General features: G+C 45.0%; 2 protein-coding genes across 4 annotated transcripts; one reads left to right on the top strand and one right to left on the bottom strand.

Annotated features, from left to right (window-relative positions):
• The first annotated feature begins 45,409 nt into the window (after window positions 1-45,409).
• On the top strand, window positions 45,410-126,566 carry nav2a (neuron navigator 2a). Of its 2 annotated transcripts, XM_086107681.1 has the most exons (39): window positions 45,410-46,154; window positions 64,136-64,253; window positions 66,507-66,559; window positions 70,653-70,725; window positions 71,884-72,148; window positions 74,464-74,597; window positions 79,528-80,761; window positions 83,008-83,117; window positions 83,187-83,295; window positions 85,229-85,633; window positions 89,814-89,936; window positions 100,909-101,038; window positions 101,862-102,180; window positions 102,857-103,535; window positions 104,335-104,554; window positions 105,728-106,017; window positions 107,694-107,759; window positions 108,190-108,234; window positions 108,718-108,878; window positions 109,066-109,248; window positions 111,889-111,941; window positions 113,936-113,959; window positions 114,310-114,384; window positions 115,800-115,883; window positions 115,953-116,076; window positions 116,179-116,366; window positions 118,599-118,771; window positions 118,939-119,092; window positions 119,179-119,359; window positions 120,282-120,382; window positions 120,462-120,557; window positions 120,660-120,837; window positions 121,597-121,832; window positions 121,921-122,072; window positions 122,939-123,010; window positions 123,107-123,303; window positions 123,387-123,505; window positions 124,073-124,273; window positions 124,577-126,566. In XM_086107681.1, exons 1-39 carry the CDS (start codon window positions 45,951-45,953, stop codon window positions 124,700-124,702), a joined length of 7,455 nt encoding a protein of 2,484 aa, XP_085963807.1. In that variant the 5' UTR covers window positions 45,410-45,950; the 3' UTR covers window positions 124,703-126,566. The 2 variants fall into 2 exon arrangements, with proteins under 2 accessions (XP_085963807.1, XP_085963808.1); XM_086107682.1 differs by lacking the exons at window positions 107,694-107,759; window positions 108,190-108,234.
• A 48-nt stretch (window positions 126,567-126,614) lies between these two features.
• Window positions 126,615-130,803, bottom strand: dbx1a (developing brain homeobox 1a). Of its 2 annotated transcripts, XM_086107685.1 has the most exons (4): window positions 130,399-130,803; window positions 130,216-130,320; window positions 128,189-128,388; window positions 126,615-127,295 (listed from the first exon to the last, which is right to left on the bottom strand). In XM_086107685.1, exons 1-4 carry the CDS (start codon window positions 130,739-130,741, stop codon window positions 127,017-127,019), a joined length of 927 nt encoding a protein of 308 aa, XP_085963811.1. In that variant the 5' UTR covers window positions 130,742-130,803; the 3' UTR covers window positions 126,615-127,016. The 2 variants fall into 2 exon arrangements, with proteins under 2 accessions (XP_085963811.1, XP_085963809.1); XM_086107683.1 differs by having other exon boundaries at window positions 130,216-130,803.
• Window positions 130,804-136,388: the final 5,585 nt, after the last annotated feature.

Below are 136,388 nucleotides of genomic sequence, written 5' to 3'. Positions count from 1 at the left end.
TTCTTGTTCTCAAGTGGGAACGTTTTGCTTTTAATTGCAAGGGGGAGAAGGTCAACTTGAAATGGTTGACTTGACAGCCCTTGGGAACCTTCGGTGCCATTTGGCTGAGATTCCCCGTGCCCTTTTCAGGTCTTGCCCACTTCCAAAATATCAGTCAAAGACCAAAACATTTCAAATACTTGAAATAATCGAAAGGCTGTTTTGCGTTTGACATCCCAATATTTCCACCACATCCTTGAGGGCATGGCATTTTGGGAATTTTGAAAGATATGTTCTTCAACACCTTATTCGGTGGCAGTTTCAAATGTTTGGCGTTAACGTCCCGCTTCTGTGAATGTGTCAGTGTGGGGTGTGACCGGAGAAATGGTGCTGTGTGCAACGCACCCAGCAGGGTGTGCGATGAGCCGGCCTGTCTTGACTCAGACAACATTGTGATCTCCGGATGGGGGCCAGCGGATGTGATCTGTGTCAATGTAGATTAAGTGAGCCGCTCGCCGATTGAGAATTTGCTTGAGCTCGACTTTCCTGAAATTTGGCAGTCGACTTGACTTGATTCGTTGATTTACATGTATAAATTTTTTTTCACAGTGACTTTGGACTTTCTTGAGACTTGAAGGTCACGACTTGAGACTGACTTGTGCCTTGCACGCATGCGATTTACTCCAACCTCCGCGAAAAAGTAATCCGGCATCCGTAGACTCAAATTTCCACCAGTGTGTCTCTCAGTGTGATTAACGAGAAGTCATCTATCAGGCAGTGATTTTCTCTTTCAAAAACCTTGGCCCACTCTGCCTCTATCCGACACACCCCTGTGGCACTTCTCTGCATCTGAAGCCTCTTTCTAGTCAGTGTGATGGAAAGGAGTCACAGAAGGGTTTTATGATAAAACGCTTGTTGGGGAGGAGGGGGGGAAGAAGGTGGGAAGTAGCTAATTATAACTTTGTGCACCAGAGGAATACTGTTGATTTTTTCTTCCTTTTAAGGACAGAGTGTCAAACTTGATTTTTTTGCGTTGGCTTTGCATGCTTGTAAACAGTGAAAAAATGCGCCGTGTTTCTGTCATTCTAGTTTTTCCAGATGTGTTTCTGATTTGAATAAATAAGAATATTTTACAATACAAACACCACTCTGTTGGTGACTTGTTTGATTATAGACATGTCATGCTATTTAGGGTAAAAGCAAATTGTCAATATGTGGCAATATGACTGTATTTATTTGCATTCTTACCTATTCTTGTTGATGCCAAGCCATATTTGATATTTGGAACACAATAGATCAAGCCATATTGAGGATCATTCTGGACTCGCGCCAACGATACTCGGCCAGCCCTCGTCACTAAATATGTTGTGCATGTGTGTGTGGGTGGGTGGGGAAGGGTGGGGTGTTATGTATGGATGTATTTTTACAGTCTTCAGCCAGGCGGAATATTGCATTGTGTGTGCAGCGGGGAATCAATAGAGTAATCTTCACCACAGCCTTGACAACCCTGCATGTCAAAACCATCTCACTAAACGTGTGCCCTGTGCTGCTAATTAGTCCAAGGTTGTTTTGGAGATGGTGCAATGAGAAACTGTTGCAAGGGTTTGACAGAAAGTAGCAACGGGGTCCAAAAGGTTACACTGGCTCTCATTTTAGTTCTTCAACTTGGCCCTAACATGAACTTTTTCTGGATTTTCACCACGGAGACATGTTCTTATTGTCCAGACTGTGAGGATTCCCATCAAGGAGAAGACAATTTACCAGGGTCGCCGTGTGCTTGTGTTCTACGTACTCTAATTCAAAGCAGCTTCACCTCCCCTTTCTCTTCCATGACGACCCCCCAGTCTCGTATCAGTTACGCACATAATCAATACGGGCCCTCTGCTGTTATTGATCCAGGTGTGCTATATCCGCAGCTGCCGTGCCTCGACTGCGGCCGCCCCGCTTGAAGTCAAAGACTTAGAAAATGGTACTTGATCACTAACACCTGGTTCCCCTCCGCCGTCTCTGAGACGTATGTGAGAACTGGAAGATCAAACATGATCATCAGTGCCGCGTGCTTTGGGAAGCGCAAATGAATCAGACACGAGGTGATCGACTGGCAGCTGACCTTCCCGACCAGAACTGGTGATTGCTTATAACGACAGATCACTTCTTTGTCGACAGAATAGAATTTGTTGTCCTTTTGGGGTGGATGTTTTCGGCAGGCTCAGTTGGACGACAATGCCATAGCTGAGCCTGGGACGTCAAGTATCATCGATGAGCCGTGCATATTGTCGGCTGTGTTATGATCGCTTGACAGTTGTTTTGTGTCTGGCATCTGCTTCTGTTCTATTTATTCAAACGTTGAGCCCACCGGCGTTAGTTCATGAGACTGAGGAGTTCACGTCGGGGTTTTCGTGCGAGTTTTGAGAGGCTTTCTGGATTTGAGCTTGCAGAGGGGTACAATGGATGCATTGCTGCTTTCTACCTACAGTCTAACCCTAAAGACCGCGTCAGCACCTAGTCTTTCCGGGCCGCCTTTTCATCCGTCAACGTTGATCTTCTTTCCTCATCAGTCATGAGGACAATTTTGAAGGCAAATTGCCTCGATGAAGCTGATTACTTGTCACAGGAGCAGCCAAACCCCCCAAATGTCCTTCCGATGTATTTGGGGGTACTACAAAATAAAAGCAGTGAATGGTGACTTGCTTTCTTCCGGACGAGAATCTGATCTGCGCTTTTATTTGCTTCCTCGGATGCTCAGTCCGAGGTCATCCCACATCGTGCCGAAGGACATCACCGTCATGCAACCTCAGCTGTGAATGGGAGCCTTATGAGTAGGAAAGCACTGCGCATTAAGAGTGTTTACTTTTCCAAACCACAAACCACACTCTTAGACACACACACATACGCACACACACACACACCGTGCACGCCAGTTTACAACCCGTTGCTTTCTTTTTTAACTGTGAGTACACGATAGCGCTGATGGCCTCGCCACCATCTCATTACAAAACGCGTCGATGAAGCGAAATGCTTTTAAAGCCTTTAACAATTCATTCCAATTGACGTTGGGAGCTGATAACGCTCCACCATATGTGCGCTCCTATAAACAGTGATCACAGTCTGTGGGGATCAATAAAAAGAGAAAATGGGAACTCCAATCAATACCAGTGAGTCGCGCTGATCAAATATTTATCCAGGAAGCAAGAGGAGTCTGCCTAATTTGTCCTTCTTCCTGGCTGATGGATAATTTTAGCATCTTCTGTCAGTGGGCGAGAGATCACCTTCCTCCCTTTCTGTCAGCCTCATTTGGCTCTTTGAGGAATTCAATCGGTAAGTATTGCTTCAGCGATGTTCATCTCAACTCAACTCAACTGTATTTCTGGAGCACTTTAAAACAACTACCGCTGTATACAAAGTGCTGTACATGGAACAAATATCATATATAGAACAATAAAACAATAAATTAATAACAAAGACAGGAGCTTTCTCCTGTCTTTGTTATTAATTTATTGTAAAAACAAAAACAGTCAAACTAAAAATCAAGTCTAAGTCATGCCGAGTCAAAAGGCAAAGAATATAAATGAGTTTTGAGGCGAGTTTTAAAGATGGGCGCGAGGGGGCTTGCCGAAGGTTCAGCGGAAGGTCTTTCCAAAGAGAAGCACCGGCAACAGAAAAGTCTCAATCCCCCACGAGCCTCCGCTTAGTTCTTGGTTCCTCTAATAATGTCTGGTCCGCAGACCTGAGGCAGGTGTGCAAGGACAGAGGAGCTCAGAGAGGTCAGGTGCAGCGAGGCCATTTCAAGATTTGAAAACAAATAGGATCTTAAAAAGAACTTTAAAATGTATAGGGAGCCAGTGAAGGGATGCCAGAGTCGGAGTTATGCGCTCCCTCTTATGAGTACCAGTCAAACTGCGAATAGCAGCATTTTGGACCAACTGGAGACGCTTCATGGAGGATTGGCTGACTCCAAATTAAAGTGCATTACAGTAATCCAGCCGGGATGTGACGAAGGCATGAATTACTGTGATGTGAGCCATTGTAGTACTGTAGTCGTTTGCTTGTGGTTTGTTGTCATTCAAAAAGGCAGACCTCATGAATGCTGCAAACAAGTTCTTCCAACATCCAAACAACTAATTTCTGTGGCCATTTCTGTAGTCCCAGCATGACAAAGGCTGCTCAGATCAATTCCATTGTGATAATTGTCGACAGGTGATAGTATGAATTTTCCCGAACTGCGTTTGGCCTAAAAGCAATCAAACCTTCCATATTTTTGCGGAGAGACTGGAGCCAAATCTTTTTCCGACTTAAAACAATCTATGAGGCAGCACTACTGCCAATTTATCGTGTATGACTTGGAGAAGATGCCACTGATATTGTCACGGCGTCGCGGATGCAGGTTTGTGAAATATGGTTGCAATTTGCAGGTGTGCCAGATGCAGATCTCATTAAGATCATTCGTTCAGGCGCCTGGCTCGAGTCCCCTGGAAATGGCGGCGCTGTGTGGAATGGATACATCCTCACTGATGCTTGAAATAATTAAATAAAATACGGGCAAATTGAAATGTTTGTTTGATCACTCGTCTGGTCTTATCGCATGGGAATGCGTCCCGGGTCACATGACTTCGATTGGTCCAAATGCCACATTTCTAATTAGCTCCTGCAAAAATTAGTTTTCACTCATGTGGCGGATCCATATCATAATAGGTTTTATGTTTCCATAACAAACCCTTAGAAAATGAATTCTATACTCTCTTGATGATTTTCTTTTTATGTGTCGGAAACATGATTTTTCACATTCGTCATTAAATGATGATAAATTGGTATGCAGTCCAACATGTTGGTCCGGCACAATGTCTGCACAAATATTGAACGAAATGAGCTTGCTTCTTCCCCGAGAGTAATTAATTTATATCTGGCATACATCAGAACACTGCATCAATGATTTACTCTTTTGTTTAGTCAGGCGGACGCAAATGCATAAGCAATCTCTCCTCCACAGTAAACTGTGGCAAAACATGTTCATTTTTTTGGCTTTGGTATTTTGTCTCTCAAGGCCATTTTTATTATTTTTATGTGTGCGAATGTTTCAATGTTTGGACAAGAAAATGGTGAGGTGATTGTATGTTGCCGTTGTTAAATCTAGCTTCTTTTATCTGAGGCAGCTGACTAATTTTCAAATAGTACTTCATGCCTTCATCACATCTCGGTTGGATTAGTGTAATGCACTTTACTTTGGAGTCAGCCAATCCTCCATGAAGCATCTCCAGTTGGTCCCAAATGCTGCTGCTCGCCTCTTGACTGTTAGTCGCACGATTTGTCCAGTTCAATCGTTTCACTTGAATCACACATGAGCTTCAGCTCCTTTGGCTCTGAGCAGGTAGCTCTTGAACATTTCTCCGTCGAAACTAAGCGAGCTTTTTTGAACGTTGAGCAGACACGACGGGTGGAGGGAGGGGCCGCTGCGGCGCGGTTGCAGGTGGGACAGGTCGGCTGAAGCAGCAAAAGCGAGGGCTTCGACTAAGAAGACCTCCTGCAGCTGCGGCGATAACGGCAACGATGATCGCGTCCGGCTCAGAGGCTCTGATGCGAGCCTCCCTTGATGCGTTGTGCAGACCAAAGATAAAACGCAACACACACACCTGCGCGCACACAGAATAGTGCAACAGCAGCATGTTGTTGTCGTTGTTGTCGTTGGGTTGTGTGCAAACGTGCCGGTGTGTATTTTGTAGGTTGAAAACAATTGAAACGGCATCATGCAGAACAGAAACATAAATGCGATGAAGCTCTGCTGTCAGTTTCCTTTGTCAAAATTTAGGGGTTGCTAAAGCGAAGCCATTCCTCAGACAATACGCGTGCTGTTTTCATGCCAATATATTCATACAATAAATTCAATTTCATGTGGAAATCTTTACAATGGCTTCGCCACTAACGTGATGGTGGTGATTTGTCTCTTGATGTGTCAGAATAATGTTGAGGTTTACCTGCATTAGTGGGCACAACAAAAAAATGCGTTAAACTGGACAATGTGTGCACTGAAGCAAACGGGATTGAATCGTTGTGCTTTATAATGAACCAGGTAAACATGTTTCCATCTTTCGCGACCGTTTTCTCGGACTCCCTCAAACCGAGTCACTCAAGTTTGAGGATTTATACTGACAAGATTTGAGCGCCATTTACAACGCAGGCTTCCGTCTATCTGTTTGGTTGTTTTGGGTTGTCCTGCAGAGTAGATACTGTACAAGCATGAACTGCTTAAAACCATCGCTGCAGTTTTGGAAATGGCTGGTAGCTGGAAAGACTATTTGGATTCTTCGTCCTGTATATTCAGTCAAGACACTTTTTTTTTCTTCCCCACACAGCTATTTGTAGTCGGATTACTGAACCCCCATTTCAGGGTCACAAGGAATGCCCCCGGACAGATCGCCAGTCAATCACAGGGCACATACCACGCAGTCTTTTACAAACCACATACAATGGTTGTATTTTTATTTTATATTTTTGCTCAAACCTAAATACAACCGCATGAAGGAAAGGAATGTGTGTTGTTGAGAATTTTGAGGAGGCACTCGCCGACTTTCTGTCCACACAGTCAAGGTCACATTGGGCTCACTCGCGCTTGCCAAAAATGGAAGGCCCTTGCCTCATCGAGAAAGCAAATGAGGCCGTTCAAACGTTTGCATATCTCCATTTGGCCTTTGGCGAGCACTTCTGCGCATTCGAGACTCACACTCCGATTTGCGAGAGAGCTTGGCATGTGTCGTTAGGTGCATGTGCAGATGTGTGTCCATATGTGCGCGCGTGTACATGGGTGTGTGAGATGGGGCTGGGGGTGCTGGTGGGGGTGTGGGGGGGGGGGGCAAGGAGAAATCCATTTCTCACAACATTCACTGGAAGCTTCCAGGGGTCAGCCTGCTGCCTGGGTCCTCTCTAATGAAGAACACGGTTGAGCCAGTCAGAACTCGGCCTCAATGCGGCAGCCAATCAAAGGAGTGCGCCGTTCAGTGGAGCGATGGGCAGAATTGATGAGAGGTTGTAAGCCCTCGGTGAAGGATCACCGCAAGCCGCCTGAGATAAGTCTTTACCGGGGCCGAGGAACGCTCGGCTCCATAGAAATGCAATAAAGCCCAAGCCGTATCTCGATGTTGGCCGATGGCTGATAACATTCCCACGGCGGCGCATTGAAATGCAGCGTGAAATGCTTCACCTCCGCAGCTGTGCATCGAAGCATCGGAAATGTGAGGATGTGTGAAGACAAGAGGGATGCAGTTTTCCTTTCAATTCCCTGCGTTCTCATCGGAGACAATGACTTGGGATACAGAGAGCATTTGCAGCCCACCGAGCCATTTTTATTTATTTTGTGGCCCCACAAAAGCTAGTTGTGTTGACTTCATGTTTTTCTTCGAATTTGATTTGTTGTTTGTTTGTTTTTTGTTGTTGTTGTTGTGTTTCAAATTCCTTCTTCTTCAAATCCCCTCACCGTTTTCCCCAAAATTAAAAAAATTCAACCAAAAATTCTCCATTCCTTCCCAATGGGACATTCAACATCACATATTCGCATTGTTCTCATTTGAAATTCAAAACACGTTCACTTTATTCACCCGAACAACAATGTTCACCTTGCCCAAAAATCCCATTCACCAAAATTTCAACATTTTCACCGTGAAATTTCAACAGCAAAACAATTCTCTATATATTCCCAATGACACATTCACCGAAACAGATTCATATCATTGTTCCGATTTGAAATTCAAAACATTCACCGCATTTAACAGACCTTGGTAACGGTTTTCAATATGCCAAAAATGCCCATGTCCCACAAAAAAAAAAAAAATCCTCATTCTTTCCCCATTTTACATTATTTAATATCATTCCCTATCATTTCACATGAATTTCTTTCATTCAGCATGTCAGCATGCACAAACAATTTCTCCAGAAATTGCAAATTTCTAGGTAACCTTTTTTTTTTTTACATTATTGATGGACTTTCACAAAGTGTTGTTGCGCCGTTGGTGAATTCAAAACCATGCCAAGAAGGTTGTAACTTTTGAAAAAGCAAAAAGAAAATATTACATTTCGGCCCCAACTAATAAGTCACGCAACTAAAGTTGATCCTATCTGATGTGTGATGTAAAATTAAATGAGCAGAACAGCTTGGCAGATTTAGCTATTGAAAGATTGCTTGTTTGATTTTTTTTTTTTCCCCCTTGCCGATCCCCCCCCCCCCCTGCAAATTTATGACCTTCCATTGCTCCTGACTTTGCGTCACGATTCGATAGCATCTTTTTATTCTGGCAACGCATCAAGTTAATCTTTTATTCATTATGTTCAACCACATGTCGAAATATTTGGCCCTTTTTACCACTAAAATACTGAGCAGAGAGTGCGTATAAAGATCAGCACGCCTGTCGTTATAATTTGGGAAAAATGTATTTCTCAAAAAAAAAAAACATGTTGTTTTAGTTCCACTCAGAGGCTGTTTTCATTCATCGTGGGAATCTTGCAGCTTGTGTTCGGATTTGCTCCCCGTCAATGCAGCATAGTGATGTAATGGTGGGGCAAGCCTTTGCAAGAAAACCCGAGTTCAACCCCCGAGTTCTTGAGTCACCAGCCCAACGTGTCACCCAAAGACGTCCGGCTTTGAACTTGAAACCACCAGAGCTGCAGTTGGAGTTGATGATAGACGGGGAATAACATGGCGGCAAATTGAGGACTTCTTTTTTGTGCAACGCTGATCCAAGTGAAGGGTCCTGCTAATTAAAAAAAAAAAGTTTTTTTTTCAAAACACTCTCAGTGAGTTTTTTTTTTTTTTGAGGGGGGGTTATTCAAGAGTAGCTGAGTGAGTCTTAGGCAAGGCAAGCACCAGATTTATTTTGGGGGGGGGGGGGGTTCCGATGAAACTGAAATCACCCGGTGTTGACCGTTGTTTCAAAACATCACGTGAAAGACGTAAACTCACTGTTGTTCATCAGAATCTGTCAATAGAGCCACCGTTTCTCTTGTTTATCTCACTCAGACCAAACCCACCAAATCGGAATAGTCATGAGGATTTTCACATTCCACATGTCCACTACAGCAGACTGCAAGACCTTTGCCAAAGATAAGTGAATACATTGATATGTAAATAAGGTAAGGCCAAATAGAGTGCGGGGAGGAAAAGGCACGGCTAGAGAAGGTTGCAAATTAATTTCTACTCTCCTGCACCTTTACTCATATCAGATAATACCTCAAGCCACCCCGGGATGCAAAATGCATATATGTATGTGTCTGTCTGTGTGCGATTGACTAGATTCGTTCATCTTTTTTTTTTTTTTTCCAAGATGGCGCCCGAGTAGGCAGCCTTCGGCAAGTGCTCTTCAAGAGCCTTGCTTTTTTGTTCTTTTTTGCAGTTTTTGTCTTTTGTTTTGTCACATGTTTGTTGTTTCATCGTGTGGACCTGATATGGACTGTTTTCAGCGCTTTTTGGCCACGACATTCGTCAAAGGAGAAGTATCTGTGCTTGGTGGTTGCGCCTTCTCGGCAGCACGCCTGTACCAGCACAGATTTTGATTGGGAGGAATGTCGGCGCCATTGACTGTCGGTGCTGGACAGACCTGGGGCGCTTGTGTTTTTTGCGCCTGTAATGGGCAGCATTTTTCACAACCCCGTTTTGTTCAGTGGCTATGTCGGCGCTGTTGGACAGTCGGCGTTGGTGCGGCTGGATGGATGGCTGCTGAAGTTGAGGATGTGGAGAGAGGAGCGTTGGCGCAGAGCGCCGATGCGTATTTGGAACCGTGAGTCGCCGCTTGGAATTGAAATGGATTTCCATGGGACAGGAGAAGTGAACCAATCTCTTTTTTCGTCAATGGACGCTACAGCTTCTTGTTGACTTTGAAACTTAGCTTGTAGCCGACGTGTGCACATTTTGAGCATGACGTCTCTGATCCACTGGTTAAAGGACACTTTGATTCTCTCCTCTTTCATCCCAAACTGCTTCAAACAACAAAGCGTGTGATGGAAAAGTGGTTAGAACTGCATGACTGTCCGTGTTTTATGTTATGTGTTGTGTTTATTATTTTACTTTATATTAACTGTTTTGTTAAGCGCTTTGTTACAGCTGCCGCTGTTGTGAAAGCGCTATATAAATCAGCATGTATTGTATTGTATTGTATCTTTTTGAGAGATCGTGCAATTTTTGCACTTGACCTGGCGACAAAATGTCACCGGGAGATTTAAAACGACAGGTTTCAGGAATGAAGGACGGCACGCAAACATGTTGAAGATCACCGCTGCAGAGGGGACCGAAAATAATCTTGTTTGCATCATGACTTTCTATCCTCAATTAACTTGGTGGTATCCCGCATGTTTGGTTGTATGTGAGTTAGTTTCCTGTGAAGTGGCTTTGCCCAGGTTTTTTTTTTTTTTTTGGAGTAAAGAGGCCACATTTGAGCAAACCGCAAGCATTGTTTGCTCGCCCAAGAGAAATCATGTACTGTATTCATCCTCCGCAATCACAGACGTGCTCGAGCGATGGCTGTGTGTGTCAGTGGAGAAGCTCTCGGCTTTATTCGGAGACACGATGCGAGTGCTTGTAAAAGGAAAGTCTCTCGCTTGTGAACGCAGTGCTGTTGGATGAGTAAAGTCGAGGTCTGGATTTCCCTCCTCGCTCTCAATTTTCGTCTTTTGGTATCTTCCCATCTCTTCGTCGTCTTCCTAACCCCCCCCTGAGGTTATATGTGGCGACCCAGACAGTGCAACCTTTCCGGAATATCATCATGGTGTGAATGCCATCGCTTCCAGACTCTCCAGAGTGCTGGAAAAAGGAAGGTAGATTGAGGAAGGCTGATCAAGCTGTCGATAGCGCTCGCTCGTGTTGCAGGCTTTGAACAAAATGCAGTGGATTCAACATGAAAGTACGGCTACGTTTTTATCAAAACAAATGATAAAGCTAAAAACGTTTCTCAATGGAATGCGAATTATCACTTTGAAGCCCATCTTTTTTTTTTTTTTTTTTTTTAATTTCTAGTGCCATGGAAAAGTTGGACAGCCCACTGCTGTGAATTCAACCAAAACAGACGACCCGTTTTATCAACAACAACAAAAATCTGTTGCATTACAACATGCAAGAGCCGAGAAAATGTTCCACTTTTTTATGTCTAGTATTTTAATTATGGTTCCAGTCGTTGCAAATTTGCAATGAACCTGCTTGGTATTGAAGGTGTGTGTTCAATATGATTCTTAAGAAATGGATTTATATTGGAAATTTGATTTCTCCCACCATCCGACTGTTTCAATTTCTGCACCTTGTCTTTTCATCCATTTCCATCACAGGATGATGATTTTGTCTCTTTGCTCATTCTTAAAAGACGCGCCCGAAAAGCACTACACAGCCCCAACAACTCTTTTTCAAGTTTAGCATCTATTGTATTTCTCTCCTGCAAACATTTTTACGCTCTGTAAAGCAATGAATTCTATCAGGCAGTGATCCCACTTTCGGTTGTGATAGTTAGGCGCCTTATAAAATATTTAAACGTGAAATGTGTGTGTTGGACCCTTTAATGTGATGATATGAGCTATCCAAGCCAAGCCAAGATTTTTAGCCCGACATCGCGTCTTTTTTATTTTATTATTATTATTTTTTATGGACTCATTTCACACATTTAGGCCTTTTTTTGGGGGGGGGGGGAGGCAAAGTGGCCACTGGCCTTTTTGGCAACCACATCAAGCTGGATCCGCTCCTCACTCTCATCCTGGCAGAAACGCTCTGTCAGCAGCAGTCAGTGATTATGTGCACGTGTGAGATATATCGTGAATGAACGAAGCGGCTTCGAGAGTCCAGCCAACAATGAGCCGAGCATCCTCGAAACCTCATCTTCTTCATGAATAATGAACCGAGCGTCATAAAAAGCTCATCCCTCACTCGTGTCCCGGCTTCCTGCTTGACGGGCTGCCCCATTAGATATTTATCACGGGATCCTTTTAGGTATCGTCTCTGCGCTGGGCAGGTGATGCCACCGCGCTGCTCGCATTGTTCAAGCGGAAGTCTGCAGAATGGAGTCGATCTTAAATCACATGCGGTGGTTCCTTCAGCTACTGTATGGTGTGACTTGACTGGCAACTTTTTCAAGATACGCACCCTCGTTTGGTTGAGTGACTTACGAGCGAAGCCTTAAGATATGAACATACATGGTGGCAGTGAGCTCAATTCCACATTCTTGACAACAAGCGGCCGTGTGGCCAACAGAACTAGCGAAGGATTCTTCAAAAAAGAAACTTCAAGCTGTTAATTGCCACTCACCGTCTTCCGTCAAACCAAACGTAAACAGAATTCCACTTGGTGTATTCAAGACAACTACACCGCTGAAACCTAATCTGCCAGCAAAATGCTAATGCTAACTTATCATGGGAAGTCACCATAGACATGCTAGCAATTAGCATCTCTGTGGCGTTGTCATAAAGCTTTACGCAACAGACACTTAAACACAAACGGTGCATCAACACATGTACACAGACAATATGCCAATACTCACAGGCACGTATTCTTTGTTTTAGCGAAAAGCAACTTAAAAATAACTGCAGTTTCAATTCTGTTACAGGAGTTGCACACACCAGAAGGAGCTGAAACGAGTTAGTGAGTTAGTTAGTTACATTTTAGCTGTTGGACTCCTTAAAAGACACCTTTTCCCATTTACAACAGCATTTTATGGCAGAAGCCCTTTTTGTAAATAAATAAATAAAATCTCAATAATTAGCTGCCTACTCAAACCGAGTACAACAATGCACGCGTTTGTTTCGTCTGCCACGTTTACATTTATCTGAGTCGCTGACGTTGTCACAAAGGCCAAGATTTTCTGCTTTCCGTTTTTCCGTTTCGACGTGTCTGGTCTCCTAACCGCACCTGACAGTCTTTCCCTCTTGTCACCTTAATTGTATGTTGTCATCACTTGCCTTGTAGATTCGTTTCATCTCCAGCTGCACGCGGGGTGCGCTCAATGTGACGTGAAAGCATCGGCTGTCAGTGATCCTATACAGTGCAACTGTGTTTGTTATGATATGCTGTTAAAAAAAATCTCCTCAGGGTTTCATTATGTGCGACCGATCTTCATGTCAGAGTGTGTTTCCTGAATTGTGCTTTTTTTTTTCCTGCCCTTGAGCTCTCTCTTGTGCGAATGTGTGGGTGGCTGCTGGTGGAGGTGGGGGGTGGGGGGTCGTCAGAGCAGGTGGTATACCTCAGGGTTGGGACTGCACTTTTGCAATCATTTGAAGGAATCTTAAGCTGCTGGCAACATCTTATTGCTCTGAACTCCTTTGGTTAAAATTTGCTGCGGTGCCAATGCACACTCATGAATTTGTTTCGTCTTCCGCAGCTTAGCTGCTTTGTAAACATTTGTAACGCTGTAATGCGCAGTACATGTGCTGCGATGTCCTGCATGATGAATGGAGTCCAGCAAACAGCGGTTGGCCGGGAGTGCGAAGTTGTAATTTCAGTTTCCAGCATTTTTTGAAGTGAGCCTATTCCCAGCAGAAATCAGGAGTCCTCTGGTTTTCTTCATCCTCCATCCATCATCGATCATGAGCAAAGGGCTTTCGGTGCTGAATCCCCCCCCCCCCCCCCGCCCCCTTTCTCCAGAGCCAGACTCGCCCATTTGGATGCGGTGAAACCCTCATTAAATGTGACAGGTTAGCATCTCGTATGTGGTGGGACCGGTCCAGACAGAAGGCTGGATGACAGTTTTGGCGGAAGCCATAAATAAGACTAGAAGGCACCGTATGTGCTAAGTAAACTGGTAGGGGGGTCACAATGGGTTAAGGTGGATCCAGATGAACCGAGAACAACATGGGGGAGGTGGGATTGGAGAAGGATGTTCATTTTCACTCGTTTTATATGTTAATACGGAACATCCTCGGCTACTTAAAAAAACAAAAAAAAAAAACGCTGTTCACATGTCACGCGTATCCATCCATCCATCCATCCATTTTCCGAACCGCTTGATCCTCACTAGGGTCGCGGGGGGTGCTGGAGCCTATCCCAGCCATCTCCGGGCAGTAGGCGGGGGACACCCTGAATCAGTTGCCAGCCAATCGCAGGGCACACAGAGACGAACAACCATCCACGCCCACACTCACACCTAGGGACAATTTAGAGCGTCCAATCAGCCTGACACGCATGTTTTTGGAATGTGGGAGGAAACCGGAGCACCCGGAGAAAACCCACGCAGGCCCGGGGAGAACATGCAAACTCCACACAGGGAGGCCGGAGCTGGAATCGAACCCGGTACCTCTGCACTGTGAAGCCGACGTGCTAACCACTCGACTACCGGGCCGCCTCACGCGTATCCATATCAAAAATAAGAAGTACCTTTGCCCACGGCATTGTGCTATTCATTTGTCCATCTATGAAAAGAATACTTTTTTTTTTCTTCCCCAATGTCTTCTTGGAACCAAGGACAAAAAAATCTGGATAATGGCAAGGTCGCTTTGGGCGTCACCACTCTAGCATATTCGTCAAATCTCAAACGTGTTTGTGATGTGTGTTGTGATGGGGAAACACCTCATACAAATCAATTCCTTGCTTTTTTTTTTTACAGTGGTGTTTATCACTGATTTCATTGCAAGAGCTTGTTTGTAAGATAACACTTTTGGATTTGTTGTTGTTATTTTGTCTTTCTCTGCTTTGCACCACAAAAGAATAACGGAAGAGTTTTCCTGTCCCTCACGTTTGAGCATGTGAGTACACACTGGCATCATGTCACTGGCAATTTTATTTTATTTTTTTAAGTCAACGTGCCTGTTAGCTGCTAAAATGGTAAACAGTGTCTCAGAGTGTTTCGGGGCCACCCACATAGTGTATAGTATATATCAAGTTATATATCGGATACGCGCGCAGACTGGTTTGAATGACCGCTGATGTGAAAATGATTGAAAGTGTCAGAGTGGCATTTCTAGCGATTCCAGAAGGAGAAGCAAGCCGGTGGGTGTCGGGGGGGGGGGGGGTGCAATCTTATTAGGCACAAGGTGAAAATGTTCTCTGTGGATTTAGAGGGCAGTGACATTACATTTCCAATTGAATGAATTTCTGGTGCAAGATTCAACATGCAAATTGGATTACGCAGGCACCACAAAGGCTCTCCCACATGATGGAAAGCCTGTGATATGAACCACCAGAAGTGGAGACATGTTCCTTTCATACCTGGGCTAAGGAGTCGGGACGTTAGTGGTGACCTCATGCAGCTGATTGTGCACATCACCAGCAGAGAGTTTACAGCCTCAGTGCTGTGCTTGTCTCACTGGGATAACTTTGCTTTGATTGCACGCATTCCTAACGAGTCCCGAGATTCCCCTCCAGAAATGTCGCCATTGGATTTTGCTTGATTTTCCATGATAAAACCTTGATTTTGTGCTTAGAATGCCGTTTTTGCTTGTCGAGGTGACAGGATGCACAAAATCTATTGATGAGTATTTTTTATCCACGTGTATATTACCGGTAGGGTACTCCCAGAACAAAAATCACAACTTTGCGTTTTTTTTAAATCACAATAATCTGGATTTATATGCCATTAATTATTATATACTAATTAATTAGTTCTACACAGCATGTGCTAGCCTTACATGCTCTAGTCTCCAGTAAAACAATTAAAAGACGTAAGATATGTTGACATCCAAATCTCTCTATTCCACCAGAACGGATATTAGAATATCACAGTTCACTAGTCACGATAAAAAACAAAACAAAAAAAACAACAACTCTGAGTGTGTATTTCATATGATAATGTGTATTGTGACATGATTTGTAGTTATTCACACTTTGGCCATCTGTGCGTGCACACATGTGTATACATATTTATTTACCTCGATGCACGCGCACACACACACACACACACACATACACACACACACACACACAAAGATTTGCAACACAGCTGAGTCCAGCAGCTGGTCCTCATATCCTAGAGTGTGTATGTGTGTGTGTGTGTGTGTGTGTATGTGTGTGTGCGGGTTCAGGTGGGGGCGAGGTTGGTTTGTTGGCACTTCATCTGACTGGAGACGATTTAGCAGTCTGGATTAAGGGATCAGTGTGAGTGTCTGACAAACATTGGATTAGGTTTGTAATCGTGGCCTCGACGGCCCTTTCCACTCTGGACTGTCTTCACACCTTTTCACACCCCCCTCTGGATTGGTGACGCGAGGTAGTTTTCCTTTCCCTTTCTCATTCTGACGTTTTGCAATTGACTGGCGAGCAGTGCAGGGGTGCACGCGGCCCCATTATCCAAAGTCACCTGGGAGAGGCTGCAGAGGGGAATGGACGATTGGCGAGTTATTGACATTATCAATTGAATTTGCTTCCACTTTTCTTTTAGTTTTCTTCTCTTGAATGTTGAATCGAATGACGTATTTTTTGTGCCACCCTTGTTGTTGTTGTTGTTGTTGTTGTTGTGTTGTACCGAGCCCCAAGATGCCAGGCAGTGTCGGAGTTATGTTTTCTGGCTGTATCTTGAGGGATTTGCGGAGACCTTTGACAGTCAGAGGTGACTGGCTCAAATGCCGCGTATTCGGTCATACGTGTTGATGTCATGGTTGCACCGAGCTATATTTATATCACACAGGCAATTAACACCCCGCAGTGATACGGATATTGCGGTTGACAGTGATGCAGCTGGGACAGTGCTTTCAGCAGCCAAAATAATAGATGGCCAAAAGGGCTAATTTGGTCATTTGGGAGATGCTGCATGGACCAATTCTGTCTCACCCATAATTTGGAATGTCTTGTCATGCTCTGTAAATTCCATCAATGTTCTTGTTTCCATCAATTTACTGCCTTTACAGCAGTTCCTCTACTTTTTGTTCTTCTCCATTCTTCCTTTCACAACTTTGCTGCTGTAAATTGGGAATGTCTCTATTGTGCGACGAATAAAGGTTTTCTTATTCTTATTCTTGTTGTTAATTTATCTGGTTTTGTGGTTTGGCTGATGTGGGTTTTTTTTCTCCCTAAAGATGAATGTTTTGCCATGGCACACAACCCCTTTCTAATCTATACCTCTAGGGAGGGGGAGAGAGAGAAAGAGAGAGAGAGATCTGACAAAAATGTGAATTTGGCCTTTTTTCCCTTGATGGGTTCTCGAATGAACAAGCAGCCTGCGTGAAACGACGGGCCCCTTTAATGGTGATGAGCTGAGGCCCGTGTGACAGGCAAACGGGAAGGCATTGGCCTGGAGCGCCAAGATGACAACTGGCCTCTCAGCCCAAAAGTGTTGCCATTACCCTGCCTGATGGAGAATGGCGTTCACGTGGAGGTGACAAGATGATGCTCAAAGCACAAAAGGCTTGATGTGATTTAATAATACTCATTTAATAACCCCCAGAAGCATCAGGAAGATCGACATATTCAATCGGGCAATCTGAAGTCAACACTAAGCGGTCATTTGAGTTTGGACGAGGAGCAAGCAATGGCCTGCACTGGCTGCCAGTTGATTGCATTTAGAAAAAGAAAAAGACAATCCACAGCCACATTCACACCTAAAAACAAATTAGAGTCTCCAATCAGCTTAGCATGCATGTTTTTGGAATGTGGGAGAACACCAGAGTATACCCGGAGAAAACAAGCATCATTTCAAAACTATTTGTATCATTTTTGAACAGCTTCTTAGAATTCTGAAGCGACTGTTGACAAAGGTGTGGTTCTTTCACTTGACAGACAAAAGAAACACTGCATTTTCTTCTCAGTCCCTCTTGGCTTTTCCAGGTAAATTACAGCTCGCATCTGTATTGCTTGTTTGCCTTTTTTTTTTTAATCAGGAGCTGTGAGACCGCTTTAGAAATTGCTAGCTCGTTCACTTTGCTCATTTAGGGATTGCTATCTCAAATGATAAAGGTTCAGTTCAGTCTAATTTTACGGCTACCAGCGGAAAGGGAACGTCATTTGAAGCTCTTGGTTTTGTTGTGCTGCCCTGCCTGCCAACTAATTGAAAGCTCTGTGATAGCCGTTTGTTTCTTCATCGCAGGCTAAAGAAGTCCCCTCCCCCCAGAGACATGAAGTCTTCCAAAGGCCTACCATAGCTACGGATCTTTTACGCTCGCTTCCAAAAAAAATAAATCAGAGCCACGGCCACGACTGCGCCAGGCAGCTTGTCTCAGATCGTTCCCCTCAGTAACAGAAGCAGCAGAGTAGTCTCGCCCACCCGACTAAATAATGGAACCGCTGACCACTCTTTTATGCAGCACTCCATCAGAAACCGCTTTAACGTGACTGTCCGTCTGGACCTGGCAGATAATGTTGGGCAGAGTCTGTCACTCGTACCATCTTTTGGTTTATGGACTTTAATCAGACTGCACTAATCGAATTAGCTTTTGACTCGGATGGACTGTGGCGGTGAATTGATGGCCGCATCAAATCGGGTTCAACAAGTAAAACAAAACTCTTTTCCTCTGTGCACCAACAGAGACTCTAGACTGTAAACGGCCATTTAGTTCTTAACGGTTGAGAGACGTGAATAGTTCTGTCCAACTGTACTAAGAGCCATTTGAGTCCCAGAAAACCACAAATGGAGTCAATTACTCGTAAATGAAGTCTCCGGTGATCTTGTTTGGGCCCCCCGCTGCCCAAATGCCATATTCCCGCACCAGGGTCCTCATTAAACGCTTCAATATTTCATTGAGTGTCAATGGTAGATGTTCAGGTGTCTGCCTGTGTCAACGTGAGAAAGATGAAAGAAACCAGAGGAGCTGGAGCACGTGGCAATGTCCTCTTCAGCCTCTAACGTCTTCATTATCGGACATCAATTTTAAATGACGCCGATGATGTCGTTAATTATCCGGTGCCGAGTGCTTTGCAGGTTCGGTTGCTACTTCTGAAGTGCCGATGGTTCAGTCACTGAAACACAGCTCAAGGGCATTTTCATTTGGTGTGAGGACATGAAACGAGTTGGAATATTTTGGGGTTTGAGTGCAAATCAGGCTGGAGGAGATGGATTGCTTGTCAACTTTGAAATCTTGGGCGAGTTTCACCTGTCATGTTCTCCCTTTTCTTCTTCATTTACCTCCACAAGGAGTGAAGCAGACATTTTGTCCGTCAACAGTGTGGATCTTTTCCTCCTCAACTTTCTTGTTTTCCTGCCGCCTCATTGGTGACGGCAAAGCTTGTTGTGCCGCTGATGCTTGACAGCCTGCCTTTTTATTTTTCTTATGAGGAAAAAAGAAATCCGTCTTCATCTGTGAAGGGTTTGAATTGATAACGGACGGAGGTGTAAACGCTTATTTATTTGTTTAGTTACCCATTTGGGACATGTAGCGGCCTCGCTCCACTGGACAGGATCCTCGCGCTTTTATAAAGATTTAATGATGTGTCTTTGCGAAGTACTGTCACCCTTGGGAAAAGTCGAAAGCCCAGCGGTCGGAGGGTCATTGCCTTGTGAGAAAGAGCACACAAGAAGCTCAAACAATGGCCATTATTTTGCTGCCTTTGGAAACAGTCCTCAGAGATTTCGAAAGGGCTTCATGCAACACCGATGTTACCGTAGTGGCCGTGTTGACATCATGAATGTTGTTGCTGGGAATGGTACATAGAAAGAATATGAAAAGTGAAGGTTGAATTAACTAAAGGTAGCATGGAGGGAGATTGATTTCTTCCCTTTTGTCTTTTTTACATGTGGCCGGATGTCATAAGTAAGAAAAATATGTGACTTGATTTTTTTTTTTTTTTTGCATGAATAGTCAGAGTAAGGCGGCCTGGTGGTCGAGTGGTTAGCGCGTTGACCTCACAGTGCAGAGTCGTGGGTTCGATCCCGGCTCCGGCCTTCCTATGTGGCGTTGGCATGTTCTCCTCGGGCCTGCGTGGGTTTTCTCCGGGTACTCCGGATTCCTCCCACATTCCAAAAACATGCACGGCAGGTTGACTGCGCATGCCAAATTGTCTCTGGGTGTGAGTGTGAGCACGGATGTTGTTCATCAATGTGTGCCCTGCGATTGGCTGGCAACCGGTTCAGGGTGTCCCCCGCCTACTGCCTGAAGACAGCTGGGATAGGCTCTAGCATGTCCTGCGACCCTTGTGAGGATAAAAGTGGATTGGAAAATGGATGGATGGATCGTCTGAGTCAGTGATGAGCTGAAAAGTAAGGACAACTCAGATCTTCATTTCTAAATAAATGGATAATGCGGGAGCCCTTCCTGCAATTTTTGCAATTTTCTTGCACCGACTTTTATCTCTTTTTAAATTATCCAAGAAATAATCTAAGAATAATCACCAAAGTCCCACAAGTCATGATTTCACTTTTGCCACGGAGTGTAACTTTATCAAAGTGCACCGGTGCTCACTGGTTCTGAGACTGCGTGGCAACTCTTCAGATGTTTGCTGAGAAAACTCATGGAATATCAGAGCAAATTTTATTTGAAAGCCGCCTGTGCCCTGAAGGGTAATGGGCGCTCCCTTGTGCCTGACACGCATCCCAACCACGCTGCGGAAACGGTGTCCCATGGCGGTGCTAATGTCTCCTCTTCCATTTGTTTTGGGGGATTTCTCTTTCATTTCAGTTTTGCTGGGGGTGCAGTGTCTGTGCGATGTTGAATATAAATCACCCCCCCCCCCCCCCACCCTGATAGCTCCAATGCCCCATTCTTTACGCTCCCCCAGCCTGCCAGGGACCTGTGGCAAAGCTCATAAACACATTCACACATGCAGAGCGACTTCAAAGGTGAAAGTGTGCCACAAGACGAGTGCAACCGAGGACCGACACGGGGGAGTTGTTCGAGGGAAATCAGGGGTCGTCAGAAATTCTCGTTTGAGTTGAAGCCCTTACAAATGGGTTGCAGTCGTCCCATTAATTCTGCCCGCTTTCCCTGTCCATTGTCTTCCAAGTTCCTCCTCTTCTCAATTCTATTTGATCATCGCTCACTTGCACTTTCAAGCTATATTTGAGCTTCTCTTTCAACTCCGCCGGTCTTTCACATCTAGTTTTTTTCTGTGCACTCTGGCTGAAGTGAAGCCGTCCCGCGTGCATCTCAATGTCAGCCCGACCGCTGCCCCTCGCTGACAGCGAGACGGCCTTTGTGCTGCATGGATGCAATTGACAGGCATGTCGATTTGCTGCCTCGAAACGCTTTCGATTGTTGGATGCTGGGCGCTTTGGCCTTCCTGTGCTCTGTCTCCGCAAGCGACGAGCAAGAGAATTAAGATCTCTCATGTGCAAATGCCTCGGGGAAAACGAGGAAGGAACTGATTTTGCTTCCTAGAATGATGACTCTTGACACTGTATGTGCGCAACCCCCCCCCCCCCCCGACCCCATCCACTCTACTTTTATCATTTTATGTTTTGTCTCTTGTTACCACGTTCCCAACTTCCATGATAGTTGAAATTTAGGAGTGACATTTTCAATTTAGAAACCGAGTAATTGTCACTCAGAAATCACTTTTTTTTTTATTCAACCTGACTGCCATTCACCCCCCCCACCAATTCACAGCAAAAAATATAAGCCCCCTGAAGTACTGAAGGAATTGAACAACTGAACAGTTAAATATGTTGCTAGAATGATTTGTACTCGAACTCTTGACAGCAGGGATGTCAAACTCATTTTTGCCGCAGACCACATTGTAGTTATGGTTTTCCTTGGAGGGCCGTTACGAATTTTGTGAAACCATATTAATGTTTAATCCCCTCCACATATTACATACACAGCGAACAACAAATAGATGGATAACTAGTTTTGACATCAGAAGTCAAGAATAAAGGATTGTTCAAACATTGTAATTATGACATTATTTATGACAATTTGAAATTCTGGTTCAGACTTTAGCAAGCATCATGGAAGTTTACATGCTTGAATTGCTATAATCAGTATGATTGGATTCATCATTTAATTTCAGTGTTTTTAGGTCCAGTCAAATATCCTCCCCACCAAAACCCTTCTCACATATCCTGCCTGATCCCAGCAACCCTTTCAGGTTCATGTGTTATTGCTTCTAGCGTTGACTTTATGATATATTTGTGGATGAACTCCATTCGTTCTGCCGTAAACGTTGGACAGCGTGTACCAAGAGCGACTATACAATTACCCGTCCACTCTGTCGGCACTTGCGCGTATTCAAGAATCCTCAGAGGCCCGCAGATGAAAACCCATTACTGGGTCCCTGTGGCTTCACTACTAGCATCTGTCATCATGCATTACTGCCATAGACGCTGTCTAGCTTTCTTCTTGGTGTTCATTAATGCCATGACAAGTGCACGGCCAGTAAAGACAAACTAGAAGGAAACAGCTCTTTGGCATCGGTACCCTCATAGATGTCTGCACGTGTGTGCGCTGACAGGCTGCGTCCCCGCTTTCAGGGTGGAGTGAGAATAATACTTTCAGGAGGCTTTTCCAATAAATCCTCAATATGTCCAGAGTGCCCCATCTCCATGGCAACAGAGGCTTGCATCGTGGTGAAGGGGAGTTTTGCTTGTCTGCGTTGATGGTCCCCTGTTCAATTTGCTTTTACCAAAAGTGACTCAAACCCCAAGAGCGATGCCAAATTTAAGCTTGACGAAGAATAAATGGAACTGAGATGTGGTTCGATACAATGTCTAATGTTTTTTCTCTGAAAAGCTCCTACAAAACTAGAATAACTCCTGGAAAACTGCCGTGAACAACAAATGCCACCAGCTTATTTTTTTTAATTGCCATTTACAATATAATGTTAAATATGTTCAACTTGTTTCTGCAGAGCTGAATATAAAATTTACACTCGCATAAAAGTAGTGGCTTGGTAGAGATTTTCGGACCTAGGCCTTGCGAAGGCATTGCAGGGACCGAATCCACCTCTTAATGACATGTTGCATCAAGTTTCAAAATAATTACATAAACTTTCTATAACTTGGCGTGTCGTTCAAGAAGACGCGAGTCGTTGACTCAGCTGAAACTTTAATCACGCAACAGGTGTCTCGCCGTTTCAACAGTCACCGGCCAGCCAGGTTAACGGCCCCATGAAGAGGTTCTGCGGAAGGAACAATGTCCCGAAATGATAATTAGGCACAGGGTGATGTTAAATATTAATCTGAGCAGTACTTAATTATTCATGTCATTTTATATTCACATTAAAACGGAGACATTTTTTGCATATTTGTGGATGAAAATCATTTTTGACTGAAGCAAGGAACAATCTTTCTCATCCGCTATACGTCCCTTCCAAACAAACTCAAAATGTCCGCACGACAATAGAGCAACTCACAATCAATATTTATCGGTATAAAAACTTGATTTAAAATGCATCATCATCACCAACGATGCTGATGGAGAGCATGTCCGACATCGATCTCCTCTGCGAATCGATCTGTGGTGCACAGCCGAACCAATCAAACAAGGGGAAAACAATTCTGACATCTCTCTGATTCACGGGGGCGCCGAGTGGTGAATCTAAAATGCGGTTCTACAAAGAAAGCGCCATTTCAACGGTGTGGGCGTGATTGACGCCAGCACTCTGGAGTCTGACGGTTTTAGGCAGATCATATTCGCATGGCAACACGTCGAAGCTGAAATCTGATTGGACAAAAAGAAAATACGAACCCACAAACGGCTGCGGAGACGAGGCAAGACACAAAAGACTGCTGGGAATAAATTTATGACCATATCATGTAAATTGTAAATGCAGGCATGTGGTTCCGGTCCAGCAAGCGAAGGCCTTGAAGGCCCCCGACTGCGCACCGCTGCGTAAAAGTCGCCCTGTACACACTTTGTAGATCGCAATGCCGACATTCATCTTGTCTTGCCTTTGGCCTGCCGCAAGGGCTCAGTGGAAAATTCCATGCAGTCATTCCAGTGCTGGTTCATCCTCTGATCTGCTGGAAAGGAGGCGCCAAAGTCGTTCGAAGCCAATAAGCCCCGACATGGAAATAAGCTCTGACGTGCCCGTGGTTTCATTTGAAGTAATTAGTTTCTATGGTCAAGAAGTAGAAGGTACGCGCACATGAGTCAAGGAAATCGCAGCGGGATACTAAAAGTCTGATTACTTTGCAGAACGCTTGCACTGTACGCTGACTTAATTGGATCGGGATCCTAATGGTCCTAATATTATTTTCCTAAAGGATCAATATTAAATATCATACATCCAGATAAAATGATTCATTTGTTCCTCTGCGGCTGTGTAAACAGCCGACTGCAGAAATGTTACAACCGTTTTTTTTTTTTAATGGTTTTGTCAGTTTCCCCAGAATCAACTCAAATGGCCCAAAGGGACCCGGAATCTAAGAATAGCCTCAGCGAGGTATTTTCAACGTGAGGCACCCTTTGTGTTCTTGATGTGTGTCAGGTTTCTAAAAGTGTATTTAGTTTCCCTCCCCCAAACTATGAGGCACACATATACACACACCCACACGTGCACTGGCGCGCGCCCGCTGAAGAAGAACCTGCCATCCATCCTGAAAAGAAAAAAGTCAGCTCAAGCTTCAATGGAATATTCACACCTATTTTAGCACCTTTAAGTCTGCGTGAATTCCTTTAAGAAATTGACGGCTTTTGACGATCACCTCGTAAAAAGGACATCGATTGATAATGTGTTTACTGCAAACCTTGCGGAGGAATTAAGGTGTGCGGCAAAGAAGCTTGTGCTAAAGGGGTTCATTGCTGGGAATGCAGGTCTACTTTCACGAGTTGAAATCAAGCTTTTATTGCGTGAAAATTATTTAATGTATAGCCACAATTTACAGTTGAGCCGGATGTACGAAATCAGGTACACCTGCATCAACAATTGATTTTGTCTTTGTTTAACTCAGTTTGGGGGTTGGGGAGGGGGCGGGGGCGCGAACTGAGCCATTAAAGTTAACAGAACGTCAGACTTGAGGAAATGACGGACGACAAAATGTCTTGCATAGTAGATGCGGCTTGACATTTGAATGGCCGTTAAGTCACGAATGAAGTAGCAGCAGCGTTTTGAACTTTGAGCGCTCATTTACTGCGCTCTGTTACAGTAGGGGTGGTGACAAATTAACACGAGGGAACGAGCAAACAAACAAATGCAACGAGGCTACCGTGACCAGAAAAACACACTCCACGTGACATGCAGCACTGTCGGCACAATCCGTCAGCTGGCGGGAGGGTGAGGAAGGTGACCGTTTCTGAGGCCACGCGGGAAGGTTTTTGACTGACAGGCACGTGTTCACATCCCCGTCAGCAAGCTGGAGGAGCATTCGGTGACATTGTGCTTCTCTACCGCATCCTTTTTCTTTCTTGTTGTGTCTCTCAGCTCCATTGTGAGAGGGTGACCAAGATTGGGGGAGGAAAAAAATAAAGAGAAAACAAGCATTGTGAGGTGAATCTCTTCTGAGGGAGAAACTATCCAAGGTGATCTCTTTCTCACCAGAGCTGTCAGGTAGCCAGGTGATTTATAGCTACTGAAGGGGATTTTGGGGTGTTGGGGGTCCATGCTCCTGGCATGGGTGACAACTGCCTTCTGACCCCCCCCACCAAAAAAAACCTTGGTGCTATTTTGGGGCCAGCGTTGTGCTGAGTTCTTACAAAGAACGTGTTTGGTTTTCCACCAGCTTAAGAGCCAACTAGGAACACCGTCATTACATCATCGTAAAGCATCCAAATGTCACTGCTTACGTCAAGAGCGCCTGCGCTACTACTACTACTACTACTAATAATAATAATAATAATACAGTAATGCACTGCTAGCTAGGCAAGTTAGCATAGCATCGCTCTTCTGCTGGGACATAATTATGCCGGAGCTCAACAGTTTGTGCGAAACTTGCGTGTGTCGAGGGAGTCAGTCCTCTACATCTGAGATCGTCATGATAACCCCGCCCCCTTGTCCCCTGACGTATTTGGTGCCAGAGTTCGGCCCAACAAATTGGGGCCAACTTAAGCACCAGTTTCAAGCACCAGAACGAGCGCTACAGACAATTTCGGTGGTCGCAAAAGAAAGAACTGGTGCTAACCTGGGAACTGGCCCCGAACTAGCACTAGCATAAGCGGTGGAAAAGAGCCATGAGAGCCTTTGACTGGCTCTCAGTTCCTCAGAGAGCACGACTGCTGTCTATATTTTTGATCAGGCTATGTCGTTTGAAGGTACTGCAGAGTCGTTCGAACATCTTTGGTCAGGTCGTAGCTAAATGCTCAAAACATAGCGAAGCGGAAGGACAGCATGTATTGAAAGACGTCTGCTGTCATCTTAATGCAGCCGAAGCTCAAATGTTGGGACTGTGAGGAAGAGGCGTCCTTCAATACATGTTGTCCTTCTACTTTCCACTATTATTTTCTGAATTCCACGCTGCACCACCAGTCCACCTGAACGGTCTCCCACCTCCTTGTCCTTGCCATTGTTGCCTCTTACGTATGTCATCTGGATAGGTCAGCCCTCCGGGGTCGCAGAGCCCCCTCCGCACGCCTCCATTTATTATCTCCTCATGTTGTTACAGTGCAGAAAGGCCACCGAATCAATTGTGGACATTACAGTCCAGCTGGCTGTTAGGCAAAGAGACGGCGGAGGGGGGCCGGTCGGGACTTTGAGAAGTTAGCAAGTGGCTGCCCTGTCAGCTGGGGAAATGGAATGTTATCTAGCTGAATCACTGAACCAATTAGCAAGAAAAAAAAAGAATTTAATCGGGTTAACGCTGAAGGAAATATTGACAAGTGAGACAGGCTCGCTGTAACTGGATGAGCGTGAAACCCTGCTCAGACATCTGACTTTCAACATGTCTACGGACAAACGGGTAATACTGAGGGGGTTTTTTTCTTTCACGGAAATAAACCTGAAAGATGAATGGGGGACTTAGAATTGGCTCTTGGAATTTTATGTCATCCCATTCAGCACGGCGGGGATTCTCCCAGAGAAGTACGTAAGTTCCTGGTAATAAACAAGAAGATGGCGCCGTGGAGGGAATAAAATGGCTGTAAGCATCCAGGGAAAAGGGGAACTGTTTAGAAACTTACTGAACACGCTGGGCTCAAATGAAAAACATAAAATGAGTGGAGGTTTGTTTTATGATTGAAAAGCGAACGTAACCTCAGGGGCTGTTCTTGCGACTGCAGCGGCGCAGAGATGATTGTATTCTGGAAGTCTTTTATTTTTCTTTTATTGACACTCTTATTTGTTTTCAAATCTCGAAATGATCTCACGCCACCTTACCTCTCTGAGATCATCCGCCCCTACACACTTGCGCCTCAGGTCTGCGGACCAGACATTATTAGAAGTACCAAGAGCAAGCCTCCTCGCTGCCCATCTTCAAAAACCCTCCTCAAAACTCACTTGTATTCTTTGGCATTCGACTCAGCATGACTTAGATTTGTTCTTGGTTTTACTGTTTGGTGCTTTCTACCGTCTTTATTACCAATTTGTTTTACTGTTTATTGTATATGTTAAATTGCTCCATGTACAGCACTTTGTATGCAGCGATGGCTGTTTGAAAGTGCTCTATAAATACAGTTGAGTTGAGACTCTAACAGAGTTTGCATCCCAAATCATAATCCATTGGTGTTTCTGTTTCATGTTTCGTGGTCAATTTTGGCTTTTTTTTTTTTCACACTACAGGTCAGTGACAGCTCAGTGGTCGCGGCAACGACTTCCTGGTTGTCACTGTTCCTTGGTTGCCTGCATGAATGTATTCCATTAGTTAGTCCCATTTCAAAATGTCATCAGGGAAAACTCAAGGTATACAGTATAAGAATGTTATCAGACTGATTATCTTTAATTGAAATATAGTCTTTGTTTGTTCATAATAATAATAATTATTATTTATTTTGTTTAACCCGGTTAGGTGATTGAGAACTTTTTCCCAATGACAATTATTTGTTGGGCCTTCAGTCCTCTATTGGATGTTTTAATCTGTTGAAAAATCCCACTGTAGGCACAACAAAAGCACGTTTTTGTATAGCGTATTGATTAGGAGACAGATGCACTTTCTAACTATGTGCCCGGCAATCAATTGATCCGTTCAATCATTTAAGCCTTTGACATGCCTCATTCTGGCCTGTGGTCCGCTTGGCCACATGCCATTAACGTTATACCGTAGTGCAGTTTGTCGAAAGTGTGTGAGCTAGCTGGTAGCCCACCGCGCTGCTAATGTAGCTTTCACCTTCTGAAATCAATTTAACAATAAAAACGGTCACCGGGAATAAGTAGGGGGGGTTCTTTGTTTGTTTGTTTGTTTATTTTGCACAAGTTGACGTCTCGTGTGGCATTGTGTCATAATTGTTGTTGTTAATACAAAAGGTTGTTCAACCAAGTAAGCATTGGAAAACAAAGCAAGGCGGGAGAGATAAAATACGAAGGTGACACGGTGTGGAGAAAGCAAAATGTCAAAGAGAAGCAAAGACAGGAGAAGGAGATGACCACAAGGCAGTAAAACCTGTAACCATTAAGCAACAATTTAGCTTAGCCACTTCCAAGCAGTTTGACTGCCGATTCTGGGATGTCGTAAAATACGTCAGCGCGTGTGTGTGTGTGTGTGCGCATTTGCACCCTGCTCCCCAAGGCCTTGAGGGGCCTGTAATAGTCTCATTAGAGCAGACCCTTTATTCCCCGAGGCGGTTTAGCTGCCGACAGTTAACCTGTCCCATATCTTGACGAGGGCCCACATTAACCCCCTGTAACTGTCCAAACGACTGCCGACAACGGACATCTTGTGGCGCAGTATAGCAGACATTTATAGAATAAGAATAAAAATGTTCGTGACACCAAATTTGCTGTGGATTATATAAATCCAGTGTAATTAGTTGAAAATGATTGCATTTTTGGGGGTGACCAAAAAGCTCAATTCTTCACATTTTTTGGTTTGGTTTGGCCGTGTTATGGGTGTTTGTAGGGCGGGGTCCCAACGTTGGCACTTGCATGGATGGACTTTCAGCCGTTTACTGAAAAGACAAACACACACATATGAAATGAAAGCAGTTGCAAGAAACATGGCGCAGAAATGCTAAACTAGCCACACGGTGAACAGCCCGACCGATTGCAGCGACTGATGCGTCTCACCAGGCCACACCTTTCTAAGGCGCACTACAACACACAATTGCCCTTTTCTGTGTAATGTGTGAGATTTAAATTTTAATGAGACTTAATGAACCAGTTTTTTCCTTTTTATGACATGTTTATTGAAGGATTCATGCGTTTGGATTTATATATTTTCAACACAGTGTTATTTTCATGGCACTGTGTACGTCTTCAGCCACCATCCTGTTTTTTTTTCAAATGAAAGGCCAATGATTGTGAATGAACACTTGGCCCTGTGCTCACACTTTACACATGCACGACGCGCACAAACGTGCGCTACATCAAGCTTTAAAGGTAATCCTCCCATTAGTAGTAGCTCCTGTAAAAGCAGGGATAACAAGGACGGGGTTTCACTTGAGTATAGAACACACTAAATTCCCTCTGCCATCCCCTCAGGTTTCCAAGACTACCTGGAATCTCCGCCGCATCCCATTAGCCTTTCTTCTTCTTCTTGCTCTCTCCCATCCTCCCTTACTTCTTGCTGTCTCCTGTTTATCCAAGCGTGCAGGAGTTCAAACATCACTAGGGCGCTCTAATTGGCTCTGTCCCACGGAAGAATACCTGCCTTTGCAGAATATGACACGAGAGGAACTAGTTCCTGACATCGTGTGCATGTGTGCGTTTGAACGAGGTGATGGGTCACGTGAACGGGTGGCTCTCTTCGTTTGCTGCATCCTTTTTGGATCAAACCATGCTTCTTTCTGCCGAGTGACTTCCTCGAGTGTGTGTGTGTGTGTGTGTGTGTGTGTGTGTGTGTGTGTGTGTGTGTGTGTGTGTGTGTGTGTGTGTGTGTGTGTGTGTGTGTGTGTGTGTGTTGGGTTTTTACCAGTATACCATGCCCTCTCTTGTCTGTCTGTTCTGGATTCGAAGCAAACGTCTTGGGAGTGGGTGTGGGTTCAGTGACTTCTCTGCTCGCTACATTATTTATTCCTTTTTACTACAAACATTTTTGTTGTATATTTTGGACTTCCTCAGCCCCCCTTCCTTTTCTTTTGGCTTAGTTTGTCAACGGAGCAACTTGCGTTTTGTACAGCATTTAAAATGCATCACAATATCGCCCATTATTCTCAATTTTTAGAGTGATAAAGAAGAACCTATTTTTAGTACCTTTGCTTCCATCTAGTGGCTATGCATGGTAAGTGCAGAGTTCAGATGCGTTGAAGCTGCCTCCCAAATTCGAAAGAAATGGGAGGAAATTGGTTCGTGGGTGTTATCATTTAACATTCCATGAATCTGGTTAATAAAGACATAGATTAAAAAAAATCGTTTTCAGGTTAAATCTTGATCCAACAAAATGTGACTTTATGGAGAAGCACAACCTCTCATCCTACAGGAAACACTTGAAATCATACAGAGAGAAAGCAGTATAACGAGGTCCAAGAGTTATTAGCTTGACCTTTACATTTTAACGCTGGCAATGTATCCTGTCCTAAGGTCATATGCAGCCATAACGTGTGAGTTATTGTAATTAAAAAAAAAAAACACACACACAAACTATCGTAAAATCTTCAACACTTAATATTGACCTTGCGTGCATAGATGCAAGATTAAATAAAGTTAATTTGCACCACTGCTCTGAGGAATATAATGAAAACAAAGCGGCTCCGCGGCAATAAATTTGTTTTGTCATTGAGAACAATAACTGTGAAATGCCACCATGGTGGAATGTCTCCAGGCAGGCTTTAATCATGTTACAGAGGCACATGCTCAAAGGGACCACATGAATATGTGTGCAGCGTCTGTGTGCTCATGCAAGTGTGTCTGTAGAAGATCCCATTTAATGTCTTAATTAACGGCAGATTTATGCAAACAGAGGAGAGGATGTAACTCATGCAATCCAAGGGACATGCGGGGGATTTCAGAGCATTTACTGGGAGGGGAAAAAAAAGAAGATTAAGTTATTGTGAATTTGCTGAGCTAACAGTTAATTTAATTAAATAAAAAAAAACACTCAGCGTGAAATGTCGAATGCAGTAAGAGGTTACCGTTTAAAAATTTGTATTCACAATATGTTTGAACGGTTTTCGGTTGCCCAGTCAGCAGTTTTACCTAATGACTGAGCTCATACTCTCCCCGGAGGAGACATTTGCACTATGGGCTTGCTTAAAACTGTGGAACCATCTCATAATCGCAGCACTATGGGTTGATAAATTTGGCTATTCGAAATAGTAGAAAATATTTAGCGTTGTCCCCTTTTGCAGTCTCCGGGAAGACATATAGCAGTGTCTCTGTGGGATTTTATTCAAAATAATCCCAAAAATCAGAAACAATGAACGCAATAAAATATTAAAACAATGCAGGGTCTAATGTTGAGTCAAACGCTGAGGAAAAAAAATTATGTTTTAAGACTAATTTAAAGATGGACATAGAGGGGGCTTGCCTAACATTTACGGAGAGGTCATTCCATAGAGATGGACCGGCAATGGGAAAAATTCGATCCCCTCCTAGCCTCCGCTTCATCCTTGGTACCTCTAGGGCCCCAAAATTGAACCCTGCGGAACGCCTTACGGCAGCAGGACAGAGTGGGATGAGACGCGCAACCACCTCTCATCTAAAAAGTCCGGCCTATCAAATAGGATCCAAACCATTTTAGAACGCCGGCGCTATTGTCCACCTGGTAAAGGTCATCCTTATCAAACGCTGCTGTTCGGTCCAACAAAACAAGACATGCCTCACACAGTGCTGTGGGACACCTCCTGATGAGGCCCAGTCTTTTGCAGGCCAAGAGACCCACAGACAGCCATCCTGTTTGTTTTTTGTCATGGTGATTCACTACTTCAAAACATTCAAGTGCTACAATGATAAAGGCTAGCCAAGGAAAGGGTAGGTTTGTTGCACTGTTGTGTACAGCCCAGCAGTGGACAAGGAAAGCTGCAATATGGATGTTAAGGTCGAGTTTTGTACCTTAATAGGAATTGTCCTCTCAGCTTACATTGGGTGATGTCCTGTGTTTCACGTGGTGCACGCCGAGTATGTTTATCTTGAGTGTAAACATGATACTCGGGGTTCTCCTCTTGTCACATCCTTGTCTTGATGCATCATGAGACACAAGTCTGTTTTTACCACATTGGTCTGTGCTATTTCATCCGAGTGTAGAAAAGAAGGCTCGACAACGCGAGGCTACAGGCCGATCAGATCCCCAGATAGATTGCCAAATGTTGCTTAGGTTGGTGGCGGATCAAAATTCAGCAACATGTCTTGTGCTGGAATCTTGAGGAACTGACTTGATGATAAATGGAATCATCAAATGAGGCCTAAATTCTGTTCATGGTTGATTTGTTTCAAACTCTGCCTGCACCTCTTCTTGCTGTTTTTTTTTTTCCGTTCTGCTGATCCAGCTGGTTTAGTCCCATCTTGGCTCTCTTTAGGTGCCGGGGACTTCGTTTTCCACAGTAGAGTTAGTACTCCCCCGGTGAGGCTGGTCGTGATGGCAACGCTGCTTACGGCGACATATAAACAGTGGAGAATATTGGTGGGATTAGACCTTCAGGAATATCAGGGACCTCACTGTTTAGGAAAGCTCCTACCATCAAGAGGGAACAAACACATCATTCAAAGTATAAACGGTGCCTCATTTGAAATGAGGGGAGGGGGAAAGCGCCCTTTAACGGGAGATATGCTTTTTTGTAATTTTGTTGAAAGGGAACTGGCTAATTAGTGGTGGAGGGTGTAAAGTGCCAGATGTTCGGCGTGCAAGGTTCTGATTGGAAAGTACTGCAGCTTGAGTGGAACGGCAGTTATGACATCGCTTGTTTCCCTTTATGTGGCTTCGCTCCCCGGTACCTCACTCGGATTCTCGTCGATGATTTAGGAACATGTGACATAAAATACTCTGTCTTGCGTCACAGGCTCATCGCGTATATAAAGTACCCAGTGCAGTCTCGATGTACTTTGGGTGTCTGCATGTGTTATTGAACACATCTGAAAGTATTGCCTTACTGTATTCCCTTCCTTGGAACTCCTGGAAGACTCATGAGTGCGTTTGGCATTCAGCGCAAGCAGCTCCCTAGTGCATGATAGTGAAAAGTAAATATTGATGAAGAGGTCATCGGCTTTCAAGCAAAACAAATACTTCATGTCTAAGTGCTTGGGGGAAAAAAAATCTACGAGAAGGAACAACTTGCACCCTCCCTCCAAGTGTCAACAAGTGATGCACTGAAAAGGGAACTCAATGCTTGACAGTTGAACATATCGAATTTATTGGACCCCTCAGGCTTTATAAGACAACCCTCAAGCACTGAGTGGTATGTAAAGTTTCACCTGTGTGGGGATTCAATACATGAAAAGGGGAGTCAATTATAAGCATGGTGTTTCTCCGAAATTAGTTTGTATGGAGCCTTTGCTGGTCCCTGACGATTGAGTTTGGAGTTGCTGTCGCTCTGTCAGCCACAACCTGACCAACATGTGCGTCACTCACATAAAACTTGAAAGCCACTTGTTCTCTTTTGTACACGACGTAAAGTGTCGGCTCTTTGAGGAAAATGTAGAATTCAGTTTTTCCCTCCAGCAGGCGCACCTGTTCCTTGTCCCCACTCAAGCCTTGCCATGCATTGAAGGACTGCCAAGCTGCCTAGTCATTGTCAGATTATTGACCTTGTTGCCGCTCGTGCTCAAGTGTTGTTTTCTAGACCTCTCGATCTCGTCATAGTCGTTTTTGCATTGATGCTATTTTGTCCTTGATCTTGCTCTTATTTTGTTTTATGGAACTGGACTCTTGTCATTTCATTTATATTCTCGGCTTCACTATTACCTTGCGCTTTTTGTTTCTGCTTTGTTTTTTTCCTGGCTCCTTTCGACCAGCGATTTCTGTTTATACTTTGTCGGTGTGCTTTCTTTTTTTTAAAAAATATAAATACATTTTTTTTTTTTCTTACACAGTTCATCTGAGTCTGCATTTTCGGGATCCATCTGATTCGTGTTCGGACCTTGTCAATTATCAGACAGCAAAATAATAAGATGTGAAGAATTTTTGCACCAGAATAAGTAAGTAGAAATGTATTTTATTTGTGTGTTCCCTGTACTTTAAATCAGGAAATATTTCAGGCTTGTGTGATCGTCGAGCTTTTGAGGTTTCCTCCTGATGATTGCCATCCTGCGGAGAACTATAAAGAAAAAAATAACCGTTTTATTGTAAAGCAATTTCCCCCTCTACAATGAGAAGTTTATTGCTGAAGACATTTTAATTTATTTTTTAAAATTATTGTTATTGTTATTTCACATCACACCTTATTAAGGCTTCTTCCCGTGTACGCTTGAAATATAGCTGAGTTAATATGGAAACGTCTGCAAGCAGATCCCTGTTTAATAGTGCATATTTTAGTGAGGCTACATTGTAAAAGCCACATTCATGCAGGCGATGCGGTGCAACGGCCACCGTTTGCATTACCTTATCGCATGTTCATTCGTGTGCTTGTAAAAGGACCTCGTGTGCCACAGCGAGGCTTGCTGCTGACTCAAAGACCAGTGTCGGCTCTGATTTGGCCCTCAAGAGGATACACGTGATGCAGATATTCTGGTCGTGAACACATTCTGTCTATTGCCACCACACTGAGCACCTAATGAGCACAAATAGCTATTTCTTGTCTTTTTTTTTTTTTTTTTTTGTGAGAGGGACGGGCAGGGGCTGTGAAGTGATATACCGGCATGTTGCCATAGAAACAACAGACCGAGAACAGGAGCATTAGATCTTCCTCCCTCAAGCTTGGGCGTGTGCGCGTGCGTGTGCATGTTTGCATTAAGATTCTTGAGTTCAGTACAACAGGCACTGTACTGCCCCTTGCAGTGGTTTTACTTTTTTATACGAGATACACCTGCTTGGAGCAAGCTTTTTAATAAACACCGTTCCTTCAATGACATTTTGACGTCGTTACCGGAAGCTTCCGTGTTTACTGGCCTTGGTATTTCATGAATGATTGACCTGTGTACAATTCTGGATGCCTCGCTTCACGCTGCCATCAATAGTTCGGTTCTTGGTTGCTCGGTGACGTTTGCGGCGATCAATTCTTCCGCCCCCCCCCAATGCAACAGAAAGCATCTGAATTCTCCTTACAATTCACACATCAACACTTTTGACCTCGACAAAATTGCCTCCTTAACAGTGATGGTAGTGTTGGAGAAGAAAAGGGCCGTCTGATTGGTTCCCGTGCTCAAACTCACCCGAGTCTTTTGAGGAAGGAGGTTCATTCAGACTGAGGCGAAAGAGACCCCGCTCCCCCGCACCTATCAGCACGGTGACAAATGGCCTCATCATACACTGGTCGAACGAAATGAGGTCAAAAGGAACAAAATTAATAAATAAACAATAAGAGAAAGGAACATGAAGACATCCATCCTGAATGCGATGACAAATGTACAGTAAATGTATCGTGACACATTTCTCCTTCACCCATCTCTGATTTGAGATTGATACAGGCAAGCCACGCCTTGATTTTTAGCCGGCGTCCATGTTGATTATAGTAATTACTGGGCTTTGTTTTATCTTCAGGGACATAACCACGCTGATTAAATTTGAGTCACGCCTCTCAGCTGCTTCTGTGTCATGTACCGGCACTCCCGAATGCAGCATGACAGCAGGGTGACATCTCCATCAGTTGAGCTCATTTTATTCAATCTTCGCCTGCTTCATTCTTTTTTATAAATCGGATATGGCTGCTAAATTGAATCGCGTTTCTCAGTGATCAGATTTTAAAGCGATGCAGATGAGAGCCATGATCCAGTTGACTGCATCTCCCATTTTGAATGTACTATGTTGATTCCTGCAGAGGCAATCTGATGGTGTCGAATGCATCTAGCTTGCATGCATGAAGTATGATGGACTGAGAAACCACGGAATGAATATCGGAGCTGCTGCGATCGTGTCCAGTAGTGGATATTCCCTGTGACAGCTTATCATCACATGGGGGAAATGGTTAAAAGAAATTGATTTCAAACAATAACAATATTGAGTGGCAGCCCGGTGGTGGTCGAGTGGTTAGTAAGTCGACCTCACAATGCAGAGGTGCAGGGTTCGGATGGTTGTGTGTGCCCTGCGAGCGGCTGGCAACCGGTTCAGGGTGACCCCCACCTACTGCCGAAAGACAGCTAGGCGAGGCTCCAGCACCCCCCCCCCCCCCCCCCCCCCCCGCGACCCTTGTGAGGATAAAGCGGATCAGAAAATGGATGGATGGATGGATATTATTATTCCAGCTCCGGCCTCCCTGTGTGGAGTTTGCATGTTCTCCCCGGGCCTGCGTGGGTTTTCTCCGGGTGCTCCGGTTTCCTCCCACATTCCAAAAACATGCATGTCAGGCTGATTGGACGCTCTAAATTGTCCCTAGGTGTGAATGTGGGCGTGGATGGTTGTTCGTCTCTGTGTGCCCTGCGATTGGCTGGCAACTGATTCAGGGTGTCCCCCGCCTACTGCCCGGAGATGGCTGGGATGGGCTCCAGCACCCCCCGCGACCCTAGTGAGGATCAAGCGGTTCGGAAAATGGATGGATGGATGGATGGATATTATTGAGTGTGCTGGTGAATTGGTAAAAAGAGGCTGTAGGAGCACTACTACCACCTTTTTTCATTGTGGTAAAAGTTACGTTTATTTGACGAGCAGCAATGCTCCACGGAGGTTGATCGGTTAGCGCTGGGCCAGCGGCTATGCAGCGTCACTTTACGATTGCAGAATGGTTGGCCACAGACTCTCGTTGCCTCCCACAGCCCGCGTCAACAATAACGCGCTCCTCTTTCATTGGGTCCTCCTGTAAACACAGTGGCCCGATGAGCAGCAGTTCAGCTCAGCCGGCTCAATTCACCAACCGATTAAAGTAGAAGTCAACCGCATTGAAGCTGACATTTATTCTTCATGTTGGTGCACAAGTCTAATCCCACTTGGGGTCATAGCCGGGGGGGGGGGGGGGTGGGGGGGGGGGTCTGAAGCTTGTCCTAGCATGCGATGGGCAGGAGGCAGCGAAGCGGAGCAGACCCCACCCCTCCCTCACCCCCGCCTCCCGTACTTCCCCATGTTAACAGTGTGAATACGACGCGGCTTTCTGGCTTTTGATGTTTCCAGCGAGTTGGACGTTAGAGAAGGAAACATTTGCAAGCTTGGTTCTGCCAAGGAGACAGCCTTCCCTCAAGATGAACAATAAACTTCAGTTCAGTTCTAATCACGTCCGAACTTTCCATACCTTGACAAAAAGTTAAATGTCTGAATCTTTTCTCTCACTTGAAACCCATTTCAAATCCTTCCCTCAATTTCAACGAATCCACTGATTTCTGCCAAACGCTGATTCATGAGGAGAGGAGGAGAAGGAGATGGTGTGCGTCCCCAGCTTCCCCTCTGGATGAACCAATCTATTAGGAACTCTGCCCAGTGTTGAGCTAGAGGAATGTTATTGTCCAAATACATTTATTCAAGCCGCAAGGACGAGAGAGGCTCTTCTAAGACTTCATTTAAAGTCCCCGCACACCTCCCGGCTGCTACTGCCACGGAAGGGCAAACCAATAGTTTCGAGTCTTAAACTAGAAAAGGAATAGGAAGAAAAAATGATTCACTGCAACGTTTTGTTTTTACATTCTGCTAAATGTAATTCTCACCCCCCCCCCACCCCACCCCTGAATTGAACTCCTTGTTTTATGACAGCGTTCCGTTCCTCAGGCCGATGAATTGGCCATTCATTCAGAATGTGCTGTAATCTATCACTATCCAACGCTGACGCATGAGCAAAGTCATAATTATGTAAATATTTGATGATGGAAAAAACACCCCGAGGACCACCTGTATTTTACATCTCTGCATGTTTAAACACCATAATCATACTTTTCTATACGCCCTAAAAGTCAGGTTCTTGTTCATAATCGCATCCAGCTGTAAAAGTAATAATAATAATAATAATAATACATTTTATTTATAAGCGCCTTTCAAGACACCCAAGGACACTTTACAATAACAAAAAACACAAAACAATACGTGACTGGTTATTGTATTGGTTATGAACAATTTCGTCATGTTGTCCAAGTCAGCGTTGTGCAGTAAAGCTACACCTTTATTGTTGGAGTTAGAGGAGAGACGGACTCAAACTGGCGCATTGTGGATGAAGAAAAAAAAAAAGAAGATCGGTCTTTAAAACAATGCAGGAGCAGCGACTGCGGGAATTTTGCGCCTAACCCCCTTGGGCTGTCTGTCACTCTCGGCCTCAGCCGCGGAACGTGCTTACCTGCAGTTCATCCCTGTTTAACTCAAGGGTAGTGCGTTCGTGCGTGTGCATGTGGGCCGCTTCTCTTAGTGGCTGCCGACAAACTGGACCGCGGGGGCCGTGGGATAAAAATCCTTCCGCGGAGGCCCATTTCAAGGGTTTCCGTGTTTTGGTGCATGGCTTTGGATGTGGATGTTTTGCAATGTGTGTGAAGGAGCTTGCAGCGACACTGATGTGATCTGACATGGTCGAGGATTGCAACAGGACGCTTCGGGCTTCGGTGGCTCCCAGCCGTAACCAGCAAGCATCAGCCCCTCCTCGGCATGTTCGTGCCTCTCTTTTCCCATCCTCTTCTCCTCCCTCTCAAAGCCTCCCTCCATTTGAATGTGTCACTGCTCGCTGTTTTTATGGACGGAGTTGCTTTCCAGCAATGGCAAAATTACTCACACGTTGGAGTACACATTCGGTATTAAAAGGAGTAGCAGTAACTTAATTACGAGAGCAAAAACTGTTTTTATTTTCATGCGCCCATTTTGAAAACTTGGTCCAACCTAAAAAAAAAAATGATTACACAAAACGGGTCACATGTTGTTATTCAAGTGCTAGCTAATGCGTACTTAACGTTGATGCTATCAAGCAATGTATTCCCAAACTTTTGCTATACGTTGTGAACAAACATGGTAAGAAATGGGAAACGGTGGTAATATTTTTTTGTTTTTTTGTGTGTATTTTTTTTTTTTTTAGATTCGAAAGAGAATTTTTCAACGGCAGAAGCTTGTGATTTCTTAGGCTGTCACAAGACAACCATTCATGAATGAATCAGCTGATGACTTCAAACAATTTTATTAAATAAGGCCATGGGTGGGGAATTGCTTTTTTTCTCCGAATTTGTTGCTGTGCTTTTGTTAATTCGGGTTGACAATATGTCACTGCTGTCCCCGTTTTTCTATCTTAGTAGCCTCCAAGAATTCAATCAATCAAGATCCTAACTATGGTCTATTTTTCCTCTCTCCATTTATGAAGTTTTGACATTGTGTCATCAGTGGAGAGTGAAATGATAAAAGAGTAAAAATATCAATTCATCACAAAACTAGATCAAAATAACCAGTAAAGACAGAGTTTGTTACTTCTGAAAACTTTTGTTTTCAAAGATCTTGAAGGGTATTTTTTGGCAACAAAGTGCTTTTGCTGAACATTCTATGCGTGTGTTTGTTTCTCCTCCTACACTTGTCTTCTTTCATCAGAAACTGGTGTGAATGTTTACCCCACAGTCCATATAATTGGTCCTTATAGTCTGACTGTTTCCAATATACTGCAAGCTGTCATAATAAACCCACAACCGCTTGATAGCAACAAAAGTCCTGGACTTATGAAAGCAATGACACCACAGAGCAAGTCGCGTAATTATTTAGGTGTGCTGTCTCTTTACATTAACAAAATTTTACATCTTATTATGTCTGCTCTTGAGTCCAGTTGGTGTCTATTCCGGCCCGCTCTGGACAGATATTTATTTCCCTTCCGGAAAGAAAGCTATTCCAAGATTCCTCCTGTGGTCAGGACACACATGTTGAACAACCCACAAAATCCAGTGCAGGGAAATCACGTTTGGTGACGATCACCACGCACTGTCAGGTGGGGCCACGGCTCAGGTTGTTATATAATAGCGGTACCTGCCCATCCCTCGTCTTGTATAAAGTCATAAATATGTACAATATGTCCATACGTGTGCATGGCGTCCAGGTTTTTGAAATACATTGAAATGCCATTCATCAGTTTTAGCCCCGCCCCCCCCCCCTCCCCGCCCCGCCAAAATAAAACAACAAATGTGTTTTTCAGTATGAAAAATTGGCACTCTATATTTTTTTACTGTTGTGGATTTTCAATCCCACATTTTTTTTCAGACCATTACCAGTACTCACCGATACTGAGTACCGATACTTCTAGTAGGCTTGATATACTGTATAAAATGTCATTTAACACAATGACCAAATATTGTGAACAAAAACCTTTCTTTCTGACACACATCACAATCACGTTTGGTGACGATCACCACACACTGTCAGGTGGGGCCACGGCTCAGGTTGTTATATAATAGCGGTACCTGCCCATCCCTCGTCTTGTATAAAGTCATAAATATGTACAATATGTCCATACGTGTGCATGGCGTCCAGGTTTTTGAAATACATTGAAATGCCATTAATCAGTTTTAGCCCCGCCCCCCCCTCCCCGCCCCGCCAAAATAAAACAACAAATGTGTTTTTCAGTATGAAAAATTGGCACTCTATATTTTTTTACTGTTGTGGATTTTCAATCCCACATTTTTTTTCAGACCATTACCAGTACTCACCGATACTGAGTACCGATACTTCTAGTAGGCTTGATATACTGTATAAAATGTCATTTAACACAATGACCAAATATTGTGAACAAAAACCTTTCTTTCTGACACACATGTGTGAAATTGCCCCAGTACAGTGTACACTGTTGGGAGAAGACTGACTTGATGTTTAAGTATTGATGGCTGGTATTGGCACCCTCCACCAATACACAATACCTTAAAATAATGTCGATATCAACCCGCTACCAGGCTGATACCGCCATCAGCGCAGGTACCGCTAGCAACACTGGTAACGGTTCTTGCCCATCTCTACTATTGACGTAAATGCATTTCACCTGGAGACAATCCTCTGGAATGATTCACTTTGTTTTATGTTTACTTCTTTACTACTTGAACTGCCCTCTATTTTGCCAAACCGCGACTCATTCCGTTCAACTAACAGAAGAGTCCTTGGAGCTTGTTCAACTGAGGAATAAAATAAAATTCACGTGCGTAGCCTTCTTCGTAAAACCGTTTTCCTTTGTAATTTTAATGAAACACGCCATCGCGGATGGTTTTGTTGGTTTAATGGGGGGAAAAGTCCTACAAAAACCTTGGATGTTTGTATGGAATCACATCTTCAAGATGTCGGAAAAGCTATTTTTGATGTCAAAAGAGCTTGGACAGCAATAGAACGTGGCCTTGGAAAAGGTGTATGAATCCAAAAGAGAAAAAAAAAAATAACGGTGACGCTTGTGACCTTGAGTAGCTCTGCTCAGCCCTGTTCTTTCACTCTGAGTTGACACACAGATAGACATTCATTCTTTGCTTCTTTTCTCTCTCCTTGCCCCGCGTTTGCGGCGGAGGGCTGCTGGCAGCCGGGTTGGTATCCGAATACGCTGCAGAAAACAGGATTAGCGTGGTGACGAGAGTGGGCAACACGGAACGGGGACTTTCCTGACCCGGCATGCTGGTTCAGAGGCAGACTGGACCCACTTGCTAAGCTCTTTAAAGGATTGCTTAGTGTGATAAAGAACACTCATTCTAATCTGATCTCCAGATTGCCGCCGTCAGAAACGGTAGATGTACATTTCAAGGCGCATCTGTTCCACCAAACTTGCCCCCCCCCCCGCCCCCCTCCCCCGGCGCCTCCCTGAGCAAGAGGGATAATTTGCCTTTTGGTTGAAGTCTGTAGCCAGGGACAATGTCATTAAAATATGAGCAGGAATCAGAGACAATCAAATTCTGCAGATGATTCAATTTTCACAATCACATTTTCTTATTAATGAGATCACTCGGAGATCTTTCAACTAATCTTTTAAAAATGCAAAAGGGTGAATCTAATGACAAAAATATGCTCTTGAAATGGTTTCCACGACTGAAGGTGCAGCGAGTGCCTGCAGCGGCGGCACGCAGTCTCTTTGTCACCAATTTATGATCAAACTTTTGGTTTTACGGGTTCCGGGGGGGGGGGGGGGGGGATCATTTAAGGATTGATTCCGAAGAAAATTCATTCTTGAAATCTTGAAACAGCATTGCGATTGCACCATTGCGACAGGTAACTCGGTTCCTGGTACCAGGTTGCATTCCCAGATATGGTGGGCATTCAGTGCCACAGGGATTGAGATGTGCCCTTGAATTTATGCCCACACTTAAATTTACAACAAGCTAACACGCATCCGCTTTTATTTCGTATCCAAAAAGCCCAGGCAGAGTGTCGCTTTTTGCATTGTAGTTTGACAAATTAGCATTTTGGCTGTTCTGTCTGCTCTGTACAGTATTTGTATGTGTGGGGTCTGTCACATTCAAGTCCAATTTCCCCCCCCGCCTCCGCCCCATTAAACTCATAAACGGTCTGGCTTCAATTTCCAATCGCCTCGACAGGTTCGTTTAATACACAAGCCCGCCGTGCCACCCCTCGATTAGAGACATCCTCTCAGCATATGCCAAATTAGAGGCTGTAATTGCCGTTCCGTTTCGCATCTCGTGGCTGATTTATTTCCATTGACCAAGCTTTTGAACGTTCAAACGACATGCTGAAAGACTTTTAAGAGTTTTTATTTTACGACTGAATAAAAATTCCATTCTGCAGGAAACGGACCCATTGGAACTAATTCCCCATCTTGAGCCAGTTGGCTAATTTTAAGGCTTTTACTTGTTGAATATGTTGCTCTTCATTCTTGAACAGTTTTCCGACCCTGGCATTGCGGCAGGTGTGTAACATCACATTTATTTTTATTTCCCCCTGCTGAAACTGTGTTTTAGTGGCTTTGACGTCATTGTCCAAGGGAGGAGAATTTATTGAATGGAAGCTGTGAGTAAGTGGTGCTAATCTGGGTGGGCAGCACTTGGCAGCAATTGCTGCTTTGGTTCCCTGCAGGCATGAACGGGCTGTAAACCTGAGCGGCGGCTCCCTCTGTGGTTTCCCTAAATTTTGGGCCAAATTCACCGGTGCACCGAATGCCTGTTGATCTTTATGAATCAAAAAAAGGGAATGTGAATGCTTACATCACCTTTAATATACTGGGTCGGTGTCTCATCTAATTCTTGTCAAGTTACAATGAATTTGTGCCCAAGGTAATTTAAACACATGCTGACACGGGGGGGGGGGGGGGGATTTAGTGTTGAATTTATTGAATTTGAATTTGTCGAGTGATTGCACGAAATAAGATCATCTGGCTCCAGATACGATTTATAACTACAGTTCTACACGATTTACAAAAACAACAACAAGAAAAGGGTTCCAATGTGTCACTGATTTATTCCATGTGAAAAATGGAAATTTTGGTACAATTTTTAGCCAACGTCATGGAAGTTGTCATCTTTGATTTGCTTTCGCGGGCCATTTAAAATGATGTGGTGGGCCACATTTGGTCCCTGGGCCTGGAGTTTGAAACCTGTGCTCTAAATTGCCCCCTTAGTGTAATTGTGGGCACAAATGGCTGTTCACCTAGGTATGCCCTGCCATTGGCTGGCGACCAATTCAGGGTGTGCCCCACCCGTGTTCGAAAGCCCTGAAACGAGCATACACCTAAAAGGAAAGAGGCCTGCAATGACTCAGAAGGAGGATCTTTTCAGAAGTTTGAACGCGGGATTATTTGATACGCCGCGTAATCTCTGTTGACAATATCTCCATAGTTACAGTCGTGCAGCGCACACACACCATCCACCCCACACAGAGGTTTATTATTCTAAGCAGGAATACAGAGTAAACATGAAGCAGGGTAGCAAAAAGTCACTGGGCGTCCTCGTTCCTCCTGTCAATAGCAGCGAAACCGTCTCTATTATTAGACGACGGTGAACTGTCATCAGCTACCTTCAAAGATTCCCGCATATCTTACATTCTGCTGCTTTGTTTTCCTGCTCACAGAGAACCGTGTTGTGATTTACTCGGGTCTGTGCCGTTACAGTGGATGATGGGAAAATAATGGAAGTTTCCCTTGCCGCGATGAGCTGCGCACGTTTTTCCCACTTCCCATTTTCCGAGTCTCATGTGAGGCTGGTGGGCGGCGAACGTACTTTCCTATGTGATTCTGTCAGACAGTTCATGTTTTGATCACAGGATATGGGTGTGTGTGTGTGTGTGTGTGTGTGTGTGTGTGTGTGTGTGTGTGTGTGTGTGTGTGTGTGTGTGTGTGTGTGTGTGTGTGTGTGTGTGTGCCAGAAGCATAGCCGTCACTCTCATGATGAGGTTACTCTTTTACTGTTGGTAAATAGTCATCGCTCATGATCATGACACGCAAGGTGTTTGCAGTCCTTTTTGGGGATATTCAGAACGTCCTCCAGTGTGATCCTTGCTTTTGCCCCCTCAGCAATTAGAAAACCTGATCTGGAAATCAGATCAACAGATTTTGGACGCTCACGTTCTCATCTCTCATCGCCTTTTTCACAAAATCCTGGTGATGATACATTTGGCATGTTAATCCTAATCCAGTTACAATAATCTGTAATTATGTAAATGCTAGCATCCCATTTGTGTGTGTGTGTGTGTGTGTGTGTGTGTGTGTGTGTGTGTGTGTGTGTGTGTGTGCGCGTGTGTGTGTGTGTGTGTGTGTGCAAGTATATACTGTATATATTACAGTTGCACAGCTATATATATATCCATCCATCCATCCATTTTCTGAACCGCTTTATCTATATATTTATATACACACACATTCATACACACACACACACCCACGCACACAGCTGTGCATCTGCCTGGTCTGACCACGGTCTACTCATTGGCCCCTGTGTGACAAAAGGAGAATCAAAGAGAGGGAACACAACGATAATTTCATTCATCGCGTGTTATACTCGCGATTCGGCTGCAGGGTAGCAAAACAAATCAGAGCAATCAAACATCGGTTTTGACTTCACTGATTAGTCCAATGTCTGCACTACTATGACTGAATTGACGCGCTTTGCGTGTGACGGTTGAGGAGGTATTTTTAGGCATCTCGCGTGCGTCTATTTTAGCCACTGAGGTCTGTGTTTAAGACGTTTTGTAAAACTTGTAATCTAAAGTGTCTATGGTTGTACGCGAGACCGCCTTGTCATTGTCCTCGGCTTTGACCACCCGTCAAACTGTTTTCTCGATTCTGGTTGTTTGAGTGGTGTGGTTGGAAGCAATCATTTTCTTTGAAATGATGATGTTGATATTATTTTTATTTTTATTCTTCTTTATTTTTTTCCAAAAATTTATGAGTGAAAAATGAATGGGGTCTGTGTGTGTGTGTGTGTGTGTGTGTATTTGCTCTCCTGACATATGTCAGTCCACATGTAAGCCACACCTGCTCCAAAGTGGCAAACAGCAGGGGGGGGGGGGGGGGGGGAGAGACAGAGAGACAGAGAGAGAGAGAGACGGGGGGAGAGAGAGAGAGAGAGAGAGAGAGAGAGAGAGAGAGAGACAGAGAGAGAGAGAGAGAGACGGGGAGAGAGAGAGAGAGAGAGAGACAGAGAGAGAGAGAGAGAGAGAGACAGAGACAGAGACAGAGAGAGAGAGAGTCACCTCCAGCGTGCTTCAGCTTGTGTTGTCATAGGCTGAGGAGTCACTCAAGCAAGCGTGCGCCGCCTCTGCTCCCTCCACTCGTCTCTGCGATATGCAGCCTGTCAGCTCATTTCCACCGGATTCCGACAGATGTTCTGCCCTGCCACTTGAAAGATCCACAGCTCTATGAATGATGCTCATTACTGGAGAGAAACGGAGGGCCCCGCGCATGGTCATCAACTGTGTCGACTTTGGATTCCTTCGAGTTTAAAGTTGGATTTTTTTTTGTTTTGTTTTTTCGATTCTGAACTTTGTGGGATTCTCTCCTATTTTGTTGACACCCCCTTAGTGTCCACTCAGGAAGGTTGGACATTTTATACTTGGTACTTACGTAAATAAGGAACTACAAAGCAGGTGGGCTCGGTGAGTTTGAAGCCAGTCGCTGCTTTTTGGAAACATTAGCTCACTCGCTGCCTTGCTGAGGTTCGACAGAAGGAGCCAACGTCCAGATGCCCGCTTCCTCTGTTGAGCGAACAGAAGTTGCTGAATCACACGGCAGTTGTCAAAGGCAACCCTGCAGCCATCATCGCTGCAGATAAGATGCCAGCCCTCCTTGCGGCCTCCAGCATGAAGTCAGGACTCCCCAAGCCGGTACACAGCGCGTTGCCTATCCCGCAATTCCCCAGCAGGTCTTCAGCTCTCACTTTGCCCGCGGCGCCGCAAAAGACACAAATTCCATCTCCGAGCCAGCTGTTGGGCTCGGGACGTCCACGAGGCCCCGTGGAGATCAGGCAAAATGCTCAGGTCAGGACAAAACCTCACACTTGTACTGGTTTTGATTTTCTCAAAGTGAGATGCGTCCCAGCAAATTACATCATCATAATGCACTGTGTATTCAAATGACAACAGTATGCGGCACATTCCCTTCACTGGCCCACTTTTGTGCATCTCTTAGATAAAACCCATGTAAAATGCAACAGCCTCAGGGTACTTTTTATGACGTTTGCAATGTTAAGATCAACAGGTTGCCGCAAGTTTTTTGTGCCTTCCGCCATTTAATTGTTTCTGCCTGTCACTATACGTCGCTGGGATAGATAGATGCACAATTATACGTCAATGCATCAGAAAGAGCCCGGTTAGGATCCTGATCATTTGAATCAGGTGTGTTGGAGGAGGGAAAGATCTAAAACGTGCAGGATAAGGGCCCTGGAGGACCGGAGTTTGACACCTGCGCGATCGGCAAAGTCATTTTCGAACGTTTTGGGGGGGCAAAAAACAAAAACAAAAAAACACCACAAATTGAACAAACAGGCAGCATCCATTTGTCTGAATTCAATTTTCGGATAACTATGACCTGGGTGACAAAAAAACCCTCCATCTACATCATGTAGAGGTTCATAAAAACAAACAAATAAATAAATAATTATTAGGAAGTACTTTTTATTTTGATCTTGTCACAAGAAAGTAAAAATGACTTTTATCCAGATATTCTATCATATTAGCATGCTAGTCTAGAGCTAAACAATATGAGATTTGTGAATGCGGTCGAATTGAGACAGACAACGGTTGGCCAAAATGGTTTCCGCCACTCAAAAAAATGTATGATGAGCCACTAAATGTTATGGCCAAGTACCTTGTAGCGGAACGCAAGACAAGGACAATCAGGTAAAATTTCACGTTTCTAAGTTTTGAGGAGGTTTTGCCATTTCAAAAGTTTGGCTCATGTTTTTTTTTTCCTTCTTTCTATTCATGCTAGTAGTAATGGTAGTGTCCTTTTCATTACAAAGCAGGCTGCCAATGCTGAAAAATGTTTCCCTGGACAACTTCAAATACTGATGACCAAAAAAAACCTTGTCACAATTCAAAGCAAACACCAGCATGGCTATCTCCGGAAGAGTTGCTCGCAATGTGTGTCTCTGCAGCCCAGGATGGCAGCATGTGTCAGCACGAGCGCTCTGCTGTGTTTGTTCAATGTTGGCTGCGCTTAGCAACCCACACACACAAACGGCCGCGAGGGCGGCTGAGCAGCCTTGTAAGGCATCGAGGAGGGGAAGGGATAGTGTGAGTGTGGATTGTGGAGCCAGTGAGTTCCTGCTTGGCCACGTGGCCGTAGAGTATGCAAGGCTGCGCTTTGTTTCGGAGACCAACATGTGATGACAACAAGGAGAATGTGGTGTCCGCTGATGCTGTCGCTCCTCTGACGGCTCATCACGTTTTCGCACTGACCTATTTTTCAATGACTCTCTTTCTCTCTCTCTCTCTCTCTCTCTCTCTCTCTCTCTCTCTCTCTCTCTTTCTCTCTCTCTCTCTCTCTCTGTGGCTCGAGCGCTCTTTACTGCCTCTCTCCATCCCCACGGTGCTGATAAAGCAGCCGTTTTCGCCCTCAGCCGGGTTAACCTTTGACATTGCTCGTAGGACCGTATATCTACTCGGCCTCTCACCGAGCTCCCGATTGCGCTGGTGAATGTTTGTTTATCCTTCCCTCGAGAGAATCGCAATATTGTGTTGTTGTTTTTAATTTTTTTTTTTTGTGGTATTTGTCACGGATTCTTGTGGGACAGAACTTATGCATTTTCTTGATGGTCATGGATAGATGGCATGATAGCAGCAATCGCTTACAGCATGGGTGTCAAAGTCAAGGCCCGGGGGCCAGATCTGGCCCACCACCTCATTTTATGTGGCCCGTGAACGCAATTCAATCATGTCAATTTCCAGGATGCTTGCTAAAATCAGAAACAAAATTTTCTAATTGCCATATTTAATATACGGTAATCATTTTAACGTTTGAGCAATCCATTATTCTTGACTTCTGACATCAAAATTAGCTATCCATCTATTTGGTGTTCGCTGTGTATGTAATATGTGGAGGTGCTTCAACATTGATATGGTTTTACAAAATTCACAGTCATAATGGCCCTCCAAGAGAAAGCGTAATTACAATGTGGCCCGCGACAAAAACGAGGTTGTCATCACTGGCTTGCAGAATGTAAGTTGAGCATTTTTAACTGCTTGGGGGTGCGTTGTGCATCATTCTGTTGGAGCAGGAAGCAGAAACCACTTTTAACACCCACCGGAGTGGTAAATACAGTCGACCGCAATCACTCCAATCACAAGTGGGCCATGCATTGAATCATTTCTCAATTTGATCAAACTTGCCTGCAAATATCAATGTTCTTATATAAAATAGATTGGGCTGGCCCACAAAGCAGCTGGTGCACTTGCTGCCTCGCGGTTCTGATGCTTGCAGTTTGAATCTCAGCTCCAGCTTCCTCCCGCATTCCAAAAAACGTGCAAGTTAGGTTACTTGAAGACTGGTACTGGTACGCAAGAGTGTGAATGCTCTACATGTGCCCCTGATTGGCTGGCAACTAGTCCAGGGTCAGCTGGGATAGGCCCCAGCTCACCTGCGACTCAATCCAAATCAATGAGCACGCGCATTCAAAAACAAACAAAGCAAATCAAACAAGTCGATCTCACTGGATGTCATTGGAAATATTTTTCCAGGTGGCTCTTAGAAAGTGTGGTCCAACCGGATGGTCGGTCAATATTGATGACAATCACCACATTTCATTGCTTGCAAAAGTGCAGACAGACTGCAGAGATCAACTCAACTTGACCGACCAACTTGGCATCCGTGTAAGTCAGCGGGATTTGCAAGGCACGCGTTTCAGCTGCAGGCATTACGAATTTTGCGAAGTGGTGGCTAATCATTTGTTCGTATCTACCGTGCCCCCAATCTAAACGTTATGTAACTGACGCCCATTATTCACCGAGCAGAGGTAATATTCTACGTACCATTTGGTCATTTGTACCAGTTTTTGAACAGAATGTCTTCGGATGGAGCTGATGAAACTGTTCAAGTGTAAAAAGAATTCAAAATTATTATTATTATTTTTTTTTGTTGAGATTTCAATGCTTCTCTTTATGCCTGCGTGGGTTTTCTCCGGGTACTCCGGTTTCCTCCCACATTCCAAAAACATACATGGTAGGCTGATTGGACACTCTAAATTGTACAGAGGTGTGAGTGTGAGCGCGGAATGTTGTTCGTCTCTGTTTGCCCTGCGATTGGCTGGCAACCGGTTCACGGTGTCCCCCGCCTACTGACCGAAGACAGCTGGGATGGGCTCCAGCACGCCCTGCGACCCATGTGAGGATAAAGCGGATCAGAAAATGGATGGATGGATGGATGCTCAGTGCTTGGTGCCCAGTGCTCCGATATGACACAATGTAGTGGACCAAAACATCCGTCAATCTCTTCCCATCAAAGGGCCGAGTGAACTCTATTCATCCAGAGCGCATTCCAGGACGGTTCGATTTAAAGCGTATATCATTCTCACCCAGCTTTGAACAAGTTTACTCTCATGTCACACAGTTGGACCATGCTTTCTGAGAACCACCCGTAAATATCGCCCACGTATAAGAGTATATATAGTATATATTACATACGGTATATATGAATGAGAAACACACAATAGAAAGCGCTTCATTGGAACCGGAACCAATGGAACGTGTCAAGAATCATCCGAGGGATTAGTGGAGTGCTTCCGCAGGCTTTTGCTCCCTCCTCCCAGCTGGATGGCCCACTTGGCTCCAAACCCGGCAACATGTTGTGCGCACCTGTAAAGGAGCACTTAATCCATGATTCCACCGGGGCATGTGAGGAGATCCCCTCAATGTTTACGAGCCAGAGAAGACGTCACTACCCTGAGTTATGGAGCCAATTTACATTGTCGCTTGTGTGAATTTGCACTTCCCTGTAGACTGAAATGCACTGCAACTTTGCTGCCCTCTGGTGTTACTTTTTGCTATGCACCTTACTACTAAATCTGCACATGACTGTTCAAGGTCACAGTTTTTTTTTAAATTCTTTGTCGATCCCTTCTATTGTCTCGTAGTCCTCTTAAAATCCGCATTTCATTTTTTTTAAATGTCTTAGAATAGATTGAGTGAGAAAAAAAATCAACGTCTTTTGAGATCAAATGTTATTTCAATTTAGAAATAAGATGCGACACAAACATTTGTATATTTTCACATAGGCTCTGTTAACTCTCGTTGAAAGCGCAGCATCATGAAAAAAAAACACTTGACACCCCCCCCCCCTCACACACACACACACACACACACTACCACGGGGAATGATTTGTCCATGTGACGGCTCGATAAGGGGCTCCTTTCTTGATTACTATCTTTTCAGAAAAAGCCATCGCCTGTGTAAATATCTGCTTTATTAGGGTCGCAACGAAGGGTCAATTCTGCCTGGAAGCTGAATTGATCCCACAATAACATTCATAACATGTAGCGGAAAGCTGAAAAGGGGTCATTGTTTGGTATTTACAAACGTGATCGCCGTATAAATGAAGCAGGACTGACAGGCCCACAGCCTCCATGCTACAGCAGACATATTAAAGTCACTTTTGTTTTATTTGACTGCTGGAAGACAGTGACACAGAGGTCCATTAATAAAACATCCTCCATTATTAGGGATGCGTAATTTCCTTACCTTGCCCTTCCACTCATTTAAATGATCTAAATCCGGCATGATATGACAAGGGACTAGATTTCCCTGGACGTACATATCCTATGACTTGTTAATTAAGTCATTATTTTTTAAACAAAGTTAATTATGGTAAAGATACTTGGAATATATATTTTTTAAATATCAATTTAATAAAGAAGACGAACAACATGACCAACCGTCAAGACTGCCCATTGCATTGTTGCATTTAACTGGGTGTTTTTGCATTTTGTGAGAGACTCGGGCTTGTGCTTCACTGAGGATCTTGATTATTCTTGGCGGCAGCGAGACGACCACCGCGGCCAAGCTGTGAATGCTTTCCATCATATTTAATTATGTTACTATGATATTTTTTAAAGCACTCATTTTCTTGTTAAAAGAATGTTTTTGCAGAGGCTGGAACAGATTAATGGCATTTACATTCATTTCAATGGGAACATATGATTTGTGTGACAGAACATGTTAAACTCGTATGTAAAGGAAAGCCACCGTATTCGTATTAGTGTACAATATTTTTTTCATGGCCTGTACTTTTTTTTAAAATACAAAAACGATGGAGTTTTTTACCCAAACAAAGCCGATAATCATATTTACACTTGATTTGAAAGGATGTAAATGATCCAATAACATTTGGCTCCAGTCATGACCTCATCTCGGCCTAATGCGTCTCCATCAGATTCCACTTCCTGCGTCGCTGTCCCCTTGCCTTCCTGAGTGAAGTCATTGCTGAGCATAACTGTATTAATTAAGCTTCAGCATCTGCTTCTCCTGAGTCAAGCATCCTCTCATTGATCTCGCCTCCAAGGTGCCTGCCTGCCTTCAATTTCTCTCCTTCTCTGCTTTCCGTGCACTAAGTTGGCGCAGACAGGAGGGTCATTGTGAGTGGCGCCCACAGGGGAAATGAACTGTCGAGGCGCTTAAACTAACGCAATCAGCTCCATCATTGTGGAAAAAAAAAAAAAAAAAAAAGGAGTAGGGGCTTGAAGGGATAGGTCGCCGTGGCTGAAGTCATCCTCCCCAGAGGCCCGTGGCCAAGGTCACCTCAGGCCGAGAGACTCCTTGTAAACCGATATGACCTCTGCAGTTAGAGCTAGCAGAGACCTGGTGATGTCAGTCTGCTGTTCCGAGATTTGATGCAGCAAAGCACTAAGTATCCGACACACTTGGGAATACCAACCAATAGCCTAAAATATATACCGGATGGTGAAAACCAACGCAAATCAGAATTTCAAAACATTAATATCAGTTTCTCTCTTCATTTGGAACAGGTTTGTTACTTTAAAGTCCCGAGTTAGTGCTCGTGAGTTAGGGCCCGTAGGATTTTTGTCAGGATAAAATGCCATCCAATTAATTAAAAAAGATACATAATGCATAAAATTACCCCCCCGTTCCCCAATGCATTTCAATGCTCGTCAATTATATGCCGATTTTTGCTATTCGTGAGCCAGCCTGGTCCTTATTACCCGTGAATAGCTGGGGATCAAGTGTAAATATATTTTTAAAAAATAACTTGCCTTGTGCAACACATAAGTGATGTTATAAGGACATTCATTCTTGTGAAATATGTATTTGTGTTTCGAGAATTTTGATTCGTGTCACACTTATATTCGATACATGTTGCACTGTGTTTTTATTTTGTTGCTTGTTTTTTTTTTATTTGGTTTTGATTTTTTTACTGTGACTTGCAAGTTGTGTGTAAAATAGTGGCATCCAGTGACAATGAGTTCCTTGCACAACTTGAATTGCTCACCTGTGCTTGTAAAAAATCTGATTTCTTTTGAATGGCAGGTTCGTAGAAGGACCCCAACAAATTTCATTACCAGGATACAAAGGTTATAATATATATGATTTAGGTAATACCAGTGTTACTTGTGCACAACTGTTGTAAATGGTTAGAGTACGATACATAAATGTTGACATAAACGGCATATCTGAAGGACCACAATGGGCCGATTTAATAATAAATTCAACTGCATTGTGCAATTGAAACCTTTGCTTTCATGACGACTTGATCTCACCGTGGCCGTTCATTGAGTGTATGCCGTCTCCTGGGCACTGAACCCGCAACATCCTCCAATCTGCAACTTTTACAATGTGTCTAATGTCCATATATTGCCCAGGGGTTTCCTGCCCTACATGGACCACAGATGTCCATCTAATACAATACGACGTGTTCATTGTTGCCGTTTCTGGGTTGGGGGGAGGAGGAGGAGGTCATTTTTCGCGTTGATAGATGTGAGCAATTACAGTCAATGGGCATGTTGATTGGTTCTTGCAGCAAGCGCCGTGAGAACGGACTGGGACCTTAGTTCGCGCGTGCGTGTTCATGTCTTTGCTCATGAAGCTTTCATAGCAAACGCCTTCTAAAAAAAATTCCAAAGGTTATTTTCAACATATTCAGTTTTTACCTCGACAACATAGTATCGCATGACAGTGAAAACTCGTTTATCGCGGGGGTTGCGTTTAAAAAAAAAAAACCCACGGTAGTCATCGGTGTAACTTGACGAGTCGACGAATGTTCAACAGCCTTTATTGTCCACACGTCCATCGCTGATGAACACCATTTTTGGGTGAAAAACGGTGACAAAAATATACAATGACACATTGTACAACATACCTTCGTGCATCTCAACAACGTTAACACACACACATTAGTCATGGCCACATCGCGTTTCCAAACAGCAATTTAGGAGTAATTAAAAGAAATCCAAGCTCTTGCTGTGTGCATCGCATGCTTTTCGTCTCTTTCCTCAATCTGACGGAACTCCGGATCAACATTCGCCACTTTCTGCTGCTCATTGCAATCCTCAACTCTTAACAGCAATGGGCAGAATAACCTAAATAAATGAGGAGTCTCTCGCAAATAACCTACATTGTCATTTTAACATTACCGTGAACTTAGAATCACGGCAGTTAACGTCAGCTTTATTTTTTTTTACAGTTATTACCCAATCCAATACTGTACTATAGAATGAAACCAAAGATTAAAACGTGATTTGTTCCAAACGTAAATTTGGCTAGCCGTACAGAGACTAATCGTGGAGACTGTTGACGTTGGTCCACAGTCCCTTAGCCAATCAGGACGCACAAAAAAAAAACAAAAAAAAATCTGTGAAAGGTGAACCGTGTTTGAGCGAGGGTTCACTGTGTATAAAAAAAAAACTTTGGCTTTCTCATCTTCAGCGATGTAGCCAACAAGTCTTATGTATATCATGGCTGTTGTAGACTGTATTTGACAGTTTTTTGAAACATATACTGTTGTAAATCAAGTATTTTATGTGACGGCTCGAGTTCTACCACCGTTAAGTGGACGCAAAGCCGATGCGGAGGAAGTCGATAAAAAGCACAGTTCGTGCTCACTTTGACTGTGAACATGTCCCCTTGCTTTTTATGTTTTGCTCCTTGGCCTCTGCGTGTCCATATGTCGAACAGCCAGGCAGCAGGGCCACCCCAAACCCTTTTGTCCCCCCCCCCCGTCCCCAAAAACAAAGACCCCCGCCACATGGGGTCCCCCCCACCCTCCTTTTGTTGCTGAAACACAGATTTATCTGGGACTGTGAAAGGCACCATTCCTGACCCATTCACTGCGGCTCTACTTAATGAGCTTGTTCAAGTCTGGGATGAAACAGTTAAACACTAACCTTAAATGCTGAAGTATTTTGTGGTTCTGGAGCCTTTTAAATCAACGCCGCTCAGGGCTGTGTAAATTTGACAAATGAAACAAAATGTCTGAAAACGTCATCTGCCCTATTGGGTTGTCTTGCAATTACTTGTTGTATTTGCATTTTCGACCGTTAATGTTTTGACCATCATGTTGACATCTCTTAGGCTACTCACGTGTTATTGCTCTTCAGAAAATGAAACCCTTTGGTGAGGTTGCTGTGCTCGTATGACATTTGGCACACACACGCTGGTGATGAAGACTTTGTTGGTCCTCTAACTTGCCATTTACAAGAAAACAAGGTCAAAAAGTGTTGTCAGTAACATGCAGATAGTTGAAGGGTAGTACAGCGTCCCCAATAAGATCTTCAGCTTTTTAAAGCGTTATTTTTAAACACCCTTGACCATTGCTTACAATGCTTGTCCTGCTCGATAGCTCGCGTCGCAGCATTTTTGAACGCTTTACTGTTTCCATAAGTCAATTGGACTGCGTGAAATACGTCGCCGATAATCAAAAGTCTAAAGATTCTCCAGTCTGCTATTTTAGTTTTTCCCGCGAGGTTCCAAATTTCAGGATCAACGTTTATTTGTGGCGTGACTGTTATTGTTGACTTCCTGATGTTTATAGCACTTTGGTTCAGCCTGCTGGAAGTGATCAAGCGTCCCCCTTAGTGTGGGAACTTCGAGTGAATCTTGGGCCTTTCCCCAAATTTTAAATTCAGCTTGTCATTTGTGGTTGGTGGCATGCTGGGTGTATGTGTGTGTGTGTGTGTGTGTGTGTGTGTATGTGCGCGCGCACACAGGGGGCTGGAACAGGCTCAAACGGAGGGCGTCCTTGTGCTGTTTGACACACACACACACACTCACACGTTGGGAAAATCTTTTGGTGACGAGCGCTCTGTTGGCATCCACGAAAATACGCATCGGCACAGCTGCAGTGTGCTGCGGGTGTCGGCCGATCAGAGAGCGGGACGCTGCCGCTCTGGTAGGAGAAAATAAATCTTGGCTCGTTTTCAAACTACAGCACCGGTTACGAAATAATAAATAGAAAGGAAACACTGTCGAGGTTTTTGAGGTTTTGGCCTCCGTGTGCCTCACGATTCAGTTTCTTCACTGTTATCAAGGGTTCACCAGTCCTTTTTTTCGGTGGGGGGGGCAGGGGGCGTTCTCTTCACTTTTTGGCCCCCGGAAGGGCATGTTCACCGGGGGAGGGGTGGCAGGAGGGTAAGAGGTCTGTCCCCTTTTCTCTCTTTCTCCTCCCATATGACCAAGGGTCCATTGAAGAGCAATGCGACATTGTGTTGGCCGTGGGTGTCCTCGGAGGTGGGGGGCACGGTGCCGCATGAAGGATCCACTCCTCCTTCCTCTTTGAGTAAATTTGCTTTGGCCGCCTGTCCGAGTGGCAGCAGGGGCCACATCGCTCCTTTTGATTTCTTTTTTTCTTTTCACTTTCTGTATTTATTTTTCCCTCCGCGAGGCTACATATTGGAGTGGGTGGAGAGAAGCTGTAGGTGCTTAGCCACTCCCCCCCCCCCCCCGCCACCCCTTCAGGCTTATAAAGACCTGCGGGGGGGCTCTGGCACACAGCAATGAAGTCCTTTCCACAAGGTGCATTCGCTCATGATTGTTTCTTGGTCAGACCTGCAACTTCTTTTTTTTTTCCCTGGATCTTGGATTCTTAGAATCTTTTCCTCATTTGCGGACTGTGGAGCTTTTGGGTTTTTTTTTTTTTTTTTTTTTGCTCATCTCTAAATATGAAGCAGTGGCACCCCGCTGTGATGGTTGATGCTTGGGCCCGCTCGGCCCGGCTGCTGTTCTCCTCCATGTGAGGCAGGTGTGTGCGTCTGTAAAAGAAAGTTTGTTGCTGTGTCGCTTGGAACCAAAGAACCTTACAATGAAACTGGTAGGCTGACTGCTTAACTCAGTACATGAATACGACAGTTAGTTCATTTTTATGGAATGTGATTTGAGTTCATCAGACATACTTGGACAGTCGTGACATTTTCTCGTTGGGGTCCGTCAATGTCTTGTGTGTTTCCATTATTACGACTTGTAACTTTGGAGCCTTGCATTTGTTTTCTTTTAACGTCTCGCTTCGCCAGTCTGAAACATTACAAGTTGTGGTTTTTGACTTGCAGGCATGCTATGGATTAGCGTCAGTCGTGCTGCCAAAAAGAGAAAAAGTCTCCGGGAGTGGTTTCACTTTCATGTTTGTGCATTTTCCATTGGAAGCATTTCTACCAAAAGGACTGCTTTGGTTTCCCTTTTGTGCAACGCTACATAGATGTTAAATATTGAACAGGATCTGGGACCTTGTGATAAAAACGGGGCAGGGCAGGTGTTTACGCGGTCATGTGGTGCGAGTGAATGAGAAAGCAAAGCTGTGGAAATCGCTGCGCGGTGCGATTGGTACGCTAGCAAGTTGTATGCCTCAAATTGTACACCGAGTATTTCCAATGGACTTTGCGTTTGTGTTCTCGCTCGCTCTCCCTCTGTGTGTTCCTCAGACGTTTGTCCTTATCTGGATCTGCCTGTGAGACCGCAGAGGAAGAGGAGATGGAAGCGGAGCAGGTTATTACCAGAGTCTAAAGATTAGTTGATAAGAGGGCCGCTTTAATTACGCACTGCTAGCCTCCATGCAGCGGGGCTGACGGAAGACTGGGTTGGCGGGCTGTGGGGTCAGTGTGTGTGTGTGCGTGTTGGTGTGTGTGTGTGAATGACAAAGAGATTACAAGCCTGCACACTTATTATGAAGTGCAGTCAATGTGCATAATCCTTTCTGCTCCAAAACTGACCGATTGGATGATTGACCGCTGTGGCGCTCATGCACCGCTCTGACCATTGCAGATAGATTGACAGATAAACGCTCCTCTGCGTGCGCTCGCTAACACGTTTTGAGGGCTGAAGTCGAGGGAGATGTACACTCGTGGGTTCTCCGCCGCGGGGACGTACAGGTGTCAAATGTAATCGATTTAATCGACAGCTATTTTTAAAATCGAGAAGTCGTCCCGACCCCCAAATTTGATTTCAGCCTCTCGCCGTTAACGATTCTCCGATTTCTGTCGCCCTTCATGAAAGCAGACTGACTATCGTTTGTATTGCATCAAAATTAGACATTTGCTAGCATCTGCTTTGACTTTGGAAAACGATGACCCAATCAAAAAGTGAATCGGTTTCAGAAAGGTTGGTGAGCATACCAGTCTGTCTCGTGTGATGCTTTTTTTTTTTTAATCACTAAACAATACCAAATAAACAACAATAATTGGTTCACGGTTAAAAATGTTTACTTTAGAATGCAAAATCCAATGTTATCTGATTGTTCGATGAATCAATCGAATAATCAGTTTAAAAAATCGAGAGTGACTGTCCTAAATTTTGTGTAACTTCAGGTATGACAATTAGAATGTGCTGTTCTGTTGCATCAAATCCAGCCGCTTGTTTTAGGCAACGCAGCTGTTCAGGTTTTATCAAAAGGAATGGAAAGGTTCATCTCTGGGAACAGACCGGTCGCAGCTGCCGGTGTCCCCATCACAAAAGGCATCACAAAGTTTTTCGATGCAAGTGACCGATGATGACGACTAAAAGCTTCACGCAACTTGGCTCCGCACTTTTCTCATGTTTCAGTCTCAGGGAGCCATTTACCCGAGAAAGACTGGTTCGAAAGTTTGTATGCACCTTGTGTGACAACTGACTTTTGGAGACCCAAAATACAAACTTTAAAAAGAAAAAGAAACAATTTGGACGTATCTCATCGAAAACCGAGGACATCGCATTCACTTCATGAGTTTCGCAAGACTCTCAATTGAGAAGCTGAAGCAATCGAGAAATGACGCGTCGGGTGCAAGTGTACCTATTTTGAGAGATACGTTTTCTTTCTTTTTTTCCCTCGTACCACAGCAGTTATTTTCAACCTAGTCTCTGAGCTTTCTGATAGATGCTTCCCATATTCCAAATTGCAACGGTTCGCGGTCCCACGCGCCCGCCGCGACCGACGTGTCTCACGAGGCCGCACAGCTTTCATGTGCCCAAGTCGGAGCGAGCGGTGACATGACGCTTCGAGCTCTCTGTGGTCTGGAGCCACTTCACAAGGATGCGTGTGTTTTCAACGGAAAACAGAAGCCCCACGCAGAGAAAGCCATGCTGATTCCTTGCTGGGGACAGAAGAAGAAGGAGCAGCGACTTGGGGGGGGGGGGGGGGGTGGGGCTTAGTGAGAAAGTAGACGATCCACTTTTTCGTGTCTTGAGAAAGAAGATGCTGCCTGCCTCATCATGCGACTACTTTGGAGGATGTTGACACAGATTGTGTTCAATGTTAGCAGTTCCATTCCATGCCGTATGTGAGGTTGTAAACTTTAACAGTGTTTGATGTTCGCATCTCCGTGTGAAGCGCTGGCAGCAATTCAGTGGGTAAGAGAGTGATGAGCTTGATCCCCAAGTGTTGCTCGGACAACTTTCACAAGGCGGTGCGGCTTACACAGATGTGTACCGTTTACTCGTAACACGTGACTTGTGGGTTTAGCGGTTGATGGCTGGAATTTCCCCCGCAATCCTTCATCATCACCGTGATCATTTATCAAGTCTGGGTGACTGACTTCATTTGAAGTGGGGATGAGTAACTCCATTCCTGGACGGCCACTGTCCTGCATGTTTGTCGGTGTTTCCGCTCCTCCAACACAACCGGATTCCAAATGACAAGCTCTGCAGAAGCCTTATAATGAGCCGGAGCATTCGAATCTGGTGTGTTGGAGGAGGGAAACATCGAAAACATGACACAACAGTGACGCTCGGGGATCGGAGTTGATCATCCCTTAGTTAGACCTTAGTCAGTCTGTGAATCTGTTTTGGTTTAAAAAAAAAAATCTATCTAATTGAATATCCTGAGCGCTGTCGAGGTGGCTAGCCTTTGTGTGACTTAGAGAGAGAGACAGAGAGAGTGACAGAGAGAGAGAATGACAAAAAGAGTGACAGAGAGAGAGAGACAGAAAAAGTGACAGAGAGAGAGAGAGTGACAGAGAGAGTGAGAAGCGGAGAGAGAGAGAAAGGGAGAGAGAGAGACAGAAAAAGTGACAGAGAGAGAGAGAGAGAGTGACAGAGAGAGTGAGAAGCGGAGAGAGAGAGAAAAAGTGACAGAGTGACAAAGAGAGAGAGAGTGACAGGGAGAGAGAGTGAGGGGGGGAGAGAGAGAGAGAGAGAGAGTGACAGAGAGAGTGACAAAGAGAGTGACCGAGAGAGAGAGAGTGAGAGGGGGAGAGAGAGAGAAAGAGAGAGAGAGAAAAGTGACTGAGAGAGAGAGAGAGAGAGATAGAGAGAGAGTGACAGAGAGAGAGACAGAGAGAGCGAGAGAGAGATAAAGCTGGTGTTGGCGCTTGCGAGCGTTAACTATGAAGCAGTGTAAAGTGGAGACATGACGAAACATAGACAGCAGTGTTGGGAGAGAGTCCGTGCCGGGCTGCTAAATATACACTTTGCACTTGACCTTCGTGAGGAAGCACTCATGTCTCTTTGAGCAGCTGTGGCATTTGCCTCGACCTGTCCTTAGTCCAGGTGACGCAAGGCAGAGTGCGGTGGACTTAAGGTGCCTTGCAGGACCAGCAGTCGCTTCTCCTGCCACAACTACAAAGTGGTAAGGAAGCCAGGATTGAAGGCAGAGCACAGATGGGAGGCGTGCAAGTGAATGGTTTTGTGTGGCGGCAGAATAGCAGAAGGGATTGATCATGTTATCTATGATAAGACTTTATGACAATGAAAGTGGTCAATCAGGAAATTGAACTATCACGCTATTGCGTGATAGTCCATTTTGCCTTCACAGCAATTATGGACCTGTGAGAGAGAGAGAGAAAGAGTAAGGGTCAGCCTGAAATAGAATTAATCGAGGGCAGCGACCATTTTTTAAAATAGGAACTCCCAGACGGAGGCAGGTAACCGAAACCGAAATGGAATTTGATTCGAGCTCACGACTGTCCAAATCGTGGCGAGTGGAAGATCGTCTGCGTTTCAGTTTCTAAAGCGCACTTGCTGAGAAAGCTGTCGAAGCAGCGACTGTTGCTGCAATGAACGCTTCAATGAAATGCTTTCGTGAGAGCAAGCCCGTTGTAGCCGCTTTGCTCCGTGTGCGTCGATCTCATGTTCGAAGATTACTGCATAATGGTGTGTTAAATGCAGAACTTCTAAGCTACTCCACTGGACCTTGAAATTAGAAGGACTATTATCCACAAAACTTATCACCATCATGGAATTCTGGTCGATCTGTTGAGGGAGAAGTGCAGGGCTGCACGCGTCGTAGCATAGAGGAATGTTTAGATGGCGCGCGCCATCTCCCAACGTGGGGTCTACACATGCATGAAAGCGACGTGAATCGTTCAAGTGGACACTGGGAAGGAGCTGTGGAGAATATTTGGCCGTTGTGCTAACAAATAAAGGAAAGGGAGTTTGCAAACTCGAACTGAGAGACACAGGGTGAGGTGAGTAGCAACGTCGATGGATTTAAAATGGAAGCAAAGAGAAAAATCATCCTTTTGTTCAGCCGTTGGCCAGAGTGCGGTGCGGGATCCTCGGGATTTAAATAAATTATTTTCAACTCAAAATACAAGCCTTTATGTGTGAGCTGTGTCAACGCACACATTAAGTGCCACGGTCTGACAACACTGCAGCTCCGTTTGCTCGTTCTGATGGGTCACCTGCCGCACTTGGGCGCTTTGTAGGTGCGACACAGTTGAGTGGAAATGTAACTTTTTGCGCTTGGCCGCTTTAACAATGTTGCTTTTTGATACACTCCCACAGATGTATTAATTTTAAAATGTGTGTCTTGTGGTGGCGGCGGCTTGCAACGGTGTTGAACTACAGAGCAGGTGCATTTAGCTGCAGTGATTTTGCGGTACAATAAGGAGATTTCTCCTCCCTTTGCTTCGGTCTCCCTTCAACCAAAGGGCAATCTTTGACTGGGCTGCCTGGTTTTCTTCGCTCATGCCAGGTTGACCCGCAGTGCAGCATGCATCATGAATCTCTGCGTGTCACACCACTTGGTGACTCAGCAAGTAGGGTTAGCGCGGCTGCTTGGATGTGAGGCCGATTTGCATGTTTGTGTCTGAATGAGGAAAGTAGACATTGATGAGTATGAGCAGGAATTGTTGTCCACTCGTCTTCCTGCTTAAAAAAAAATTGCATGTGTACAAAGCAAATACATAAAATCTACATCAGTGCAAAAGCTTTGTTGATAAATAGGAAAAAGTGCATGAAATGGGCACATTACACTTGCCACAAAATCTTGATGCGTCGTGTTGCTGGCTTTGTTAGTGGCAATAATTTCTTTTTAAAATGCTTAAAAAGACATTCATCATAGGTTGGGGGGGGCACTTTTTTTGTCCTGGATTTCAAAGCATTTGCACATGGAGATGGCTTCACTTCTGCTGACAGACGTTTCTGTTTGTTTGCAGCATAACAGCTAAATGCTGCGCCACCATGTTTGCTTTCAACTCTGGGCTCCGCTAATTGCTTTTTACTGCACTGATATTGCAGTCTACAGAGCTCAGTGCCCTACTGTGTTTACATTCAATGAACATTTCTTTTTGATGTCATCCTAAGTTCAACCATGAACATAAAAAAAAATGTACTCAATGCTTTTCTGTCACCTACTGCCCGAGACATCTCTCACCATGCCTCTCTCGTCTTGCAAAGAAAGCAATACTTAACCGAGTTTTAAAAGCCAAAATCAGTGATTTGCCCTTTTCTTTTGATTTTTTTTTCATCGCCCCCTCTGCCAGACCCGTACTTTTGCTCGCCCCCAGGCCATGTGAACCTCCTGTGTTTACTTACTCAGTGACTGACAGCTACCCATTTCACCTCGTTTTTAATTACAACTCAACCCCTCTATTTACCGGCCCGAACCTACTTCAAAGGAAGCCGACTCACACACAATGGCACGTGAACACTGGACTTCCTTTTGCCTCCATGAGAAGTCAAGTGTGTGATTTGAAAGCAGTGCGCTTAATCCTGCAGTGAAGGATTTATCCTACCCCGCATGCCACTCAACTCTTATTTTGTTTTTAACAGGCTGTTACGATTGAAACGTGGTCCCGATGGGTTGCGTGTGTAATGTGTGGTGTTGCGCCGCGATAAAGCGTGTGTGCGTGCAACATGTGAGCCGCTTTGATGTGCACACCTGTTGTGCGCCGTGACCGCAGCACTGATTCATCTGATGTGAGTAACGCCGCGGCAAAGCCGGGTTCTGTTTACAGTGTAAACAGCGCAAAATAAGGATCGCAATCGTGTCATACGCATCACTGTTCACTGTTCTGCGGCCTTCACGAGCCTTCGATTGCTGCACGCTTATTCAGCCTCATGGACTTGAATTACAGATTTAAGAAAGAAAATGCATGAGAACCACTGACCATTGACAATGGAGTGTTAAAGGGGAGGAGTCAGTATCACCTGTTAACTGGTCGTTATTTTGAAGGAGGGATGTGTTTTCCCAGGCCGATACCATTACAAACATTCACTCTATGACTGGGATGTCCAAAATACAGCCCGGGGTCATTTGCGGCCCACCGTGGATTTTTCTATGGACTGCGGCATATGTTAAAAATGACATTTGACACGGCCCACAAGGATAGTTAAAAAATAATAATAATACCGATATCAGGTCACTCAAAAATGACTGATTGCTTAAATGTCATCCGACTTCATGCGAAATTGGGAGCACCAAATTAGAGCATTTCATTCATAAAACGGGGCTCGTTTTGAACAAGCACTGCAATGTGACCGTACATTGAAAATGAATGGCAATTTCACGCATTATGTTTTTGTTGTTATGCATTTGAAGCAGATGGAGACACTTTGTTCCACTTGTGTGTGATATGTGATATTTGGTTTGAGTTGTTGTATTGTTGGCATCAATGTTAGCACAACGAAGCAAGCAAGTTGGCCGCTCCAAACCAGTTTGCGGTGTTGTTTTTACCTCATTTTCGACACCACTTATCCTATTCAAATGTCGTTTGTTCAATCACTTCCCTGTTTGTTGTGGTGTTCAGTACTTTTCCTTCAAGTTTTGTGTGTCTTTTTTTTCAACCTCCCCCAAATTGTGGAAAAAAAAGTTCAACAATCATCCATTGATGGGTGGGGGTGGGGATGATTGAAAAAGGAAAAAGTGAGTTTGCCGACTAATTATGAAGGCCGCTATTCAGATTATTCAGATGCTTGCTTTGCCTACCCCCCCCCCCCCTCCCTCCAGGCAGTGAAGGGTCTCTTTTTGTCCCCGGGGAGTGATGTCAGCGCGGCCCATTGAAAGCAGCCGCCGTGTGCGCCAAGATGAATGCCCTGGCTCAGCACAATGGCCCCAATTTGAATACCACGCCGATATATGCCGGATCGGGCTACAAACAAAAGAGAGAAGTCTCCTCTCCGCTCACTTCAACCCTGTTGTCATTTTATTAGCGTCATAAAACCGTTTCCGCCATTTATACCTAATGTAGTTTTCAAGTGTTAATGGGCTTTGAAAGACAGGCAGGATGTGACGATGTCGGGGCCCTCCGGGGATGGCTTCTTTTAGTTTGTTTTGGTTGCCTCATAACTGAGCGTTTGAGCAGCGGTGTCGCTTGTGTGTGTCCGCCCGCAGATCTACACAGACTGGGCCAACCACTACCTTGCCAAGTCGGGACACAAGCGCCTGATCAAGGACCTCCAGACGGATGTTGCGGATGGAGTGCTCCTCGCTGAGATCATTCAGGTCGTAGGTAAGAGAGACAACTTTTGAATTGACGGAAGGAATGTGGCACACTGCATTGTTGTTATTTGTAAGGCCACGAGTAAACGTTTAATCATCAAAATCCTCCCTTTTCACCAAGAAAAGTTGGCAACGGTTTGGAGAGGATTTGCTGTTAACGTATTATTAAAGCAAGGCAGTATCACACATCATTCACGAGGCAACTCAATTTGCTTCACAAAACCTAACAGAACAAGACCACAACGAATTTACAAACAGCTGAAGGCATGCATCCAAAGGCAAAGCAGAGAGCCCAGAAGTGTCTTACTTAGAATTATAAAAAGAGCGGACATTCACAACTATTAAACGCATTTACAAATAAAAAACATTTAGAGGGACTTGCAAGCAAAATGAAGAAATAAAAAGTTTATTTTCAAAGATTACTGACAGTGAAATTGATTTGAATGCTTACAGGACCTTAATCATACGTATGAGAAGAAGCATCGTATTTTTTTAACGTGAATTTAAAAGCATTTACATTTGGGGCTTACTTCACTTGCGTGCAGCATAACAGCTAAATGCCGCTCCACCGTTTGGTTTCAACTCTGCGCTCCATTACCTGACCCGAGTACGCAGACCTCAGAGCTCGACTAGACTTTGATTCAATTACAATTTCTTTCATGTATTCAGGAGCCAAACCATTCAGTGATACCTAGACCAGTAGCAGATCTTTAAAAATCTATTCTGCAGCTGACTGGAAGCCAATGTCAAGCCTGTACTAACTGCCTTACTGAGCAAGATGTGTTTACACGGTGCTTCTGTCTGTGAAAATGAGTTGCTGCATTCTTCTTTTGACCTTCGCCCCGTTCATGTTCGAATCAGCCCCGTCAGTTCATCCATCGCTCATGACTGTCATCTTGTCTGCCGCCAGCATTCAGTCTGAAGTAGGCCGGCACCAGCTGACCGTCGCTCAGCATGTTACAGCTATTACGCTGATTGGTTATTTCATACGATTCATTGGGCTCGATTTCTCAAGGAAAAGAAAGAGTGTCATTCTTTAGCGGGAGACTGCATGTGATTCTTCTTTTAGGACAGGGTCGCAATCAGAGCGTAGAATCGGGAATGCTGTTTGCGTCATGCATTTTTATGTGGCTTGCTTGGGGGCCTGGGGGGCGGGGCTCTGTTTGCATGACAAATCATTTGGGTCTGGCTGTGCATTTGTTATTCTTGTTTCAACAATCCAAAATATAATGTAGTTGCTATTAGCTCATGCATGTCTTTACTTGCATTCATTTGTTTTTCCCTGAAAGAATCCGCAAGTTCAACTTCAGGTCTCAAATTCAATTCTGTCTTGCCACCTGCGATTCGAGGACCTTAAACTATGATTGGCAATCCGAATAGGAAATTTCAAGTTACGTGATGCTCATCGAGCACCAGACCTCTTGTTGTCACCATCAAACCTCATCAAATGGATTGAAATCTACACTGAAAAATATACTGTGTTGAATAGCATAGAATATTATCATGTGGATCCAGATACCAGATAGCTGTATGCTAGCCTGCGATGCATTAACCTGCGTCACGGTCCATTTCTTTCTTAGACATTTCTCCGTCGCTGCAACATCTCTTCCCGTTGACATGAAATGTTTGTCAATGTGGATGATGATACTGTGTCAAGAATTGAAGCATTGTCACTTGATTAGCAAACATTTGGGCGGCGTGTTACCGGCAAAGTAGCTCTGGCCGGATGTTTGTCGAGTTACTTTTATGCTTATATTGCACCCGCAAACGACATGTCAGACTTGAAGGAGTATACTTCCGCGGGGGGGGGGGGGGGGGGGGGGTGGAACATACATGATTTCTGAGCCGCCCCCCCAACCCCTCCGCGCATGCTGCGCTGTTGGCACAGTTGTCAACGCTGAGCTGATGGCCTCCGTCTCAGCTGCTCTGGGCTGGGCCTTTAATGGACGGGAGGAATCCCTGACATCACACGCCCCCGTCGAGAAAGCAGCAGTGCAGCACTCCGATCCTCATCAGCCTCATTCACATTTGCTGGGACCAGATCGAGTTTCAAGTCCCAGCAGGCAGAGGAGACGAGGAGGGGGGTCAGAGTCATCAGCTGGAGCACCTCTGCTCTCTTCATTCAGCCAGACAGTGTCTAGGGGACACATGGACATCTTTCCCGGCGGATAAAAGTGACGACGACAAGCACTCGAATCCTGCTTTCAGTCTCTCCTCTTACTTTTCTGTCTCTGCCTCCTCTTTCTTTCTTGTCTGTCCTCAGCCAATGAGAAGATTGATGACATCAATGGCTGCCCCAAAAGCCGCTCTCAGATGGTAAGTGATCCTTTCGTTTGTTTTGGCGGAGCACTGTGAAATTCACCTGCTTGCGTGTGAGCATTTGTGCGAAAGTGCACACCCCTTTGACGACGTGTTGTCACGGTGGCTGACAGGAGCTGGGATCGGTTGCTGAATGTGATCCTTTGCGGTCTGCTGGCCAGTAAAACAAAAGGCTCAGAGCCAAGCAGGTATCGTTGATTTGAGTTTTGTTCTCGCTGGAGAGGACACTCCTCCCCGTCGCCAGTATATCAAGTCCAAGCAAGAATGCTGGTGGCCACGGTTTTATAGCTTGCACTCAATGACATTTGAGATGCTCCTCGTCAGATTTCAGCCTTTTTGCAGTTTTGTTTCCCCGGCGGGGGAATGATACGGGAGTCCCGAGGCAGGCCTGCCCTCCACTGCATGTGATGGGTCATAAATTGGGCCAGTGTGCCAGCTGAGGGGGCTATTTTTGGCCAGCAGCCAGACTACTGAAGCCTCTCAAAGCACCAGAGAGGGACAAGCATAAACACACAGACACACACACACGCACGCGCACACACACACACACACACAGACACACACACACATACAGACACACACACACACACACACACACACATATATATAACCCGTTATTTTAATATGGAAATGTCACTTAAAAGTTAGGGGCCAGTAAAATAAAGCAGCACTTTGATCAAGGCACAAACACATTACATTACACAGACACATTACATCAGTGGTTCCCAACCTATGGGCTGCGGACCGGTGATTTATTATGAGAGTTTAAAATGTTGATACAAATTTTAGCAAGCATCATGGAAGTTGATATGCTTGACTTTTTTTTTTTTTTGCTTTGTTTTTTTGTAAGCCACATAAAATGATACGGTAGGCCAGATCTGGCCCCCTAGCCTTGAGTTTGACATCTTGGGAAAGATACAGTTAGCAAAACTTCCAAAGCTGTGCGCTGTAGCTCATAGTGGATAACCCGATCACGATCTAGATAAGGATGTTCCAAATATGTATTTTTGGCATTCAAGGAACGCGTTCTGGGTGTCCATGAATGGATGTTTTGATTGTGTGCACTCACTAAATAGCCCATTTGTCCTCTTTTGATTTGGGTCTTGGCATCACGTCAAGCAAGTCCCCGGCTTGTGTTACTGCAGTCTGCATGCAAGTGTCTGTTTTGTGTTTAGTTCCGATCCTATTAAAACTCTTTAAAAATAGGACAAACACATCACACACACACACACACACACACGCACACACACACACACACACACAGATTCAACTCAAGGGTTTCATTGGCAACTGTAATTGGCGCTGTGCAGGAGGCCACGATTGCTGTACTTGATGTCATCGCTCTGGGGCGTGAGCTCTCAAAAGCGCTGAAAGCGACTGTCAATTACCAACACTCAGCTTAATCTCTGTCTCGAAACGAATAAACACGGAATTACGTGCAGTCGATTGAATAAACGGCTTCACTCTGATCTCATTCTTACACCAGATCATTGTCATGCTGCTCCCCCGAGCCGAAGCGGCTGTTTTTGCAACTGTCACATCAACCTGTGCACGATTTTTGGCTCATAGGGACGCCAGTCAGCTTGTTCAGGTGTACCCCATGTTGTGCGTGGGAGTAAATGATAGATGACACAGATGAATCTAGGATGATGACATCAGAATCAGAATCATCTTTATTGGCCAAGTATGTAGAACACACAAGGAATTTGTCTCCGGTATAACAAACTGCATCAAGAACACAACGTCATTGTTCCCACCACGGTGTGTGTGTGTGTGTGTGTGTGTGTGTGTGTGTGTGTGTGCATGCGTGCGTGTGTGTGTGCGCACGCATAGATATACACAGAGTAACTGGTGAGCTGATGGGAAGGTGGTGCTTGTTCCGTGGCCTGCTGACTTGCCGGCCTCATGCTGTTGGCGGATATATTTATACCTGCCAAATATGCTCAACTCAACTCAACTGTATTTCGAGAGCACTTTAAAACAACCACCGCTGTATAGAAAGCATGGTACATGGAGCAAAAATAAATCAGACCACAACAAACAATTAAACAAATGAATAATGAAGACAGTAGAAAGCACAAAAAGAGTCAAACTAAAAATCAAGACTCAGCCAAAGCCAAAGAATAAAAATTTGTTTTAAGGCGGGTTTTAAAGATGGGTTGTGAGGGGGCTTGCTGAACGTTCAGCGGGAGGTCATTCCACTGAGAGGGACCAGCAGACTCTATCTCATGTTAGCCTCCGCTTAGTTCACAGTACCTCTAAGAGTGTCTGGTCCGCAGACCTGGGGCACTGGGCAGGTACTTTGGAGCTCCGAGAGGTAATTTTTAAGATTTTTTAACATTTTAAGATTTGAAAACAAAGAATAGGATCTTTTTAAAAAACTCTAAAATGTATCGAGAGCCGGTGAAGCGATGCCAGAGTAGGGATGATGTGCTCCCTCTTACGAGTGACTTACTAGTCAAGAGGCGAGCAGCAGCATTTTGGACCAACTGGAGACACTTCGTGGAGGATTGACTGACTCCAAAATAAAGTGCGTTCAAGCTGAGATGTGACAAAGACATGAATTACTGTTTCTAAGTGCTCTTGAGAAAGGAGAGGTTTCACTTTGCCAGCTAGCAAAGATGAAATAAACTGGATTTAACAACAGCACCAATTTGCCGGTCCAATTGAAAATCACTGTCAATTTCGAGACGGTTGCCAACTGTCCGCCATCTTCAAAGCTATATATGTATAAGCATTGGTTCATTTTAGCAAGAAAGGTCTGGTATTTATGCCGAGGTATCATGATGATGCATACCTGCGGGCTCCTGTCGTGATTATCGTCTAGCTTCATTAGAGCGTTTGACAGTGGTTCAGCCATTTGGCATTTGAAAGGATTTTTCAACTGTCGTCAATATTTCTTCAGTTGGCTCATATCCTGCATTCCTCCTGCGACCAACCTGGGTAACTTTCACACACGGCAAATGTCAGCCATTTAAACAGCTGCTCTGGAGTCAGAGGGTCGCAGACTGACGACATGTTTCGGCTCAGTTGGGAGCCCACCAGCAGTTCCAGTCACAGGCACTCACAAGTTTCTTGGTCAGTGCTCATGACACACTTGCTTCTGTCACTGACTGCAGTAAGGCTGTCACTGTTGTTTGTTGTTTAGATTAACTGTTGAGTTGTACAGTTCCGTCGAAATTAGTTCACCATGACGCCACGCTCTCCATCATTTCCCTTGTCGCATGTACGCTACATTGAGGACAACCACTCACAAAGCAATTGGGTGGTGTTAATTGTGTCTTTTTTTTTTTTGGGTGAAAGTAGTGTCTGCCTCGTGAAAACTACAGTTCAGTAGTTCAGTTCAGTTGGTGATCTTTGATTACACCAGGATGACTTGCTGTGACTTTTCAGGATTTATTTTATGGTTCACTGTGTTCCAAAGGTCAGCAATTTGTGTGTGTGTGTGTGTGTGTGTGTGTGTGTGTGTGTGTGTGCACGCGTGCGCGCGTTAATTTATGATGCTTCATAACTGTCTGTCACTGAGACCTACTCAAGGGTGAGATACAGGGCAAGCCGATCACCAATCACGTTTTTCGTGAATCAGTAGATTCCAAACTGCGACCATGTGGGGCTCCACTGTTGTCGTCGCCATTAAAAAAATAATAATAATTGAAATGTGTGCTTATATTTTGAAATGAAATTAGTCTGATGTGCTTTTATTTTGAAATGAAATGACAACAAATTTTGTGAAGTTGCCCGTTGATGCAAGGCAGAGACTGGTGAACACATGTATCATAGTAGCATTACCTTGCCAGTTTTTTATTTTTTAATCACTCCATTTTGGGAGGGTTCGCGACAGCGGTTTGAATGTGGTTTCCTGCAAACTTCGTTTGAGAGTCATATTTTATGACTGGCGATTGCCTCTTGGGATGATTAAATTGCTTCGTGCTCTTCGACGCCAACCGCTGTTTGGAGGCGAGACTCGTTCCTTTCACAGGTGCTCATAAACATCCGTAGAAGGAACCATGTGGAGATGTACACATTGAAATCAAAATATGCAGACTGCCGTTTCTTACAACTGTGCATGTGTGTGTGTCTCCTTATGTAGATTGAGAACATTGACGTCTGCCTCAGCTTCCTGGCAGCCAAAGGAGTCAACACTCAGGGATTGTGTGCAGAAGGTAAGCTGGACATGCACACGCACTTCTGTTTCCACTGGACCAAGTGTGGTTGGTCACTTTTATCTGTATCTCGTAAATTAAACAGTTTCAAAGTGAAGTCGCCTATCCTTTTCTGTAGTGCTTGTCATCATAAGAGTCACAGATGAGCTTGATCAGTGGTCTCAAACTCGGGGGCCACTTGCCAGCATGATGATATTTTGTGGCCCGCGATTGCCATCAAAGTTTAATGTTTGAGTGACCCCAAAGGTTTTAGTTGTTTTAAAAAAAAAAAACATCCGAGCACAGGGAGAAAATCTAACTTTCTAAGCTAACGTGCTACCAACTAGTGCACAGTGCTGCCCAAAGTGAAATCATATCGTCATCACACGTAGTACATGTTGGGTGAGTTAGAGGAGTACAATATTGCCTTTTTATTCCTCATCCTCGGTTTGTTTAGTTTCATTGCATCAATGACAATGTTATGGTTTTACTAAAATGCAGTTATATGGCGAAGAGAGTTATTTCACAAACAGAAAACAGTCTTATTTGATGGAAGATTGTCAGTGGGCAAATTAATTGATTGTGGGGTGCCACAGGGTGGTCGTTTAGGTCCCTTGCTTTTCTCAATTTTCACTCATGAATTACCACTAATCATAAAGAAAGCAAAGACTGGAAGACAAGACCACCATATTTGCAGATGATTCAACAATCCGCGTCAGAAATAGCAAAATTAGGAGTGTCGTAACAAAGTAATAAATAAAATGAATCGATATATTTTGTTCAAAGTTTTACCCACAGAATGTCAGGCTCATGTCATTAAAATTCTTGTGTTATTGCCTTTGGTACAGTCAAGCACTGCCATGTCATATGTGAATTTACGTCATATCACCTAGAATAAGGCGGCACCTTGTTTACGTCATCGTCCGTGAACAACAAACGCTAATACAAGGCATGACTGTCTCGGTCCGGTTGAAAATGGAGAACAAATGATCTACCTCCATGCCTAATGTCTTCTGTAAAGTGTAAAGTGTAGTGTAAATGATTATGATCATGTGAAACTGAGATTGATGCATGTGGATTTACGTCTAACCATCTGGCCATTCTATTAGCCGTTTTTATCTCTGAAATGAAATCAAATCTATTTTGATGTGGCGCATTTCTCTGTCATCTGACCCTCAGAGATTCGTAATGGCAATCTAAAAGCCATCCTCGGCCTCTTCTTTAGCCTGTCCCGGTTCAAACAACAACAACAACAGCAGCAGCAGCAACAGCAGCAGTCCCAGAGGCACAACCCCCAGCCAGCGCTCGCCCCTCCAGCCCAGCCTCAGAGCTCGCACCCTGCCCTGAGCCAGCAGAGCAGCGCCCCGGCTCAGCTCAGCCAGTCTACGCATGGGACTGCCGCCCCCGCGGCCCAGAAATCAGCACAGGCCGAGATGCAGTCCAGGTGAGGCTTGAGGGGCACGTCATCAGTCCGGTCCAAAAATTCTCTTCGTATCAGGTCCAAAGTCGAACTCGTCGTTTTAAAAGTGGCTGAATGGGTATCATTTCTCCATCCCTTATGTCATAACCCTCTTCCTGCTCACACTTCTTGTCATTTTCAAATGTGGTCCTGACCTCTCTTCCTCTCTTTTCGCATATCTCTTTTCTTCTTCTCTAGGATTGGCTCTCAGAGTAAACTACTCAAGTTTTCCCTTGGTCAGAAAAAGACCTCTAGGTTAGCCTCGACTACATTTTTCGATGTCCTTGCTCAGCCCCTTCTTTCCTCTCCCTCACCTCCCGATCAGCCCCCCAGTTCCCTGGGAAAAGTAGCATGGCCGTTGCCCCCTGATGAAGGACAAGCATTTCTTTTGCCCCATTGTGATGTTTAGTTTTTTTTTTCTCTACCAGCAGCCCCATCTAAAATGCATGAGCCTCCAGCGCTAAGCTGGTGGAAGCGAAACCTTGGGGCTACATTTTGGGACTCCTCTGCCTGTCTAGCAGCATGCCTCATTTGGCGAGCCTGCTAAATGGGCTGTGGAAGACCTTTAGATAACCCTTGAATCGTTTTGCCTTCTGCGTGTGCGCGCCTGTGGTGGGAGGGGATCACAAGCGCTCCTCGTATAACGCAGCGTTAATAATTAACAGAGACACTGTGTTTGGAATGTGCATGGGGGGGGGTCATTCAAAAGCAGATTTTGTTTTTTGCAAATGAAACTGCATGTTCGGAAGTATTGGAAGAGTTTTCTTTTTATTTTATTTTTTGCATGTGGCCCAGCCCTCATTCAAGTTTGCGTTGCACCTGCACCCTGCAACAAACGACTCCCTCACCCCATGCAATTACTCCATCTTCTGGTGAATATGTAGAACTACAAGACTCGGATGAACCCATTTGATGGCATCGCTCATACGTCCATCCATCCATCCATTTTCCGAACCGCTTGACCCTCACTAGGGTCGCGGGGGGTGCTGGAGCCTATCCCAGCCGTCTCCGGGCAGTAGGCGGGGGACACCCTGAATCATCCATCCATCCATCCATTTTCCGAACCGCTTGATCCTCACGAGGGTCGCGGGGGTGCTGGAGCCTATCCCAGCCGTCTTCGGGCAGTAGGCGGGGGACACCCTGAATCAGTTGCCAGCCAATCGCAGGGCACACAGAGACGAACAACCATCCACGCCCACACTCACACCTAGGGACAATTTAGAGCATCCAATCAGCCTGCCATGCATGTTTTTGGAATGTGGGAGGAAACCAGAGCACCTGGAGAAAACCCACGCAGGCCCGGGGAGAACATGCAATCTCCACACAGGGAGGCCGGAGCTGGAATCGAACCCGGTACCTCTGCACTGTGAAGCCGACGTGCTAACCACTGGACTACCGGGCCGCCCATCGCTCATACGATGTTTAAATCAAGTTACGTTTCACATTCACCGCAACGCTTTTATCAACGCATTTGTAATTTTAAGGGCAGGATTTGATGCGCTTTTTGTGTGGGGTCATGATTCTTTTTTTGCTGTATGTTTAAAGGAAATACGGCGAGAAATGTAATCAGAATAGGAATATTTTACATTCTTAATATGCTGGTTTTTTTTGGTGTGCAAGTGCTCCACCATGCATTAATTCCAGTTCGATGATTTCAGATTGCTCGTCACACCTTTCATGATAACGCTTATTACCACGCAGGTCGAGTCTTTGTCAGTCAAAGTGAAAGGCACGCCCGGAAATGAGTTTTAATATGTATAAACCGCTTATCTGCGCCATCCCGACAGTCTCAGAATGATGTCGGCATGATGAATTAATATTTCATGAAGTGCTTGTGGGCTCTTGCTTGGAGAAACTGGAAGACAAGACCGCCACCTACCTTTTGATGTATAAACCTAGAGGTTTGATCTTGTTTATTCTTAGTGTGGAAAGAAAGGAGAACGTTTCAATTATATGCACGCTCATAAACATACCCCATGGAAAATCCTTGTTTGGTTCTGAATGAGTATTCACAAGCTAACACGACTTTTTGCATCTTTTCTTATGTGCTTGGTGATTGCAAAAAGACAACTTGCTCACCTGAATTTATAATTCAGGGGATTTTCAGCTCTGCTGACGTCTGCAGTCCACACGCTACAGTCACTTGGCAAATTAATTTGTGTGTGTTTTTTTTGGGGGGGGGGGGGGTTGCGTTGCCTCGATCATCAGTAGTCGCAACTATGAACAAATAACGGGATTCGCAAACTTCTTGACTCATTCCTTCAATTGACCCCGTTTTCTTTTTTTTCATACCCGGTCAGACTTCCCGGCCCCTCGGCGAGGGTGTCCACCGCAGGCGGTGACATCACTCCACGAGGCCCGCTCAGCAGTGCTGGCAACAGACGCAGCCAGGCCTTCAATGACAAGACCAAAGCCAGCTCGCAGCTGAACAAAGGTAGACGTCACGGACCACAAGCAGCGGCGTGTCTACTTTTAGGTTTGAGTTGCTCTGAACGTGTCACTACACCGAGATATTGACTTCATGAAAAGTGCACGCCACAATAAGAGTAATCCAGCTGAAAAGCGAAGATTTCTGGGCGCGGGGTTGGTAAAAATCAAGCATGAAAGATAGATAGTTTCATCTATAAAACATTTCGTGTCTTTTCGTGGCAGTATATTCAATTGGGCCAGTGTTTAAATAGGTTGTATTGCCGCTCACCAGGCCAAGGCTTTATATAGACTCTGTCAGTGTTAACCGTATGAACTCATTAACCTGCGTTAGACAGGGCTCCTGAGCGGAAACAGAACCGATGCAGATCATGAAAGTGTGTATGTAATATTTATGCCCATGCGGCTGTACTGGAGGTCGAGTGAAAACGCTGCGTCTGTCCATGTGTAAAATTGCCTCGTGGAATCATGGAGTACATTGACATGAAAAGTCAATTCAAAGATGGGAGTTGCATAGTTGTGAATAATCATGGATGGGATTCATCCGCATTTCAAAATGGAAAGGCTGTGGAAATAACGAAAAGCAGACTTTGAAGTCGTGGGAAATCTTCCATTCACTCGTGTCCGCATTTGTGAGAGCAGCAGCGTTGATTGGCAACACATAGGACGGTAATCACTGGTGGGACTTGGCCCCCCGCCTCTCTTCCATTGCTCCTCCACTTTGAAACGATGCCAAGCCCCTCCCCCCTTAGCAGAGCACATCACCCCTCTCAGCCTGAGGATGTCTGGCCGTGGTTTGGCACTCTGCTGCCCATCCTCTCTCTGCTCAACTTGGACATCTCGCAGCACTCATGAGGTTGGTTCACTCGCACTTGTAGAAAGTTCACCTTCTTCCCGAAAGTTAGCGGGGCCGCTGTTTCTTTGTTTACGTTTGGAGTGTTGGCAGCAGGTCGAGTCCGTTTTACTGTTTGTTTGTTTTTTCCAACGTTTGTGACTTGTGTGTGGAGAGAGCATGCTTTTTAAAGTTGTGAGTAGGGTGGGGGTAAAACAAATGTGAAGAATGTAGCTGGATAATCTTAACAGATGGATGCGATGAGGTGTTGCCGGGTGGTGAAGTAGACACCTGCGGCTTGTATCGGGTGTCCGTTTCAGCGACGTGACATCGGCTTTGACACCAGAATAGAGTCGCTTACCTTGCGGCCATGGACCGGCGAAAGCGGTTGGCCCGAGTCTTCTCCACACTGCGTGACCACAAAGTGACAAGCTTGGCTAACAAAGAGCAGTTTGTGTTGTGTTAGTGTAAGCGCACACCGATGTGTGCGCCCGTGTATTTATGCATGCGTGTGCGTGTCTTAATTTGTCAAGCTGTTTCCCTTGCACAGTGAATGGCCTTCTTGACGGGCTGGAACATCACTGTTTGAGTTTATTCATGTGGAGAAACTCTTCAAAGTTTTTTTTTTCTTTTTTCCGACTTGACACAAAGGCTGCCTGTCCCTCTCACTTTTGGGGCCACAATAACTGAGCAGTGACAGAAAGGGGGAGGGCGAGCAGGGATCTGAAATCATGAGGAGTAAGCAAGCACCTGCAATTCGTAGCATTAAATCCCATTGCAATGCAGTCGAGAATTTTGTATTCTCGCCTGACCGTGACTCAAGCGGGTTTTAAAAAGGTCTGCTTGGATGGATTCGGTGCGGAAGAATGTCACATATACACACCGAAAATTTTCTTGGAAGTTTTCATGGTCTAGCGGATACCCATAGGCACTTTTATTTCATTTTCACTTCCTGTATGTCTCAGGACAGGCTGTCACGATCATCTGTTTGTAGAATCGGTTATTCCAATGATTAATCAAATAATCTGAAAACTAAATGTGTCAAAGTTTAGTCCAAAATAATTTACCAAAAAAAAAGGTGTTATATGTGTTACACGTTGAGTCCGTGAGGCACCGCTGACGATTTATGACTTGTAATGCACCGTATGCTTCAACTGGAGCGACTTGAGCAAGTCAAACCGAAAATTCGGTTTTACTGTAAAACACAATGTTCACATTTCTGAAGAAAAAAAACTCTTGCTTGTTCTATGACAACAAAGTAGCTCGTGTGTGACTGACTGTGACCAACATTGGTCACTAAGTGACCTGAAAGATTGTAGCTTTTTGTCTCTCGTGATCCGTCCGCTCGCGAGAGGATCGGGCCGCCTCTGACTTCTAAACACTGTCAGCTGATGCATACTCCATCCATCCATTTTCTAGCGCTTATCCGGGTTGCGGGGGCAGCAGCTTTAGCAGGGAAGCCCAGACTTGCCTCTCCCCAGCCACTTCTTCCAGCTCTCCCCGGGGGATCCCGAGGCGTTTCCAGGCCAGCTGGGCGACATAGTCTCTCCAGCGTGTCCTAGGTCGTCTCCGGGGTCTCCTCCGGTTGAGACATGCCCGGAACACCTCACCAGGGAGGCGTTCAGGAGGCATCCTAATCAGATGCCCGAGCCACCTCATCTGGCTCCTCTCGATGTGGAGGAGAAGCGGCTCGACTCTGAGCCCCTCCCGGATGACCGAGCTTCTCACCTTATCTCGAAGGGAGAGCCCGGACACCCTGCAAAGAAAACTCATTGTATCCGCGATCTCGTTCTTTCGGTCACGACCCATAGCTCGTGACCATAGATGAGGGTTGGAACGTAGATCGACCGATGCGAACTCGAATGGATTTATCGCTTGTGCGCAACAGTGGTCACGCCGTTCGAGGCCCGCACTCGGTCTGGCCACCAACCTTGTAACGGTTTGGAGATTATACACTTTCAAGTGTTTGAAGTCGCCGTCATCGGCACAATGAATCCACATGGTCACCATTCACATGCGTGCACATGTTGACACTTAGATGAAACAACATGCTTGTAACACAGAAACAGCATGTGAGACAAGAGGTCAGCTAAAAGTGCTTTGAAAAGACCACGTCGGCAATTTCCCTGAAATGTCGTGATGTGGAGGTCGTGGGAGGATAGGTCCCCGCCGCACTGCGACACATGTTTTTCCCCGAACTACCCCTCCGTTGTCATTTTGAACTCTTTACTTTCATTTCTAATGACTGCTGCAATTAAGAGCTGTTGAGTTGTAATTCTTTCAGCATGTCTTGGGTCAGTGCGCTGATCATTCCCAGCATTTGCTCCAAAGCTGCACAGGGTCAGGAGGCCAGCGACCCTTTCGTAGGGCATGTTACAGCCATTCTTATTTATTTATTTATTTTGTGGGGAGAGTGCTTCCTCACATTTACTTATGCTTATAAATAGCAAGCTAGTTTGCCAAAACGTGGCAGGCCAGACAGATTTGTCAATTTCGGCAGGCGTCTCATTTAAAGTGATCTTTCCTACATCCGCTAGCTTTAATTTAGCATCCTCACTGCTGCAGTTGTCATTTCCTCGCACCACGTGACCCTGATCTGGAAACTTGAATTCAAACCGGCATCGACTTTTGCTTTCGTGTAGGACGCCATGCTACACATTTGACCGGGCGTGTTGGCCATCGATGTGCGTTCTCTATACTTGGCTTGCTTCACTGAAGCGGTCCTTGGCATTGGCTTCGGCCATGACAACAGCCATTTGTCCCAATGTCCACAGTTCCTCTCTGAGTCCGGCTACAAGATCAGCCCATTCATGGAGCGCGCGGACCGAGCCATTTGACCCACATCAAAGTTTCACTCACCCGAACCTGCAGCTTCCCACTGCCTTCCGTTCCCCTCTGCCTGCTCCGTAATCACAGCTTGTGCTCTTTCTCATTCAGTGGCTTCCAGTGGGATGCCACCGATTAGCAACCTGACCCACTTTCGCTGTCACTAACTGTTAGCATGGCTAATTGGGCCCTAAACACTTCCTAATGGCCGCATTGTTCTGGGCTGCTCTCACTAAATGCGAAACAGAGGATGGGAGGAAAGCTAGCGAGTGGGCAGCTACTGTATTTCCAATTCGGGTGGCTAAGGGTCGTGTAAAAATAAAAAGAGCAAGAGAGTCAGAAGAAGAGCAGGTAAAGAAATGGGTCAAGTGTTTCGTGTACTGTCCAAATGCTAACTTAATAGCTCCGTGTGTGCGTATGTATTCATGCAAGACAAGACATACAGCCGATTGCATATTGCGCTGGAGCTGTTATGAATGATTGCAGTCAACACTCCCTCCCGCTGGCTGTCAGTTGATGTTTGAATATTCAAATGTTGCTGCCGCTGGTAGCTCAGCTCTGCTCGCACATAAAGACGACCTGTGCAGCCGCCGGGACGCCTTCTTTCTCTCAGTCAAGAGATTGCGGCTATTTCTTTACTTTGGCAGTTCTGGGTAAGTTGAGATGCAGCTGATTTGCCCCTCGTCCCCGAATGCAGACCCTCCCAAACTTTCTTTCTTCGATGATACATTTGCGACAGCAATAGAATGGACTTTGGACTATGTTTACACTACACACACACACACACACACACGGCTGATTTCAAAGTTTTCCACTCTCCCTAAAGTCTTTAATCTTCTTAAGATTTTTCAAACGATCGGCGCGACAACAGAGCAGAGCACTGAGAGATGCTTAACAAAAGCAGTCCATATAAGTGCAAGTCCCGTGAGGACAGCAATGCTACTCTTCGACTCAGCCTGCCTGGCCAGACTTTAAAGCACTTGGGACTGCTGTTCATTGTTTTTTTTTAAACAGTTTTGAATGGGATCCTGTCATTGTTAGTGTAAAGTGGGGGTTAACAGTTTTGGTGGCTTGCTCAAAGGAAAATAATGGCGTATTTGGCAGCACCAACTCAGGGCACCTCCAGTCCATATAAGGCTAGTATGAGTGGGGTGAAATAAAACTGTCCTGAGCATCTGGTTTTGTCTTCTGAGAATCCCATCTGCACCTATTCCTCCAATGTAAATCCTCCATGGCTTCATCTGTCTCATATTTACGAGTTACATGTTTGTTTTTGTAGATTCCTCGGAGGGAATGGCCTCACAGCCTTTGCTGATCACAAATGAGAATGTGTCATTGCCTTCAGTGACCGTGGGCTCCTGCACCATCATCCCCACCACCTCCGCCACAATACTGTCCACGTCTTCAGTGTCCTCAACCGCCATTCCCCATCCCAGCAGCAACAGCAAGCCCTGGAGGAGCAAGTCAATTATCTCCAAGCACGCCTCACAAGCGCCCTCCTCCATTAGCAGCCCCCCGTCTGCCATGCAATCAATAAAGCAGGAGAAGGAGACCTCCTGTAAGGCTACTTTGGGATCTGAAGCTCCTCCTAAAGTTGTCACGCAAAAGTCAATGCTCGAGAAGCTTAAGCTGTTTAACAGCAAGGGAGGCTCTAAATCTTCCGCCTCCTCCTCCTCCTCCTCCTCCTCTTCATCCAATGGAGTAAGTGCCCAGATTGACAATGCTGCACCCAGCATGCAGCTTGTAGCTGGGCAGGTGGAGAGAGCTGAGACGGGCTCAAACACTGAGCCCCTTGAGGAAGACGACGGGAACCTCCGCCCGGGAATGAACGGATCCACAAATGGAGCCGCTCCCTCAGCAGGTACTTCAGTGGCCACTACTGCCAGCAGCCCCAAAATTGCCTTGAGAGGCATTGCCCAGCGCACTTTCAGCAGGGCTCTGACTGCCAAAAAGAGCTCCGCCAAAGGCCCCGAAAAAGACAAGGAGCGGGGGAGGGAGAAGGAGAAAGGGAAAGATGTCGGGAAACGTCTCTCCATGCAGGACAGGACAGAACTCAGGGGAGAGGAGCCGAAGGAGGAAACGGCACCTGTTGGCGGAGACGTGGACGGCTCAATCAAAAAGACCTCAAAAATGGCCAGCTTCATTCCCAAAGGGAGTAAAGTTGCCAAAAAGGAGAGCTCTGCCTCCGCACACAGTGGAATACCAAAGCCAGGAGGCAAAATCCCAGGAATTGCGGGGAAAGCCTCTTCAATGGGGACAAAAGAGGCCGTGGAGAGACCACGAAGCATGAAGCTAGGCGGTGCTCCGGCTGCGCTCCGAGGTCATTCGGATAAGGACAGCAAAAGCGCTACCTCCGGCCTGCACGCTACCGAAGGGAAGACCGGCTCTCCCCCTGTGCCAGGAGGAAGCAACACACAGAGCACGGCCAGCAACACAGTCAGCGTGCAGCTACCTCAGACCCAACAGCACCACAGCCACCCCAACATGGCCACCGTGGCGCCTTTCATGTACAGGTGAGCTCATACAGGGGAAACCCTGGATTCGATATTCGTGCCCAGCCAAGCCTGGTGCAACGCGTGGCGCAAATATGCGCATTGGCTGGCTCCGTTCGTTTTGGAATTTTCCCCGATGCACGCAGTTGGAAACAGGTGGCGTGCGCCGTTGTGGGAGGCGCAGCTGGGGTTTGGCTGAACTGGAAAAAAAAATGGATCAGTTGAAGTGAATACATTTTTTGTGTTAAAAAAAAACTGCGCAAATTCTGCGCTCCCCTCACCCTACTTTTCCCAAAAAATGCTTGGTGCGCAAATGTGCGGTGACCAAGGTTCACAAAATAACTAAAACTATCATTGTATAAAGAATATATGAAAAAAGAAAACGCTTACAGGTCCAAACTAAAACTACCGTATTTTCACGACTATAAGGCGCCATTAAAAGTCTAAAATTTTCTCCAAAATGGACAGGACGCCTTATGATGCGGAGCGTCTTGTCTATGCGCTGAGTTCCAAAACCTGACTGACAGCCGACACGCTGTTTATATAGAGAAAAGGCGGAAGTGACTGTGTACAGGCATGCGGCAAAGAAGTCGGCCAATCAGTGAAGGGTGGGCGTGTATATATACATATATGGAGAGAAAGAGAGAGAAAAGGCAGACGTGAGTGACAGGCATGCGGGGAAGCAGTCCGCCAATCAGTGAAGGGTGGGCGTGTAAGTGGACGCTAAAGGGACGCTACAAGCAGGTACCAACACCTGTATAGAGTGTGGCTATGTGCATTGTTGCAAAACAACTTCGGTTTTGGTTTCTAAGAACCCCCGAAAATAAATTCTACAAAGAGACACGCCTACGAAGCTCAGTTCAAACTTCAAGCCATCGGTTATGCTTTTGGCATGCGTGCCCATCTCACAGCAGCGGTGAAAAACCAAGTCAAGCAAATGAACTCTGAGCTTGCCGTTATTCCCGGAGGCTTGACTAAAGAACTCCAACCGCTGGACATCGGCATCAACCGGGCGTTCAAAGTAAAGTTGCGAGCGGCATGGGAACAATGAATGATCGATGGCAAACACAACTTTACAAAGAGTGAGAGGCAGCGCCGGGCGAGTTACGCCACAATTTGCGAATGGATTGTGTCTGCTTGGACGAACGTGTCTGCTTGCACTGTTGTTCGAGTTTTTGGCAAAGCCGGCATCATTTCTGTGGAGCCACATGGCAATGAGAGTGACTGACAACGAGAGGGAACACGGCGTTTTTGATGGATTACCGGTACTTGCACAATTGTTCAATTCTGATAGAGGATGAGGACTTTGATGGATTTCTGGGTGATGATTGATCGAAAAACGTGAGTACATTGTACGATGGCTAAATAAAATACAACGGAACTCCGTTTTGCTTCGTTGCCTTTTTAAAAACGTGTTTTTAGCTTGTATCTGTATGTCTTGGCATGCTACCGTATGCTACAAGCTAACGTGTTTTTAGCGTGCGCGCATGCATGCCGTATGTTTAAGCTGACGTATGTTTTACCACTTTAAAATTGCGCCCAATAATACAGTGCGTTTTGTCTATGTGTCAAATACAGAAATAGCACCCATTAATGAGACTGCGCCCAGCCATACGGTGCGTCGAATGGTCGTGAAAATACGGTAACTATAATTATAGCTTTGATTTTCAAAAGCGACTTTCAATTTATTTCACGATGAGTCGAAAGAAGGATGTTCAAGTCGTCTGGGACTTGTAGTCCTGTGAATGTGTGTCGCACAAAGTGACGTCATCCAACAGCAGCCAGTAAAAAAGCGCCACCAGATATCATCGCGCTCCTCGGCGCCGTTTGGGAATATCTGATCTAATTGGAAAGAAAAACTCTGAATTCTTGATATACCGTGCAATATATTGTGGCCAAATGATCTGATAACAATCTATGAACGGTACCATAATTGTGAATGCTGCATATTGGTGTATATTTTTTTTTCAGCAAAATTAGCAGGTGGGCGTGTCCAAGCCAAGTTAGTCAACCATATTATCCCGTCTGAAAGAATAACTAGCCAGCGCTGCTGGGGAAAGTCAAAAGGTGTGATGCCTCTATCAGAGATAAACTTGACTGGCATTCGGTACTAAGCTACTCATATTGCGCCCCGGTCACAAGACGGGAAACGCAGCCGATTTAACTCTTAATCAGGTTTATCCCTCTTGAGTGGAATACCGGGGACCCAAAGGCGCCGCAATTCGGAAGGATGGATTTGGTGCATTCAATTCGATATGTCCCCGTAGATCCCAAACGGATGGCGACGGAGTCGCAAGCAGCGAATCCAGCTCGGTAGCAAGAGGCGGGGATGTTACCTTCAGCAAGAACCACCAAACCTCCATCGAGGAGCTTTCAGGTTGGTGAGCGCTCTCCACGGCAGCACTTTTGTTTTGGAATCAAGATGTGCTGTGCTTGCGATCCAAAGGGGAAGACCCAGAGACGAGGCGCTTGCGGACTGTTAAAAACATTGCGGACCTGCGCCAGAACCTGGAGGAAACCATGTCCAGCCTGCGAGGAACTCAGGTCACACACAGGTACGCAACTGCTCTCTTTTAACAAGGCAACAAATCCAAGATTTCATGAAAAGGCTTTTATTAATTTACTGGTATGTTTCTTTTAGAGATTATTTTTGTTTGAATTCATTGTAGGTTTTTGTGTTGAGTGAAAAATTGTGTTTTACAGCAACAAAAAATCTAAAATCATAACTGGGTTGGCTTTTCGGGACATGTTAGGCCAAAGCGTATGTCTGATGAAACAAGTCCACTCCTTTTAGCCAAAAGCGCTTTGTTTTTGAATGAACTCAATTTTATTCCGTCAAGTGGTTGCACAAAATAAAATAATCTGGATCCAGATTTATTATTTTTTATTTTTTAATATATGTATAGTCTACAAGCAGATTTATATTCTACTATCATGGAACTACTCGACAAAATAAAATTGAATAAATTCAATACTCCATTTTTTTTCATGTACAAAAATAAAATTAATAATAATAAAGCACTGGAGCATATTGTCCTGGATGTTTCCCAAACAAGACATAGTTGATGGTTTTTACATTCATGGTGACAAAGATACTTGGATTTTTAAAGGTGCCTTACGTGGAAGTAGGTTGAATGATAAACAGGCTGACTGATTTCGGAGAGTGACTGATTGACTTCATGGTCAATAGACTGTGTCTGTCTAGTTTTACAGGTATTAGCTTTTCTTGTCTGCTCTCTCGGACTTCTTCTGAGGGAACCTTTGACTTTGATCGCCGGGCACGTCTTTCATGCTGTCTTTGATTCAAGGTTTAGCTCTAATCTCATTTTCTGCCACAGACTCTCGACCTCTGCTCTGGCCTCACATCTCTGTGTTGACGCAGCTGTCCAGATCTAGTTTAGCGCAGGTTTGGTTTCCGGGGTTTTTGGAGAGTTTAAAAACTTGAGCGACTTAGCGCAGGCATTATCCCAAGCCTAGAAACAGTTACATTGATATTGGACCCGATGCGGCAAAATGATTTATAAAGGAAATTAACATGACCCTAACGACAAACCCAAATTCTCCATCTCAAGAGATTTGAATAGAACAAAACAAAACAAAATTCACCCCTTGAGTAATTTAAAAAAAAAAAAATTGGGAAAGTGTGGGGCGTTGAAATTCTAAACACTTTTCCTTTGCTTCTGTGGACACCCGAGTTGTTGGTTTTTTTTTTTTGTTGTTTTTTTGGTTGGTTTTATTTCAATGTGAGGAGGTTTAATCATTTTTTTGCGGATTTGAAATGACATGCAGGACAAACATAATACATAAATAATAATAAAAGTTGGAATGGATCCACAAACATTGGTTTGCTGTTCTGCAGTTTTGTGCTGTCCTTGAATCATAATTTTTATGCAAGATAGCCCTTTGCAGGGGGGGGGGGGGGGGGTATGTGGTTATTTTCTTGTTGTTTGCTTTAATCTCTTTGTTTCTGACTTGTGGGTTTTTTTTATACATGCATATACAGTGGTACCTCTACTTAAGAACGTCTCATACAACATTTTTAAATTATGCAACGTCTCAACAGGAAAATATTGCCTCTTGTTACGAAAGAAATTTCAAGATACGAAAAGGTAAAAATACTGTGTGGCTGAGTTTCCTGAACGCAACATACTTATCGCTGCTCTTTGTGGGGGGCTTGGAACGGATTAGGGCATTTACATGGAAAACACATCTCTGCTTACAAAATTTTCGAGTGAAAGAATTTCTTCCACAACCAATTAATTTCATAAGGAGAGGTACCACTGTGTGTTGTGTGTGTGTGTGTGTGTGTGTGTGTGTGTGTGTGTGTGTGTGTGTGTGTGTGTGTGTGTGTGTATATATATATATATATATATATATATATATATATATATTTATTTATTTATATATTTATATTTTGCAAAACATGTCGCCTTATTTTCACATTGATCAAACATATTTTCCATTCAAACGTTCCTTCTGTCTCCTCAGCACCTTGGAAACCACTTTTGATGGCAGCGTCACCACAGACATCAGCAGCGGTACCAACAGCAGTGGAGGGGGGAGAAGCATCTTAAGTCTTACCTCCGCCAGGCCCTCCTTGTCCTCGTGGCGACTGGGTCAGTCCAGCCCTCGTCTCCAAGCGGGTGATGCCCCTTCTACGGGGAATGGATATGCTGGCCGCGTGGCAGGCGGCCAAGCTGGACGCTACTTGTACCCGGGGCACCTCAGACGGCAGCTGGCTGGCCGGAATGGGGGCCTCTGCAGCGGGGACCTTGGAGACAGACCCGGAGAGGAGGTAGACCTTGATGGGCTCGCCATGGAGGTCACTGGATACATGAGTGATGGCGACGTTCTGACCAAGAATGCATCACGCACTGACGATGTGACCAGCGGGTGAGTAGATTTGAAAGAGCAGAAAGAAAAGTTGCCAGCAGGGGGCAGTGGTGTACCTTGCTTACTGTTACTGCCTGCAGTTCCAATTGTTACTTCATGCAGATCCATTCATTCGATTTCTGGAGACTATTGTCCATGTTGGAATAACTCTTGCTCAAATTTTGGCAATAGCGCCACTACCGCTACAAGCACCTCGTATTCAGTACACAATGTCAGTCAGTGTGTTTCATTCAATTCAAACATTTAAAAGCAAAATACAACAGAATGTACAGTGCAAGACCATGATTTTGGAGAAGATGATTTTAAAGATGTTTTGAAAGATAATGTATGATGCGTATTGAAAAAAAAAATTGGCTGACAATATGATCCAATTTTGATCGATTCTTGACTGTGGTCGCATTGCAACAAAGATAGCGGGCATGTTGAGGAATACTGTACCACAATGACAGTGTCAGTCAAAATAGGCAGTATTTGTGGTCAGATTTTTTATACGTATATCTCGAGCATTGTATTTCATGAGATTGTGCAAGTGTACTTAAAGTCGAGCACTGTGATTCCCAGAATGCACTACTGCAATCGTATGTGTGTGCATGCGTGTGTGTGTGTGTGTGTGTGTGTATAAGACATGTTCAAGTCATGTATTTGTTTTTTTGCGAATCGCAAGAAACGGCAAAGTGCACGACTGACAAAACTGCCTTTTATTTGATTCAAATGAAGCCGGTTGACTGGATGTCATTTTATTGCCTTGAGAGTCGAAACTGCCAAGCCACAATGTGTGTGTTCTAATCTGCATTTGTCTACATGTACACCGTGTGTGTGTGTGTGTTTGGTGAGTGGCTTTGCCCCGAGGCTTAAATATTTATAATACACACAGAGTGATGGGTGCCCCCACCCCCTTTTCAGCCTGGAGGCTATTTAGTGGTTAGCAATTTCACAAGCATGGTGGCGTCCACTAACTGGTTCTTCTGCACTGAGGTGGCATATTTACCCAAAAAGGAGGAGCTTTCCTTTGGATTATAACCCTATAGGATATCTCTTGATAACTCAACCGGTAATTCTGATGAATAGTTGACAACAGATTGCCGTGCTTGCTCAGGTTTTTAAAATATCGTTTCCACAATGTGAAAGAAGTTGATGACCGGTTGTGCAAGAAGCTGCCCAGTCCTGTATAAATGTGTTATTGGAGTTCAAATGCTCATATGGACAGGTAAATAGATATGATGATAATAATAATAATAATAATAATAAAATAATAATAATAGGGCGGCCCGGTAGTCCAGTGGTTAGCACGTCGGCTTCACAGTGCAGAGGTACCGGGTTCGATTCCAGCTCCGGCCTCCCTGTGTGGAGTTTGCATGTTCTCCCCGGGCCTGCGTGGGTTTTCTCCGGGTGCTCCGGTTTCCTCCCACATTCCAAAAGCATGCGTGGCAGGCTGATTGGACGCTCTAAATTGTCCCTAGGTGTGAGTGTGGGCGTGGATGGTTGTTCGTCTCTGTGTGCCCTGCGATTGGCTGGCAACTGATTCAGGGTGTCCCCCGCCTACTGCCCGGAGACGGCTGGGATAGGCTCCAGCAACCCCCGCGACCCTAGTGAGGATCAAGCGGTTCGGAAAATGGATGGATGGATAATAATAATACGTGAATACTGTTCAAATGTTTTATCAAATCGAAGTAGCTCGTGTTAAAAAAACTTTCACCATAACTTTATGTGAGGCAGGTTTGTCAATTGTACTGCTTGCAATGATAAATTAGCATATATTCACTTATGAAACCATCCAAAACATTTGAAAACATGTTTATCTTAAAATTGTAACGTCAGTTTTGAACAAATATTCTCCAGTTTGGTCAATTATAGGCCTGCAGTTTACGATTATTTTCATTATCGGTTAGTCTGTTGGTTACTTGATGAATTATTTGGTTAATCGTTGAATTACTTGAATCTGATTTAAAAATATGTATATATATTTTGGTTGCTTTATTCAAAAACAGTTTCAGTTTGACAGTGCACAAATGCTCAAGCGTAAACCGATTAAGATCCAGTCACGAGTTTGTTCCGTCGCATCAGAAAATCGGCAAAAATGTTGCTCTTGATATTGACTGTTGATCGGCTAAAATTCCGTGGATTTGGAAAATTTGAAATTCAAAGGTCCCTAAACGACAAATGGATTTCCAAAATAGATGGCGATCCATTTGATAATTGATTAACTTGCCGATTCATTGTTTAAATCGTCGCAGCTCTGGTTCAGTGTCAAAGGAAGAGAGATGAGCCAATATTTCCTTTTTCACCCAACGCATTTTTTAAAAGCACGCTCTCTCAGCTTAGACGTACCCGGCGGAAAAGCTGAATTGATTTGGCATTGTCCGAATGACTACACACCTGTCTGAATCATCTCTCTGCCTCCCGACTCTTTTGCCCAACGGCCCCCTCGGTCCCTCAAACAACCTTTTTAGCTGAGGGCTAAGTTGCCTGATCAACCTCTACGATCCCGATCCATCCCTCCCTCCCTCCCTCCCTTGCCTACCCCTTCTCTCTTCCTCTCCCCTCCTCCCCCCTTCCTCCACCTTTTTCGTCGACAGACACGTGTAGCTGCATACCTACACTGAGCTCGCCTCGCGCACATTCAGCCCGCACATGGACACGCGGTCCAAACAGCCTGTGTGCACTCACTTCTGATAGCGCCGCGGTCCGCTCTGTCCTCACCTGCTGATTTGATGCAAATAAGGATAGATCGAACCGAAGGGCAGCATTGAGAACGGACGCAACTTTTGATTTGGGAGATTACATTTGGACCAACCATGTTTGAGGCCGAAAGGTACGTCTCGTCGCTCGATGCCAACCCTGGTGACTTGGTGCTCAATTAACAGCTTTGTTTTGGAGAGGCGCTGCTGAGTCAGCCCATAAACGGTCTTGTTTAGGCACGTTGGTCCCGTTGTCGGTTACAGGTTAACAGGTTTCTGAGAACTGCAAGAGGCTCACTCAGGCACAGTGGTTCTTTTTTATTTTTTTATTTTTATTTTTTTTTGTGTATTCGTGCGTTTGTGGCATTCTCAATGTTCCGGCAATGCCTGTTATTTATGTGAGATCACATAGACAGCGTAAAAGTGGTATTTTCAGTAGACTCGTATCCTATTATTGTTTTCAGAGGTAATGTTTTAGTCAGCAGTCAAAAAAAAAAAAAAAAAACCAAGTAAAACATAAAAGTGTTTGTTTGCACTTCAAACAGCACATTTGAGGCCTCTTGGAATTGTTGTCATGTTCTTTTTTCGAAATGAAAAATATGACATAAGAACTTGGATTGAAGAAACGTTTCGCGTTATTCAATCAATAAATGTCAAACAATGACAAAATACCGTATTCCACGTACCATACTCAAAGTTTCGGCTGCAGGATTTTTAGTTGTCTTAATTTCTGTCCGGCAGGTCAGATGCAGCCCGTCTTTAAGTTTTGTCCGCACAAGGGAAACACTGCCTGTGTGTACTGTACTTTTCGAGTCTTCTCACACCAAGATGAACCAGAAAGGCTTTATAGTGTTCAAAATCTGGCTGGGATTATTTTTCTACTCACTTAACTGTAAAAACAAGACCATCAGAGTCCCACACAGAAAAGGCATTCAGCCGGCCAACGGTCCAGCGTCAATTTAAATCAGCAAACATTTGATTGAGTTACACCTGGGAGAAATGTGTCAATATTTAGCTCCATTAGGAGTCTCCTAAATGGGTCAACATTTGGCGGATTGGTCAATGTTGTTTTAGTTGGAGTGGGAATGTTTGTGTAAGTGCTGCTGACGGTCACCCTCCGACTCGGACAACCAAAAGATCCGATTCTAATCCCGCTCATGAAATGAATGCCCTGATTATCCGCAGTTGCGCTTACCGTACTCGCATGTACGCTGTATTATTATTATTTATTGTTTTTAGCTTCACTGAACATCAATTCAAGCCCGGCAGTCCGTCCAAATATTCCAACGGATCTCGTTGACAGACCACCGTTGTTTTCCGTCAGCCGCTTGCGAAATGTGTCTTCACTTCGACTTGACTGCTTGTTCTCGCCACTGCCGCAGAGGTCCCAAATGTAACACGAGTCGTAAAACACGATGAACTGAAGGGCTGAGCCCGACTTCAAAAGATTTCCCGTCTCCTTTCGAGTCTCTGTTGAATACGCCGTTGCGATTGTTTTACAGCTACATGACGGATGGAGGCTTGGGTCTGTACACGCGGCGCTTGAACCGGCTGCCTGACAGCATGTCCGCCGTGCGAGAGACGCTGCATCGAAACGCGTCGTCCGGCCAAGGAGATGCTGACAGGTAGGTCGACGACATCTCACGTTTTTTTTAAACCACAAACGAAGAATGACTCTCCTGGTTGCCGAGCAGCCATACAGTGATGTCTAGACAGTGCAAAGTCATCACCCGTGGTAATTGATTCACCACTGGAGGTGCTGCTAAGGGGAGTTGATCTTCTTAAACAGTTTCAGGCCAGCACACTGGAAAGCACACCAACACATCATCGTTATTTGTTTCGATCCAAACCGTCAGCTATCTTTCATTTAACGATAGCTTACAAAAATTCTCCCTCCATTTGTATGCCATCCCTTGTGATCAAAATATGAAACGCCTTCAACATGATGCAGTTCTACAATCGTGCAACCGATATGCACGATACAATAAATATCTCTGGTAGACGCAAACAAAACCAAGTGCGGTTGTGCAAGGCTTTCTTAACTGTTTTGCAGTCAGGCAAAGGCAATGTTTTCTGGTCCTGGTTTCAGGTGTTGCAAGCTGCCCCCCCCCCCCCCCCACCTTCCCCTATAAATCCTCAGGTGTGGCTAATTTCCTGTCTTTGTGACTTTTAACCTCTGCCCCGTGAGCTGCCTTTTGCCCTTATACACACAAGCACACGGACGCGCACATAAACACTTCCACAAACCTTCACAGTCAACTCCTCCAGTCCACAGTTGAGCCGTAACATCAAGTGGCCCACAGCTCGCATTTCATCTCTCTCGCCTTCCTCACTAACAGCTTTCCTTGTCTTTCTGGAGAACTTTCATCCTCATCTTAAAGTTGTTTTTTTTCTTTTTCTCAGAACTGACAACAAGAGGGAAGCACAATTATGCTCTAAAAGTCACAGTCTTTTCCTTTTTTTGAACTTGTTGAATATGTGCTTTTGTGTTTCTGTGTGGTCCAATTGACCAAGCAGCCCAATCGTGTGTTTTCATGGAAGCTAATCATCTTTGTGAAAAAAATAAAAATAATAATAAAAATGAAAAAGCAAAGGTTGAGCTGTTGTGATTAGGTGGAAGACTGAAAGGGTAAAGTTCTGAGTTTCTGTTGAGTATCTCTTCTCCATACTTTATATACTGTATATATATATATATACCTGTACATATATATATATATATATATACATATTACATATTCTCCATATTTTCGGAATATGTGTCATACTTGTGTATAAACCTGTTTTATTTATTGACGTGGTCTTTTGCGATGTGGGGGGAGGGGGGTGTCAGGTGTCGCTTGTTGACCCCAGGACCAGGAGGGCACGGGCTTCAAAGAGCATGCCCTCGCAGTGCGGAGTGTTTGAAAAACCTTTTAAGCTTTCACCCCAAAGCCTCCACATGGAGTTCAATGTGGACTAATGAAGAGTGAAAAAGACGCGGCGCCAGGAAGCTTTGATTGGGTGTCTTGTTAAGATCCCACAACGCAGCGCTAAGCACCTTTTGTGTTGTTCGATAACAAATTGAATACTGATCAATAACGCTGTTTTGTAATTTTAAAAAACGCAATGTAGAAGACACATTAAAACATAGCCCAGTTCCTGTTAGTGGTGAGGTAGCTGCAGGGGAGGGCAAGTTGAAGAGAGGAGGAGGATCTGCGGGAAGGAAGGGGCGGGGAGAGGTGATGGATGGCCTTCAAAGTAAATTGGGCAATTTTCAAAGTGAGGATGGGGATTTGGTGATTACACCAGCAGCCGAGTAGCGAACCAGTCTAAGTTTCTTGAGTGATTTACGAGAAAGGTCACCAAAATTGAGGAGTCTCATTAAAATTGTTTAATGCGTTTCTAGTAAGAGTGGACAAAATGTGGGATGGTGAAATTGCATTAACTGTAAAGTATTTATGGGAAGGTTTTTGCCAATACGGACTCAACTGATGATTAGAATGGGCCTTAGGGCGGAGCCCTGGGGCACACCTGTAGTAATAGGGAAAAACTAGGATGTGAAAGACTGAAGCTCAAGCTGTAGTCTGGCCTGAGAGGCATGATCTCATGGGTTGTGCCATTTGAATTTAGTCTATTTTCAAGTCTATTTGTGTGGGAGATGGTGGAAAAGGATGGAGAGTAGCCCGGGGGTCACCTGCCATGAGGAGACCATTGGTTGTTTTCGTCAGTGCAGACTTGATTCTGTGCCGTGATAATCTCAGAAAGCGGGCAGATATTGTCAGTACAGATTATGGGTTTCATGAGCATTGCAGAAGAAGCAACGGTGAGATATCTGCTTGATATCCTCGGACATGGTCGGTGCCACTGTCAGGTGTGGACAGGAAGAAACCGAGAAGAGTCATTGACATCTGCAGCTGGAGAGAGAGAGAACGAGAGACGAAGGGATCTTTAACGGTCTCATCTGATTTGACTGCTCTTTGTTGAAGCAGACAAAAGAGTGAGTGATGTGAAACTGGTTTTGCTTCGCTGTTGTTGTCTGAACTCACTGGCCACAACATTGAGTACAGGTGCAAGTATCAAAAAGTCTCTCTTTCTATTGATGATTATACCATTGAATAAGGTTCGCATAATTCATCAAATGACGATATTACAGCTGATCATTAAATTAACAAAATATACAAACTGAGCCGATCTGATATCTGATAGGATCGGTGTAAAGTCGTCTCAGTCGTGGATCATCCACACAGCGGATGTTTAGGCTAACTTAAATGTCCTGCGTTGGCCTTCTCAAAGTTCAAAGCTTATTTTCCATGAAAGTGCAAACATTGGGGTGAGGCTTGCCGGCATGATTATGTCTGCCCACATGAGGTGACGAATCATTTTATTGTCAGTCTGAAGGCTGTTTACAAATGTTTTGCTCGGTGCATGAATGATGGTTCATTGTCAGACGTGCGGGTTGTCTGTCAGTAGCTCGTTTCCTCAGCCTAAGTGGCGCTTTTATCTGCGACACCTGCAAAACAGCTCCAGTTTGCCCGCGAGCAAGAAGAACGCCAAAGAAATCTCTCGCGAACCATCCATCATGTCGCCGGATAGAGTAATCAGATTATTGTCAGCAATCAGTGACATCTAAGCAAGACACAATGTGTCATTATTGTGATTATTATTATTATTCTGCCTGCAGTTGTAAATCTTTGTTCCTGACAATGGTGTCAAAATTGACTTTGCACAAACGGGACAGGCGGGAAACCGTTCCATTTGGAACAGAGCAGACATGCCTTCTTCAACATCATTTGTCTGACAGATGTTTGCTACGCTAATCATTTTCACATTCAGGACTGGATCACGGTATCGTCACTCGGCCACAGAATACGAGTTGACAAATACCTAAACTGCCTTTGATACGCGTGGGTGATTTGGCCTTTTTGACCTTGGGGTCAAGCAATCTGCTGGAACAGTATACGGTATGATTATACGCAAGATGTTATGTTTGGGCTTGGCAGAGGTTTTCGCTACTGCGCGCTCTTGGAGCAACTGGTTGTCATCGTTCGATTCATTCACTCCTACGTCTTCCACTTTTGTGTCAACATGTGGTCAGAAAGTATTTAACGGGAAACCAAATCTTATGTGGGATGTGATGTTCGAGCCAGTCTTTTTTCCTCTACAACCAGAGTATCACTGCGGCAACACGCTTCCAAAAAAGCAGAGGCAAGCCCTGACAGAAACCTGTCCCGTGATAGCGTATTTTGCAATAGAAATGCTCTATTTTGCAATTCCGAAGCGGTCCCAATCAGATGAGACGCACATCCACTAAAGATTTGCCTGCGCTAAGGTTGTTGATTCTCTTGTCTGGACTTGAGTAGGTCCCCCGTTGGCCTCATGCACAGGAAGAGCAAGGCCACGTATCTCACCCTCTTTCGTGTTTCGTGTCTGTCCTCCCTTCATTCACCTTCACAGCATCTTCTTTTGCACCACAGATTTTTTTTTTTTTACCTTAGGTCGAGTCTGTCTTCCTCACTTCTTCTTCCCTCTAGTCTCGTTTTAATGAGCAAGCAAACCTGGTCCCTGTAGTGCGAAGTCGAACTATAGATGCAGCATGTGTGGCGTTGCCTCCAGGCCCGGCTTGGAAATAGCAACAACCTGTCAATACTGACCCCAGCTGCTGTTTCAGGAGGCTTTGCTAACTTGAGCCCTGTTCAGCAGCGTGTGTGTGTGTGTGTGTGTGTGTGCGCGCTCGCTGGGCTGAATTGTTTACCTACTCTAGAATAGCACAAGTTTTTGTTGAACAACGGTGGAAGGGTTCGTCAGTTTTGGGTCACCAGGATCATTGGCACCGCCCTCTCCGGCCATTTTAAAACCTCCGATTACTTGAATTGTTGATTTAAAACCACCCCGAGGTGACTTTGGTTATGTCTTACGTGTTATCTTGTCTACATATCTGTGTCAGTAGATTTCCATTTGCCTGAGGTGTCGCCGCAAGCTCTGAGCATGCTAGCGAAGCAGAATGAATCGATTGTCAGTGAAAAGTATCCGCCCGGTTGGTTGCAGTGTTTGCGTTCGCGTTGATCGTGACGCACGTAGCGTGCGGTATTGTAGCGACGACTCAAGTCATTGCAGATTGATGCCTTTTTTTTAAACTCTTTTAGGGACAGCGGTTACTACCGTGGATAGCTTATCACATGATCAAGTTACAGGGTGCATGAAAGCGTTAAAACTATGTATCTGTTGGTCAACGCTGCGTCATTGAGTTTGACTGTTAATATTTGCTCTGAGATATGAACAGCCAGCCCTCGTCATTGTTTGCTGTCTGCTTGCATTCATTGTACCAACATAAAGGCAAGCATTTCTTTTCTCCGGAATCCGAAATAAGTGTCCTCCCCCAGGCCATAAGAAAGCTGCTTTTTCGTGTGTGTGTGTGTGTGTGTGTGTGCAGAAATGGCCGACGGTCTTTTTTTCAGATATGTATTTCAGTTCAGGCTGCCGGGTCAAACGTTAACTGTTCCCCCATTGGGCTGCTTGGAATTTTACCATATCTGATAGTAGTTGCGAGAAATGAGTTTTAGGACCAAAGGCTTTGCATGACCCGCATCCCTCCTTTCTTTCTTGACACCATCACACCTTGGCTGTCTGTATGTAAAGAACAGATTTCCCTCGTTTGAGTTTCAAATCGGAAAATCTCTTCCAACGCAGGACGCACGCCCAAGAAACGGTGTTTGAAGGCAAGCAGAGAGCTCAGAGATCGGCTTCCAAGTCACCGGCCAGAATCTGAATGAAGTCACCAAGTAGATCCGGAATGAGGAAGAGAGCAAAGGAAAAGAAAAGGGTAGTTTGGATTTAAATATGTTTGCACAGTCGAATGGGGTGGTTTGTTCACATTTACAGTATCTCCCCCCTCCCATCCCCACGTTCCGGAAATGTGGGGACAATTCGTTTTGTCGCTTACTTGAGTGTGTCACGACACTGCAAACTGCTGTTGGTCCTTATCTTCGTGATTGTTCATCAATTCAAACATGCCTACCGTGTGTTGATACCACGGCGATATGTATTTGCCGATGCAGAAACAGGAAATAGCAAAATGGAAAAGGTTTTATTGACCCACGAAAAGTAGATGAAAGGACGACGTTTGTTTTTTAATCTTGCGGCGACACCGCAGGGCAACTGTTTATTATTTATTATTTGAACCTCGGGAGTCCCAAAACTATGGATCACAGATGTGCAGCTCGGGACTGCACTCCGTTTGAGCAGTCAGGTGACATGTGACTCCTTTTAAACTAATATGTGTGCTAGGAATTCCGTATTCAGACCGGTTGTGACTTTTTAAATGTCCCCTTTTTCAGTGCAGAAGTGGATTCAGTGACGCGTGGCTGTATTCGGTTTCATGCACGTCACGTGTGAAGCGTTTGCGTTTATAATGTGGATCCGGGTGAGCCGTTTGAATGTGACTGTGTTGACATATCAAACAGAGCAAACGCGAACGGCGCAGAAGGAAGTCTGCGTGAAAGCCCAAGCCACCCGAGCGTCTCGATCTCATGAATGCGGAGGGCAAACGTTTTCTCAAAGAGAGCGAGACAATAGGACCAGACATTCCTGAGTGTGAAGTCCGATCATGTCATTTCTCGTCAGTGCAGGGACGGACGTCTGTGCCATTTTCATTCCACACGCCTCCTGGTCGAAGGCCCGGAATGTGCCGGGGGTCGCATCTCAGCCGCCCCTCCCTTCCTTGCCACTTCGGGGTACGCCTACCATAAACAATTATAAATTGCAAAGGTGCACCAGTGTGAATAATTACAAATGTAATTCGACGGGACCAATCGTTTACATCACAGTTCCTGTCAGTTGTCCTTCATTCAGATTCGGAAAACTTTTGGCTCTCCTTCATGCTAGTTTGCAAAGCTAATTTGCGTGTAAAATAATGTGCCTTTTTCTGCACTCAGCATTCTTTTATGCAAGAGATATTGTTGAACAGTGTTGTTCAATTTTGCACAGCATGATGCTGACGAGAGCTGCTTGCAATATTTTGGGCCCCTCGTTTGGTGACACATGTCAGAGTTGAAAATAGAGGAAACTGGTCACTGTCTGATGCCGGGGCCGAAGTCGGCTAGGGAAAGCTCCGATAATACGCGGCCATAATACAATACAATATATAATACATAATGAGGATAGAAAAATGGATGGTTGAAAATCCCTCGTCCCATGTCTCAGCTGGCGCTAAAATGCTTTGGCGGAAGCTTATATACTGTCTTATGGCTTCCGATGCCGTTTGTGTAGAACACAGGTGTCAAAGTCAAGGCCTGGGGGGCCAGATCTGGCCCACCACATCATTTAATGTGGCCCGCAACAGCAAATCAAGCATGTGAAGTTCCATGATGCTTGCTAAAATCTGAACCAAAACTTCAAATGGTCATATGCAATCCACAATAATAGTCATTATTCTTGACTTCTGTTTTTAAAATTAGTTATTCATCAATTTGTCGTGTGTGCTGTGTATTTAATATGTGGAGGTGATTCAACATTTATACAATACAATACAATACAAGCTGATTTATATAGCGCTTTCACAACAGCGGTAGCTGTAACAAAGCGCTTAACAAATCAGTTAACATAAAGTAAAATAATAAACACAACACATAACATATTTATATGGTTCCCGGTCCAGCTGCCAACTTGTCCAAGATGGCTCCCTCGATCTGGTTCCAGACATTTTAAGTCCCGCTGGTCTCTGTCTGCCTGCCTGACTGACTATTTGAATACCTGTCCTTCTGTCCGTACGTCCGTATGTCTGCCTAAGGTTATCGAGACTGTGATTTGGGGTGACGCAGTCCAGCCGCAGGATTTGGACCAGCATAGGCTTCTCCAACACAGGAAAATCCCCTTACTTCTGGTCTGCAGCTCTGTTGTGGCCGCATGCATATTTGTTGGGCCTGCTGAGTTCCTGTGTGCAAGTGCCAGATTCGGACAAGGTTTTTTTTTGTTTTGTCTTGTTTTTTCACGAGGGGACGGGGTTACAATGCGTCAGTGCCGACCAACCGGCCGCAGCCTGTTGGGACCCAAACAGACCCCAAAAAAAGTTAAATAAACATTCTTTTTCTCAGAACACGCGATGGCACTCGGATTGGCTGGCATGTTGCCTCCCCCACTCTACTCGTCCCGTCAAGGTTTGTCCCCTGAACTCTGACCCGTGTTGGAAAACAGAGCTGACTCAAAATAGAGACACGGAGTCATTCAGAGCAAAGTCTTCATCTTGATCATAGCGTTTTGTCCTCCAATTCTGGAATCCTTTTAGTATTTTGCAGGAGGCATTCCAGTGGAAACCTTGAATGACGTTTTAACAATCCAAATAAATCAATCTAAAACTCTGCAGTTATCTCGCAAAGCGAAAGGCAATGGAAGACGGAGAAACAGAAAACAGTCAGTGGCGAAAAGATGATTTTGAATTCCGAAATATATGCACTGGGAAAAAAAATGATGTGCTGTAAATACTAAGTTTATTTCACAAAGCGGTTGCACAAAATAAAATCATCTGGAGCCTGATACATTTTTTTGAGTAGACTCTACATCGACTTAAAAATGTATCAGGATCCAGTAAATTCCACAAAACTTTATCTTCAGTGCGGGGACCAGGCAGCCCAAACGTAAAAATCCTTGAAATTGCCACGAATGACGTGAGACCTACACACGGGGCTATATTCACTTCGGTCAACACTGCACCACATGACGTGTTTTGCGCACATCCGTCTCACTGGGCAGACACATTTCGTTCACATTAGAAGTCATTTTTGCTTTCATAATATGAACGTTGACACAAACACATTGGATTGACCACAGCGTGTGAAGTGGGCAGCCTTCCTTGCAGAGCTAACATAGCCTTACGAGACGGGATGGAATCAATTAGATCGGAAAAATGTCTTAAGCGTGTTCGATCCTGAACTGCTACCTTTGAAGTGCTAGAAAAATGAACAGAACCAATAAACGTAAAAAAACAAAAACAAAGACCCCAATTACTTGGTGCCTGCAGTATCTTTAAGCGTGTATATTTGAGCATTCGTTCACACAGAATTATAATTAGTGTTTGGTATTTGGGGACATTTAATACATGTAATGGAAAAGCAATGAGAGCATGTCCTCCGCTTCCCAGTGGTTCTCCCTCCCGGTAGCAGCTTGCAGTTAATGCCCCAGTCTGCCGTCATTGGCCGTCAAGAGCTCGGTTGGTTCTCCACTGGCGGGCAACGTCGCCAGCAGGAGGCTGTGGGCTGGGCCACGCCGTTTAGCCCGATCTCTAATTAGGGATGTCAGGGTGGATCTGTCTGGGAAATTGCACAGTCGAACACACACACAAACACCAGAGCAGGAAAATGCAGTGAGGCAACAGCGGGATGAGGGATTGTCCTTCAGTTTCACTCTGTGATCATGTGGCTTTGACTTGTGTTGCCGTCTGATTTGAATTTGGCCGAAGCGGCTCATTCGGGGCTTGGCCCGCGTTTGCGTGCGTGTGTCGGTGTTCGCTATTAGTGGCGCGACCTCAGCAGTGAACCGGTTAACAGTCCTGGGGGGGAGGCTCATGTTACGAGCAACAGGGCAGGTCCTTTCCCTTTGCTGTGCACCCCCTTTTCAGTCTCTCTCTGATCGTCCGGAGAGAGACAAACAGTCCCCGAGGGATGAAGCATCATTGAAGCAAGTGACAAAGGAGCCCCATCTAGGAACACAGCCAAGGTGAGAGAGCGAGAGAGAGAGAGAGAGAGAGAGAGAGAGCGATCGGGAAGAGCCTGCGAGACTTTTGGCTCTCGGCAACATGGAGTCATCAAGCCTTCTGTCCAGCTTGACGCTTTTCTGCAGCGTTGCGGTTCCCACGGCAACCGAGGCACCCTGAACAGGTAGATGTGTTGAGTGTCAGCGTGTAGGTATGTCAACTTCATGTGAAGAGTCGTCGTCACTTGTCGAGGAAAAAAGTCTTTCCAGAGATGACTTTGATTCAGTCTTGTTCCGGAAGTCTTTTGATCTTTACGGGTTTGTGCGCGTCTTTTTTTTTTCATTCCGCAGTGTGGGACTTTCCCCCTGTGGGGAGCTCTCACTGCGGGCACTCGAAATCTCCGAGCACCTTTTAGCCTGCATGGAAGCTTTCATTGCCAAAACGGTTGCGGAATTGCTGCCCTGCCGCTCCTTTGATTGACTGTTTTCGGTTGGTGAAACCACCTGGATGGTCAGATTTTCTCGGCTTTCATTCCGCCAAAGTTGTTCACAGCAGCCACTGTTGAGGCTTCAAATGCAATTTGTGAAACATCTGTCAGAGGTGCAACGATTTATCAACTAATCCCTTAGCAAATTAATCGCTAATTATGATTGATAATCAGCGAATCGATTTGATGTCTTTTTAAATGTTTTTTTTTTTTTGATGAAACATCCAATTAATGGACAAACCTTTTTGACATTATGTTAATCGTATAAAGCCAGTGTTTAACTTAAAGTTGTCCAAATACTCTGATTTTAGCCCCACAAAGGTAAATATGTTCTCTGATTTCTGGAATACTTTATGAAAGCAGACTGTTCCTTTGTGTCGAATCAAAATAAGTCTGCGTTTAGAAAATATTGATTTTTGCACGTTTTCTGACATGGTATGGACAAAACCTAATAGCCTGCATTTTCAGCACTGTCGATTTTGAAACAATAATCTGTTGGTTTCTTTTTTTTTTTTTTTTTTTTTTAGTAAAGCGATGGAAAATTTAAATATGATTCCTTGACTAATTGAAAAAAATTGTTTTGATTCATGGATTAATTGAAAAAAAAAGATTGACTTGATGAATGGGTTATCCAAATAATGGTTTGTGGCTTCCGTCTTAGATATAAACTGTTGTATGGAGGCTTGCATTGCAAATACAAAGCTGTGTTCTCCGCAGCAGTCAACTATTCAGTGGCCATCATGCTCATCAGCCTCCCTCCGATTCTTTCAAAGTCATGTTTGCCAACCACCCTGACTTCCTGTTCCCCACCGAATCCCAACCATTACCAGCACACACACACACACACAAATTTAAGCATTTATTCCACATCAAATCCTTGTGTGTTTGCTGTGTTCAGACGGGTCTGTTTGAGTTTGTCACACCCCCAAACATGCAGACACACGCACGCACGCACGCATGCACACACACACACACACACACACACACACGCGCACACCATGATGTCACCCTCCAAAGAGCCTTTGTTCATATGATAGACAACCCTATTCAGCCAGTGTGCGTGATTGTGTGTGCGTGTTTGTGTGTGTGTGTGTGTGTGTTGCGCGCACCCAAGCGGAGGTCATTTAGTTTGCAAACAAAGAAAGAAGAAAGAAACTCCAGGCAGCCAGAGACCAGATCTTTTTTTTCCGCCCTCTCCTGATTTGCAATTATTGTATGGCTCAGGATGTTAGATGATGAATTCATGACTACACGGACGGTTCTTTTCCAGTTTGCTCGGGACACTCTTCAAATGGCTCTCTTAAATCGGGTCAGGTGCGTGAATGATGACTCGTAGCATCTGCCTTCAAAGATCTGAGCGGAGGGCGAACTTCCAGCCTTGATATTCGGACTCGTTGGCAATACTGTTCTCGTAAGAATTTCCATTTCCTGCGTGTGATTTGTCCAGTTGGGACGACAGCAGCTCAGTGAGCAGCGGCATCAGCGACAACATTGACACAGATGACATCAACACCAGCTCCTCCATTTCCTCCTATGCCAACACACCTGCAGCACAGCGCAAGGGCCTCAGCACGCAGGTAACTTGGGTCGGCAGAGCCATCACAACTTTACATTTTACAGCACAAGATCCCGCAAGCTAATTATGACAATAGCATTAACTCGCGAACATATGCACTTTGACCACTTTGGTTCACTGAAGGGATTGAAGAAAAGGCCGAAAGGGCACGCAGAGTGCGTTTATTGTCGCATCGGTCAAGGCTTGGAAGAGAAATCAAAAGGAGGAGCAAACTATTCAGGACAGGTTAAATGCAGTCCGCGTCATCTGGAAATACATATTTCACATGGGCTTCATGCCGCGCACGGTGTGTTTTTAATAGTCTTCTGACGGAGCAGCCTAGTGCTTTTTCGTAACGTTGCCGTGGCAACTGCAGGAACAGCTTGAAAGCAGCTGTCATTCCTCAAACAGTAATTTAGCGTCCGGCTTAAAGACTAGAGAAGAGAGGCCAACTTCAGTCAAGTTGGATGACATTTCTAGTCGAGCACTGACTCACCTACTTTTCATCGGTTTTGAAAACCAACAAACAAGTCGTAAATATGACCGTAATCAGCTACGTAGACATTTTCCACCGATGTCCGCTGTGCTTTAAATTACTCAGAAAATCAAATTGGCTCAACATGCGTTGCTCGTTGAAAGATTCAAATATGATCGTTTATTGCTCAGATTGTACTTTGAAATGATTATGTGCACCCATTCCTGCTACCCTTGTCATGGGCAGCTCACATTTATTTAAAACGTTTCTCATAAAGGTTTCACCAAGTGCTCAACTTAGCAACTTTTCATCAAAGATGCTTTCTTCGGCCGTGTTAAATCTGACATGCCGTGTCCGTGTGTATTCTCAGCCTGTGACAGATGCCGAGAAGCAGTCGGTGTCCACGGCAGTGCAACAGGCCTGGTCGGGAGACGAGGTGAAGAGGCCAGACGGGGGGTCGGACAGCGGGGTCAAAATGGAGACGGGCTCCAAGTGGAGCCGTCGAAACCCCTCTGACATGTCTGATGAGTCAGACAAGGGCGGATCGGGGAGAAAGACCGCCTCTGTGTCCCACACGGGGTCCTGGAGGAGAGGCGTCAGCACACAGGTGGGGGTGACACCCCCCCGGACCAAAAGCACGAGTAGCGCATGCTCTGCAAGCTCTGTCACGGTCAAAACCCACAGTTCAGGTAACATATTTGATTTTTATATCATAGTCATGTTGTTGCCTCGTCAGTTGCGTACTTGATAGCCTTGCCTGTATAGCTGAGCGATTCATTTTCTGGCTTCTTGGAGAAGATGGTGTCAAGCAGTTATTTCAGTGGACAATTTAGTCATCTATGAATTGACGTGCTGTTCAAGGTCTCCCTGGTCAAAAACAGAACATGACCAATTCTTTTGGAATGTAAGCCGTTTCAAATATCTAAAGAAGTTCTTTACTTTAGGGGTTGGTGTCAGTGGCCTTCTTATGACCGGAATTGAATTGGATACATCTCTTGTTTTTTGTTATGTTTTATAACTGGACTATTTTTCTGCAAAATGACCATTACTGTGCAAGCTAGCATGCTATCTATCTAGCTAGCCACCTAGCTAGCTAGCTAGGTGCTTCCCAAACGCTAGCTAGCCACCTAGCTAGCTACCTCCCAACCTACCTACCAACCTTACTATTGACCTACAGTGTATCCATCTATCCAACCATCCATACATACATACATACATCCAGTGTATTAGTTTTTGTTTAATATCTTACTCTTATAGGCACAGGCTGCAGTGGTTTGAGTGTGACTTCTTCCCTGCCATTTTATTTGTCTGTGTTTTTTATGATTGTTATCTCTTTTTTTTTTTTTTTGACCGTATGTCTTACAGGTAAGACAGATGATGTCAAGGTTTCAGAAAAGGGACGTCTCTCTCCACGTTCGAACGGCTTAAATCGCTCACCCTCTGACGCTACGGATGAAGCAAAGAAACAATCAGTCTCCACTAGCCTCACATCGACAACCAGCTCCCTCACGCACACCCTTTCAGAGCCCCAGACACATGCTTCCCGAATGCCAACAAGCACATTTGGCTTCAAGAAACAGGGCCACGGCATGGTAGCTATGGTAACCGCCAGCGGCGCCACCGTTACCAGTGGCTCAGCCACTCTGGGGAAAATTCCAAAATCTGGGGTACGCTCACTGGTAGGATTGAAGGCAGGTGGCCAGGATGGGGGAATGCTGCTAGGCCACCATGATGATGGCTTCCTTCCCGCAAGCGCCCGCTCCACCCTTCAGTACCGCAGCCTCCCGAGGCCCGGCCGCTCAGGGTCGGCTGCCCGCAACGGAAACCGCTCGTCCACCAGCAGCATTGAAGCCGCCGTGCTCTCAGTCACATCTCATGGGAAAAATGCAATCGGCATCCTCAAGGCCAATGGTTCCGCAGGTCTGCTGGCCAATCAGACTGATCGGGAGAAGGGTGTCTCAGATTCTGACAACTTCAGGAGCGGAGGATCAGCAACTGTTCCTCTTACTGGAAGACAACAGGTTCCGTCACCGACGCTACGCAGGTTAGCATATCTGCAAACCAGTCGTCCTGCCTGCCTCTACGCTAAGTGGCTTCTATTTGTGCTCTTGCTATTGAAGCGTTGAGTAATCATCGCATCTGTGGGCGTGTTTGATATGCCCTCACACATCTCCCGTTAAGGTCAAATGAGTCATTGTAAAAGACTCAGCTTGAGCTCAAGTGATCAGCTTCCAAACCTCCAAAGCCTTGGCGATGTGTCCGAGGAGGGCGTTGGGCTGCGTAATGGGAGTCTTACTTCAACACTGTGCCCTCATTAATGTCAGGGAGTGATAACTCTTCAAAAAGGCTGCATGCTTCTGTTCTTGCCCCATCACACATAGCCTGCATTTAACTCTAACCCAGGATTAGCACGAACAGGAGAGAGTTATGACTCTGTGCGTTGGCGGTGATTCAGATCTGAGTTAGGACGTCTTCCTTTAATTGTGTCGACAAGAAAGATTTAAAATCCAGTTCAGCTCATTGATATTGACCCGATCAGGAATGGGCTACTAACAGCCTACACTTTGATTTTGTTGGTTGCTTCAAAACCTTTGCTGTTTGCTAACAGGACAGTGAATCTTTTATACATGCATTGAGAAGTGTATTATGAAATATATTAAGAGCGCATATTTTGCACGTATTTTGTCCATCATTAAAATGTTCTGGTTCAAAGTGTGTGGTCCTACGTGGGCCCACCCCAGCAGCACTGATGAAGAAATTGTAGCATTTCACATGCCCATCCCTGACTATATATATATTTATATATATATATATATATATATATATATCTTTTCAAACGGCAGATTATTCGGTGGAAAGACCAGCAAACAGGCACCAGTCACGACGGCAGACAATATGAAAAACTCCACGGTTATCTCCAACCCTCATGCGACCATGAATCATGTGCCCACCATGCTCGAGTCCTCCGATGGAGGGCAGGGAGATGTAGACAATGAGACCATCAGCCCCATGTTCGGGGGCAGACTCCCTGGGTCCGGCACAGGGACGCTGGGCAGCGAACAGGTGAGTTGTTCCTTGGAGAAATGTTTTAGGTACTCGAGACTGATTCTTAAAGAGTGACATGTTTCGATCATATCATATTTGTCTAGAAAAGACACACACGGATTTAACTTTTGTCTAACCAAATACACCACAATCCTGTTGCCACCCTGTTTTCCTGCTAGTTATTGCGACAGACACAGGAAGCCCACTAACCTGTTTTCCAGGTTGGGTCATGTGATCTACAAAGTTGTATTGCGTATGACTGTAAAGATGGAAATTTCAAGCGTACGTTTTGACTGCCTGAAGGTATAAGGGACACGTTTGTGCATGCCTCATTTGTAATAATCCTAACATGATTCATAATGCTTCATCAGCAGTTGTGGGAGTCATAAAGTGACAACTCCGACCAGCGTCTGGTTTGGGGCGGGTCGGCGGTTAGAAGGAGATCATTAGAAAAAGTAAAGTACTATTTTCCAACAACACGACTAGCATTGTTTGTGAAGCCACCTGCGCTGCCCTAAACGTAAACAATTGCAAATGGCATTATCACTACGTAAACATAATGAACGTGCTGCATTGAGTCGACTATTTTTTTTGTTTTGTTTTTTTACAATTTGAAAACAATCGAGGATTACGCTCGCAGCTTGGAATTGAAGCGGATTTACGTGGGACAGGAAATGTGGGCCAATCTCTTTTTTTCGTCAATGGACGCTACAGCTTCTTACTTTGCTTTCAAAACTTAGCTTGTAGCAGACGTAGGCACATTTTCAGCATGATGTCCCTAATTCACTGATGAAAGGACATTTTAGTCCTCTCCTCTCTCATCCGTAACTGCTTCAAACAACAAAGAGTATGCAGAAAGTGGTTAAGATTCAATGACTGTCTGTGTCCATCCATCCATCCATCCATTTTCCGAACCGCTTGATCCTCACTAGGGTCGCGGGGGGTGCTGGAGCCTATCCCAGCCGTCTCCGGGTCTTATGTGTTATTTTGTTTTTATGTTATTATGACTTCAAGATGGTGCTGCGAGAGTGGCTGCCTTTACAGCAGCGTCTATACTTTTTGTTCTACTTTCTTCCTTTCATAACTTTGCTGCAGTAACTTGGGAATTTCTCCATTGTGAGACGTGTCAAGGTTTTTTTATTCTTCTGCTATTCTGAAGAGTCATTGACACAAATCTTTGTCCTGCCACAGGCCTCCAGTCCAGGCTCAGTCTACTCCTCCACCGGCCCCTCCAATAGTCTTACGTGGGGCACGACATTCAGCAGTTCATCCGCCCAGAGCAGGGAGGGCACGCTGGGTGGGCATTGCGGAACGAGCAGTGTTGGTTACCCGTCTGTCAGCAGCATGCACACAAGCAGCGAGTCCATTGACATGAGCCTCGGCAGTGCCGGGGGAGGAGGAGGAGGACACGGGACCCACAGGGAGGACACAGTGTCCGCCTTGGGCCGCACTGGCAGCGTCAAGACGGGCATGTCGGAAAGGTGAGAGCGCAGGAGTGAAAAGTGGTGCACATTTCGGGCACTTTTTATAAAAGCATACTGGAATACAGCCTTGCACATAGTTCAGCGCATTGTCACGTAGCTGAACATCATGACCAAACCATTCGCATCAGCATTCAACATAATGCAATCGTTGGACACCATGAACATTAAATTAACACAGCTCTGATGGCATCAATTAAAACAAAGCACTTTACCTTTGTGAAGTCAATATTTTATTTTTAATATTATGGTGCTAATTAGATTGTGCACGTTTACCGCTGAAGTACTTGCTGAATGTATACTGTATTCATGTATTCAGTGCTTTAATTTGGAAAAAAATAAGTACCAGTTAATCCCTTTTTCAACTGTTGCAAGGTAAATTAGGCGGTGGCTAACAGCATATCATTATCATATCATTAATTAACAAATGAATAAATATAATATACTGTACATCACATACTGTATAAAACGAATAATTAATAAAGTGCTTAATTACGTAATAAATTTTAATTATTTAATTAGTTAATTAATCTGTTTTGTTTGTTTGGTTTTTTTTGTCTGAGTTTGGAATGTGAATGTTTGACTGCACCTCATGTCTCACGCACGCTGCGAGATGTTTCCACTCTAGCCGCTAACGCTGGAGACTTGCGCCACATTATAAAATGGCGGCTTTATTATCGTGCGGTTTCTTAGCCTCCTGAATCACCAGTTGAATATGATTTTGGATTGCCGTTGTGTTGACGTTGGTCGCAACGACGTAGTGGCACGAACAAAATGTCGAAAAGGTTAGTCAAGCCAGCCCAAGTTCAAAATAAAAGCATACTCAGTCTATCGCATTGGCGTCAATGTATTGATTATTTGGTAAGCTTTTATTTTTAAGTCAGCACTGGCGTGTTGCGGTATGAGTATGTTTCGAGCTTCCTTGGCATGTCTAAATGATGGCGTACGCCAAATGAACTGTTACAGGAGTTAGGAAAAAAAAAACATTTTTGTTTTTGTGAGGTATCCAAATGACTGAAGGATTTCCATGAGTATCACAGGGTGCAAGAGAGAAATTGAACAAGAGAGAACAAGATGGGCTAATGTGAAGTCCAGGTATGCCATAAAAAGTGGCGAAAATCGAAAAGCGCTGGCACGCCGTACCGCTGTGTGCCGGCCCACTTAAAGCACTGTATGTAAAAGCTTTATCGGCACAAATTATTCAAAATGATGACCCTGTCTTTCATATATCCCGATTCATTTTGCAAACCTGATATTATATTCATTCATACCGTTTTTGAAGTAAAGGAACAAAATGTGTTTTCCACTCTTTTAACCAGTCAAGAATTGTAGTGGTGAAGTGTCCCATTTCCTTTGCCCTCTGTCTGCACTCCAGCAGAGAGACAAAGTGCTTTGCTGTGTATACAGTAACATAATTGTGGTCATTGAAGAGGAAGTTAAATGTGCTCCGTGTCAGGTATGTCAGTTTTCAAACTGGTAACATCTGGAGACAAAACTTTGAGGCTGTGACATCAGCCTCTTCCAACATTAATTTCACTGTCCAAGTGTCTTACAGTTGAATAGTTTTCGAAAAGGATCATCAATTTGGGGCTTAATTGTCTGAAACTTTTCTTTCTCTGTGTCTGTTGTGCGTCGCCCCCCCCCCCACACCTCCAACCTCCCCCATCTACCCTCAGCCCTCTTTCCTCCCCCTCCGCGAGCCCTAAATTCAGCCGAAACACTCTGCCTCGGAAACAGGACAGGTAAATGGACCTGTGTGCGTGTTAGGCTTATTGTGAGGCACCACCACGTCAGAGCAAGTAAAACGCAACTAAGGAAGGAAAATGTGTGGAGTTTAACGTGTAGCTGTGAAAATGTGTGGTTGAAAATGGGCATTTGTAAGATTTGCGCCTGTTTGTGTCTGTGCCATTTTGTGTCTCGTGGTCGACTCTAGTCTTAACTGTTTCTTTGCTGCCACCTTGTGGTGAAAACACGAAGGTGCATGCCTAATTGTGACATTCACACGAGTTTTAGTGGCGTTGACAAACGGTGTATATAAAGTATATAATTTTTGTTTTGTTTTTTAAACACACAATTTGAGATTGAAGTAGGCAACTTTATTAAGCTGTGTTGGACAGGAGCAGCTGCATGTTCCCCTTTCTTTTCCCCGTCTGAAGTGTTTCTCTCCTACAGTGGGCCACTCTGTGGCAGAAACACTCTGCCTAAGAAGGGACTCAGGTACTGACACCCCTGCTTGCCGGTCCATGTTCCACGTTTTCGCTCCTATTTGCCAATTTGTCTTCGGTACTGTTGCCCTGTGTCTACATTCACTGCTCGGGGCTTGTGCTCAAGTCTTGTTTGTTTTTTTGGGGGTGTTTTGAAATGTTCTGTTTGGCACTTGGCACCCATGCGGTTGTGTTGTGCTTCTGCAAAGAGGCATGCTACTTTGTCTTCATAGGGATCTCACCGTCATATTTAACAGGTTTGATTTGGGAGGCCGTCTTATTTCCCCACGCGGTCGCTTGCCCATCGTGAAGAATTCCATGCTCATGCCATAATGCTTTGTTCTAGCATCTAATTCAGCTGATGGTTCCAGCTGCTAAACTTGAATAAAAAAAACCATTCCAAATCAAATCAACTCCTTAAAATTCAGTCAACAGAATCCACATTGTTCTCCTGTGTTGTATCATCACAGCCGAATTAAACTTGGACTCGCTGCAGGTATGGCCCGCCCCCTCAGCTGCGAGGCCACGAGGAAGGCCGCGATTGGCTGCGTTCCCACTCCACCAGTGGGCTTCAGGAATCAGCCAGCAATTCCCCCTTTTCCCCTGGCTCCAGCCTTACCTCCCCCTCCGGCACTCGCTTCAATTTTGGACAGCTTGGTACGCTCAACACACTACACAGCCACTCATGAAAAGAAATTGGAATCCTGTCATAGTATCGAAACTGACTGTCCATTTCAAGGCGAGTCTAATTCCAGCAAATAGATTTAGACACATGTGGTCACAACACAGAAAGTTATTATTTTATTCCAGTAAACTTTTTTATTTAACGATTGCATTTTCACAGCATCCAGCCCAACGTCAGCAGCTCAGATCAACCTGACCGGCCTGCGTAACAACAGCCTGACCAACCAGGATGTCACCTTTGACCCTTGCAGCGACAACCGGCTGAGAAACTCTTGCATGTCCCTGGATGAGAAGACGCGCACCATGAGCCGATCGGGCTCTTTCCGCGACGGCTTTGAAGAAGGTACGAGAACCCAAAATAGTGTTCGGAGTGCAGCGTGTGCGTTCTTGACTGACTCATCCACTCAATCTGTAATTAGGTGAAAAACAGCCGTACTTTATTCTCATTTTATTTTCCCACCGGCCGTGCCAAAACAATTATGAATACATGTGTTGAGAGGAACCGCAGGAAGGATTACAACTGTTTCTCTCTCAAAAAGCCTTCTATGCCCTGAGAAAAGCCATAATCGGCTTTGCTCGGCTCACTTTTTTTGTTTGCAAAAGATTATTTGTTGGGAAAAGTGTCCAGCCAGCATCCATTTGCAGGCTGACTGAGGTAGAAAGAAGCAAAGCCGCAAAGACTGGGAACATTGTCTTGAGTTTGTGTCGTCATGGGAGGGGGAAAAAAAATACATTATGTACGGGGTGAGACAATAAGCCACCCTCAAGCTATTTGTTGAACCTTTTCAAGAGAGAAAAGAGGAAGGTAAACACCGAGGCAAGAAAAACAATCTATTCTGCTGCCTGTAAATTCTTCAGAAATATTTGGACTCAAACTCGAAATCTTTTTGAATCGTGAATACTTAATTGTCCTCATGATCACTCTAATTCACAGGTGTCAAAGTCAAGGCCCGGGGGCCGGATCTGGCCCACCACATCATTTTATGTGGCCCGCGAAAGCAAATCAAGCATGTCAACTTCCATGATGCTTGCTAAAGTCTGAACCAAAATTTCTCATTCTGATTTTAGAAACTAGTTATTCATCAAATTGTTGTGCGCTGTGTATGTAATATATGGAGGTGATGAAACCTTTATATGGTCAAACCGTAACTACAATGTGGCCCGCGACAAAAATGAGTTTGACACCCCTGCTCTAATTGAGTGGTCGGCGTGCAAACTTCGGAGCAATCACTGTATAGGGTTTTTGTTGAATTTCTTGACCATACATTCACTTCAAGCCTGTGTCTGGATCCAGATGATTTTATTTTGTGCAACCCCTTGAGGAAATAAAATAAGAGCCAATTGACTAAAGTACTTTTGTTAAAAATAATATTTGTGATTGCAACTTTCAAGTGCACTGTAGATACTTTATACTGTGTAGGTCAGGCTGTGCAATTACAAGTGAACATTCATCCAGAGAAAAGGGCATGTTACTGCTGCTGGGACAGTATCGTTTCCTGTTGCTTTTGTAATGACAGGGATCACAGTGAGAGGCGTGAGAGACTAGACAACAAACGTAGCTTTCCTTCTTTGTACGTAAAGAAGTGTGGTTGTGGCCCTAGACATACGTGTCACCAGGATAGAATTACAGGATTTATTTTTTTTTACTGTCTAGATTGACAGGACAAAAGTCCTTCACCGACCTAACACGATCCTGTTTGTGTCCAAACCACCTGTTATCTCAATCAACACACACACACACACACCACTCAGGCTGATGACCTTGTTGTTTTTAAAGCAATTTCCATAGTTTTGGATGTATGTACACCATATTTTCCACACTATAAGATGTATGGGAGTACAAGGTGCACTTTCAGTGAATGGCCTATTTTAAAACTGTTTTCATATCTAGGGCACACCGCATTATAAGGCGCATAGAATAGAAGCTACAATAGTGGTTGCGGTAGCGTTATGCATCCACTAGATGGAGCTATGCTAAATGGAATACAATACAATACCGCTTTATTTATATGTACTGTAGCTTTCACAACGCTGCAGCTGTAACAAAGCGCTTTACAAAACATTGAAAATACTGCGTCCAAGAAATCAGAATATTGATCCATATAGAAGGTGCATCGGATCATATGGCGCACTGCCGGCTTTTGAGAAAATTCAATGCTTTGAGGTGCACCTTACAGTGCGGAAAATAGGGTTTGTGTCTGTATGTGTGTATGCATTCACGCACACGCACAGACACACACCTTATGAGCCGAAGCACCTTCTATATGGATCAATAGAACACACACACACACACACACACACACATATATATATATATATATATATATATATATATATATATATATAAGAGCGCAACATTGCTTGGTCAACGTTGACGTCCCACTTGTCTCCAGTCTGTCTGAAATCCAATCACACAGTTAAAAAAGCCAAACGTCACACTTCAAAATTGGCAAATGTCTGTTTGGGTTCTCTCTTGTGGAGACAGAAATATACAAGGACAATAAACCATCTGGTCTGATAAGATTTGCACTAAACCCAAAATACAGAGCAGCCCATCTGCTATTTTGTGCCCATCCAGAACACGTTACTGTGCAGTGCGAGTCAAGATTAACATTGCGTTTGTGACTGAGAGGTTAATGATTGAATCCAAAGGGCCCGGCCGGGCGTCTTGGTACGGCCGATGACATCACCCCTGGTTCTGTCTAATCGGCTTCCGAGCAGGAGGAGGTTGGCTGGTGGGCTGTACGCTTTGAAGTGTGATTAGTAGCTGAGTCATTTGCACTCTTAGTGCCAAGGCTGTGCCACTGCTTGCACCGTGTAGGAGTTTTATCTTGAATCTTTGATGGTCAGGGGCAGGTGACTTGTGCTGGAGGACCTGCAGAGTGGGGAGGATCATTGTCGGGTGGGCTCATTTACTCCGCGGGTGTCTCCTTGGAATCACATCTTTTTTACTTACTTTTATGTGTTGTTCATGTCTCTGCAGTTCATGGCTCGTCCTTGTCTCTGGTCTCCAGTACCTCCTCCATGTACTCGACGGTGAGTAGACAAAAACCACGTGAATGGCAGTTTTGGGTTACACTACCGATTCTCCCCATCAGAGGGCACCGTAGTTGAATTTTAAGAGTAAACTACAATCCCAAGCTGTCGCTCCAATTTTAATGTGGAAATATCTTCAACGGTTGAATATTTTTGGTTTTTCCGGTCAATTGTTTTAGCGAGTGACTCAGTGTCAGCCAGTTGCGTGCAGGAAGCAGTTAATGTTCAAACCAGACCGACGTGTTTTTGTCTTTTGTTTGCAAAATCATGAAATATTGTGTGTGTGTGTGTGTGTGTGTGTGTGTGTGTGTGTGTGTGTGTGTGTGTGTGTGTGTGTGTGTGTGTGTGTGTTACAGTAATTGTTATTCACTTAACCCAACAACATCCTCAAACACCCATATGGGACAGTCGACATTGACATTATGGCCAATCAGAGTTGTAGCTCCGGCAGGTAGCCCCGCCTCCACCTCCGCCTCCTCCTCCTCCTCCGGACTGGTTTACTCACCTGGGCAGGTCTTGCACACCAACTCCCATTTGGGCTCTTTCCCTCGAGTCCGAGTTTCGGCATTAAAATCAGACTGGAGGCATTATGATGACAACTTTATCCCTCACAGGCACTGGTACATCTTTTCAACTAACGGTAGGGTTGAGAAGGTCAGGGGGACTGCAGGGGTATTTCATGTCATCTTTTGCTCTTGGAGTCCAAAAAAAAAAAAAAAAAAAGTGTCAAATACAAGACGTTTGTTTGAGGGGATGAGATGAAGTCTGGAATGTTTGTGGAATGTTTTGTGTTTGGAAAGCTTATCAAAATGTTGGCGTGTGAACATGTCCTGTCTTAGGTTGTAGGTGTTGTTGACTTGTGTGGCACACGTCATGTCGTGCGAGAATCCTCGACTGACAGGCTGCTGTGTTGTGTACGGAGGAGCGGCGCATCGCATGTGCTTGATTGACAGCTGCGTGTGCGTGCGCTCGCGTGCTGATCTTCGCGTAACCTAATTTGAAAATGTCATCATTTTAGGTGGCTGCTGCAACGGGGAGAAAAAAAAAATCATTTGTGTTGTTTGTTAAAGCTTTCCACGCAATTTATCTCCAAACCTTCCTGATATTCAGGATAGTAGTTTACTGGAAGTGCGGAAACAAACAAATCAGATTTGCTGTCTTGAAGGTGAAGTCTGAAGAAAAAAATAAATCATTAAAAGCTGGTTTTGTAATACGCTCCCGGGGAGATTCAACCAGTAATTGCGAAATCAAAATTTCGCTTTTAACAAAACGTCCTTATATTGACAGGAAAGACTACATTTGATAATATTTACTTATAAAATATGGCGCGTAGGCTAACACCTCACAGCGTCACATAACTATATTTTACTTTTTAAAAAAACAAGAGTTGTATAGTGTCATAGCTAAGTTCACTTTGTCTTGTTTTTTTGGCTTTGGTTGAGTTAAATCATGACGCAGTTTTATTAATAATCTCTCGTTACGGCCGATGACATCACCCCTGGTTCCGTCTAATCGGCTTCCGAGCAGGAATATTAAAAGTTGTCTATTTTTGTTTTCCAATTGAAATTTATGACGGCGGATGAAATGTTCCGAAGAGATCCTTCAGCTACAGTAAATATGGGTGTCGCATATATATATATATATTTGTTGGGTGTTTGTTTTTGTGAACAGTAGCATGTTCACAAAAACAAAGGGCGTGTTGCGTACGTGTGCACCTCGACTGCGCTTAGTCATTTTTATTATTGTTACGATGGGAACAATATGACACGCTCGAGTGTAGCGAGACATGTCAGCAAAATGCCTTCAGGAAGAAAGCTCGCTGCTTTTCAGATATTGTACACCCACGCAGCCTTTGAGTTTAGAAAGGTTTGGGTAACCTGAAATCTGGAACAATGAGTTGCGACATGTGATCTTGGCTTGTTGACAAGTCTCGGAACATCCCGTAATAAATCTCCCCTTTTTTTCTCTCTCTCTCTTATTGTCTCATCTCACAGAACGAGGAGAAATCTCAGTCAGAGGTGAGTTCAAGGCTGTGCTTTCCTCTCTCTTAAATTTTCCACGTTCAATAGTCGGACGTGTCGGAACATTTAGGGGGCATTTTCACAGTCGTATCCTGTTACACGACGACTTGTCACCATCGAGTCTGACCATGTAAGCCACTCTTCTGTTCCTGTCCGAACACCTGTGGAGGCCACTACAAGGCACATTGTTGCATTTCATTTCTGCTCATATCCGAGTTGCACTGTGGGGGACCGTCATATATCACCATCCTAGTTTTATAAGCGTGTGCAAATTGCAGGATTTTATGAGGCAGGTATGTCTGCTTTTATGTCTGAGGGGTTTTTTTTTTTCTTTCCCATGTTCTCAGATCCGTAAATTACGCCGGGAACTGGATGCCTCCCAGGAGAAAGTTTCCGCCCTAACAACACAGTTGAGTGCCAACGTGAGTGAATGTGCAAATACACGATGCGTCCATCCACCTCACGCTTTTCGTGCCACAACAACGTGATTAGCAAACCGCTTGTTCGTTGCCACCTATTACGGAGATTTGCTCAGGCGCAAATTCTCTGTCGCAATGATATTCGTGCTTATTTTCACTGCTCATGCGTGGCAACTCCCACGGCTTGCCATTTTACATCTGAGGGAAGAGCCATCAGAAAATCTTTGAACATCTCCGGGCACGATCCCCGATGCCGCCTTCTTCCGATGGCCTATGCTGAAGAAGAAAAAAAATGCTCTGTTGAATGTACTCAATTTCATTTTGTCAAGTGGTTGCACGATATAAAAGCATCTGGATCCAAATATGTGTTTTAGTAGTCGACTTCATGTAAATGTATCTCGGTCCAGATGACCTTATTTCAAGCAACCACTTCCTAAAATGAAATTGAGTGAATTCAGCACGCCACGTTTTTTTTTTCCCCCCCAGCTTTTTACTGCACAAGTTTTGCTGTGCTTCACCGCTTATCTGCCGCCTGAGTCAGTACACGTCGGGGCTTTAACTGGGAATGACGGATATGCAGCGAAGGCAAAGGTCTTAGATTACAGCAGAGTCGTGTCTTAGCACACCGCTGTGAGCCTGGCCCAGATGTGCCCCGGAGATTTACAAGATTTACAGCTAAGAGTCCAAGATGTGTGTCAGTGTGTGTGTACATTCGCGCGCGTGGGTGCGTACGGTGGGAAGGCATCTTGGCAGGAGGCCGGCGGGGTGGAATAGAAAAGCAGCTAGGTTACAGTGGGTCTATTTACGTGTGAGCAAGTGGCTGGAGGGGCGATGGGATTATTCTGGATGGAGTACAGGGTCTTAAGGGAGGCGGGAGGGTGCGGGAGGGGGGGGGGGGGGGTTGTTCAAATGCAGGATTTCACACCACCAAATCCCAAAAATAGATGACACATTTTCTGGACACGCCTTGATGCCCCAAAGCAAAGACTCTGAGTACATCTTTGTTTCCAGCAGTCTCATCTTGAATCAGACATCAGTTAGTGCCTTACTCGGGTGTCATACACAGACACACACACACATTAAGTCGTCCTGCTGACACCTCGGGGTCCTATTTTCGCGCCCAGCCCAAGTCTTGCCGTGTTGACTTTCACTCCCACAACGGCGCAGTTAGGAACAGGCGTTTGCGCCATTGTGGGAGTGAAAGTCAAACACAGCCCCCCTTGATTCCTGACCAATTGAAGCGGCAAGTATTGTATCAAAATTAATATTCAAATGATTTTTTGGGGGGATCAATTAAGGAACTTGTTTTCCACATGCGCGTACCACCAAACCAACAGATCTGATAATAAGCCAATCGACATACCTAATGTAGGTGTGCCGAGATGTAAGAGCAGCTGTGATTTGTCAATGTCCCGCAGGCTCACCTGGTGGCGGCGTTTGAGCAGAGTTTGGGCAACATGACCATCAGGTTGAAGAGTCTCACCTTGACTGCTGAGCAAAAGGTGGGGCAAAGTTTCATTTAACTCTGCAGAGTTGTCGCTTCAATCCACATTTCCCGTTTGACGTGGCAGGACTCGGAGCTAAATGAGTTGAGGAAGACTATCGAGCTGTTGAAAAAGCAGAACGCCGTCGCTCAGGCTGCCATCAATGGCGTCATAAACACTCCCGAGATCACAGCTAAAATGGACAGGACGGGTACGCACGGGCTTCTGTTCTTTTTGTGTTAGAAAAAAATACAATCAACAGGTTTGTTAGCGTGACTCCCAAAAGTCAAGTGATATAATTGCTCTGTTCCAGCTGGCAGTCACGGTGGTCTTCAGCAGCAGCAGCAGCAACGTCAACAGCAGCACCAAGCAGACCTGCGAATCAGAAGGCAACACTCCTCCGACAGTGTCAGCAGCGTGGCCAGTGCGACCAGCCATTCCAGCGTGGGCTCCAACATGGACGCCGATGCTAAAAATAAGAAGAAAAACAAGAAGAATTGGGTAAGACAAGACAACATTGAAACGGCCCGACTGTCAGATTTAGTGCCTCACAGACATACCCTGTTTTTTTTTTTTGTTTTTTTTTTAATTCTTTTTGTCTTTGTGTGTCTTGGCCTTGCATGTATGGCTTTCCTCTTCAGACATCTTTCACTGGGGAAAAGGTGACTCATCCAAGGACTTTAGATTTGATTTTTGAGGTTTTTGGTCATTGGCAGGTCAAATCTCGTCAAAACGTTCAGCTTCCATCACTTGTTTTCAACTCATATTAAAACAGCAATTCGTAACTACTCGTCGACATGAGACAAGTAATAAAACAACCTCTGTAGACACCTCAAAAAAAAAAAAGGCTTGGAAATAACTTGATCTGCATGTCTACTTGTTCATGTAGTTTCTTGGTCAATCCTAATGTCTAAGTAGTGAGCAGACAATGACAAACTCTTCCTTCTTTGTGACTTGAAGACATTCTTGTGGACCGGAGGACAAGTCAGAGACGATGACGTAGGCAACTTCTCGCGTATCCGTTCTGTCCCGTCACACCGTATGCGGCTACCGCCGCCCGTTTGGTCTGAACCTGATCATCATGTTGTAGAACTCTAGGTGGAGCTCTGCGCTGCTTTGTGCTGGTGTTAAAAGATGAGAGCTTGTGTCACCTTTCCTGCTTTCGGTGGCTATGATAATAAACAACCCCCCCCCCCCCCCCGACCCACTCCCCATGTCTGTGTTGGAAGCTTAACCTTGCTGGGGGCTCTGACATGCTCCACTGCTGTGTGTGTGTGTGTGTGTGTGTGTGCGCGCGCGTGTGTGTGTGTGTGTCTGTCAGATGCTGCATAGGATAGTGTGTCAGACAGAGATCATGATGTTTAAACCCCGCCCCCCTCGATACCATCGCTGTAGCCCGCTTTTGACCCGACACGGCTCGAATGTTTGTCTCGCCATAACACATTAACACTCGCACACCGTGTGCTGTTTTGTCTCTCTGTCTTCATTTGCTTCGCTTCACGCGGCAGGTCTCTGAGGTAAGAGTAGAGTGCCGACTAAAAGCAGCGGAACGCTCTTTTTAGGTTACTAACCTGTTTCCTCCCCCTCCCCTCCTTTGCCGACTGCTACTTCCTTTGAGCATTTTCCTCTCCGCAGCACTGCCTCCCCTTACTCACACCCCTTCTTGTAGGACTTGGAACTCTTTGAAAGAAAAAAAAACCCACCCTGAAATACTTTACCACTCTCAGAATAAAAAAAAGATCTTATCTGTTTTGTGTGATAGAAGACCTTGAGAAATGATCCAAAAAAAAAGTACTTTCTGTGCCTAGACTCAAAAACAAGTGGGCAAAGGGTCTGAAGCATAACTCTGTTGGGGTAACATAAAGCAAGCTCCACGCAGGCACGCTTGGATGACTTTGATGTGGGGAAAACAAACTTCTGGATGAAGAGACACAAACACAAAGCTGCAAATTTGAAATTGACTCCACATATTCTTCCAGGCCCGGTAGTTAGCGCGACGATCTCGCAGTGCAGAGGTCGTGGGTTCGATCCCGGCTCTGGCCTTCCTGTGTGGAGTTTGCATGTTCTCCCCCGGGCCCGTGTGGGTTTTCTCCGGGTACTCCGGTTTCCTCCCACATTCCAAAAACAGGCATGGCAGGCTAATTGAAGACTCTAAATTGTCCCTGTGTATGAGTGTGAGCGTGAACGATTGTTCGTCTCTGTGTGCCCTGTGATTGGCTGGCAACCGGTTCAGGGTGTCCCCAGCCTACAGCCCGAAGACATCTGGGACAGGCTCCAGCACCCCCCGCGACCCTTGTGAGGATAAAGCGGTTCAATTTTAATTTCTGTTCATGAAAGTCTAAGGTTATTTGTCATGGATTTCGACGAGCCAATCGCCGGTGACTCTTGCACTAAAGTGGAAGCGGGTGAAAAAAAAAAAAAATTACATCTGTAGGTGAGAGTCATGAGAGTATCCCAGGGTGATTTTCCACGTTACACAAAGCTGCCTGAAAGGTGCGAAACTATCGTCACCGTCATTTTTCACTGCAGTGAATTCAATTTTGAATATTATTTGAAGACAGACAACATTTGTCAAGACCGTCTCTGACTCACTCCGTTTTTCACAGCCAATTTCCACTGCTTTTCTTGGCATGACCCTGCACCTCCTCCCTGCTCTTGGTTTTGGAGTGCGTCCAAGCCTTCAACAGCATTTTTATGTCTTTTTTTTTTTTTTTTTTTTTTTTTAACCTGCAGTTGCGAAGCTCCTTCAAGCAGGCGTTCAGCAAGAAGAAATCTCCCAAATCAGCTTCCTCCCACTCGGACATCGAAGAGATGACCGATTCTTCGCTGCCTTCCTCCCCGAAACTGCCTCATAACGGCGCCACCGCGACCAACCACATGCTCAGGAACACGCACTCCAACTCGCTGTATGTACTCGTGTGTGTGTGTGTGTGTACTTTCGGGTCAATTATTGTCCAAAAAAGACATTTTTTAAAAAGTTGAAGCAAACCGAGCCTGGACACCACACTTTGACAATGAAAATGCTGCAGCTCGTGTGCCAAAAAGTCTCCTTTTTTTTTTTCAACACTTGCAGATTGTCGGAATGTTTGGACAGTGAGGCGGAGACGGTAATGCAGCTGCGGAGTGAGCTCAGGGAGAAGGAGATGAAACTGACAGATATCCGCTTGGAAGCGCTCAGCTCCGCCCATCAGCTCGACCAGCTACGAGAGGCCATGAACCGCATGCAGGTACGAGCGCACGGCCACAGGCAAATCACTCAGCGGCGGACATCCGCTCCCGCGTTCAACGTGCCCGTCGGTGTGCGCCTTCACAGCTGGAGATCGAGAAGCTGAAGGCGGAGAATGATCGCTTGAAGCTAGAGAGTCAAGGCAGCAGGACGGGTTCCCAAGCCTCCATTTCCTCGTCGCCTCCGCCGCACACACGCAGCCAGCAGGTCCCGGCGTCCGGCGCGGGGGTCCCACAGCACCTCGCCACCGGCGAATCCACCAGTTTGGGTAAGCCGTGGATGTTGTCCTCAAACCTGCTGACAGACACTAAAAGGGAGATGTGAAAAACTTTGGAGACCTGATTTGTTATCTTCTTTGGGAACATGGCAGTGTGGGGGTTTGTATGTGTTTTCCCCTGTGCACCCGCTTCCTCCAGCAGTCCAAAAACTAGCACGTCAAAATTTGCCATGGCTGCGAATGTAAGTGTCGATTCGGGACGTCCGATATCAATTTGTTTCAGGCCGATACTGACACCAAGTACTTAGGATCATTTCAATGAGCGCTGACGTGTCAAGCGGCCATCGTGTAGCACCACCTACTGGCAAGGAAGACTTACACAATGTCAGATTTTTATTTGATTTTTTTTAAGTTTAGTTTTTGCCTAAAGTGTCGGGCTGATACCGAAACCCGTCCTCGTTTCAATGGTTGCATTTTTTTCATGTAGCTTGCAATGGGATACGCCTCAATTGGTTTGCCGCAATAGACATGATGGATGTAAATGTTGAGGTTCATGTTTAGCTTTATTCTTTCAAACAAAACGACAACAAACAAAAAAATCAACACTCCTCACCTCTAAATGTGTTGTGGTGCACTTTCCCGACCTCCATGTAGGCAGCGTGGTTTCGGTGATGGTGTGAATGGTTCGGTTCCCGTAAGTCAGTCCCTTGTGATTAAATTGGCCAAGTGTGTTGTGCTTTTCGCCTTATTTGGGCTTGGAAAACTCCCCACACCGTTTAAAAGAATACTTTTCTTGTCATAGATTCGACACTTGTGGCCTGCGAGTGATTCATCGCATTACTGGTCGCGCTAGCAGATCAATCTTACAAAATCCGAGACAAGAAAACAAACCGTTGATTGAGCACTCCAGGGACAGTAGAGATAAAATGAGAGACCGGAATCTTAATTGAGCCGCTGCACTGTATCTTGTCAGACATGCTGTTGGATGACACGGGTGGAGAGGGGGGGCCGAGGAAGGAGGGCCGCCTCGTCAAGATCGTCGTCAGCCTCGACGAGGACGGCTTGTGGGGTCAGGTGAGACATCGATGGAAAGCAAACCGCGCCGTTGACGTTTTTGATTTTTGAAATCAATACGGGTGTTTCTCAATCGTAGGAGGCTCGCTGTCCCAGCTTTCTGATAGGTTGCATCGGCGTCAGTGGGAAGACCAAATGGGATGTGTTGGATGGAGTGGTCCGGCGCCTTTTCAAAGTAAGCGATAACATCCAAAGCAATGGCTGACGGCGTTATTACACACGATTCACTCGTGAAATTTGAATTTGCTCGAATGACTGAATTTCCTCTGTCGACTAGGAGTATATCACGCACGTGGACCCGGTTAGCCAGCTCGGCTTAAACTCAGACTGCGTGGAGGGATACAACATCGGAGACATCCACAGGCCCCGCAGCCCCTGCGCTGCCCACACCCCCGAGCTGCTACCTTGTGGCTACCTGGTGGGCGACAGCAACACCATCAACATCCAGCTCAAAGGTATCAGAATGTCCTCTTCAAAAGCCATTTTCTGATTTTTTTTCGCTGTACATTCACTAACATTGGGCGGCCCAGTGGTCGACTGGTTAGTGTGTCGGCCTCACAGTGCAGAGGTGCAGGGTTTGATTCCGGCTCCGGTCTTTTTGTGTGGAATTTGCATGTTTTCCCGGTGCCTGCGTGGGTTTTCTTCGGGTACTCCGGTTTCCTCCCACATTCCAAAAACATGCATGGCAGGTTAATGGAACACTCGAAATTGTTCCCAGGTGTGCCCTGTGATTGGCTGGCAACTGGTTCAGGGTGTACCCCGCCTACTACCCGAAGACGGCTAGGATAGGTTCCAGCGCGACCCTTGTGAGGATAAGCGGATCAAAATGGATGGATAAATGTCTGTCCATTTCAATTGACGCATTTCCCATTTGGGTGACAACATAGCCCGCCTGCGCCTTCCAAAATTGCCCGAGTGACTCCACAAATGTCGCCGCCGGTCGTGATGGGAGTCACCATGAATGATACAAATATTCAGCATGACAATCTAAGTGGCCTGATTTAAAAGAAGAACCCCCCCTCCGCCTTACTGGTCGGCGTCTATCGTTATTTTGCTTCTTTATTGAATGACACGTCTAATTTGGCCAATCTGACAGCTGTAGTTCAGCGTTACAGGGGGTGTTTTTTTAAAAAATGTTTTTCATGGCTCCGACGATGCCCCAACGCATTTCTAAATCGTCCCGCTTGGCACCACTTTGTGTCCGTTCTCTGCAGGTGTGAGCAGTGACAGCGTGGACTCGCTGGTGTTTGACACCCTCATCCCCAAGCCGATGCTGCAGCGTTACGTCTCCCTGCTGAGGGAGCACCGCAGGGTCATCCTGTCGGGGCCCAGCGGCACGGGAAAGACGTATCTGGCCAATCAGCTTTCTCAACACTTGCTGCTCCTCGAGGGCCGACCTCTGACCCCTCAAGCCGTCGTCACGTTCAACGTGGATCACAAATCCAGCAAGGTGATCACACAGACGGTGTTGCGCTTATTTTATCATCAGAGTTTTGAAATAGAAATGATGTAGCGTCTGAAATGCTTCCTCCCCGTAGGAGCTTCGGCAGTATCTATCGGGATTAGCCGAGCAGTGCGGCGGGGTGGCGGGCGAGGAGAGCCCTCTAGTGGTCATCCTGGACAACCTGCATCACATCAGCTCACTGAGCGAGATCTTCAACGGCGTCTTCAGCAGCAGCCACGAACACAGGTTGGTCAGACTCAAAGGCGTGTATGTGTACACCAAAGGATCCAAAAAAAATAATAGTTTCCCTTTTCGTCAAAGCAATTTTGTAATTTTGAGGGGGGGGGGGGGTTCTGGGCAGATTAATCTCAGTGGACATGAAGCAAGGGCGATTGTAGGTTTTATGAAGGGGAGTTGAGGGGGCTCAGCTATTGAATAATTTGATTTTTTTTTACTGTCAATTCTATTGCATAATCAAATATTCTGATAGATTTTAGTTTGATTAACGAGCATTTTTGTACAACAGAGAAAACAAAACATTTAACTTGATAACAAATGAGCAGTTGGTTACTTTTTTTTTTTAACAATCAAACGTTTCCATTTTTGAAATTCCCTTTGTGCATAACACAAATACACATTTCAGTTAAACCTTGGCATTTTTTTTGCATCAAAAACACAAGGCGTTCATCTTTTAAAAAGGCACTATCAGTTTTTGTGCAACTTCACTTGGCATTTATGATTTTAGGCCAGAAAAATCTTCTTTTTTCTGCCAGAACTTTTGCAAGCGTTCAAACTAAAATGAAGACACCTCGGGAGGAAACAAAGAATTCTTCCACTTGACGTGACCAAAATCCTACAAAATATCCCCACTTAGAGTATTACACTGGCCGTGCCTATAGTGAGCAACGCGTATCAGCACGGCGTATGATATCATTATTGTGGCGATACTTGTCACCTTGGTAAAAAGGCGCAAATTTCACGGCAATCATAATGAACAGAAAGCTAGCCCTCCGCAGGGCTAATGTTAATGTTTGTATATGCCGGCACAAGTGGAATTTACGACTTTGGCAGGCCATGAAGATCTTACCGATGTGCATTATGTCTCCCTTCAGCCCATATATCATCGGCACAATGAGTCAAGCTACGTCGTCTGCGCCCAACTTGCAGCTTCACCACAACTTCAGGTAAACATTTTTTGTTTTTTGTTGGGTTTCCTTTTTTGGGGGGCTTGGGGGGGCGTGTAAATAATCCTTAAGACTTAAGACGCGTCTTATCATCAGGTGGGTGCTGTGCGCCAACCACACGGAGCCGGTCAAAGGCTTCCTGGGACGCTTCCTGCGTCGGAAGCTGATCGAGATGGAAATAGGCAGTCGGACGCGCAACGTGGAGCTGGTGAAGATCATCGACTGGATCCCGAGGGTGTGGCACCATCTCAACCGTTTCCTGGAGACGCACAGCTCCTCGGACGTGACCATAGGTGAGAGCTGGGCTCATTTTCTAAAAGTGGGCGTCAGCGGCGAGGCGACCCGCCGCTCACGTCTGTGCGTCGCTGGCTGACAGGTCCTCGCCTCTTCCTGTCGTGTCCGATCGATGTGGAGGGATCCAGGGTTTGGTTCACGGACCTCTGGAATTACTCCATCATTCCCTACATGCTGGAGGCCGTTCGGGAAGGATTGCAGGTGACACACACGCATACTTTTGAGGCTTTATCATGGAACAAATGAACATTTATTAACATGGAAATGCACAAAAAAATTGTACTCTTGGCAGGGAATTTTTCATTATAGTTAGTTTTTATTTTGTGTTGACTGTATTGATTTATTGATTGATTTATTTTAATCTATGGAATATTTGTTGAGTGCAAGACAAAGAAAACGTGGAAACAAACAATGGTTTTGCCATTAATTAATTTGAGTAAAGATGTCTTTTCAGTTAGTCACTGTTTTTTTTAAAAATATTTTTTCATTTTTATTATGTTAATGAAAAGGTTTTTTTCAATTCGTTTTTTTTTTTTTGGTTAGTTATCGTTCACTGTAGTAACCTTGACCATTGGGTACTGGCACTGATTCTGAGGTACCGTTTCTCCAAAGCCGCCTTATCTTGACGCTCTAATCATTTCCCTCTGGTAAACATCGTCATCAGAGAAACAAAAAACTAAAATAATGTAAACTTACCATTTCTATCAGAATGAAAATGATTTTTTTTTTTTGGGCCGTCTGCGTCATCCCGCTCTGTGCTCTGTTCAGCTGTATGGCCGGAGGGCTGCGTGGGAGGACCCCGCCGCCTGGGTGATTGACACCTACCCGTGGTCGGCTACGCCCGCTGCGGCCGATTGGCCCCCGTTGCTGCAGCTGCGGCCAGAGGACGTGGGATTCGATGGCTACTCGGCCACAAGGGAAGGTATCCGGAAAGAGCCGCCTCAGAGCGACAGTGACGCCGACCCACTGGTGAGTCAGGTTGCAAAACTTCCGGGAATTTTCATATTCCCATGGAATTTTCCAAATTGGAGATCGGTGTCACCCTAATTGAGGACAAGCTCACATCCAACTGTTTGACGTTTCACTCCTATATGCAGAACTTGCTTGTTGACAAAATCTGTCAAAATCAAACTGTAAAATAGTTCATTCTGAAATCTCACCCGAAATGCATTACGACGCCTAACTTATTGTTAATGTTGTATTTCCATGAATCACATGTGCTTTTGTCGACTGCGCAACTCAATAAAAGCAACTTTTGACACATCCCGCTAGATGAACATGCTGATGCGGCTGAAGGAGGCAGCGACATCGTCGAGCCCGCAGAGCTACGACAGCGACTCCAACAGCAACAGCCACCAGGACGACGTCCTTGACTCGTCACTGGAGTCCACCCTGTGATGCATTCGAGACGCGACCTCGTCAGCTGCGTCGTCGCCACCGCCAGACTGCTCTCACTGTGAGACTTTGCTCGAAAATCCAGCCACCTTCAATTAATTTGGGTGCAGGCAACCCAAATACGATGACAAAAGAGACAAAGGTGTTTCCGAGGACATAAGGGCAACTCAAGTTTTTTGCTGCACTGTGTTGTTGTTTTTTTTTTTTCTTGGTTTGGATTTGTTTTTCACCACTGTGGCCCGCGGCTCCTCTGGGAAGGAGCTTTTTTGACATCAGCGTCAGACAGAATAAAAGCACAGCGCCCGACAACGTTCGAGGCGTCATTGCGATCAGCACCAGCCGTCAGTCAGCGTACCCTCCCCATCCAACCCCCACTAAGTTACATGATCAGGCGGCAGTGCACCTGTCAGACCTGCAGGTGGCGACACATGCTCCTCAACTGAAAAGACGACTGTGGGCATCGTGCAGCTGCACTTGACACTATTGCGCCACTAAATTCATTTTTTACATTCAGAGCGATTATTGCTATGCGCATGAATTTGACGACGTAGCAAAGATGCTAGCAAACACTGTAGCAAAAAGTAAGAAGAACGGCACCTGATATAAGTCATGAGACAATAGAAAGGAGTGAATTAGGCCAAATGTCCAAGTCGATGCAGAGCATTTTGCTTTGATTCCACGTTCACGGTAAAGAAAAAAAAATCCTTTTGCATGTTTTGGTTTAGAGTTCCGCTTTTACCTCCACACAAGTTCTTGCTCTGACTCCATAAGATCTTCGTGGTCATTCATAGCACAAAGATCTAAAGGTGCTATTGAAACAAACAAACAAAAAAAAAAATGCCTTACTTTTTTTTTCCCAACAAATGTACTTTGGTTCTTTCTTGGTCTCAGAGACCGTAAACATCGAGGGCTCTGAGTTGACTCTCTCCAAACTGTTGAGGAGGGAAGTGTCGCCAATTCATCAAGACCAATACTGTGTGAAGAAATAGAACGAGTGAATGGGTAATAAAATTGGATTTGCACACTTGGCCCACCGACGAGAAGCTGGTGAATAGAAGAGTACACCAGAACAGTACATTTCGAACAAGCTTGCTGTTCCAAATCGGTGGTTGAGTTTGCTATTTTTATACCTCATCCCACGCTATTTGATCACATACTCTTTTGATGATTTGAAGATGTATGGGGGAGTGTGGAAACAAATGTATATGCTGCTTTGTTTGATAGAATTGATTTACAGGTTCAATGTATGAAAATACATGAGGTCGAAAGACAATGTAAGAAGACGGTTGTACTTTTTTTTTTGAAACCTCACAGCTGCCTTTTAAGTTGGGCAGACAAGCAGTTTAAAAAAAAAAAAAACATGTTGCCCGGCACAGCATCAATCCAATGTCTTTGTTGTTGTCACCAATTCTATGCAACATTCATCGGGATCTTCAGTGGAAGCCAAAAGCTGAATGTGCACTGCTGAGAGTGACGTGCAGCATGGAAGCGCGTCACCTTTGTGGCCCGTTTGTTGACTGTGTGTTTGTCTGGGTCCTCATAAGCACAAAAGAGACTTGAGAGGTGTTGATGTTGTTCCAGTATTGAACTATTATTTTCTTTTTTGTTGTTGTTTTTAAACTTACAAGCTCAATGAATGTTTAGCCTTCTTTGCTATGTAACATACTGTTGACTTTGTAAATACTTAATGATTTTGGATGACACTTTTCTAGCTGATTTGTTACGGTACTTGAAAATGAGTATTTTGTGTACAGTCTCTTTACATCTGAGCACTGTGGTGCTTTTTTCTTGTCATCGCTGAGATTCTATCACTGTCTTAGTCTTAAGTTATTGTGGTTCAATAAAACAATGATTATTTATGATTGGATTTGGTATCACTGCTCACTTTTTTTTTTTTACAGGACACACTTGAATGTAGGCTGTGAACATGTTTATTTGGTATTTGTACAAAAAGTAAAATGAACATACAGTATATACACCACATAATACAACATGCGTTTGAAACAAATTCATATAAATTATTAATGAAATAGCTACATCTTTTTCAATAAACAACTCTATTCAAGGTGAAGGTAAAATGAACTCAATTGGCATAAAATTCCATACAAAATTGTACAAAACACTGTACATTTCAACGAAGCTGTGCAAAAACAGCAAATGGCTGCTCAGAAGCAGATCCTGTCCAGTGCGCGTGCGCTGCTTGGAAACTTTTTTTTTTAATTGAAAACTAAATGGCAGCTGTGGGGTCGTGAGCCAGAGCGGATTCGTCTTCCAACCGTTTCAGGGGGGGGGGAATAAGTCTTGTGAGTGTGAAGTCCTACGATACGGTGATTTCCTCTTCGTCCGACTCTGAGAAGTCCGAGTGCTTGCTGGAGAGCGACGGCGACGAGACGCCGCAGGAGCCCGTCGTCTGCCTGCCAAAAGCTTCGTCCTCGTCCTCCTCGTCGTCTTCGGACTTCTTGCCCACGTCGCTGAGGTCCGGGTGCGGGTTGGCTTTGGTGGGCAGCGTCTGCTCGCGGCAGCCGCCGGACGATAGCAGCTCGCGCTCCTTCGAATTCCTCCACTTCATCCGCCTGTTCTGGAACCAAATCTTCACCTGCGGAGACACAAGGCGAGTTACGTACTTGACGTAACAAAGGTTTTTGTTGCCAAAAAGTGCAGACGTGCGTGTTGACGCCTTTCCGTATTTACGTAAACACCCCATTCACAAAAAAAAAAAAATCAGTTCCGTTGTATTATCACAACTCGTAAATTCAAATTTCCGTGTGCACTCTCTTAAGTTTTAATTGTGTTTTGTTTTTCAATGTTTGTTATGCTTGGACAGTCCAGTACTTTAGTAGTACTAAAACTTTACTAGTACTAAAGTAACGGACGGATAGTTAATTTCAGATAACACAACGCAGTCAAAGGCAAAACTACCGCTGACTGAGCTCAGCAACTAAATAATTTGAAAAATGTTCATTTGTATTGGTCAAATTTGTTTGTTTATCATCACATTTTTGGTTTTTGCAAATTAAAAAAAAGTTTGCTATATTCATATTCCTAATCGATATAAGCTAAAATCTCTATTCGTTTAGTTTCAACCACGCTTGGTGAAATGTTTAAATGTATTCAGTTAAATGCTCACAATGCATTTTTTGCAAGTGCATGTTCATGTCGTTTAGAGTGTTGGTTTCACTTTTCAAAGGTTTCCAAACAAATTTCTAAAGTCGCAACATTTGATGTTTGGTACTTTTTTTGGTGGGGAGGAAGGGTGTACAAATGTTGCTTGTCTTAAAAGTTATAAATCTAGCAACAAAAATGCTATGGTGATATAGTGAGCGACGTAAGTCGAAACTGTCAGTCAATCACTAACAGCATTCCAATTAATATTTGAATGAAAAGCACTTACGGTCCCTAAATATAAAACAATCAAATGAAAGAGAGTAAGTACGACCTACAGCCTAACTCCAAATGTTCCGATATGGTTGTATCTCAAGATGTTTTTACCTGTGAATCTTTCAGGCCCAGTTTGGAGGCCAGCTTCTTCCTGTCCGGCTTGCTGATGTACTTCTGTTTTTGGAACATCTTCTCCAAAGCTTTGCGCTGCACATCAGAGAAGACGGCCCTCCGCAGCATCCCTCTGCGGGGCTTCCCTCGGGCAGCTAGCGGCCACGAGAAGGTCCCTGGGATCGGCACAGCGGAAGAAGCTGTGGAAATGCCACACACCAAAAAAAAAAAACAACAACAACAGGTAAATCAAAACCAATTAATGACATAACCGTGTGTTATCATTGAGGGTGTTGGCACTGGGTCTCGTTTTCTTTTTGGAGCGAAATGGCACGAGGTGACTAATTAGCACATTGGGAGCATTGGTATGTAAACGAGGCAGCCTTTTCTTGAAGGAGGCCTGCGTGGGCGGATAGAGGAGTTAATAAAGCGTGAACGGTAATTGTGTAGTAATGAACTAACACAGAAAAGACTCTGGACAGGCGGCGAAGGCCATATATTACCGCCACAAAAGGAGATTTACACTTTCAAACTAAACACAGCCGCATACCAGAATACTGATGCCCGAAAAGCGGGGAGGGAATGGCGTGCCCTCCAACCCCCCCCCCCTCCCCTTCTTCTTGCTGCCCTCAAATCATTTTCATTAAATGAACACGAAAAGCTATTGAGGACGCTAAGTTTCTTTGTTGGCCCATTCAACCAAGCCCATAAAAGGGACTCAGTCGCCATTATGATTAGTCTGAATGAAAGACTTTTATAGACTTTTCTAAGAGATTATTCTTCATCTCGGCTCGCCATCGCGAGCCGAGATGAAGAGAGGCAAGTGAGAGAGAGAGAGAGAGAGAGAGAGATTATAAGCAAAAACATCCTCAGCAGGGAGATTTTAAAGCACTTTTTGGTGGCAAGAAGCACGATGAAACATTGGTTCTGATTTGAATGCGATTGGACCGGTGGTCACGTGACGCTTTGTGTCACGTGTCAACATTAAGGCCAGGGGCCACACACATCCTTGTATGGGTGTGTGTGTAAAGTAAGCACATCATATATTCCCTCATTTGTTGCTCAACTCTGGACAAAATTACACATTGACTAAATTTTTAAGGGGGGGGGGATTTTGCAACTTGCTGTCGACTGAAAATGAGATCACAGTGCTCAGCTTGCGAAAGTCACATGACCAACCCCAGAAAACAGGTGAGCTGTGATTGGTTGTTACCTGATCCCTTTGGCAAGGTGATGTCATTTTCAGTGGACAGCAAATCAAGTGGCAAAATGGCCGCCCGCCCCCTGAGATGGATAAAAATGGCTGGATTTTGCTGCTAAATTTGTATTACACAAACAGAATATTAATCAAAATGCCCTGTTTATAATACTTGGGTGCAAAACATTTTTGACTGAAATGTGAAGACATTTAACAAAGTGAATAAATTGCAACCATTTTTGACAAGCATTTGGGGTTGTTTAATCAATTATCCAATTGTGTAACAAACCCTCTCTTGACTTTGGATGTCAAAACTAGTTATCCGTCGATTTCTTGTCAATTTAAATGGCTCCACAACATCGAAACCATAACTACAACGTGAGCCTCGACAAAAACGACTTTGACACCCCCGCTCTATGTGAGCTTGTGAGAATATAGAAATCTTTCAATGGCGGCTAATGGGGAAATTAGTGCATGACTGGTAAAAGTCACTCTCCGGGGTGGGTGGTTCACCGCAGTGGGGGCTGACCAAATTGGTCACGGTGCCGAAAAAAAAAAAAACTTTTGTTGGCAACTAATGCACCCGGTGGCCCCCTGGGCTCTGTGGGAAAAAAATACCTCTAAAAAAAACGCCCTTGAATGGATAGCTGGGGGGGCCATAACTGGCCACCCCGCCTCTAATTTAGAGCGTGACGATTAGGGATAATTGGTTAATTAGGCGGTGGGTGGGTCTGGGCCAGAGGCCAATAGAGAACCACGCAATTTAAAAAAGAAATCTTTCAGCGTTTCTATTTTGGAGAGAAGGCGATTGAGGGGGGGGGGATCATACATGCGTGTAAATAAGGCGTCCTGAACATGGGCTGGAAGGTTCCGTCAAAGCAGGGGACGTGGAAGCTCTTGGAGTGCATGCTGTGGACTGTCGGGAGCGAGGGTGCTGCGGAGGGGAAGTGATACAAGTTAGAATCGGGTTCACGCTGACGTGGCGTGGCGTGGGGTGTGGGGTAAAACTTACGTGTCTTTGGCGACGGCGCAAGGATGGCGCTCACCCCAAACTTGAGGAAAGTTGCATCCTTGCTGCCGGACGTTTTGGGCGAGCACGACTCGCGCGTCACGGTGCCGTTGGGCGAACCTCGATCCACGCGCGCGTCCGCGAAAGATAAAGTGGTGGCAGCCGTCGGCGGCGTCCGGTTGAGGAAGGCGGCGGGTCGGCTTATCCGCAGTAGGTCCTCCACGAGGAAGCCCGAGTGGGTCGGCAAAGCGGCCGGCAAACTGTGATGAAGCGGCAGAGCGGCGGCCGCTGGCCGGTAGAGGCCCGGGTAGAGGGCGGGGGGCGCGATGACGCTTGGGATCATCATGGTCCCGACTCGTGCCTGAGGAGTACTCCGCGTATCTTAGCGAGGGGAACTTGTCGAGTGTTTGCAAAGTCCTCTGTGGTCTCCTCGCGGTGGTCGCAGGAGTTTTATAGCTGCGGACCCCCACCGCAACCCCCACCGTACCCCCTCGACGCCCACCCCTCTCGGGCCTGACAGGCTCAACAATGGAGCCAAACAAAGTTCTCCTCAAGGGCCGCTTTCATTGCCCCTTCTCGCGCGATGCGATTGGCCGGGGAGGGTTGCAATTTATGATTGCATTCGACTTCATAAGCAAGCAAGACACAATGTGGCAACCACAAAGGAGGTCCACTCATCAGTTTTGCATATGGACCACTTTCCTTTCACCGTATTGTGTTGGGCCGAGGCAAGCTGCCTAATTAAAGACCAATCTTTACATATTGTCTCATTATCTGCGGGCTTTTCATTACTTTACCCATCGTTCCTTTCACGTCGTAATTCACAATGGGGTAAATGTTTCCAGAGCGTACCGCCCGATGAAATGTTTCAAAAAGAAAAAAAAAAGCAGATGCTGATCAAATAGAATAATAAACTTGTTGCATTCTATGTTCGCATAAGAAAAAAAAAAGAAGAGATTTCCCGATGCCCGCTCTATATTTGCTTCCAAAATGCAAATGAGTTTTTAGGGTTTCATGGGATTTTCAACACTCAATCTGGCCCTCGTCATGGAATAATGTCTTAACGGGATTGCCGCTATCAAAACGCTTTAACAGATGTGTTAAATATCACTTTGTGCACAGTCGCGGCTCGCCGCGCACAACAGGAGAAGTGTGCGCTGCTGATCCTGTTAGGAGCATGAACTTTAACTGTCAGCCTCAGCTGCGCAGGGAGGCGCCCCTCGGACGGCCTTTCTCTGCCTCCCTCTCCCCCGCTTCCAGGAGAGAGGCGAGAGAGAGAGAGAGATGGGGCGGGGGTGGGAGGGTATTTCTAAAGACGGTTTTGTTCTGCTATTTTAACCGGCTGAATAAAAGTGCATCTCTGATTTGATTTAAAACGCATTCATATGAGCGGACGCTGAGCGCTCCGATAAAATTCGTGTTCGTGCCACTCGGGGCCCGATCGTCGTGTTCTGTCAGCTTTACGGCGCAAAAGTGTACAAGCGCAAAAATCGTGTCAAAAAAAAATCCACTGCACCCCCTACACATTTCATAATTACAATGTTAATTTTATACCTTAAATTTTAACTGGAAAAGTTCATTTGATTTTTATATCTGATCGTGCAAACTTTAATGAATACATTCACATCCAAATCCAATCATTCTATTTTCTTAAATAAGCACTTCAACATTACTATCGTACGAATACTAACGGATAACAATGTCGTTGTGATTTAAGATACAACTTTTCCCAATACATTTTGCGTGCGGAAAAAGAAAACAAATATACTGACTCCATATAAAAGACCGTTTTCATTTTGAATTAAATTCTCTAAATAATTAAGAACAGGAGAATGGTTGCATTTGATTTCAGATTAGAAATACACTGGAATACTTCTTTTGTTTTTCCGGATAAAACTTTTGAGCGGTCTGCTTGATACTGCGAGAAGAACCAGTCTGTGGGATCAGGTCCCAAAATAAGTGACGAGTGGTCTAACATCAGTCACTTTTCAAGCGGCCACGGTGTAATCATTCGGAGGGAACGCCCCCGTGAAATGATCCTTTGCACATCACTCAACGCCTATCAGGGGCGCCTCCTGCGCGGCGTGCACGCGCAGCGACGCGCAACGCAGACACCTCCGAGAATCGAGCAGGCCTTCAAAGCCTCTTTTTTTTTTATTAGCCCATATTCCTTTACTCGGCTCTCCAAAATCCTCCTTTTGTACGAGCTAAGCAGATGGTTAGCAGGAAGCATGGGCGGCCCGGCCTGACCGAGACGAATTTCTATGAGCTTTGCCGGCTTGCCTCGTCCAAACTGCCTTCTTAAAACAGCTGCCCGGGGCTCAATTAGAGCCATTAAAAGCACATCGCGGACATATTAACAACCGCCGAGCTCCTCTAGTCCGAGCCCACTCTTCTGAACACCCACCCACCAATCCCACACAATTTATCAGCTTCATTCTGCAAGGTACAACATTCAGAATTGTTATCCCGCGCATTTATTATGGGAAGAAGTGCACGACTTTAGCAACATGGCGCCCAACCGTGATGCTAATGTGCGTGCTAATATATGAACAGATTCCAATTAATACGACAACGCTACTCCGCAGTCTCACATTTCTCGTCTAAATGAATCAATCATTTCAGATAGTGTAATTAGAGAATAAATAATAATAACGATAAGCGTAATAGTTAATTAACACCGCTCTCAAAATTGAGCTAATGTATGGTAAATTAGCACACAAGAAAATGAGGATCAGCCGTATAGAAAACGAAGATATGGAGTTGTATAAAAATTACAATGGTTTTATGTGTCCCTAAATGAATTTTTGACAAAGCTGTCCTTAGTTTTTTCTAGCACATCATGTTTTGGAGATTTTTCTTATTTTATTTGATTTTTTGCCCTAGAAACGCTTGTGCAATAGGGATTTTACCGTGCGTTGTAATTTATAGCTATGACATTTTAGGGAAAAAAAACAAAAAACAAATGCACCTCGCTTCATACATATTGCTAAATTATTATAAAACAACTTTATGATATTGTTTTTGGGAAAACCTGATGTGCTAGAGGAAAAAAACCGAGGGCAGATTTTGAAAAAATATCTAGAAAAGTTGACTTACACCTCTGATTTAAAAAAAAATTGTCTCGTGTTATTGTTCATTTCTTTTAAGTTTTCCACCCCTTTTTTTTATTACAAAAATATATATATTTTTTACAGATTTAGGAATCCACCTAATAATCAATATTGTGTGGTAAAGTGGAGATCAAGGACTTTCCCCCTGACTTTTCACAATTAAAATCACAATGTACATGCTCTACCTCGCGATCAATTTTTCATCGATTTTTTTTTCTTCATGTGTCTCAAAGACTATCTCCCAACTTTCTGCAATTGGAATCCCCGCGGTGCGAACGGCATGGCCCCCCCTCCTTCAAAGCCACAATGACGTCATCGCGCCTGAATAAGCCTGCGGCCTGTTCGCGGAGCAATTGGATTGACAAACAAATTCAAACGTTTGACACTCAACTATAACTTTGCCCACGTCTGTTCCCCGTTTGGCCGTTGGCTTTCCAAGTCTGCCTAATCTAACCGAGTGTCAGGCGAGTTAATATTTTCGATCAGACTGTTGCATTCTTTTGCAGAAAAGGGACGGCAGTTGAGTTTAGTAAATTGATGAACTCCACCATTGTGCTGCGTGTGTTTCTGCCGCGTTAAGTGAAAAGGGGGCCGAGTATGTTAACGCATGCATGAGAGACCCTCCATGGGGTCGTCTCATTGTGCCGTGAGTCCGACAGGTGGTTACTGTTTATTATTCCCTCATTATTTATTGGCGATGTGGGCGCAGCGAGGAGAGGGAACTCCCTGTCTATTCAGGAGGCCGTGGGGATGGGCGACGACAGATTGTGCTGACTGGTTGCAGCCTCATGTGACATCACACCAGTCAGGGAGTAATTTTATCCCACCCACTCACTTTTCATGGAAACACAAGCATATTAAAACACAATTTTCGGAGTGTTCCTGAACGCACCATTCTTCAAAAGAGAAGTGCAGTGTGCTTGCTTCAAGTTGTTCATTTGTCACGACCAGTTGAAGTTTACAGTAACACTGGCACATGAAAGAAAATGGCTCCAGCTTGCAAAGCTGATCATGCGAAAGCAATCAGAGAAATTTGGAGCCAGATGACATCGACCACTGTTTATCACCCATTAAGTCCATCCCATCCCTCTGAGACTGCCTGATGTTAGAAAAGCCAGAGGTGGTGCCACACCACAGTACTAGTGGTGTGTTAAAATGTTCTTTCGTTTTATTTTTATGATTCCATTGTTTTTTTCCCCCCCCTGCTCGTCTTGGTGTGAACATCTGTTCCTGATGACATTTCTTTCTCTTGATTTGTTTTCGGGGGGGTTTTTTCAGACAGAAAATTGCCATTTGAAATGTCTTTAGTCTTGTGTCCTGTCTGTGATCTGCTTTTGTTTTTTTATCCTACAAAATGAAACATTTGAACAAACATCCTTGTATTTAAAAAAAAAAACAGTCAACATTAGTTGTCGCAAATTAATTGGTCAATTTTGTGGATTGTGGAAGAGGCTGCGAGAAGTGAAGTGAAAGTGTCTTTCAGTTGATTCCATTTGTCTCCCTGGTTTCACCTTAACACAGATTCCCACTCGGGGTGTTTTGGCCGCGGCTTCACCTCGCTTCTCGAGTAGCGCCCAAGTTCTCGTAGCATCTGGCGCAGGCGGCGCAAAAAAAGCCCTTCACAACACGAGTGAATTAGCAAAGCCCCAAGTCTCACAGGCGCAGTGACAAGCATTAAATTGATATTAACTTTGTATTAAACATGCCCCCTCCCTCCCCTTCTCACCAAATGGACCGGCGCCATGTCAGCGCACAAAGCGCTCTGTATGAACTCACGCTGCACCTGTTCACTCCGACTCGGCCAGGGGAGTTCAACTTTTTTTTTCTTTCACTCTCACCGATTTCACTCGAGCGTTTCCAGACACCATCACCGTGACTTTTTTTTTCCCCCTCAAACAACCAAAACATAACCGTTTCAACTTGTTTGTCCGTTTTCAGTCCATAAGTGGGACTATACTACTTCGCTGTCTTGAAGCACGTCAAATAGCTTGTCACCAGAATAGATGTTGAGCACCGTCCTAATCCGGGAGCGCACGTCGCTACAGTTTGCATATCATTTTCCCCATCTCAGAGGGGGACCGCGACCGTCCCTATTCACGCGCTGCTGGCACATCCACCCTCATTAGCATAATCTGACAACCACAACCATTGTCCGTGACCATGTATGCAGAGTTAATTGCTCATTAATACCTGACAAAACAGAGGGGTGCAGAGGAAGCAAAGTTGTCCGCTGACTCCAAATGCTTGTGAAGCGAGAGGCAGGTGGAACATGAAACCCCACCTTCAAATATTGCAATTCATCGAATGCAATGTAAATATTTCAATGAGCATCCAATCGGGAGTATTGTCTGGCACACGTGTGCTGATGTTAAAGCAAGGCTTCTAGTTTTAACAATAATCTGGCAGCCATGTTCCATTAAATCCTTGTGAGGTGCCGTACACACACACACTCACGATTTGCCACAGTGACACAGTGTGAATCAATTGCCAAATGCAAATGTGCCCCTACGCAAGTTTAATCTCATCTCGACATTAGTTTCACGCACGCAGGGCGATTTGCAAGGAGCACCCCCCCCCCTCTCCCCCCGTCCTCCCGTCTCAACACCTGCGGGCAGCCTTTTTTGGCTATAGCGTCCTGTAAACACCCGCTGCCTCAACGGGTGCCCCGTCGGAGCTCCCAAGCGTCGTGACGCAGCACGTTCAAGAAACCCGACTTGTGTGGTTGTCAACACCGGTTTAGCGTCCAAGTCCCACGGTGACATTCGCCACGACTCTCCTCGGGCTCAACCTGCAGCACTTATTTGATACAGATATTTCGGAGTAATATGGAATGAACAGGCCCTAAGACGGGGATCAGGAGGCCACCGCGTGCAGCTGCCT

This window comes from Hippocampus guttulatus, chromosome 3 (genome assembly GCF_054856545.1).
Source record: "Hippocampus guttulatus isolate MCC_2025c chromosome 3, RoL_Hgut_1.0, whole genome shotgun sequence".
Taxonomy (NCBI): domain Eukaryota; kingdom Metazoa; phylum Chordata; class Actinopteri; order Syngnathiformes; family Syngnathidae; genus Hippocampus; species Hippocampus guttulatus.
The sequence above is the reverse complement of the archived record's forward strand: the minus strand, read 5'-3'. Positions and strand labels throughout refer to the sequence as shown.

Coding starts and splice junctions, on each gene's coding strand:
- dbx1a (XM_086107683.1), bottom strand. CDS start 130,741: ATGATGATCCCAAGCGTCATCGCGCCCCCCGCCCTCTACCCGGGCCTC. Junction 128,389..130,215: donor GACGCCTTATTTACACGCAT/GTATGATCCCCC, acceptor GCATTTCCACAG/CTTCTTCCGCTGTGCCGATC. Junction 127,296..128,188: donor TGGGCCTGAAAGATTCACAG/GTAAAAACATCT, acceptor GTGTCTCCGCAG/GTGAAGATTTGGTTCCAGAA.
- nav2a (XM_086107681.1), top strand. CDS start 45,951: ATGCCAGCCCTCCTTGCGGCCTCCAGCATGAAGTCAGGACTCCCCAAG. Junction 114,385..115,799: donor CAACACAGTTGAGTGCCAAC/GTGAGTGAATGT, acceptor AATGTCCCGCAG/GCTCACCTGGTGGCGGCGTT. Junction 119,093..119,178: donor AGGCCATGAACCGCATGCAG/GTACGAGCGCAC, acceptor GCGCCTTCACAG/CTGGAGATCGAGAAGCTGAA.